The sequence below is a fragment of the Strix uralensis genome, chromosome Z, assembly GCF_047716275.1.
Source record: "Strix uralensis isolate ZFMK-TIS-50842 chromosome Z, bStrUra1, whole genome shotgun sequence".
NCBI lineage: Eukaryota > Metazoa > Chordata > Aves > Strigiformes > Strigidae > Strix > Strix uralensis.
Window position 1 is genome coordinate 67,424,020 of NC_134012.1, and position 144,179 is coordinate 67,568,198.

The 144,179-nt window shown below is 42.4% G+C and overlaps 1 protein-coding gene and 1 long non-coding RNA gene across 6 annotated transcripts; one reads left to right on the forward strand and one right to left on the reverse strand.

Annotated features, from left to right (window-relative positions):
* Positions 1 to 24,483: 24,483 nt before the first annotated feature.
* Positions 24,484 to 32,072, reverse strand: LOC141938180 (uncharacterized). The gene is made up of 3 exons (XR_012627193.1): positions 32,028 to 32,072; positions 25,942 to 26,109; positions 24,484 to 24,564 (listed from the first exon to the last, which is right to left on the reverse strand). It is a non-coding gene; the product is annotated as an uncharacterized LOC141938180 (long non-coding RNA).
* SLC44A1 (solute carrier family 44 member 1) lies at positions 30,722 to 106,948 on the forward strand. 5 transcript variants are annotated; one of them, XM_074856801.1, is made up of 16 exons: positions 30,722 to 30,932; positions 51,651 to 51,740; positions 54,167 to 54,309; positions 62,643 to 62,779; positions 77,882 to 77,975; positions 83,737 to 83,906; positions 85,749 to 85,838; positions 87,834 to 87,961; positions 88,848 to 89,034; positions 91,175 to 91,340; positions 92,652 to 92,808; positions 93,049 to 93,132; positions 94,188 to 94,325; positions 96,072 to 96,308; positions 97,905 to 97,985; positions 100,218 to 106,948. In XM_074856801.1, the coding sequence occupies exons 1-16, from the start codon at positions 30,906 to 30,908 to the stop codon at positions 100,239 to 100,241; spliced, it is 1,953 nt and encodes a 650-aa protein (XP_074712902.1). In that variant the 5' UTR covers positions 30,722 to 30,905; the 3' UTR covers positions 100,242 to 106,948. The 5 variants fall into 5 exon arrangements, with proteins under 5 accessions (XP_074712902.1, XP_074712901.1, XP_074712906.1 ...); XM_074856803.1 differs by lacking the exon at positions 30,722 to 30,932 and adding an exon at positions 47,268 to 47,287; XM_074856802.1 differs by lacking the exon at positions 30,722 to 30,932 and adding an exon at positions 50,539 to 50,689.
* The last annotated feature ends 37,231 nt before the right edge of the window (positions 106,949 to 144,179 follow it).

Sequence of the window (144,179 nt, forward strand, 5' to 3'; positions counted from 1 at the left end):
ATCTGCAAACTTACTGAGGGTGCACTTGATCCCCTTTTCTAGGTCACCAATAAAGATATTAAACAGAACTGACCTCAACTGGAACATCACCTGTGACCGGCCGCCAACTGGATTTAACTCCGTTCACCACAACTCTTTGGGCCCAGCCATTCAGACAGTTTTTTACCCAGTGAAGCATACACCCATCCAAGTCATGAGCAGACAGTTTCGCCAGGAGCATGCTGTGGGAAATGGTGTCAAAGGCTTTATTAAAGTCCAGGTAAACAACATCCACAGCCTTTCCCTTCGTTCACTAAGCAGGTCACCTTGTCATAGAAGAAGATCAGGTTAGTCAAGCAGGACCTGCCTTTCATAAACCCATGCTGATTGGGCCTGATCACCTGGTTGTCCTGTATATGCCACATTGTGGCACTCAAGATGATCTGTTCCGTAACCTTCCCTGGCACCGGGGTCAGGTTGACAGGCCTGCAGTTCCCTGGATCCTCCTTCTGGCCCTTCTTGTAGACGGGTGACACATTGCTAACCTCCAGTCAACTAGGACCTCCCTGGTTAGCCAGGACTGCTGATAAATGATGGGAAGTGGCTTAGTGAACACTTCTGCCAACTCCCTCAGCACCCTTGGGTGAATCCCACCCAGCCTCATAGACTTGTGTGTGTCTAAGTAGTATAGTACATTGCTAACTATTTCCCCTTGGATCATGGAGGCTTCATTCAGCTCCCTATCTATGTCTTCCAGATCAGCAGGAAGGGTACTCCCAAGAACAATTGGTCTTGCTATTAAAGACTGAGGGAAAGAAGGCATTAAGTACCAAAGTATTGTACTTTCACATATAATAAATCCCCTTTATTTTTGCTAAGAAAAATGAGACAAAAGCTCGCTAGAGAAGAATGGTAACAACACATTTGAGTACAAAGACCCAAGGGAAACAGGAAGAAAATACAAAATTACTTGAATCACCACAGCAAACCAATTTCCTTCACAGCCTTCAATGCTCCTAGCCAGGGGGAATACAGCTGATGAAGGTTAAGAGCATTGAATTGCGCATGCAGAATAATTCTCAGTGGGCTCAAGGCACAGAGTTGGAATCAGGTTTCAAGTCTGAAGACACTGAGATCTGGGAACATGGTTCAGAAGATTATGAAACCTGTGAAATGCAAAACTGGATCTAGTTATACCATAACTTTATTGCAGTTGAATTCCCCTCAAGGTCCAAAGATTTTTATTCAAAATCTTGAAATCTCACACAACCTCTGTGAACACTTGAAAGGAGTTCTCATACTAGCAAACTCTCCTCAAATGCTGCTACTAGTTTGACACTGCTTATTTGGTATTAAATTCAAGGGGAGACAGACATTCCTTCATCAATCCATATACTGAAATATTATGCTTCCTTGTGGACAGCCAGAATCTTAAGTGAATGGGCAAGTTGTACTCCTTCCTCCTCCATTCTATTGGGAGAATTATGAAAGAGTATCTCTCTCCAAACTGGATAGGGCAGCAAAATATGCCAATTACAGGATTAAGGAAGGTGGCAAGAGTGGGTTTTTCTCCACGCTGCATGACAGCCCTAATGCAGAACAGTTCTTTACCCTGTCCTTCAGCCACTTCAGTATTTCCAGATCTACCAGGACAGGAAACAGCAGTCTTATTGCATACTGGGAGACCTTGTTGACCCCATTTGCTGCTCCTTTTGACCAATCCTTCCTGTGGCAAGCACAGAAGATACAGCAACTTCAAGATTAATTTATCAAACTAGAAACTGATTTGATATGGAGCTGCTTCATCTGTCATTAAGTTTACCTTTTCTGCAATGTATCTAGATTTAGTAAGTTTAAAATCTCTCTGTAAAATCACATTCTGTTATACACGTTTCCTGGACATTCTCCATTTATCAGAAAGGTGCTTGGAATTAAAAACATTATTTAAATGTTCTCTCTGTATTAGGTGGCCTAAAGATTCAAACCAACCTAAAACACTTTGGCAGAAAGAGGTTAAAGTAAAAAAGCTCTCCAAACCTGAATTTTCCAAGTGCTCTAGCTGAGCTCAAAAAATATATCCCCTATGATCACTTGTGATGCAGTGTGAGCTTAGATTTCTGTTAGTATTAGCCTAAAGCACTACAGGATGTGTCTCAGAGACAGATTCCTATTCATGAAAAGTGCAAATATTGTTCCGCAAAGTCATGTGGAATCAGGGTTGAACCTCTGTTGACACCAGACCAGCAAATCAAAGCCTAAAAGACTGCATTAACAGGGGAACCTGGCAAATTTTCCTGTGTCTTGAATACAGCATAATGCAAGTGATGCATCAGCCGCAGAACAGATCATATCCTTGAGCAGGAGTCCTGCTTGTTACTTTCACACAGCTGCCTCTATCAGGATTTGACAATTCATTTACAGGAACCGAGCTTAAGTCATTTCTAAGTATTGGGGGAAAAAAAAAAAAAAATCTGCCTGGTTTAATAACGCCAATTCTGCCACCTAGTGACCAAGGAAAATTAATCTACAGTTTATGAACGGGCTAAGGAAGGATTGGCTCAAACAGCTACAACAGTGCCATAGCCGGCAGACAGGCACTGCCATAACGCCATTGGTACCCATGGTTCACCCAGGCAATCTGCCTGCATACTCATACCACTGAAAAAGGGAATGAATGTGTGGTGCTCAGCAGTGCATGAGAAGGATGACCAAGACAGTATGTAGAAGCCCAGTCTCAAGGCTCATTCATCAGCACACAGTGGAACTGCTGATAGCTCTAGACCTTGTCTTCAGGGAGCTCAGTAAGTAGGTTCAGCTATTGCCTGCACAGAAGCACAACACCAGCAGAGGGGAAGGCAGCAGACACCGATGTTCTTTCCCAGTCCTTTGTTTTACTGGACAGTGAGTCTGATTTGGATCCCTAATCTCCAACATTTGGGTGGTTGTTCAGCAGGACCTTCCTGTGTTCAGAATTCACACAGGGAACCCTTAAAGTACCCGCTCAGAGTGTAGCTTCACAGCACTGTTCTTCAGATAAACTGTCAGCAATCAGCACTCTGTCTCGAACCATGTTGGCCACAGAGTGATTCAATGCAATTTCCTAAATGTCCTCTGATCTGAGCCATACATGAAAAGGACATCATCTGTATCCAGTGGAAATGTATGTGCTCTTCTGTGCCCAGGATCTTGTAACCTTATTTTCATTATCCTGTGCCATGTGCACAGGTTCTAGAAGGAGGTAAAGCGTTCAGGGTGGAAAGGTTGCTGTGCCACTGTTACGAAGGGAACCAGCAAATAGCATCATGTTTGGAAAACTATGTTTTCAGTGCAAAATCATGTGGGTTAAAACAACTAGCTTCTACACATCTGCGTTGAAAGCATTCCTAGGCTAGACAGGTGTAAACACATTGGTACTGGCTGCATTTCTCAGTACTCACCTATAGCAAAACACTCTTCAAGCTTTTGTAAAGGGTACAGTAAATGGAGAGAAAACTACAGCTGAAAGACTAAACTGAGCTGCTTACAGGTCTGTATTAGTAATTAATAAAGTCTGCAATTAATTGTTACAAACATGGCAGGGACAGAGCTGCAAACAGAATCCATGCTTGCCAGCTCCATCTTCCTTGCTCTAATGACTTTAAAATAATTTGCTCCAGCTGAATAGTTAATGAAATCTCAAAACTGGGGACATGAAGAAAACAAGTCAACGATCATCTCTGATATGGTGGGACGAGGGAAAAACACTAACATATTATGCACAGAGTAACAGTTGAGAGACTACTGACAAGTATGCATGGCAGATCCCCATAGACACGAACGTGGGAGGGAGGATGCACAATTCAGGTGAGCGCTCACAGTGCCCGAACTGGGACTGGCAAACAATACTGGACAAATTGTGAGCCATTCAGTGGCAGACACTTATTTGCATAATAAACTGGCAAGCACCACTAAAAAAAATATATGTTATTTGGTTCATTTGAACAGGGTTACCTTCTGAGAATGACCTTCTGCTTTGCCTGCTTTCCATTTGAGTCTATAGTTGGAAAGCCAAAGCTTCCTTTCTGAACACTGCTACCATTAAGCAATGCAGAGAACGTGGGATTCAGAGCAGCCAACATTATAATGGATGGATTGCAACTCTGAAGACTGAAATAGAAAATCATAGAATCATAGAATGGTTTGGGTTGGAAGGGACCTTAAAGATCATCTAGTTGCAACCCCCCTGCCATGGGCAGGGGCACCTTCCACTACATCAGGTTGCTCAAAGCCCCATCGAATCTGGCCTTGAGCACTTCAAGGGAGGGGGGAGGCCACAGCTTCTCTGGGCAACCTGTTCCAGTGCCTCACCACCCTCACAGTGAAGAATTTCTTCCTTATATCTAATCTAAAATCTATCCTCTTTCAATTTAAAACCATTATGCCTGACCCTATCACTACCCTCCCTGATAAAGAGTCCCTCCCCATCTTTCCTGTAGAACCTCTTTACGTACTGGAAAGCCACTAGAAGGTCTCCCCGGAGTCTTCTCTTCTCCAGGCTGATTAACTCCAACCCTCTCAGTCTGTCCTCATAGGGGAGGTGCTCCAGCCCTCTGATCATCTTCATGGCCCTCCTCTGGACCCACTCCAACAGGTCTATGTCCTTCTTATGTTGGGGGCCCCAGAGCTGGACACAGTACTCCAGGTGGGGTCTCATGAGAGCAGAGTAGAGGGGGAGAATCACCTCCCTTGACCTGCTGGCCACACTTCTCTTGATGCAGCCCAGGATACAGTTGGCTTTCTGGGCTGCAAGTGCACATTGCCAGCTCATAGTCTGTTTTCCATCCACTAATACCCCCAAGTCCTCCTCCACAGGGCTGCTCTCAGTCCTCTTATTGCCCAGCCTGTATTTGTGCTTGGGATTGCCCCGACCCACATGCAGAAACTTGCACTCGGGCTTGTTGAACTTCATGAGGTTTGCACAAGCCCACCTCTCAAGCCTGTCAAGGTCCCTCTGGATGGTACATCACTTCCCTCCAGCGTGTCGACCACACCACACAGCTTGGTGTTGTCGGCAAACTTGCTGAGGGTGCACTCAATCCCACTGCCCATATCACTGACAGAAATCTTAAAACAGTGCCAGTCCCAGTACTGACCCCTGAGGAACGCCATGTGTCACTGGTCTCCACTTGGACATCGAGCCATTGACCTCAGCTCTTTGAGTGTGAAGATCAAGACAACTGCTTATCCACCAAGTGGTCCATCCATCAAATCCATGTTTCTCTAAATTAGAGACAAGGATGTTGTGCAGGGCAGTGTCAAATGCTCTGCACAAGTCCAGGCACATGACATCAGTTGCTCTTCCCTTATCCACCAACACCGTAACCCCATTGTAGAAGGCCACCAAATTTGCCAGGCATGATTTGCCCTTAGTGAAGCCATGTCGGCTGCCACAAATCACCTCCTTATTTTCCATGTGCCCTAGCATAGTTTCTGGGAGGATCTCCTCCATGATCTTACCAGGCACAGAGGTGAGACTGAGTGGCCTGGAGTTCCCCAGATCTTCTTTTTTCCCATTTTTAAAAATGGTGGTTGTATTTCCCCTTTTCCAGTCAGCGAGAACTTCACAGGACTGCCACTACTTCTCAAAGATGATGGATAGTGGCTTAGCCACTTCATCTACCAGTTCCCTCAGGTCCTGCAGATGCATCTCATCAGGTCCCATGGATCTGCACACCTTCAGGTTCCTTAGATTGTCTCAGACCTGATTTTCTCCTACAGTGGGTGGTTCTTCATTCTCCCAGTCCCTGCCTTTGCGTTCTGCGTCTTGGGTGGTGTAGCTGGAGAATTTGCCGGTGAAGACTGAGGCAATAAAGTCGTTGAGTGCCTCAGCCTTCTCCATATCCCAGGTAACAGTCTCTCCTGTTTTCTTTGAGAGAGGGCCCACATTTTCCCTTGTCTTCCTTTAATCACCAATGTACCTATAAAAGCTTTTCTTGTTGACCTTGATGTCACTGACCAGATTAAATTCTATCAAGGCTTTGGCCTTCCTAGCCTGATCCCTGGCTGCTCGCACAGTTTCTCTGTATCCCTCCCAGGCTATCTGTCCTGGCTTCCACTCTCTGTAGGGTTCTTTTTTGTGTTTGAGCTTGTCCAGGAGCTCCCTGTTCATCCATGCAAGCCTTCTGGCATTTTTGCCTGACTCTCTCTTTGTCAGGATGCACCACTCCTGAGCTTGGAGGAGGTGATCCCTGAATATTAACCAGCTTTCTTGGGCCCCTCTTCCCTCCAGGGCTTTATCCCATGCTACTCTGCCAAGCAGATCCCTCAGGAGGCCAGAGTCTGCTCTCCTGAAGTCCAGGGCAGCGAGCTTGCTATGCACCCTCTTTGCTGCCCTAAGGATCTCGAACTCCACCATTCCATGTTCACTGCAGCCAGCGCTGCCCTTGAGCTTCACATTCCCCACCAGCCCCTCCTTGTTGGTGAGAACAAGGTCCAGCATAGCCCCTCTCCTCATTGGCTCCTCTATCACTTGCAGAAGGAAGTTATCATCAACTCATTCCAGGAACCTCCTGGATTGCATGTGCCCTGTTGTGTTGTCCCTCCAACAGATATCAGGGTGGTTAAAGTCCCCCCAGGAGGACCAGGGCTTGTGAACGTGAGGCTGCTCCCATCTGTCTATAGAGGGCCTCATCTTCTTGGTCATCCTGGTTGGGTGGCCTGTAGCAGACCCCCACTATAATGTCTCCTGTCCCTGTCCTCCCTTTAATCTCGACCCATAAGCTATCGGTCGGCTCCTCATCCATCCCCAGGTGGAGCTCCATGCACTCCAGCTCATCATTGACATAGAGGGCAATACCCCAACCTCATCTCCCCTGCCTGTCCTTCCTAAAGAGCCTGTATCCTTCCATTCCAACACTCCAGTCATAGGAGTCATCGCACCACATCTCCATGACGCCAGTAAGATTGTAGCCCTGCAGGTGTGCACACTTCTCTAGCTCCACTTGTTTATTCCCCATGCTAAGTGCCTTTGCATAGAGGCATTTAAGTTGGGCCCCCAATGAAGCTGACTTACTGGCTTGAATTCCTTTGTGCTGCTCTTCAGGTGCTCTCCAGCTGACCTGTGCTCCCTCTCCAGGCTCTGCGCTTCTATTGCTGGCACTGGCATCAAGCTGGTAGGAGTGAGTTTTGATTTTTATCTTACTGCGAGGAACTGAATGGTTCACAGAGTGCTGAAGACAGCAGCTATTTCTTAGGGTCACATTGGAACAGGGTGTAGAGATCTCCTAAGTGGTCCATCTAAAAGGTTCAACTCACGTAAGATGTCCTACTATATGTCTCTAATACATGTTCCTGATACGAACGTGTATGCAGCTTTGGGTTTTTGAACCATACAGTCCTACATGTCCAGTTGAAGTATCAAAAATTCCAGTTAGCCTGGATGATCCCTGAGTGACTTATGGTTTTGATTCTCCATCCTGAGTTGTTGTTAAGAGACCTGTTTTTCAGAGCTAATACTAGGTCTTGCATGTGTATGCATGATGGTGATGGTGGTTGTTGTTCATTTTAAACAGAAGTGAACCAAAGCACAGATGCCTCTAGAAAGCATGCAGTGAAAAGTCTTGTACACAGACAATCAGTTGGACATTCACTGTGTATCAGTATCACAGTTAAAGCATCTGTAATTCTTCACATGTCAGAAGGGTCATCAGGCCACAACTCAGGACTGGGTACAACTTTCCTACTCCAGAGCAGTGAGGCACGCTAGAAGAGACAGACAAAGAAATGAAGATAAAAATTTATTTCCTCCCAGAATTCCTTTTGTTTTCTGATAGAAAGGGGACAAAACACTCCTTTGCTGATGTCACAGTCAGCTCTGCATAATATATCACTAAAATGGTGACAGTACAAATCAACTATCACCCTAACAAAGAAGTGCTAATGACTGATACCTTCATCCACCTAGAAACTCACAGGGAGGAGCAACTGCTGCAAGTTATTCAGTCAGACCCAGGTAAAAGAAAACTCAAAACCAGCAGAAGCCAATATCCTCTCTACTTAAGAGTGAGGGTAGCTCATCTGCCTCTCCTTTACTAATGTATCACACAGTTTGACACCTGCTTACTGACTTCCCTGATGACTCACAGAACAAACACTCCTCACAACAGAATTAATGCTATAAAACAAATGTGGTCCTTCCTGCAAGTTCAGTAGCTGAGGTGGAGGTTATTTATTCCTCCAAGCCTGAGAAGATGGAGAAATGTCACAGGAAAATACTACATGGGCAATCCACTACCACAGAAGAGTTGTTCTAAAGAAGAACCAAATGCAGTAAGCTCTCCTAATTCTTTCATAGGTTATCACCCCCCACTGAAAAAAGGTAGATCCACTCATCAGAGGGGTGGAAGAAGTCCCCTCTTCCCGTATCCAGCCACCAGCACTAAGCAGCAGAACACGTCTTTTGGAGAGGCTGTGGAATTGGCGTCTCTGATCAGAGAAAAGCTTCACAGTAAGATGACATTTGTTCTAGGAAAGCCTCTGAGGTTGAGCTCTTTGGCAAACGTGATGAAATAAAACTTTAAAAGGTGGGCAGGTCTCTCAATCATAATTGAAGCTCTTTGAGACTTTTACTTTACCATCACTTTTATTGCAACTGAGTTCTCTTTTTCTTTCAAGAAATATTTTGACTAAGCAGTTTCTCATTGAAAACTGCAGGTCCTTTGAAATTGAAACTTCTTGTGGCAATGCATAAAACTTGCTCTAAATCTGTCAGAAATTAATTTTGATACCTGTCTGATCTATACTAATGTCCACCCTTGGTCATTAAACCAAACATAACCTACTGCTCAAGGAGAGAGGCATTCATTTGAAAAATGACCGAACAGCAGCACAATACTTCCAACAGCACCTGCAGTATCTTAGTAATTAGCTGATGAACTCAAAAAGCAGCTTTTCTGTTTTTCAAAAAGAAAAAATGTGGAGTCAATGGCTTTTTTCCATACTGCATAACAAACAGCTACTGAAATCTGGTTTTGTAGGTGTCCTGGTTTAGCCAGGATAGGGTTAAGTTTCCCCAGCAGTGGGGGGAAGCTCTAGCCGGGTTATTCATATACCATGCTGTTACCGAAAAACTCGGAATAAAAACTTATCAACACCAATTTGATGTAGATAAGCAGACACTTCTTTATTGACGGCCGGGTGCGCGGGTGAATCCTTTCACCAACGACGCACACCATGCACCAAAATCATACATCTTATATAGAACTCACTCATACATATTCATTATGTATTCATGCATAAACATAACAATTCCTGGAAATCATTATCATACTCTCCTCCTATTTCCGATTCTGCGCCGTAGAGTCCAGAAACACCTGGAAATGGGTCTGGGGTGTAATGTGAGTTGGTGGTTAATGAGTCGGTGGTCGCGATCTCCCCCTGTCGGAATTACCTATTGCTTGAGGACACTGTTTCTTGGCTTAAACTTATATGTTGCTTCAGCCGATTTCCCCATTTTCCCATTAATTTGGATTCTGACATCTCTCTGCATTCTTTCAGGTTATTAAATACCTTATAAGTAGATGATATATATATAAATCATCTTGAATCTTAAGCCTGTTATCTAGTTCTAAATGTTCCTACTAGGTGATTCTTTCGGCCTTGGTACAGGGCTGTACAAGGGAGTTCGTAGTAGCCTTGGTTCCTGTATAGAGTGCAAATGCAGTATATGATTTTTACTAAATATCTTCTATATTCCTATTAAAACTAAACAAATTAATACTAATCTATTTTAAATCAATAACATATCAAATCAGTAACAATGCTGACATCACATCCGGGCGCCAGAGCGCAGGAAGAATCGCTGATCGAGTGGGTTGGCGCAGCTGGTTCTCTCACTGCTGTATTGGCACATACCTTGCTCTGTTCATTGTTATTACTGTTATTGTTATTGTTGTTGTTTGTTGTGTTGCTGTTGCACTGTTTTATTAAACCTCTCCTTATCTCAGCCCCGGGGCTTTGTATTTCACTCCCTTTGTGGGGGGGCGCGTGGTCTCAGACCCCGGCAGGGACTAAACCACCACAACTTTTGGCACCCAAGGTGGGGCACGGGAGGGCTGAAATAAGGACAAAAGGAGAGGGTGTGTTAGGTGTAATTTTCTCTGTTCTTATTTGTATTGCTTGATAAGAAACGTTTGCAATGCTGGCCAATTTGCTTGCGTGGTGGGGCTGGATTAATCCTTATATCCACTGTGTGTTCCCAGTGCTGATGTTTGTTGTCAGTGGAAAATGTGTCAAGGGTCTTGTTTTGCTGTACTGGCTACTGACTGCTTATAATGGGCTTGTATCACTGCTTGTGGGGGTGAACCGGTACCTGTTTGCTGCCTGGGCTTTTGTTTGGGGTCTCACCCCCTCTATGGGTGAGCCAGGGGAAGAGATCCTCTCGGTTTTTGAGAGTTTCAGCTATCCCTGGAGCACCCAGGCCACTGTGTTCACAGCACAGTGCTTTCTAAATGACTGCCAGATCTTGTTTTGGGCCATGTGGTGGAAACCTGCCCCGAGGGCAGATAGTTGTAAATGGCAAGGTGTGTGGGAAAAGATGGGCAAGTGCCTGAGTCAGTGGTCACCCCCAATGTTCTGGGATTTCACCACTGAACAAGTGCAGAGTCCTGATAAACTGATGGAGTATTTGGAAAAGGTGTGTTGCCAATCTGACAAACCCCGGGAGACACAACTTGCTGCGATGTGCTGGGGGCTTGCCCATGCTTACCGTGTCATCTTTAACACTGTTCACTGCCCTCAAGGGGGAGAAGGGGCTGCGGGATCTGAATGTGAGCTTACTGGTACAGCAGCTGGGCCAGGGGGACAGGCAGTGCCAGTACCAGTCGCCTCCACCAGCACAGCAGCTGGGCCAGAGGGACAAGCAGTACCAATATCAGTCGCCCCGATACGGAAAACCAAATATACGAAAAAATCCCCTCGCAGTGTACAGGGTGATGATGAACCAGGCCCATCACAAGAGTAGGAGGAAGAGCCGGAGGTAACCATCCGATCTCTATCCCTGAGTGAGTTGCAAGGTATGTGGAAGGATTTCAGCCGCCTTCCAGGTGAGCAAATTTGCACCTGGCTGCTCTGATGCTGGGACAGTGGAGCTGCTGGTTTTGAATTGGAAGGGAGAGAGGCCAAGCAGTTGGGACCTTAAGCCAAGCAGGCTGGTATTGACAAGGCAATAGGGAAACAGGCTCAAACTCTCAGCCTTTGGAGGCGACTCCTGCTTGGTGTGAGGGAGAGGTACCCCTACAAGGATGATGTTCTATGTCGGTTAGGCAAGTGGACCGACATGGAGAAAGGCATTCAAAACCTCAGGGAATTGGCTGTGTTTGACATGGTCTATGGTGATCTGAATGATGAGCGGTCACCAATGGATCCAGATCAGGCCCCTTGCACACAGTCGATGTGGCGGAAGTTCCTGCAAAGTGGACCAGAGGCACATTCCAAAGCATTAGCAGTAGTGTCCTGGTGGCGAGACACCCAGACTCAGACAGTGGACGAAGTGATTGTCCAGCTCCGGTAATATGAGGGAAGTCTCCCTTCCTCCCAACATGCTTTGGTTTCAGCTGTAGAGGAACTGTCTCGGAGGCTCCAGAAAATGGAAGAGGACATGTCCTACATTCCACCTGCACGGGCTGATGTCTCAGCTATTAGAAGCAGGCGCTTCCCCACCCAAGAGAAGGGCAGTGGAAGGTACACACCACGGGGTACCCTGTGGTTCTTCCTCCACGACCATGGGGAAAACATGAGGAGCCCATTTCCGCCCTAGCTGCACGAGTACAGCAGCTGAAAGCAAAGACCACCATGAAAGGGGAGTCTTCCAAGAGAGACACAGCTCCAGTGTCCAGTTGGAAATCCCCCAGACAGAATAGAATGGCCAACACTATGCTTGACCCTCTTGAGGAGACCAGCAAGTCATTCTTGCAGGAGTCACTCTTAGAACAAGTGAGTGATGGTGAGCAGGATTAGAGGGGCCCTGCCTCCAGCCAGGTAGAGGAAAGGGATAATCAGATTTACTAGAAGGTGTGGATCCGATGGCCTGGCACATCAGACCCACAAGAATATAAGGCCTTGGTAGACACTGGCACACAGTGCACCCTGATGCCATCAAGCCACAGTGGGGTTGAACCCATCTGCACCTCCGGAGTGACGGGGGGATCCAAACAGCTGACCCTATTAGAAGCTGAAGTAAGCTTAACTGGGAAGGACTGGCATAAGCACCCCATTGTGACTGGCCCAGATGCCCCGTGCATCCTAGGTATAGATTACCTCAGGAGAGGGTACTTTAAAGACCAAAAGGGTACCGGTGGGCCTTTGGTATAGCTGCCCTGGAGGAGGTTGAGCAATTGTCCACCTTACCCGGCCTCTCAGAGGACCCCTCGGTGGTGGGGTTGCTTAAGGTTGAAGAGCAGCGAGTGCCAATTGCTACCAAGACGGTGCACCGGTGGCAGGACCGCACTAACCGAGATTCCCTGGTCCCCATCCATCAGCTGATCCGTCGACAGGAAATTCAGAAGGTGATCAGCAAGACTCATTCATCTTTCAACAGCCCTATATGGCCAGTGAGAAAACCTAATGGCGAATGGAGACTGACCGTGGACTACCGTGGCCTGAATGAAGTTACGCCAGCGATGAGTGCTGCAGTGCCGGACATGCTAGAGCTCCAGTATGAGCTGGAGTCGAAGGCAGCCAAGTGGTACGCCACAACTGACATCACCAACGCGTTCTTCTCCATCCCAATAGCACCAAAGTGCAGGCCACAGTTTGCATTCACTTGGAGGGGTATCCAGTACACCTGGAATCGATTGCCCCAGGGGTGGAAACACAGCTCCACCTTTTGCCATAGACTGGTCCATACTGCACTGGAGAAAGGTGGGGCTCCAGAACACCTGCAGTTCATTGATGATATCATTGTATGGGGGGACACAGCTGAGGAAGTCTTTGAGAAAGGAAAGAAGATAATTGAAATCCTCCTGAAGGCTGGTTTTGCCATCAAGTGACAGAAAGTTAAGGGGCTGGGAAGGGAGATTCAGTTCCTAGGAATAAAATGGCAAGATGGGCGTCGCCACATCCCAATGGAGGTAATAAACAAGATAACAGCCATGGCCCCACCAACCACTAAAAAGGAGACTCAGTCTTTCCTGGGCGCTGTGGGGTTCTGGAGGATGCACATCCCAAACTACAGCCTGATTGTGAGCCCTCTCTACCACGTAACCCGCAAGAAGGACAATTTTAAATGTGGCCCTGGGCAACAACAAGCCTTTGAACAAATTAAGCAGGAGATTACCCAGGCAGTGGCCCTCGGGCCAGTCCGGACAGGGCAGGAGATTAAGAACGTGCTCTACACCGCAGCTGGGGAGAATGGCCCTTCCTGGAGCCTTTGGCAGAAAGCACCTGGGGAATCCCGAGGCCGACCTCTAGGCTTTTGGAGCTGGGGATACAAAGGCTCTGAAGCTAACTATACACTGACTGAGAAGGAGATAGTGGCAGCGTTCGAAGGAGTTCGGGCTGCCTCAGAAGCAGTCGGCACTGAGACACAGCTCCTCCTGGCACCCCGACTGCCGGTGCTGGGATGGATGTTCAAAGCAAAGCCTCCCTCCACACATCATGCAACAGACGCCACGTGGAGTAAATGGGTTGCGTTGATAACACAACAGGCCCGAATAGGGAACCTCGACCGCCCAGGATTAGTGGAACTGATCATAAACTGGCCAGAGAGCAAAGATGCTGGGATGTCACCAGAACAGGAGGTGAAACGTGCTGAGGAGGCCCCACCATATAACGAGCTGCCAGAGGAGGAGAAGCGATATGCCCTGTTCACTGATGGGTCTTGTCGCATTGTGGGAAAACATCGACAATGGAAGGCTGCGGTGTGGTATCCCACATGACGAACCACTGAAGCTGTTGAGGGACAAGGTGAATCGAGCCAGTTCACAGAGGTGAAAGCCACCCAATTGGCTTTGGAGATTGCTGAGCGAGAAAAGCGGCTGAGGCTCTATCTCTACACTGACTCGTGGGTGATGGCAAGTGCCCTGTGGATGTGGTTGCAGCAATGGAAACAGAACAACTGGCAACGCAAGGGCAGACCTGTCTGGGCCGCTGAAGTATGGCAGGATATTGCAGCCCAGGTGGAGAACCTCGTTGTGAAGGTGCGCCATGTGGATGCCCATATACCCAAGAGTCGGGCCACTGATGAACATCAACACAACCAGCAGGCGGACCAGGCTGCTAAGATCAAAGTGGCTCAGGTGGACTTGGACTGGCAGCATAAAGGTGAACTGTTCATAGCCCGGTGGGCCCATGAGACCTTGGGCCACCAAGGCAGAGATGCAACATATAGGTGGACTTGAGATCGAGGGGTGGACCTCACCATTGACACCATCGCAGAGATCATCCATGGATGTGACGTGTGCTGCGATCAAACAAGCCAAACGGGTGAAGCCCCAGCGGAATGAAGATCGATGGATGAAATATAAATATGGAGAGGCCTGGCAGATCGACTACATCACACTGCCACAGACCTGCCAAGGCAAGCGCCACGTGCTCACAATGGTGGAAGCAACCACTGGATGGCTCGAAACTTATCCAGTGTCCCACGCCACCGCCCGAAATACCATCCTGGGCCTTGAAGACGGAGTCCTGTGGCGACACGGCACCCCAGAGAGGATTGATTCGGACAATGGGACTCACTTCCGAAATAACCTCATAGATGCCTGGGCAGAAGAACACGGCATCGAGTGGGTCTACCACATCCCCTACCACGCACCAGCCTCAGGGAAGATCGAGCGCTACAATGGACTGTTAAAAACTACATTGAGAGCAATGGGGGGTGGAACCTTCAAACACTGGGACACACATCTGACAAAGGCCACTTGGTTAGTCAGCACAAGAGGATCTGCCAGTCGAGCTGGCCCGGCTCAGTCAAAACTTCCACGTGTTGTAGATGGGGATAAAGTCCCTGTGGTGCGCATGAGGGATCTGCTGGGAAAAATGGTCTGGGTTAGTCCTGCGCTGGGCAAAGGCAAACCCATCCATGGGATTGCTTTTGCTCAAGGACCTGAGTGCACCTGGTGGGTGATGCAGAAGGATGGAGAGGTCCGATGCGTACCACAAGGGGACTTGATTGTGGGTGAAAACACACCGTGAATTATACTGTGCTTTTGTTAATTTTTCTTCGTTGTTGCTAATTGCTAAATGGCAGCTGGACGTGATGCAGATGGTATAGAATAAAGGGGTGGATTATGTCCTGGTTCAGCTAGGATAGGGTTAAGTTTTTCCAGCAGTGGGGGGAAGCTCTAGCCGGGTTATTCATATACCATGCTGACATCACCTCCAGGCGCTGAAGTGCGGGAAGATTCGGTGAGCGCGTGCGTTTGTGCAGCTGTTCCTCTCACTGCTGTATCGGTACATACCTTGCTCTGTTCATTGTTATTACTGATATTCTTATTGTTATTGTTGTTGTTTGTTGTGTTGCTGTTGCACTGTTTTATTAAACCTCTCCTTATCTCAGCCCCGGGGCTTTGTATTTCACTCCCTTTGTGGGGGAGGGGCAGCGGCCTCATGGTCCCAGACCCTGGCAGGAACTAAACCACCACAAGTAGGGATGGTCAGTGTTTATCACTGATATGGAGGTTGTATTGTGTAAAGTCCAATGTCTAACATAAGTCGTCTGAGAGTCAGAGAACCTGTGTTTTCTCTATCTACTCAGAAATCTGCCTGCCTTTCACTATTTTTATTCATCCATTGCTCCTATTTTGCAAACACAGACTTGCCATATCCTCAACCTGTCTCAAATGCACAGTGCATTAGGAAGCAGCTGGTCCACAAGGGACATGACGTGAGCTCGTAGCCAGGAGCCTTGTTATGGCTCCCCTGCGCAGTGACCTCACAAACAAGAAACAGATGCAGAGCGGCAATTCTGGGTCAGGATCAGACCCAGAGACAGTGATCAGGGTCAGGCAGACCAGAGATGAAGCAGTCTGATGTCAAGCCAGGCAGCCCAGCCAGTGGGTCTGGGTCAAGGTAAAGACCAGGCGCTGACACATCCGCTTACTCAGCTGTGTTATGCCACAGCAGTAGGACCCAACAGCATATAGCATGTAGCGTAGAGCAGCTCCCAAGGCAGAGGAGAGGCAGGCCCTTGCCTCTGGGCCTTGTCTACAACAGTTCTTACTAGTGAAGGAGCTGACCTTGGGCTCAGACAGCTAAATTTAACTCAGCCAACTAAACTACTGGAAGGTGGATGTGCTCTGGGCCCTACATAATGAAGATCTGAAGCAAGAAGGGAGAGGTTTCCTCATATGCTTCTAAAATTTGCAAGAGGCTTTCTGGTAATGAGCTATCACAATCATCCACCTTGGATAGACCTGGTGGATAGACTACATCTCTCCAAAGTATACAACGTTCCCATGGCACTGTTAAAAAAATATTCATATTTAAATGCTTTCCATCTTTCAGCTTGAAAACTGTCTTACCAAATCTTCTGAATTTCAAAGTGACACACTTTTCACTCTTCCCCAATCCCTCCTACCAGAAATAGCTACAAGACCATCTGTACCAGACACTGCATCCTGCCCTGGGGTTTTTCCAGTGTGCCATGGAAACTGATAAAGCTGCACTGTTTGTACCCAAGGTCTGTCAGAGGCTCTGTGGTCAATACCTAGCTAGCTGCCTTGGTCAGGTTTCTAGAATCTAATCAGTGAGGTAACATGGACAGTGACAGAAGGGATAAAGAAAACGTCTTCAGTCAGTTATTAGCACTCATCCCACCTGCTCCCATGTCCTTAGACTGCTGCCCAAGTCCCTTCACCCCAGTATCTCAGTTCTGTGTTATTAATCACTCATATAATACTCATTAGTCCTGCAACAGAAGTTAAACACTTCTGTCTCAACTGTGATGATGTCACAGCAAAAGAGCTATTCCTCAGTGTCACCTGCTCAACAGTAATGTATCTTCAAGTGAAGCAACAACATGTTTGGCATGTCAGCCTATTATCTACAGGCAAACTGTTTCTGCTTTTATTTTGGAAGTATTCTCTTATCTGGAAACTTAAAACAGTTGTCAACGGAAGTATTAATAGCAGGAAAAACTGGTGCAGATAACTAGAGGCTGGAGTTTGAATGGTGTTGGGAAGAAGCAAAGAGCAACCAGAACATTCTGGAGTACTGTTAAATTAATGGTTATGGGAAAGGCAGAGAAACACAATTCCCGCAGACAAATGCTGGCTTTCTACACATTACAAAAAAATTTACTAGGTTGATATGATTCCAGTAGTTAGGGGAATACTTTGCCAAATAAAACAGATGTAGCCAGAACAAAATAAAACAAAACAAACCTAAAAAAAATTGACTGATTATGTTCCTGTAAAATACTTCTGAGTTTGAGTGAACAATCAGAAGCAACTGTGTATCTGCAAGTTCTGCAGATGAGCCATACTCTTCAGGTAATCAAGGACCTGGTAATCAAAGATAAAGTGCTGACAAGAAAAAACACTTGAAGAAGTTAATAGGACTTGCTCTTCTCAAGAATACTGTCAGCCAATGTTTTTTCTTTGGTGTTGATACCACAGTGAATATTGCAGATGTGCAAGGATTTTTTTTCCCCACCCAAGCTTTTAGTGGCTTTAAACACCACAGCTGTTAGTATGAGGCTGTGTCAGCCGGCGCAAGACTAGTTCAAGAGACATGGGCAGCCTGATATCTGATACTGCTGAGCAGGTGCAACCTACATCTACTGGAGCACATATATTGTTCACAGTACCATCCAGCTGTCCAAAACCACTAAGGATAGAAACCCTCCAACTAGACCAGCTAGGACACACAAGCTCTACCACTTGCAAAGTTTAAATTATTTTCTTAAATAAGTAATGTGCTTTTTTTCAAAAAGAAAGTCAAGATTAACAGGAGCTGATGGATGCACAGAACTTCCGAAAATCTCCATCTTTTCTGCAAGCCAGAAAAATTAATGTGTCACCCAATTGTCAAACATTCTTATGACCACTTACAGGCTTTCACTAAGCAAAGCGCTTGTTATGAGTTTAATGTTAAGCATGTCTACATGTGTAGGAAACATGCAAATTGAGATCCTCAATTTCAAATAAATCTTGATGCCTGTTTATATATATGTACTTATTTTTGTAATTGGGGGAGGAGTGATGGGCACTGTATAAAAAGAAATTGCCTTCCAAATTTTTAATACACTCATTTTAAAGGTGAACATGAGTCACTCAAAGAACAACCAAGCAGTGAGACTGGAACCTTTAAAACCCACCACAGAAGGAAAACATCCAGTGAAATTCAATGTTAAGTCCCTCATATCTTCTGTTAGCTGTCACTGCCAGCTACATTGGCTATACGTATACTGCCAAATGTGGTATGGAGCTGAATTATGCTGAGCCCTGTGACAGTCTGTCCTGGTTTTGGCCAGGATAGAGTTAACTTTCCTTGGGCTGAGAGGGAACACAGCTGGAGGGCCGGGCTGGATTGGTGATTGGAGTATCCCATATCATGTGATATTATGCCTAGTATATAAAGGAGATGTGTGCTCTCTCATTTATGCTTCTGGTTGGCAGGGTGGGATCTTTGGTGGGGTTGGGATTGTTGCTGGGAGTGGGCTGTGTACCCGTCACTGGGTGGTGAGCAACCTGTTTGGACTTCCTATTGTTACCGTTGTTTTGTTACTATCACTAAACTGTTTTATTCAACCTACAAACTCTCCCTTTTTTCCATCTTTTTTTGTCCCTCTCCTATTTCACCAGGGAGGGGGGGAAAAAGTAAGTGGCTGGCTGCATGGTGATTGGCTACCGGCTGACTTCAAACCACGACAGAGTCCCATCTCTCTATCCCCCTTGCTGGTTTAACTCAGCCTCAAAGTTTCAAAAGAGTACTTTTAAGAAGTCGTGCACAGGATACCCATCAATATTTTGAGCTCCATCAGTGTCTATTCATCTGCACTGAGTATATGAATAAGGTTTTGTGTCTGTGATAAACCACTGTTTGGTCCTTAAGCCTCCACCTTAGTTGAATGCCAGTTGTGAGTCCCCTGTAGATGCTCTCCACAGCCAATAGTCCAGACCTGTGCAAATCCAGCAACCTCTGGTTGGCCATTACTACAACTAAGCTATGAAATCCATCACAGCCTAAGTCAGCTCTGGGGAGTGATGTCTCTACTCTTTCTCTCTCATACAAAATACCATACAGAAAGCCAGAGCGACACAACACATTGAATATTGCCATGTCTCCTTTCTTGTCTTACTCTGAGAAAAAGGTGAATCTTCCCTGATGAATGCTTCCTTGCATAACATAACATAACATAACATAACATAACATAACATAACATAACATAACATAACATAACATAACATAACATAACATAACATAACATAACATAACATAACATAACATATTAACATAACATATTAACATAACATTAACATAACATAACATAACGGAGTGTAGAATGGAACAGTACCTCCCTCCACAGCCCCTCTTCCCATCTTCCCTAAGAAAACAAATGGCAGGTTCCTTTAGCATAGTTTTTTTTAGGCAATGACTTTTCTCCAAGAGATTTACTGCAGCAGCCTTACAGGAGATTTGTAGCAGGCAGTCCTCCATCTGTAATCTTACATCCTCAGTGTGAGAGCCATAATTCTCCTGGAGTGAAATGACACAGGATCATAATGGATAATCATGTATTATGATGATATTGTCTCTACAGGAAGGATTGCACTTGGCTTTGTCTGTCTCCTTTGGGCAACACAAAACTTTCACAAAGCTGAAACGAATCACATTTTTCTGGTTGATACCATGACATCAGTTGGACACCCCACCTCCCCACACAACAGCACTGTCCCAGCTATTTTAAAGAACATTTTCTGAAGAGTGGATTTCTCAGGAGTTTGGATACTGGATATGGAATATTTCAGCCGCACATTGCTAGCATGATTCTGGCTCAGGCTGATAATGATGTAAATGTGTGACAGGTGTTTCACTTGTCTGAAATGATCTATTCATACAGTTCTTCATGCACAGGTGTCCAACATCAGAATGAAGTCCAAAAGGTATTAAATAGTGCAAAGCAATGTTTTAATATAGAAAAGATATCTGTTTTACTTTCATTATGGCATGAATGGACTACTGTAGGCACAAAGTATGTACTTAGAAAGCCCTTTTGCCAACACAACAAAGTATTACTCTTTTAATGAGTCTTGAACATTCTTCATAACCACCAATGGACAGGACCTCCACTGTACACCTCTGTTGTCTCACCAAAAAGTTACACCTTTAAGAGTACAATGGACAAAAATTTTGATTCAGAACTGGGGAAAGAATATTTCACCCTCCTGATTCATTCAAAAAGTTCTCTGCTGCCTCCTGTTTCCTTGGAGTCTCCAGTTCTTAAATTGAAACAGACTTAATGTGACCAAAGTACACACTTTGTGCCACAGCACAAAGTAGAATCACAGCAAGTTTTCTGACTTTCCCAGTAAATTCACTGAATTGACCTGTTCCTCTGTGCTCAAACTGGCAGCAAGAAGAAAATCTTAGCTTTATTTTGTGAGAGCTCAGACTTACTGAGCAATATGCATCTTTTCTTAGTCAGAGATTAAAAAGTCAGCAAGAATCCAGTCATTCTAATTGCAAAACAGGATCACTCAAATGCTTTTGCCATGATTAACTAAAAATCGTAACTGACGGGATCTTCAGGGTTCAGGCTGGAGTTTGTAAGACACAGCTTCAATTCTCTGCTTTGTGACTGGTATCTTGTGTGACTTGGCACAAGCATCCATGCTGTAGTTCCCCAGCAGTAAAAAAGTGCAATGGTATGGTTGTAGTTTTCAGGAAGATCATCAGTTTCAGGTGGGTTCTGAGATATACAAGAAAATGGGGCCACAAGGCTCTGACTGGGTCAGTGGGCTTTATCACCACATTGTTCATAGAGACTGGCTGACATTCTATATGCCATGTGTTTGCTGGAATGCAATGTTGTACTTTCATTAGTATTCTGCTGAAATCAACAGAACCACTCCTAATCCTGCACTAATACACATGTATGAAACTAACAGTTTGTTCACTTGGCACATTAGGGAGGGAATGTGTTTGATTCTGTACCTAAATAGATTAAAAAAAAAAACAACCAACCAAACAAAACAAAACAGGAATACTGAGGCTAAGAGCAGGACAGGATTCTTTAAAATGCAGAGTGGTGCCAAGCATTCATAGGTGCAGATTTATTGGCAGGTGCAAGAAATCAGCAGGACGATAATAAGCTGCATTAGCCTAGTAGAAGAGGGAGGCTAATACACAGACTGTAACAACACCTTGCTGGTGCAATACTGAATTTTTAGTCTGCATGATGCAATTTATCCCTTTCATTAACAGCAAGGCCAGGTTTAGACTGCCTCTTGATTGAACAGTTAGCCCAGTATTGAACCTGTTTGAAAACATCCCAAAATTCATACTTAAGAACATATCAAAATGGTCTGAATTTTATCTACTGCTATTTTAAAGGTATTTCTCTCATTAACATGGAACAAAAGTGGCAGATTTTTTTGGAACTTGGAAAATCCTTAGGTGTTAAATATGGGTGCCTAAGGTCAGGATCCTACACCTGGTGAGAAAAGGTAAATATTATCACACAATTCATGCTTTCTGGAATGTTTCCTTATCTTTTTTTTTTTTTTTGTCCTCCCCACACTTCACCAAGTGGAAGCAGTCTGGATACAACCTACAGTTTACTCAAGTACTAAAGGCATTTTTGTCATTTTAGGGCCTTCTCTCTGCCGCTTTCTCCCTTTCTCAGTATCAGATGGTACTTCAAAAACTCTAACCTGTCATTCTGAGTCTAGCAATGAAATGAAAATATAGATAAAGCTCATCCTTCTTGGCTGAGAGGAGAAGCACAGACACGAATCTGTCACAGAAAAAAAGCTAGATTCTTATTAACACTAAATCTGGGCAGTAGTCAGATTTGCACTTTAGTAGCTTGTGATGTAACCACACCTTAGAGCAAATTACAATCAGCTTCAGAAAGGAATCCATAAAGCACAATTCAAAAAATGCACTTAGGCATTTGCTTAAAGTTCAGCTTCTGTATCACTGAATATTCAGCAATTCCCATTTCAATCCCTTCTAGTTTCTTCATGAAATACTAATCTGAATAAACATAAAAGCAAGTACAATTATGAATAAGCAAGAACATTTTAACTTTTCCTCTCCTTTGTGTGACTGGCCAAACAAAGCACTGTTAAACTAATGAAAGTCAGACATCTACTGCTGCTGCTATTATGGCACCTCTGACAAAAACACAACTAATTTCCTCAGGCCAGAAGAAGAGATAAGGGCAATTACTCTGGTGACTATTTCTAACACTCAGATTTGTCCAAATAATTTCTACAGTTGTCACATACTTACACTAAACCCCAGTACCTATGCTACAGCTGGTATGTCTTCACAAGTTTTTTCTTAAAGGCTCCTCTAGACACCAAGGACTGGCATTTTAAAATCACTGTAAAGCTACCATTCCCCCAACTCAGCTGCACAGTTTTGCTTATTGGCTAGAATGCCTTTTTTTTTTTTCCAAGTGTCCACAAATCTGGGGGGCAGAGACTGTGTTTTAATCCATTATTATCTTCCAATAATCGTGCTGAATGTGTTTAGTCTACATGCAAAAAGTAGGAGGCAGTATTTAATTACCATGACAATACTTTGAGGTCCTAAATGAAACTATTGATATGAAAGTCCTAAATGAAAGGACTATTTCAAAAAATTGAACTTTGTCTATTAAACAGACTGACTAAATCACATCTACAGCATAGACATCATGCTGCTGTTACCCAAGCAAATTAAAAAGACAAATACTGAAGCAAAAGTCAATTTTATAAATGGCAGATCTGAGGAACAGAGAAACTGAAGTGACACATCCAAAGTTACACAAGAATTGACTACAGATTCCTTGTTATCTGTTCCTGTGTCAATGACAGAAGAAACATGCTGATATAAGGAAATGATCACCTGCTTTGCAACTTATTTACTTATAGCAACTTATAGTAACTTATAATGATTTCTGAATATTGCTTAATAATCCTGCTTGCCCTGACCGTTCTGTGGAAACTTACCAAGGACTACTGTGTTCAACAAAACAAAGCAGTTTTCTGTGGAAACTTACCAAGAATTACTATGTTTGGCAAAAATAAGAGACATGTCCTTGGAAAGCAGATGTGCTCTAACAAGTTGGGTCTTTGTAAACTATATATGCACAGTAGAAAATAATAAGCTAGTGCTCTTAGATAAGATAGAAGTGGTAAACCAGCTGGAACCACTCTTATTGTTCAAGAAATTGGCTAAGAGAATCTGTGCATGCTCCAAAGAAAAGTACAAGGTGAAGAAGACTGTGAGCCTTCCTCTGAAAGACCCCCGAAGACAACCACCAGGAGGCAATGCGCAGGTGCAAAGATAACGTAAACTGCTGACACCAGCCTTTTGAACTAACCCAGCCTTAGTCATGCATATGTATATTTGTGTTATGCAATCCAATGAATACGTATATCCACACTCTATAAGTTTCTGGTAAAATGTGCTGTTGGTGTGCAAGCTTTGTGGAGAAATCCCCTTGCACCCTGGCACCGGAGTAAACATACCTGCTTTATAACTCTCTCCGAGCTGTACAGTTTGTTTCCATGCATCAATGCCTTCTAGAGAGTGTTCCTGAAAAACAGTTCTTTGATGGCCACACCTTTGAATACAACAGAAATATTTAGATAGAATGAGGTGGAACAATGAGAAATAATGGTAATGTACATATAAGTGGTAAAAAGGTATTTTAACCAGGTGTTAGAAAACATGAAAATTGTGAGAAGTGATGTTACTTGCCATTAAAGTGAGAAAAGCTAAAGAAAAAGAAAAGTATGATTCACAGTTCACCCACGTGCCAGTTTTTGTTCTATTTTGGAAGCCTAACAAGATTCCTTCTCTAGTCACAAGGCCTCTTTTGCCTCATTCTGTTACCTGAAATAAAGACTCTTGAAACCAGCAATTAGTTTAGAGAGGAGATACTGCTTTATTTTGTGCAGGGTGCTAGGTGGAAAGCATCCACAAATCATGCACAGTAAACCATTGATCAGTGTCCCTTATAGTAGTCAGTAAGATATAAGAATTGACCACTACCAGATGCACGTCTTGAACTATTTGATTAATAGCCCTTAAGTCTTGAATCAGCCAATACTCATTAGAGCATGGTTTCTTCACCAGGAGAATGGGAGCATTATATTCAGATTGACACTCCCTTAATAGTCCATATTTCATAAAATTTTCTATCACGGGTTCAAGTCCTTTCCTTGCTTCCAATTTTATAGAATATTGTTTTCATCTTACTGGTTAGACTCCTGACTTTAACTCAGTCTTCACTGGTTCAGCTAATTTGACTGACCTGGTACTTCAGATGCCTGTACAAGGGGACCTCTTCAGGTATCTTCGGAATTTCTTCTGCTGTTCCCTGCTGTAACAGAAAAACTTGCGTCTCCAGTGCCTTTTCTTCAGGTATGTGTACATGGATGTGGTTACCTTCAAACATGATTTGAGCATTCAGTTTACTTAACAAATATCTTCCCAATAAAGGCATACAGCAATGAGGTATGTACAAAAATTTGTGCATAAAATTCTGAGATCCATATCCACATTTAATAGGTTGGAAAAATGGCCTAACTTCTCTACCCCCTGTGGCACCAACAATAGATATACTTTGTTTACTCAATCTACCCTTATATGGGGTTAAAGCTGAACATGCTGCACCAGTGTCAACTAAAAATTCTACTTTCTCATTCCCCAACTTCAGGGTAACCAGGGGTTCTGCTGGGAAGACTTACAAGTCATCCCCCGGACCCCGTCAGTTGAAATCCTTGTCTAAAGTCAACAATTCTGTTAGTTTAGGATTTTCATTAATCCTAGGGAGTCTCGTCTGCGATCTATGTTGCGGACACTCCCTTTTCCAATGTCCCTTTTGTTTGAAAATTGCACATTGATCTTTTTCAAGAGGAGCAAAAGGGCACTTATTTCTCCCCATTTGATTCTGATTTGCTTCTAGGCTCCCAAATCTGCTACCAAGAAAGGAACTTTTGCCCCTACCGGCTCTGCAGCAGGCCTTACTGCCTGTCTTAAAGGTACCTGCAGCACAGCTCCTCCTCATCTAGTACAATGGTTACAGGACTATAATTTTCACTCCCAGATGCTCTCTCTGGTTCCCTGCTAGGCTCTCCCTCTTCCCTCGCTTCCACATCTTCATCCTGAACATCAGGTGGCCGCCGTGGGGCCGGCGGTCCCTGTAGGGCTACTAGTAACTGAACATCCTCCTCTTTCTCAGTATTCTTATACTTATTGTACTGTTACAAGCCAAGCAGCACCGCTTTAACATTTTTGATTTTCGATTTTCATGATCCAAATTCAATACATTCATATAATTAACCGTTAATCCACAATCCTTTCCACCAGTATAGTCATTTCTGAGAGTAAAGAACAAATCAACATATGGTATTTCATCCCATTTCCCATCCCGTCTACAGAACAACATTAACTGCAATATTGTGTTATATTTCAATGTTCCATCCTTTGGCCGTTCTTCCTGATTGTCTAATATACACATCAGCCACCAATGATTACAATATTCAACCAACATTTTCCAAGTTAACGGACCGCCTCCAAACTTTTGCTAGAGTTTCAATATACAACCTAAAGGAGAGGCTCTTACAGTGTCTCCTTCAGATGACATTGAATTTCCCATTACCCTCATGTCTACCTGCTCTGGTTGTCACCATACAAACGCAGGAGAACACTCACCAGCTGCAACCAACCTTTATCCACCAACATGTACTTTTCCTAGTATGATTTACTTGGAAATTCCTTTTATTGAGCAATATCTCAACTTGCTTCCAGTCAAGTACTCACCGTCCCTGCCGGGAAATCACCAGGGAAGTCCCTGGAGAAACCATCTGGTGCGCACTGGAGTTCCGCTCATGATTCCTGGTGGTGGGGAGTGTTGGACGGACTTCAAGTCTCACTATTGGCAGTGTCCCAGACAGCAGAGTCCCATCTGGGTTGCCAGAAAACTGTTACCTGAAATAAAGGCTCTTGAAACCACAAATTAGTTTAGAGAGGAGATACTGCTTTATCCTGGGCAGGGTGAGATGGAAAACATCCACAAATCAAGCATACCAGACCAAAGAACGTCAAAGTATTTATACACTCCAAACTACAAGATTACATATTTTCTATAGCGATTATTGGTTAGGTGCTTATCACTTCTATCCCTTATTGGTTAGTGGGTTTGTTAACTTTCTGCACAAGCTCAAAGGATAAGGGTTTATATTCGGGAAGGGGTCTTAAGCTTATTTCCATAAAACAATTTTAACAAGCTTCCATGTACCAGGATGTTTCTCTTCTTCAAGGACGGTACTTCCTGATTAGAAGTTCCTTATTGTTGATGGTTTGAAGAACAGGCTGGCCTATCTGGTGCGTCAAATTTGTCCTTGTATTTGATGAGAAACACTTGTATGGATAACAATATGTACTAAGTGGCCTTGGGTGCGATGAGAAGCATGCAGTATGAGCAACAGGGGGAGCCTGAAGCCATGATGCAGCACGAGAACTATGACATAGTAGCTATAACAGAAACGTGGTGGGATGCCTCACACAACTGGAGTGCTGCAATCGATGGCTACAAGCTCTTCAGGAGGGATAGGCAGGGAAGGAGAGGTGGTGGAGTGGCCGTATACATAAGAGAATGCTATGAGAGCTCAGAAATCACGTATAGTAATAACGGGGTTGAGAGTGTTTGGATTAGGTTAAGGGCCAATAAAGCAGATCTTGCTGTGGGAGTCTGCTATAGACCTCCCAACCAAAGCAGTGAGGTGGATGAAGCCTTATATGAACAGTTGGGAGAAATCTTGCAGTCACTTGCCATTGTTCTTGTGGGGGACCTTAACCTCCCGGGTGTCTGCTGGGATCACAACACAGCAGAGAGGAAACAATCCAGGAGGTTCCTGGAATGTGTGGAGGAAAACTTCCTCACACAGCTGGTGAGTGAGCTGACCAGGGGAGGTGCCCTCCTGGACCTGCTTCTTGTGAACAGGGAAGAGCTTGTGGGGGAAGTAAAGGTTGGAGGCTGTCTAGGGTGCAGTGATCATGAGATGATTGAGTTTTCATTCCTTGGAGAAACAAAGAGAGGGGTTAGTAAAACTGCCACCTTAGACTTTCGGAGGGCAGACTTTGACCTGTTCAAAACACTGATTGACAAAATCCCTTGGGAGGCTGCCCTGAAGGATATGGGAGTCCAGAAAGGCTGGACATACTTCAAGAGCAAAGTCTTAAAGGCACAGGAGCAGGCTGTTCCCACGTGCTGAAAAACAAGCAGGCGGGGAAGGAGACCGGCCTGGCTAAACAGGGACCTTTGGCTGGATCTCAAGAAGAAAAGGAGAATCTATGACCTTTGGAAGAGGGGCCAGGTCTCTCATGAAGACTATAAAGATGTAGTGAAGCTATGCAGGGAGAGCATTAGGAGAGCCAAAGCGCACCTAGAGCTCAACTTGGCTACAGCTGTTAAGGATAATAAAAAATGTTTCTATAAGTTTGTTAACAGCAAAAGGAGGATTAGGGAAAATCTCCATCCTTTATTGGATGCAGAGGCAAACATGGTAACTAAGGATGAGGAAAAGGCTGAGGTGGTCAACGCCTACTTTGCCTCAGTCTTTAGCAGTGGAACTGGCTGTTCCTGGACACCCAGCCTCATGAGCTGGGAGATGGGGAGGGGAAGCAGAATGAGGTCAGCACAATTAAAAAGGAGGTGGTCAGAGACCTGCTATAGCACTTGAATGTGCACAAATATGCGGGACCAGATGGGTTACACCCAAGGGTGCTGAAAGAGTTGGCAGATGTGTTCACCAAGCCGCTTTCCATGATTTACCTGAAGTCATGGCTAACTGGGGAGGTCCCACTGGACTGGAGGGTGGCAAATGTGACACCCATCTACAAGAGAGGCAGAAAGGAGGATCCGGAAGACTATAGACCTGTCAGTCTGACCTCGGTACCAGGGAAGGTCATGGAGCAGATCATCTTGAGTGCCATTACAAGTCATATAATGGACAACCAGGGGATCAGGCCTAGTCAGCATGGGTTTATGAAAGGCAGGTCCTGCCTGACAAACCTGATCTCCTTCTATGACAAGACGACCCGACTATTGGCTGAGGGAAAAGATGTGGATATTGTCTACCTGGATTTTCGAAAAGCATTCGACACAGTTCCCCATAGAATTCTCATAGAAAAACTGGCTGCTCATGGCCTGGATGAGCGAACGGTCTGCTGGGTCAAGCACTGGCTGGCTGGATGGTCCCAGAGAGTGGTGGTCAATGGAGTTAAATCCAGCTGGTGGCCAGTCACAAGTGGTGTTCCTCAGGGCTTGGTTTTGGGACCACTTCTGTTCAACATCTTTATTGATGATCTTGATAAGGACATAGAGTGTATCATCAGTAAGTTCGCAGATGACACCAAGTTAAGCGGGAGTGTCGATCTGCGAAAAGATAGGGAGGCTCTACAGAGAGACTTGGATAGATTGGATCGGTGGGCCAACGTTAACGGGATGAGCTTCAACAAGGCCAGGTCCTGCACTTGGGCCACAACAACCCCATGCACTGCTACAGGCTTGGGGAGGTGTGGCCAGAGAGCTGTGTGGAAGAAAAGGATCTGGGGGTTCTAATTGACAAGCAGCTGAACATGAGCCAGCAGTGTGCCCAGGTGGCCAAGAAAGCCAACGGCATCCTGGCTTGTATTAGAAATAGTGTGACCAGCAGAAGTAGGGAGGTGATAGTCCCCCCGTACTCTGCACTGGTGAGGCCACACCTGGACTACTGTGTCCAGTTTTGGGCACCTCAATACGAGAGAGATATCGAGGTGCTGGAGCGAGTGCAGAGGAGGGCAACAAAGCTGGTGAAGGGTCTGGAGAACAAATCCTACGAGGAGCGATTGAAGGAGCTGGGACTGTTTAGTTTGAGGAGGAGAAGGCTGAGGGGAGACCTCATCACTCTCTACAGCTACCTGAAAGGACATTGTAGAGAGTTTGGTGCTGGTCTCTTCTCACAGGTAATTAGTGACAGAACAAGGGGGAACGGCTTTAAACTCCAACAGGGGAGGTTTAGACTGCACATTAGGAAAAAATTTTTCACAGAAAGAGTGGTCAGACAGTGGAATAGGCTGCGCAGGGAGGTGGTGGAGTCACCATCCCTGGATGTGTTTAAGGGTGGTTTAGATGAGATGTTGGGGGATATGGTGTAGGGGAGAACTTGTAGAGTAGGGCTGATGGTTGGACTCAATGATCCCAAGGGCCTTTTCCAGCCCGAATGATTCTGTGATTCTATTTGTGGGGCCTGCAACGTGAGATGAGAAACAGTTTTGTGGCCTACGATTTCCAGCAAACAATACATTCTTTCCCATGGGTAGCAAGCCCACACAGTTTAAGCAACTCTGAACACGGCCTCTTGTTCAGGGTAACAATTTTGCCTGTCAGAGGATCATTTTAAACTTAACTTATGGTGATGTTATTTCTAATCGTGGATATTCTACTTTATTCATAGAATTAAACTTGCTACAGTGTTAAAATCCAGGAAAAAACCCCAAAAACTTAAGACTATCACTCAATATGTTTAGGCCACATTGAAACACAACTGCTGGGCCAGTAAACTTACCTTCAGAGAGACTGCCAGTTTCCAAACGAAACATTCTGAGAAAAACTGTCGCCTTTGTTGCCATTAAAAATTGTAAGATGCAGCCATGGAATGACTTGACTAGTTCAGAAGCTGAGACATTTGTTGCTACCTGCATGGCTTAGGAACATGGTCCAGCCTGCAGTTCCAAGACTGAACTTGTATCAGCTAACTACACAGCAAACATCATCCTGATGTAGTTTATGAAACCAGTTTTTTGTGGTTACTGAGGCCCATGCCTCAGAAGAATGACACCTGCCTTTCTGTCTCTGGGAAGGCTAAAAATCTTGCCAAAACCAGCTGCAAAAATATGTCAATCAGGTGTGAATTCAGGGGACAGATTCTTGTCTTTTGCAGTCACTCGGGGCTACTATTTCAGATGACTGGGTACTCTGCACGTTGCACCAATGACAAGAGCTAGTCTGGAGAATGGGACAAACCACACTGATGGCAGCATAACACACAGGCCCGCTGGGCTGTGGATTTCTCAAGCGTCTCCCACCAGCGAGCAAATGCACCTCAAATCCCCTCTCGTGCCTACAAGGACACACAAGCAGCTCTCTTCTCCCTTTCAGAGGTATCAACCACTCGGACACCACCCTGACCAGAGCACAGCTGTCCCCCATGCTGTCCCCGCTCTGGGCAGCGCCCCCTCCTCCGGGGGGGGTCGAGAGGAAAAAGAGGCAGGAACGTTTGACCATGTCCGGCTCCGCAAAGGCGGGAGCCAGGGCCTCACAACAGGGCAGGGCAGGGCCTGCCACCAGCCCTGCCGTGGCCTCGCCTTGGAGACTGCACAAAAGCGATTGCGCCACTGGAAGCGACGCGCGGGGCGGGTTCAGGCGGGGGCGGCGCCACCCGGCCGCGCAGGTACCCCCCGCGCTGCAGTACCCTGGCCCCGCCCCGAAGGCCCCGCCCCCGGGCCCGCCCGCTTCCCCTCAGCCGCGGCCGCCGCCGCTGCCGCGGGGGGAGGATGAGGGGGCGCCGCGGCGGGGCTGGTGTTGCAGCCGCGCTCGCCTGATCGGGCCCGGCGGTCCTTTGCGCCGCCTCGCACCTCGCCACCTCCCCGGGGCGTGCTGTCGCGGCGAGTGGCCGCCCAGCGCTTGCCCGCCGCCGCCTGGCGCCTAGCGGGCACCGCCAGGGCAGAGACTCGCGGACGCCATGAGCTGCTGCAGCTCCGCCGCGCAGGTGAGCGGCCCGCGCTCGCCGCCGCGCCCTGCTGCCTCCCCCTCACCTCCCCTCCCCTGCGGCCCCCAGCTGCCGGGCCCTGTGACACCAGCCTGCAGGCCTACTGTCCCCCACGGCTGTGCCCCTCCTCTCCTGGTCTCCAGGTCTGCCTCTCGTGTTGTCCCGTGGCTGTGCACCTGCTTGTTCCCCCATAGCCGTGCTCTCTGGTGGCCGTGCATCCCCTTTTGCTCCTTGTAGCCCAGCTCTCCCATGGCTGTGTACTACTTTGCTCCTTCCCACCACTGTAGCCCCGCTGTCCTATGGTCGTGCTTCCCCTTGCTACACCTGTAGCACCTTTCTCACATGGCTGCATGCTCGCTTGCATCACCTGTAACCATACTCTTCCCATGCCTGTGAACCCCCTTCTCTCCCCTCCCTAGTCCTGCTCTCTTATGGTTGTGAGTCCCTTTACACCCTCCCCAAGCCTTGATGCACATAACTGCAGAATTTCGCTGCCCTCTTTAGTACTGCTCTTCCTCCTTAAGGCTGTGCAACCCCTTCTTCACCCCCCCCATAGCCTTGCTCCCACCATGCTATGCACTTTCATCCTCTGCGTTGCTCTGCACACTGTTCTGTGCTCTGCTTCCCGTCGGGATCAGCATTATCTTGCCCCTTCTTCCCTCAGCCCAGCTATGGCTTTGCAATCTTTGCCATACCCTGCTCCAGATCCCTGTCACAGCTCTCCCCTGCCATCCCCATATTGCCTCACACCCCTGTCCTACGGCTCTGCACTTCCTCCTTCCCTCTGCCATGCCTCTATGCACTCCCTCCCCTTCCCTGCAGCTTTTCCTCTGGGGTCCCTAGTGCCCCACCCCAAAGAGAGGAGCCATCTCATGGGAGGAAACTTGCCATGTCCAGGGCCTCCCCCATGTCCACTGCCTCTGGGAAGCGAGACAGTCCTCATCCCAGCCCCCTTCCCCTCTCCGTGGCCAAGGGTTCAGGGTGCCTCCCTGCATCCTTTTCCCTGTGTGTGACTGGCCCCATGCACACCTCTTATTTCCGAGCTCGGTTTTTCTTTCATCCCCCTCCCCCCCCCTTGCTTTGTTTTGCACTTACTGACTCCGGTTTTTTTCCCCCAGAGTGGTGCTGCTAAGCAAGGCACAATCGGGAGCTCCACCCACCCCTCCAGTTTGCTGCTCTGCTTCCCATTTAACTTTCGCTTTGAACGACACGACCAGGGCTATACTTTTTTTTGCTCGGCTCCTTTCTGAAGGCTGTAGGACGAGTATCATGACTAACGCTGTGCCTGTGCTTTGCTTGCTTGTAAATGTTAGTTTCCTTTGGCTGTGTCGCTTGTGGTGACTGAATCCAGCTTCCAGCAGACTGCTTATGTGGGAAAGTCCGTCTCTGCTGTCACAGATGACTCATCACAGAGATGGGTTTTTGTTGTGCATCCGTCCAGGCAGAGGGTTGTGTTTTGCTTTTTGGGGTTTTTTTTGTTTGTTTTTTTTTAATAAGGGCTCTGTCCTTCCGATGCAAAACACTGCAAGGAGAGCTGTCCAGTTGCAATGGGAAACAACCTTTCTGTACAGCAAATGTGCTCTAAAGAGGAAGGCAATCAGCTTTATGGTGCATGAGGAAATGGTTTGAATTTCAGAGAGGGAGATATATGCAAATGTTAGGGAAAGGTTTTTAAATTGTTCGGTCACTGCAGTAGACTGCCAGGGGAGATTGTGGAGTTTGTATTGTTAGAGGTTTGCTAACAAAAAATGTTAGATAAACATCAGTTAGGAGTGGCTTAAGGAAAGCTGATACAGACTTGGAGCACTGAGAGTGAAGTTGATGTTTTGAAGTCTTTTGCAACTTTATTTGCTGTGATTCCTATCCAAATTGCTTTTAATAGGCCCTTTCTAGCTCTTCTGCTAGATTCTGAATTGCTGTTCGCTGTTACGTTCTTTTCTTAAATGAAAATGCAGGCTTATTTGTGGGTAACATTATGCAAAAGAAGAAGAGGATCAGATGGTTTAAATATCTGGCCTGTTCATAGGTTTCAACTAACAGGTTTTGTTTTTCAGCAAAGTTTGTGTTCCACTGTAAAGGGCGCATGATGTTAATATACGCTACTGAACCTTTCATTTGCTTTCCTTACGTGTGGCAAGATATGGTACAGTAATTGAGCTTTGTATCCTGTATATGTAACTGAAGTATAAAGAATGGTTTAATTTCTTAGTCATGACCAATTGTGTGTCGCCCCATGAAACCCAAATCAAAAGCTAGTTGCTGAATATTTTATCAGCAACAGTTTTGTCTGGTACATTGATCGCAGAAACCTTGCTACCACCAATACAGCATTACATTAGAGCTTAATGTCTGTCTTATCCTCCCTTTTATCATTAACAATAAATGTTGTGTTCCTCATAAACCACTGTCTTTATACTTCCCCCTCCATTATTTTCTCTTAAGTTTTCCTTAAGCAGGGATCCATCAGACGTTCCTTCATGTTGCCTCGCTTAGTTTTTTTCTTCTCCCTGTGTAGCTTCATCTTAGCCTTTGACATAGAGTTTCTCCTCTTACCATGAACGCCTCACCCTCTTTCCTTATGACTTTGTTTTTCAAGTTGATTTCTCATTAAATTTATTCTTCAGCTCTCTAGCCTATTTGATCATCATCTGCTAATCCCCATTTCTGTTTCTGAGAGAAATGATTACTTCGGTTTTGATTTTGCCAGTCATCTGATTACTGAATCTCCAAGTCCATTTCTCATGACTGCCACCTCTTCATCTCATTTATGATAATGCACCTACCTGCGACTGGTTTGTTGAACCAGGCAGATTTCTTTGACATCTTATTCCTAACTCTTATTTCATACTCAATTATCCTTTTTTTTTTACCCCCCCCCCGAATGTAAACTTAGCTTTGCAGGCAAATCTAGAGCTCTGCCTTAGGCTTTGTCCTGTATCTCTTCCCCTGCAGAATCTAAAGGTTTCCAGAGAAAAACTGATTAGAATTGGCATGTTTACCTTTGCTCGGCATTCTTGCCTGCTACTTACAGTGATGGATTTGTGTTTTCTGTCTGCTTTTTCTGCCTGTAGCTGCTTAGCCTCACCCCAAAGCCCCATTCATGAATTTTTTTCTGGTTTAATTCAAAATTTCTGCGTTTTACCTCTTGCTGCCATCTTATTCTCTTCCGAATTTTATTCTGAGTTACTATCCTCTATCCTTCAAGCTGACAATCAACTCTAGTCTGTTTCCCTTCTTTTCCAAACTGAAGAGAATAATTTACATTTGTTGTCCTCTTTCTTTGTATGAAATTCATTCCAGTCCAGGTTCTGTGCTCTGCTGAAATTGCCTTCATTAAGATATCTACAGGCTCCTTCTGGCCAAATTGCAAGGATTCCCCTCCTTTCTTACCCTCCTTGATCTCTGCTGCTTTTGATACTATCTGCAATCCTTGAAAAACCACTTGATGTCTTATTCTCCCTGGGCTTCTGTAATACAGTACTCTTGTTCTTCACTGCCTTCTAATCTCTCATTATTATTTCTTCTCTTCTACTACTGTCTGTGCTTGTATTTCCAGTCTTTTTCCCTCTTCTGTTAACTTATCTACTATTCTACCATATTTTTCAACTTGAACTGTTATGAGCGATGTTATCTTAATACAGCCATACCAGACTTTCTTCCAGGTGTGCTCATTCTTTCCTGTTGTTCCAATACTTTTTTACCTGTTGAGACACTTGAATCTGGAATACTTCTTTCCAGTTTTGGGGGTTTTTTTCCATTTTGGTCTTATTCCATGCTCGCATGAAGTTCTTTCACTTCCCCTGGTGTAGTATCTTCTGTGATCTGTACTTGTTCTTTATTGTCACAACCACAGTTCTTGTTTACCTGTTCCTTTTTGGTGTTACAACTGTGTCATCCTCTTCGTTTCTTTAGGGGCTCATACTATTCTCTACTTATTTAGATGGATTCAAGCTGTATTTTTTTGTGATTGCTGTGTCTTGGCTCTCACCATCTTGAAGCTTGAGCTTGTTGGGAAAACCTTAGGCAATGTCAGCTACATCTTACAGTTGTTGTCTTAGAGCAGTCTTCGGTAATTATCACAACCAGATCCTCCTAACACGTCTTTGAACTGTAGTTGTTTGGCGAAAGTGTGCTGACCTATATGAGATGGAAGCCTTGTAAAGGACAGGAGAAAAAAATCCACCTCTGTGTATCTCCGGTCTTGCAGTGCTGTTGGTTGCCAGTACCTTCAGGTAGTTTCAGCCCACTGTCCTCCTTTGCCATATATTTATCATGAGCTTCTCAAGATGGGTGCTTCTGTCTAGGTGCATCTCTTCCATCATGGATCTTCTGTGCGGCAAAGCTTAAAAAGTTTCTACTCCTTTTTGACACAGGTATTTTTTTTGTTTTGCTGTTTTGGAAATAATCTTCCTGAATGTTTGGATCTTTTGAGCAAATGGTGCTTAAGCTATGAGTTGATAGAATAATCAAATTTCTTTCAAATCTTTATTTTCTTTAAAGAAGAGAAATGGAATTTGCAGTTGAGTGCCAATACTTTCTTCCCTTTCTTTTCATTCTTCTTCATCTTCTTCATGATATTTTTTGCTATCTCACAGCATTTGTCCATTATAAAACTGGATTTGCAGGAGATAACTGTTGGAGTTAATTTCTCCTATGTCACTGTAACTGTTAGGCTGTGCAGTAAATCTGTTTGAAGTAATCCATACAGGTTTTGGGGTTTTTTGGTGTATTTTTTTAAGCAAGTGAACTTACTTTAAGTGTAACTTGGATTGTTCCACTCATCTAGTTTATAACACAGCTTCACAAATTTTACATTGTTATATCTGAGGGGACAGAAATTTATACTTCAAAAAGGGAACATGCTGTGGGAGGAAGTGGGCCTTAAACGGCTTTCTCTTGGAGTAGTTGTGATACAGAATCTGTTCTTCCTTCCTGCTCTTCTGCAGTTGAATTGAAGTGGCTGATAGTAGTTAAAAGGCATTTGCTTTGCAAGATGCTGTAGGAAACAAGGCAATTAACTGAGGTCTTCGTGTTGGTGTTGGGACTGGGAAATAAGGTGTGTGTTCGTTTATTTTATCCTTACAGCTTTGTATGTTAGTGGCTTAATCCAAGATATATGTGAGAGAAGCTTGAAATCTTGCTGGAAGATGGAGGCATGACTGGAACAAGCAAAGCTCATGTTATTCTTGGTGCATTTGGTGGTGGCCTTGGTTTTTACAAGACTAAAAGAACTTCCCATTATAAGAGGAGATGAAGACAGGTCATTCATTAACTTTCCGTTGAGCATTTGCTGTCAAAACAACACAGAATAAATGCAGAGTTCCTAACTTTTAAAAAAATTTCATAGTTCTGATGAAACATCTCTTCTGAGCTGTTATGGATGATACAGATCATTAGTTGTAGTTCAGCCATATCTTCAGTTGTCAGAGGTTCTTGTGCAGCCCAATATAGGGGACATCAAAACATGGCCCTTTCATTGTGGGTGTGACTACGATCATGGAAGACAACCAGCTGAATAGCAGTGTGGATGGGCAGAAACAGAATGAGTTGTGAATTCTGCTTCTACGAGCTAGGAAGATTGATTTCCCTTTCAACACATTGACAGTAGATGAAGCTTTCATTCTAGCCTCTGGCAAGCAGATACAGTATGAAGGATGAAGCAGGATCCAAGAACAGTGTTAATGAGTCAGGCATCTCATGAAGTTGTTGACTACTTTTTTGTATTTCTGGTCTGAGAGCTCTGTTCATTTGCTGTGAAGTGTGAGGTGTCCTTTTACAAATGCTGTCACAAGCAACTGCACAACCTGTGCAAATAATTCCTTTTGATCTTAATGTAGAAATAAATATTTCAACTACATAGATACTTTTAAGTACTCTTTCAAATTCATTGATATTTTTTCACTGAGGACTAGCTCCTTCTGAACTTTACATTATCTTTCAGTTGTGTCACATCTTGAAAGTTTTAAGTAGTACATTATTTCCTTTGTCAGGTAACTCAAAGATTGACTTTTTTTTTTTTTAAAGCACTTCAAGAAGTGATAGTTTGGATTAAGAACAAGTAAGGGACATTGCATCCCTACAAGACATTTTTTTGATAAAGTGGCAACAGTTTGGGGAAAGATTGATTATCTTGCATTGTTAAAAGTAAATGGTAAATCCAAAGCTTATGTTATTGTAATCTAATTGACATTTAGAATGCTGTCAGCCATCAGACTTTTAGGTTAGTAATTGTGAGGGTATAGTCAGTATTATTCACCTGACTGCTTTTATTTTCATTGTGAAGAAATGACAATTTGTTATGTAGTGAAGTTGTTAACTGTCTTTATGCTGTTGTCTCTAAAGGTGAGCTTTGCACTAACTATGCATGCTTTTTTTTCATTTGGTCTGACTATTTTTGTCCCTTTGAACTTACCTCATGGTTTCTTTTGTGAAAATCAAAACTTGCAAACCAACTTGACAGAAATTCTGTCTTTGTTATTTTGTATTTGAATCTTTGATACTTGAAGGAGCTGTTGGAAAGCTGTGTGAATCTTACGCTTTGTTTCTAAAAAATGGTTATGCAGAGTGTTGCTAGGTGACTTCTACCCACTGACTAAACTTGATTGCTAATTTTTACCTCTATTTGATGAAACTATACTGAGAGACTTTTTGTGTAGAAGATTTAGAGAACTGGTCTGTGTTGGTGAATATATAATAGGAGTCTTTTGAGTCTTCCAGCTACTTTAAAGTTTCACAGATTTATGAATTAAATAAATTTTATTGCATTGATTGGCCTCCTGTCCCTAGGCTCCCTCTTTTTGCTGGTTGGGTTTTTTTTCAATCTTCAAGGTAAGGAAATTTTCTTCTGTGGAATGAAAGTGTACAATTGTGTGACAACAGCCTCAAGAACATCTGTATACATATTTAAGAAGAGAAAAGGGTCAACTTCATTTTGAAGTTCAGCTTTACAGTCCTAAGATTAATTTTCTCCCCTTCAATACGATTTTGACACCCAGTGTGCAATGCACTGCAAGTATAGGAGATGATTGCAGTATATAGGAAGTCTGAAATTTCATATTGCATTTTCTAGATGTTGCTATTTTAACCAGTAATATTGCTAGAATATGGTGGAGGGCCATGCTGAACAGACCATGGTGACTTGTGCCTGATGTCATCAATAAATGTGATGTAGTTAAGCAGCTGTTTACAGCAGAAATGAACTCTGTCCTGTTTTGTTTTGTTTTAAATTGAAACCACTCTTGCTGCTCTCCAGATACATTATTTGACTGAGGAAGAGCATGTTGTATACATGTCCGTAGAAACAAACCAGGAAACTCATTGGAGTATGTTGTTCAAGGTCATGGTAACCCTGTCCTGGGAATGTGTTGTCAGACTTCCCCTAGTTTGCTATGAAAACCTGCAAAATAATTGCCTACTTACAAAGAAGTATGCTTATGTAATAAGATAAGGGCTTGACACTTCCCTTTCTATTCTTCTCCTGTCCTTTCTTCCATAAATCAGCTAGAGCCTTCTTAGTGTTGGTTCCTGTTAATCTAATATGGTTTCAACATCCTCAAGCACTGCTCTCTTACTGTAATCCTGAGTGGTTTTCTTTCTTGTTATGCCAGAATTCTGGACCTGTAAGTCAGGATTTTGTATTTAAGCAGGTATGTAAGCTCTTCTCACCCCCCACAAATGTAAGCTTAAAGCTTTTCTGATCTTTGTTAGAGGAAATGGGGAAAAAATGTTCTGGTAAGTTTTTATTATGCGATGACATCCTTTAAATGTAACTGAATTTGGCTATTGACTTCTCAGTTTCCAACACAGGTCTTTTGTCTTTCATACACAGTGACATGGAGGAATGCACATGGCCAATGTATGCAACAGTTAGTTCATAGTCTTGTGCCACAAGGACTATGTTTGTGTTGACATGTGCAAATACAAGCCTCTAACCTCACAGAACCCTCCACCAGTCCTTTGCCTTTGAAAGGTAGGAAGTTCTGCAAGGTTGTAAATGCAATACACAAATAGATAATTTTAAATTGACAAACTCATTTGAATGTAGGATGCAGTTAGAAAGAATACTTAGCAAACTGCTATGAATGTCTCTAGTAAGCGGCTACATTGTTATTTTTCACAGCAGTACTGTGCAGGCCATGAGCTATTGAAGAGCTGTGATTTTTTTGGTCTTGAATTCTGGCTTTAGACACTATAAAAGAGTGAAAAAATTCTTTTGGAGAAAATTACTCATCACACAGGAAGAGAGTGCAAAGAATGGGGCCAGCATTTTCTATGGAATGTCCTTCATCTTCTGTGGAGACCACTAACTGGGGGAGTTCTACTCGTTTTTTTTTTTTTTCTTCTCCTAATGTCATGTGATAAAGCTAACACATTTGGAAGCAAAGTGTGTATTGTAGTTGGACAGTGTTTTGCTCTCGTCCCAAAAACTGGATTCTTCACCTGGTGTGCAAAGAACCAATTAACACACAGAGTGAAGACAGTTGTATTTATTACGTGGATGTGCATGCACAGGTGCCTGTCCCCAAAACTACGATTATTTATACACACAATCTTTACATATTCAATACACTGATACATATCTACTATGCGAATGGTCATAATCTCTACGTTTAGCATGTAAATTAGCATGCATGCATGCCTAGTTTGCCTTCTCTGCCGCCATCTTTTGAGTTTTACAGTAGGTGGTCTGAGTGGGTGGTCGCGATCTCCCCCTGCTGGAATTACTTTTAACATAGTCTACTCCTAATTTGGGAGACACGGCGGTTCATCGCAATTCGTTGTCTTGACTTCCCATTAATCTTACCTAGGCTTCTGCTTTTTGTCACGCGTAAACAATAGCGCATTGTTTCAAGGTTAATAATTTATTTCTACCATTATTCTAATAACTTATTATTTGGTTCTACAGTGTGATACTGGTTATAAAACAAAACTCTGATTCTGAGCTGCAGATCATATGAAAACTTTTTTGTCTTTTATCCTTTTACATTACTAGTCCAAAGTTTGAAAATATTTTGTAATTTGGGACTTGCAGTCTACTAAGAATAAAATCTGAGTATCTGTTAAACAGGTTGATGTATAATTAGAAAATTCAGTGTGATTAAGTAACTTGATAGGTACAAAATATCTTCAAAAGTGAACGGTTGGGTTTGGTTTTTCTTTTTGGTTTTTTATGACTGCTTTTTATTAAGGGTTAAGAACCACCAAAGAAGTACCAAACATGCATTGAAATGGATATTTTAATCCCCTGAAAAATATTACTGTGATATTTATAAAGTGTCCTTATTTATTGCTGCTTTCAAGTAAGTACTTAGCTTGTAATGAAGAAAAGAAACAGTAACTTGTCATGGTTTGAGCCTGATGGGCTACTGAGCACCACACAGCTGCTAGCTCACCCTCTTCCTCTCAGGAATGGGAAGGAAAAAATAAAGGGCTGGGGAATTGAGATAAGGACAGGAAGGAGTAACTCACCAAATATGGGGCAAAAGACAAACTCGTTAGGGGAAGACAAAGAACATCAATTTGATTCAAACACTAACAACAACAACAGTACTTAATAGAGTGGGACAGTGAGAAGCATTAGCCCATCTTAAAAACACCTTCCCCCCACCTCTCCCTCCTGCCCCAGGCTCAGTTTTTGTTTCCAGTCTCTCTACCTCCTCACCCCACAGTGGTGCAAGGGGCAGGGGATGGGGGTATGTTATCAGTCTGCCACTCCCTCCTCCTCAGGAGGACTCCTTGCATTCTCCCTTGCTCCAGTGTGGTTCCACTCTCATAAAGATGGTCCTCCATGAACCTCCATTGTTGTGAGTTCTTCCCATGGGCCACAGCTGTTCCTGTGCTGCTCTGTCATGGGTCACCCCTGCATACTGCAGTCCTCCCAGCGCTGAATGACAATAGCAGGGGCTGCTTCTTCCCTCAAAGTTGCAGCATCCTTCAGATGCAGCTGCCTGCCTCAGTGTGGGGTCATCCACAGGCTGCAGGTCAGCATCTGCTCCACTGGTGACCTCCATAGGTGGCAGGAGGGGTGGCCCTGCTGTCTCTCCGTGGGATACAGAGGGGGGTTTCTTCTCCAGTGCACTTCTCCCCTGACTTGTGGAAAACAGACTCTACAACTCAGAGTTATAAAGCAGGTGTGTTTACTCCGGTGCCAGGGTGCAAGGGGATTTCTCCACAAAGCTTGCACACCCACCACACATTTTACCAGAAACTTATAGAGTGTGGATATACATATTCATTGGATTGCATAACACAAATATACATATGCATGAGTAAGGCTGGGTTAGTTCAAAAGGCTGGTGTCAGCAGTTTGTTATCCTTGCGCCTGCGCGTTGCCTCCTGGTGGTCGTCTTCGGGGGTCTTCGGGAGGAAGGCTTGTCTTTCTTACCTTGTACTTTTCCCTGGAGCATGCGCATATTCTCTTGGCCAATTTCTTGAATATCAAGAGTGTTTTTCAGCTGGTTTACTCATTCTATCTTATCTAAGAGAACCAATGGAACTTCTACCATCCGTATATGGCTATCTTTACTCATTACCAAGACCCAACTACTTAGAGCACATCTGTTTCCCAAGGACAAAAACATGATACTTTGCTGAACACTGCAGTTCTTGGTAGATTTTCACAGTAAACTGCTTTGTTTTGATGAACACAGTAGTCCTTGGTAAAATTCCACAGAACGGTCTGGGCAAGCAGGAATCTTAGCAATATTCAAAAATACTATAAGTAATACTATAAGTTGCTGTAAGTAAATAAGTTGCTAAGCAGTTTGCTATAAGTAAATAAGTCTCAAAACAAGTAATCATTTCTCTGTATCACCCCTTTCCTCTTGCTTTCTTCTGCTGACCTCAATGTTCACACAGATGTTCTCACAACTCCTCCTCCCAGGTTCCCCTTCTTAAATACGTTATTGCAGAGGGATGGCCACCATCCCTAATTGCCTTGGCCTTGGCCAGAGGCAGGTCCGACTTGGAGCTGGGGGAGCTTCAAGAAGCTTCTCACAGGGGCCACTGCTGTAGTCCCCTTCCCCACTACCAAAAACCCCTGCCACATAAACCCAGCATATTACTAAATACTTCTGAGGATTAAAAACTGGCCTTTTATTTGCAGATGACCTTATTTCTAAAATTTCAAAACCTCAGCAAGTGTGCTGATCTTTTCAGCTCTTTATTTAATCAGCTGTGTTATGTTTCAAGATAAATATTTAAGTTGTAGACTGAGGTGGAAGCATTGTAATAAAGCAGTTTTAGAAGTGATGTTTAGTAGGAGTTGACTAGAAAGATGAGTGGAAAATGGTATACAACACAGCATATATGAGATTCATAAGTGAAGTCTCCACGTATGAGTTTTCAGGGTAAACATTTTTATATTACACCATCGGTAATGTTGTAAGTGCTGTCTTATGTGCTCTTAATTTTGTTTACATTATGTTGAAAACTTGTAAATGCTGTGTGTAGAGTATGAGAACATCAGTGCAGTAGCAGGTGTGAACACAGGGAATTGGTTACACGCTTAGTCTCTGAAGACAAGCAAAGTATAAATTCATTACCCTTTGGTGGATAACTTTGAAGCAGTATTACACCATCAGAAAACTTTTCCTAGCAGAAACTCTGAGTTTCATGCTTATAAAGAGCAGACGCATCTTTTCAGTGGACAGGGCGTGGGAGAGCACATGGTGATGTAGTCAAATAAGAACATGGGTGCTTATATGTAAAGTACTGGCATGTGGCTCTCAGTAAAATCCAGAAGCATGATTAACATCTGCTTTGCAGTACACTGAAAACTAAAGCATTTTGGAATGAGATTGAAACAGAAATTCCACAAAACCAGGCATTAGACACCATTGTGATTTGCATGTTCTGTGAAGTAGTCCCTTTTGCTCAGAGGCATTTGGGTTTGTTATCCAGTGGATGGTGTCTTGATGAAGAGCACTTGCAGGGAACAGTGTGTATTGTCTTGCACTCTTTCTAGAGACAACTGCCACTTGTAGCTGTAATAGTATTACAGTGACCAGCTCACCTGCTCCTGGAAATAGGAGACATGGCTTTGGTTCTGTTAAGTCTGGGCAAATTCAAGTGTCTGCCTCCCATGAGAATGCTATCATCAGCAGGCTCTTTGGGGTAGGAGCAATACTGCCCTTCCTCAGAGGTAGATCCAGGACAAGTCTACACTAAGAATTTTTTTGGCGTGTTTATGGAGATATTTTTATTGATAGAGCATATTTTATTCTTCCAGGGAACTGGTATAGTTTAGTAGAGTGAAAGTCTGGGTTTGCTGGTGTCTGTTCCTCCTCTAGTAATGGAGGCATACCAATAATTTGCTGTATAATCAATCAGCATGAACCGAAGATAGTTTTAACACTTCAAGACTTTGTGTTGGATGCTTAAACAGAGTGCATTCACCACATGAAGATTTTTATATAGAGAGCTAGTTTACTTGAGCTGCTACTTGTGTTATTAGAAGTGTACATGTGTGGGAAAATGAGTATGACTTTTTTTGGGGTTTAGGTTTTTTGGGCTATTTTAGGAACAGTGTCATCCAATCTTCACAGTAATAGAAGACCCTAGAATAATTATAGACTTCATTCTCCCTAGAGGTAACAAACACAGACCTTCATATTGGCATTGTCAGGGACTGTAGGCTTGTTTATCTGTGAAGGTGTTAGAAAATGTCCACGTGTTTTACTTCCCTCTCAGTATGAATTCCTTTATGCAGTGTATTTAACACGTTAAAAGCTGCCTAATGCTTTTTTTTGAAAATGTGAAACTTGCTAATTTTACATTCTGATATTTCATACACTTGTTCAAATCAGTCATTATCTACTAAGTTGTCTGTGTATGCAGGGGAATGCTCTGTTTTTCATTAAGTAGTTCCTGATTCATGTTTATAGTGAAACAAACCTAGTCAACACCTGTAATTTGTATCATGTATGTTTTAACCACTTTGTGGTCAAAATGTAGTTCATATGCAGTATACTGGTCATCTTACCACAGTTTAACATTCATAATGAGATGAATGGCTGGTAATTTAGTTTGATGTCGAAATGACTGCAGCTGCTTATGGAATAGGGGACTTACGTCTTGGTTGTAGGGTTAAGGTTAGAGTGATCTAGAAACATCCTAAACTATTAATGCTTGGGGTCAGGACTCCTTTCCTCTTCCTCTTTAGGCTCTAGAGTTAAGACCTGCTCAGAGGTGGAAGAAGTTTCATTAGGATGATACACAGTGCTGCTAGTTCTTCTCTTAACTGAATAGTGTAGAAAGGCGTGCCATGTCTTGGACAGAAAAATGCAGAAAACAGAAACAGAAAAACTCTCTGATAAACTGAAGAAACTTGTGTTGGAAACATTTTGGTAAACTAGTGAATTACGGTTCCTCTTTTTCATATGTGGTATGCTTCATGGTAAAGGCCAGCATGTGATTGGGACTGTTCTTTAGCTTGTGAAGATAGGTAAAATAAGTAAGGAATCAGCTCCTTAAATGGTCATTAGGAAACACTGACAAATGTTTCAAGAACTGTCTTTTTTGGCAGTGTGGGGATGTTTCAATAGCATGTGAATCATACTTTTAAACTTACCCTGCAGGACAACTTCTCAACTGTATGACTTCCTGGTAGCAACCTCTTTAACCTGGCTTGCCTGTTTCCCAAGGAGAACTCAAGAGTGGACTATGCCTTACATGTCATTTTGTGGTGTGTACAGTGTTGCAAATGGACTGACCAGTTCTGAAGCATTGAACTTGCACTGTAGGTGTAAAATGACTGTATTATATATTCACTGTGCTATTGGAATAAACTGAATGCTATTCATACAATCAGCTGAATCTCTGACACTTTTGTCAGAACCAGCCTTCATTCTGGAAAGATAGGTTCTTCAGGACTCAGTGGCAGTTTCCCACAAAAGATATTGGTCAGGATGAGTATCCTTTTTTTGCCTCTAAGGACTGCTTATTAATGCTGTGTGCACACTGTGGCTGTTTGTCTCCTATGTAGATAGATAGCTACACAGTGATTTCTGAATTCCTTGATTTACATATACAAACAGCAGTCATTTCTGTTTACTCTCCTGTATTGAGCTACAGTCACATGTACTCTGAATCACGATGTTAATCAAGTTGATAAAACAACACAGAATTGAAAGGGGACAGAGTTAGATGAATGTGGTTCTTAGGATGTGGTTTTATAACAAATTATATTAAACTGCCATATCAGTAATAATATCCCTGAGAATTTTTAAAAGTACAATAAAAACTATCCTTTCATTTAAAAACAAAAAAACCCTAAAATACTTGCAACCCAGAATTTTCAGTATCTTCTTATCATTATTGAAACTGGTTAGAAATTATAACAATGACTGTTCCAAGTTTTTCTACAGTGACTCTCTGCAGAACAAAAAACCTAAATTAATTAAAGGTATTAAAAAAGTTAACTTGTATAATCCTTATGTAGTAATTTAAACTGCTGGTAATTTAGATTTGAAAAAAAAATCTCAGGCACAGATCATACACATTTCATTGCTTCGGGAAACTATTTGTTGTTCTCCCCCTCCCCAATAACTCTTAAAAATCATTGATCCAATTTAGCTAACTTGTCAGTGATTGCTAATTTAGCAGTGATAGTTGATTGAAAGGTTCTATTGCATTCCTGTGAGCTTATTGAAAGACTGAGGTCAAACCATTGTCACAGAGAAAGGGGCGGTAACAAAAGCTGAGTTATTCTTAAATATCAGAAAACCTAAATGAGAAGAAAAAAAAAAAACAGAAATTGTTCCCACTGCATGAAGAACTATGATCAGAACTTTATCTTTGTTAGATATCAGAGGACCTGATTGTGCTGTGCAGAAAGACCAGAGGAAATCATTCTTAGCTAGTTCCATGGCTTCTAGAGCTATTGATTCGGTTTTTAGCTAGGTTCTGTGCTTAAAAAACAAAATAAACCTATGTCCCACTGAAAAGAATAGTCACAGACACCATTTTGAGGTGTTCAAACAGGAGTTCAGATATTCATGCTAGTGTTTGTAATTGACAGCCTAACAAAACAGGTCTGTGAAAGGAGATGCATCTTAAAATTTTCTTAAATTTTGTAAATGATCTTAGGAAATCTTTATAAAGGATGTGCAGTTGCTGTCATGAATGAGATATTAAAAACTTGGAAGGTGGATGTAATACAGAAGGGAGACTAAGGACCAGAAGTCGTTAAAAATTCAGCGTGCATTGGGGAGGGGAGAGTAGTGGATGGATTTATTTTGTCAATTTATCCAGTCTTTAAGAAAAGGTCAAATAATGAACGAATGTAAATGGTGAAAGCAGTGGTGAAGCTTCTGTACACTAAGTCTGTGTCTGGCAGTACTGTAACCCACCAGTTAAACCTACAGAAGTTTTAGAAGTAGTAAGTGGTCTGAAAAGTCACACCCTTAAAGCATGGTATGAGCTGCTGAGGGGGGAATGGGCTGAATGCTGAAGTACTTGAGTATTCTAGGGTCTGAAAAAACTTTGTAAATCTAGGCCTGATTGTTTAGACGGATGAGTCAAAATGCCATGTTTTGTATTCAGTATTCAATAGAAAAAAACCTGGCCATTTCTAAGTGTAGAAAATACGAAAGCTTATTCTCAATACCTGCAAATGGAAAACTGGATGTTTTGCAGCATCTTTGTCTTGTGTTAGAAACAGGTTGAAAGAAAAAAACAAACTAAACCAAAAGAATTTATTGCTTGTTAGGAGGGAATGTCAAAATTATTTGTGCACGTCTCTGTTTAAAAACTGTTTCAACTTTTCTGTCTCATTTTCTGTTATTTTTGAAGTGGAACTGATTGAAACTTAAATGCCGAAGTAGAAGAATATTGGGTCACTATGTTTCATCTGCAAGTAAGATTTTACTAACATTACTTACAAGGAGGGGTAATGTGATGGTTTAGCCCCTGCCGGGGTCTGAGACCACGCGGCCGCTACCCCTCCCCCACAAAGGGAGTGAAATACAAAGCCCCAAGACTGAAATAAGGAAAGGTTTAATACAACAGTGCAATAGCAACACAACCAACAACAACAATAACAATAACAGTAATAGTGATAGCAATGAACAGAGCAAAATAGCTACCAAATACAGCAGTTTGAAGCACGATGTACAAAACCACGAGTGCCCCGCGCTCCGCGCCAGGAAAATGTGACCTGCCAGGATGTGACGTCCGCATGGTATCTGAATAACCCGGCTAGAGCTCCCCCCCACTGCTGGGGAAACTTAACCCTATCCTGGTTAAACCAGGACAGGTAATGAGCAATTTGTCCTGAATGTGGACCTTCCAGGAGTTTGGAGCACCTGCACTTGGAAGCCTTCTCTTGAGCCAGAACAGCACAGCTCATGTAACTGGTATCTCATGAAGTTTAATTCGGTTTGGCTTTGTTGGCTGTGGACATTGCTTTAAAATTTTGTCTTCTCTTTGCTTTCTTAACACTGTGTATGGTAGTTAGATTAGCAGTTTGCAAGACTGCTCTTCCTCATGACTATTAAGTCTTCCTATAGGATTTTGATGGGACATCCTTTGTCCGAGGTGACTTCTGAGACTTGTTTTGGGGTGAAAAATATGAGGGTTGTATTAGTTTATTCTGGTTTGGTTTTATTTTTTGCTCTTAACTACCCGAATGAAGCCATGACTGTATCCTTATAACCTGTGTGTTCATATGCAAATTGGAATAGTCCTATACTCTTCAGTTGCTATCTTAAACTCACTGGCTGAAGTAAAGCCTAGAGTCTAACCTCTCCCTGCATCTCCTTTTCATCCAGTGGATGTTAGTGAGGCCAATTACTCACTGGGTTCTCTTTAATTCATCCCATCTTCCTCAGCAGTAGCTTCATTTTTTTCTTCCTGAAACATACAATCTGATCACCACAAGATTTTAGGATTTCTTTCTCTGCCTTTCTCATGATGTTGCAACATCCTCTGTTGATGGCAAATTCTGTCTTTGCTGCTTACCCACAGCTTGATTATCCATACATATAATACTGCAGATGTTCTTTACTTGGCTTCTTGCTTCAGTCACATCACTCCCAAATTGTACATTGCCCGAGACATTTTGTGTTTAAAACAATTCCCTGTAACTCCTTGCATCTGTAGCCTCCTGCTGATGTGCCGTATTTTTACACTTTTTTTTGCTCTTATGCTCTGGTGGGGCAGGTGAGGGCTTGTGTGGTAGTATCCAGTACAGCTATTGCACTTCACAGTGAAAGTGGTAACCATTGGTTTTGTGCTATGCTGATACCTGTAAGGTAGTATATTACAGGATGTGGAAGAGACATAAATTCAGACCTGCTGTTTGGTGCTGCAAAGGTATATTTTGGAAGTGGCAGGGAGAAAGACAGGGGCGGGGGGGGGGTGTTTTCTTTGTTTATTCTGAAGGGATTGGATGCAACTAATACCAAGAAAATAGCCCCTTTTTATTTTTGTGTTTACATACAAGTAGTTTCTGTCTTGGACCATGTAGTAGTTCTGAATTCAACTAGAAGAGCCAACAGCTAATGTTTTGGCATTCTTCACGCTTCTCTTCTGCAAGAGAAAGCCTAACTTTAAACATCCAACTTTCTAGGTGTGGAATTAAGATGTGATTATAAAATCGTGCTGCAGCCAACAGTTCTGATTTGTTTTTGAGAATCATTGAGTTTGCTAAGTCTTCTGCAAAATGGACAGATGTAAACTTCTGAACACACTTATTTGGGTTCTTGAGTAACTCTTAAAAAATCAACACAAAAGAGCTGTTATGGGCAGGAAAAGTGTTCCCAACCTGCAAGTTTGTCTTGGAGAGACAGGCTCTTTTGCGTGCTTCCACTCTTGACTGATAGTGCTGCTGTGCTGATAGATTCTCTGTGCTGTCATAACAATGCACAGGTAGTCCTGTGCTTTGTTAATGACAAGAATATCCATAGAGAGCATAGCATAAATTATGAAAACACTGTTTTAAGAGAAAACTTAAAATGAATCAAATAATTTCCAAAAATATTCTCTTTCCTCTAGGTTATCTAGCTTTCTTGCATCAGCAAATACTGAAGTCTCTTAATCTGTATGGAGGAAAGGCTGAAATCTGTAGAAGTGGTGATTTAGGATTACAGGCAAAGCATGTCTGCTAAAATTTTATGGTGCTTCAGTTACAACGGAGACAAAGCATAGTTTCCAGACTGCAGAACAAACAACGTTTGTTAGACCTTATGTTGGCCATAGATCAGCAATTTGTGTTGCCCAAGCATGAGTATCACTGTCTAAGGTTGTAGAGTGGACAAGGAGTGGTGAGCAGTCACTGGAGAGACATAGACACCAACATCAAAGATGAGGATGAAGGACTGTAAAGCTATGGAAAAAGATTTAGTGGGAATCCAGAATACAAGGAAACAACTGAAAAGGAAACAGCAGATAGATAATGGCAGCTAGCTTGGGTTGTAGCAAGGTCTGGAGACAGGCTACTGGAGAAGGGTGTTGTTCTAAAGATGTATAATTTCATACCATGTTAGTTTGCTAGGTGGGAGGTTGGTAAGTATCTAGTGCCTTTTGAGTTGCTTCCAAGCATACTTTTTGTTTAAAGTACCTTCCTCTTTTTTTAAATTATGTTTTGGAGCTGAGTAAAAATTGTGGACACAGAATGAATTCCTCATGTGTAACCTTCTAACTATGTGCTACAACATGGCATTTAAAGTTTCTTTTTGACATACAGATTGCAGTCCACTGAGTAAATAAAATGGATTACTTATGGTAACTGTGACTAGTCAGACAACCTAAATCTGCCAGAGCCATTCTAGAAGATGTGGCTTTTAAAAATCCTATTAAAAGATTTTGTTTGCAGATGGTACAGAGAGGATTAAAAAAACCCAACAAAACAAACAAACCACACTATGTGATGCATCTTACTGCTTCTTCTTTTGTGAAGGGCATCTTACTCGTAAGGTGCAGCTATAGCTGAAATTTATCTCTACTGTTTGTAAAGAAAAGTAAATAGCTAAAGAATCCAGAGTTCTTGGAGTGGATTTAGGAGTAGGAAGCATGAAGTTTACATATTTTATGCAATTATTATTATGCTAATTATAACAATATAAATGACACAATCTTGTTGCAAATGTTAAGTTTGAATAGTGTGTTAAAGTGTGAACCACCAAGATCAGAAGACAGTTTTGTTGAATGAGTGTAGTAGTGCATAATGTGACCTTTTAGCAGCTCTCACTAATGATTGAGTACAGTAAGAAGTTTGACTGTTCAGAACTCAGAGTGAATTTGCACAGTTTGAATTAAAAATATAAATATAACATCTGCAAGTGGAACTTCCTTAATACAAGACTGCAGAAGCAGCATGGAATGCCCTGATGCTAAGCCAGACTACTTAGAAAACTTTTCTTTTTGAAACATGGTGCATGCAGGATTTAATTTATATTGTACTGAGTTTGTAGTTTTCTAATGGTAGTATTTGAAAAGGTTGCTTTGTGCTTGTGAATTAGCAGAAACCAAAGTCATAAATACCAAAACAACACCTTGCTAATATCACATGAGTTACATGCTATAGCTTTTTTTGGTAAAAATCTGCAAAAACATACTGGAGATAAAAGCTGTTGACATTTCATCCAACCATTCTGTTTTAATTCAGTACTGACATTTGCTATCTTGTCAACAAAGTGTTGAAGACACTTCAGAGTCTTGAGAGAAAAAAGAAAGTAAAAATTTGAATAGGTTACTACTTGTGCTGTCTCTGAAGAGAGCTGTTCTGTATTCTCCCTGTATCAGTCTTTCTTCCTCAGGTATGAAAACAGTGTGTGCATTTTTTGAGTCTTAGTAGACATATGTGAACAGTTAGTATTTGGGAACTAATTGAAAAAGCTTGTCTGTGTAACTGTATTTTTAAAAGTACATATAATTAATATTTTTGTTATGATAAATTCTGATACGGTGGTTAGTTTTGTGCTATAGCCAATGCTCATTCTTTTCTTAAAAAACATTTTGCCTAGATGGCAAATGACTGTTTTTAACAGACTTTAATTACCTTAGCAGTGTATACACCTGTGAAATTTTACCTCATGAGCAGTAAACTATTTGAATTGCTTACAGCTGCCTCTTTATACTTTGCAATAGAGCTGCCATCATTGAGTATTTCAACCTTTAAGTACATGGCTTTCCTTTCTGGCACCTGGGCAATACCAACTAGGGATTTCTTTGCTGAAATGTTAAGCTCAGGTGTCTTTTGGTGGGTAGAGAACTGTTCCTTTAACAGCAATTTATTACCTCCTTTCTATGTGCACTTTACTTGTGAAACCTGCCAATAGTGTTTTAAAACTTAGGAGCTGTTGAAAAGGTTAATCTTTTATCCTCTTAGAAAGCAGGTTACTGGAAGGTAGCTGTGGAAGACTGCAATAGCAGATATTGTTGACTGTATGCCATTAGCTTCTCTTTTCTGTTAATAAAAAAATAAATGAAAATAACCTGTTTTGTGGATAAATACCTGTAAATTCCTGTGCAAATTACCTGTTTTCTGGATAAATAATTCTTTGTCAATCTAGCTTTCAGTGGAGGCACTTCTTTGAAGTGTCTTTCATGAGCCTTACTCAAGTTTTTTCACCAAGCTGCTTCAGCTATGTTGGGAGTTTAAAGATAACTCCTGCTGTATGTTAATGTCCTGAAAAATAATTTTCTGCCTTTTTCTATTATGAGCAGAAGACAATTTTAGAAAGTGTTGTTAACCTCATCTCTCTCTTCTCACACAAGAGCTCCAAGCGAGAGTGGAAGCCTCTGGAGGACCACAGTTGCACAGATGTACCATGGCTGCTCTTATTCATCCTCTTCTGCGTAGGAATGGTGAGTAAAAAAAGGATTCTGAAGAGTTAAGAGTTTGAATTCATTAGGAAGAAGTTTTAAGACCTTCAGTAACTCACTGGGTAAGGTCAGGGTATACTGGCATGGCAACCGTCACCTGTAGAACAGAATTGGGTGGGTATTAAAGGTCTTTGGTGGGGATCCATGATTTATTGTTTGTGCCAATTGTTGCTCCAGCTCCTCTTCCCCTGATACTCCAGTTTCATTTTTAAGTTATTTTCAGCATGGTGAGGTATCACTGGATTCATACTCCTTATGGGACTGTGGATGTCCCAGAAATAATAGCTTTGAGTCTGGCAAACCATTCTGTGAATCACAGTAGACTTTTTGCTCATAAACAAAGATTTGGAATATTAAACCATTGACTTTTTTTTTTCTTGGATGCTTAGTAGAAGCACCTACTATTAACAACCATATTAGTAATGGTAAGATCTTCCTTTCCAAGTTATCCCAGCTTTGTCCTGTGTGATGAAACCATCACCTTTTTCAAGACTCACAACACTGTGCACTTTATATTAAAAAACCCAAACCTCCAAAAGCTGCAGATCAGTGAAAACTAGAAATACACTTCTTTTCATCTTGTTTTGTTTCATGGACCTACGTATGCTGTTCTTCCTGAACAGAATGTCTGTCACTGTCTTGTACTGCTGTGTTGCAAGCAGTAGCCCTTAGGAGTTTGGGACTTCTGTGCTGTCAGCTCTCTTTTCCACTGTCCCTTGTTCTCTGGTCTTTGGAATTACTCCACTGAAAAATTTCTTTTTCTTTCCCCAAAGTGTTTATCATTGGCTGTGCTTCAACAACAAAGATGATAGTGTTTTGTTTAAATCATACGGATCATGTATGATTTAAACACTGTAATGTGAATATCTTGAAATTGTAAAAAGCACAGTACTGAAACAAGCACCTCTTTTTTTTTTTTTTTGTGGTTGTCTTACTACCTTTGTTGATGTTCCCTGCTTACTCAGTCTGTATGTACCTCTTCCCCAATTATAAATTAGTCTGCTGTGTGTGAGTGTCCCATATTTTCCTGTCTAAGCAATATGATATACAGAGCAGTTATCCTATTGGGTCAGATGCCCTGTTAGTAGTTCTAGGTGACTTCACTTGAAGGGTCAGGTACTGTGATGGGTCAGGAGGACGTAGCTGCACTGTTGTAAATTAGCTTAGATAGGGAAGAATTGCATGATTTCCCTTACCCTGTCTGTAGGGAAAAAATTACTGAACCAGCCAAGAACCTGAGTACTGTTGTATGTGTCATTTACAGAATAGTAAGGGATCTGAGAAGTTGAAAGTGAGTGCTGGAAATCAGCTTTAATTATTACTTGTGATATCCTTTTGCTTATTTTGCCCTTGTTTTCACTTTGAGTATTAAGACTATAAGTGCATTAGTGCATGGGCAAGAGAAAGATAATGACCAGCTTGCTGTCTGGAATTTCTCTATAGAGTTAGCATGTCCGTAAGAAAAGGTCACTCTTCTGTATCTTCAGACCTTTAAAACCACCCACAAATTAACTGTTCCATTACGACTTCATTACCTGTTGTCATCATCTCATGTGATCCTGTTGCTGCTATCTGTTGCATTTGTCTCAGCTGGTAATTCTGTTTCCCCTTCTCAAACCTTCACTTGCCTCATCTGTAAAAACAGTTCATTGATGGAGTGAGCTGATGGTTCACTTCTGCCTGTCAGTGGTGTTGCTAGAAAGCTAATGATTCTTTTGGACAAGTCTCCTGTTCGCATAATCACTGCCTTGATACTGATTTTGCTAGTGAAATATCTCTGAAAGTTCACAGCAAGACCTGCCTGACATTGGGTATTTTCCACATTACTCTGAGCCATTTTGCATTCTCTTGCTCTGTGTCTTGTTTCTTTCCTGCATTGGAACCCAGCATCTGGAACCATAGTGGCCTTGACCTGGTCACTTTCTTTAGAGGATTTTCTTAAAAGGAACTTACGTCAGAAAAGCCTCTTCATTCTAGCTTATCTTTGAAAGCACATAATTTGAAGGAAAAAAAAAAATCTTAAAGCAAGAAGATCTGGACTGTCTGGAATCCTCTAAGATGCATGCTAACCCTTGACAACTCCAGCTTGGCTTGTAGCTCTCCTTCACTACCTGCCCTTGGCCTCCCTTCTGATTCATGCACCACTTGCTGACAGTAGGAGTCTCAAAAAAACACCTACAAGATTCTTAACTATGCTTGGATAATATGCATGTGTTAGATGTCTGAATCCTCTTTTGGCTTGCATTCAATTTTATAATTGCACAACAGTTCTCTATGGATGGTCCTTGTCTTTCCTTTTTCAGTCTGAAAGAATTTTTAAAGAACCTCTGCTTAGAAACAAATGAATTGAAGTGACTTTTCCCAGCTGTCAGAGTATTACTAAACTGTGGGGTTTTTTTCTCCTCCAGGGTTTTATCTGTGGCTTTTCAATAGCTACAGGAGCAGCTGCAAGACTGCTTTCAGGATATGACAGTTATGGAAATATTTGTGGACAGAAAAATGTCAAGGTGGAGGGAATAGTCAACAGTGGTCTGGACCTCACACACAAGAAGTGAGTATGTGATTCAGTTGCTTCATTCAGTAAACCAGGAAAGGCAAAACCTTTCTTCCTTTGAGAGTGGTTTTCAGTAAAATGGGAAAAGAGATATGCTGATTCCTACTTGTCCTTCTCCACTCTTCTCACCTAGAGAACAACAATCTTTTATAATAACCAGCAACAGTACTTGGAGAGTATATGTTGACAGATGTGCAAGCAGTATGAGTACAGCTAAGACATTGAGGAATTTCCCTTTCTTAGCATCATCTTCATGTAGGAGATAGTATCAGGCCTCTGAAGAATCTTGTTTGTTAGAGTTTTAGATATGACAAGTATTCTCAGATTTGGGAGCAGACCTTTGATATCTATGTAGGCATGGTTTGCTTTTGATATTCTACGCTCAGTTTCTGCCACGGAGTTTAGGAGGATATGGGATATATCCAACACATTAAAATGAGACTTTAAAATTTAAATTGTAAGCAGAATATACGTAAGTGGCTTGTGGAGAAAATGCACAAAACTTTTAAGCAGCATGCAGCTCTTGTTAAGCAGTGTCATGTTAAAATACATACTTACAGATCAGAACCAGCGCAGATATTTCCTATCTATTGTGCAGAAAAGCATCATACTGCAATAGCAGTATTGGAGCTGAGTAACAAGAATTCTGAACTCTCAGGTTGAAAACCTGTGAACATCTGTTGAGGTCTGTCTGCCAGTCAGTGCTCAGAGTGCATCTGTACAACTTGGGTGACTTTAGAAAATAAATTATTTAGTCTAACCTTAGAACTGTGGTATTAATTGACAAAAAAAAGATGTTTCCTTCACTGTTGATTACTTCAAAGAACTAAAAAGTCTTTCATTTCTGAGTATGGTAGCCTTTTACTTCACACTTTACTTTCAGACTGACAAAAAATCCATAATTTGCATGTATTATTTTGGAAGGATTCTTTCCTAAAATCTGCTTATTTTGAGTTGCTATACTGTTAGATTTCTGAATATCTGATTTAAGATTTAATGTGGCTAGGTAGTGTGTTGCTAGAAGAATCTGAGTTAAATAAAATAGCCTGAAACATTTACAGATTTCTTCTGTCAAAAGAATAATTTCTTAATCTAATCACAGCTTCCGGGAGGCTTGAAAGGCTTAAAACTTATGCAGCATGATTTTTCTACTTTTTTATATAAATATTTTAGCGCTTTCTAAAATCAGATGTATTCAGTCCAAAATTGTCATTCTTGTGAGATGTCCTGGTTTAACCAGGATAGGGTTAAGTTTCCCCAGCAGTGGGGGGGAGCTCTAGCCGGGTTATTCAGATACCATGCGGACGTCATGTCCTGGCGCGAATCGCGGGAAGAATCGGTGATCGTGTGGGTTGGCGCAGCCGGTTCTCTCACTGCTGTATCGGTATATACTTTGGTCTGTTCATTGTTATCACTATTACTGTTATTGTTGTTGTTTGCTGCATTGCTGTTGCACTGCTGTATTAAACCTCTCCTTATCTCAGTCTCGGGGCTTTGTATTTCACTCCCTTTGTGGGGGAGGGGCAGCGGCCATGTGGTCTCAGACCCCGGCAGGGGCTAAACCATCACATGAGAGAAAATACAAATTTTAAAATTATAATTTTAAAACTTACCTTTAGAAATAAATGGTGTCTGAGTTTGTGTGAAGGTGAAGAAACTCAGACAGCTTATTGAAATGTAACAATTAATAGTGTAATAGTCTCCTACATGTGACAGAAATGAGGCCATCATGAGGAGAAACATTACCACTGCTAAATGATTTCCCCTTGTAAAGCCAGGATCGAAAGACAGCAAATAAAAATGGAGGCTATTTTTAACAGATTTAATAGGCAGAGCCCGTTGCTTGTCAAAGTCTTAATAAGGTTCAAAAAGATTGTGTTTTTCTAATACAGGCGTCATGGCTTGAGGCATGACCTAAGGAAATGAATGGATACCCTCATATGGGATATCATCTCTATTTGGTGAAACAAGAGAGAAAAACTTCTACCAAGGCAGATTATTCTGTAACTGTTCACAGTGAAGTGCCTGGTATAGTCCAGGGTACCCACCTTTGGAAGAGGCCAGTTCTTACATAAGCGAGTGATCCTTCCCGCTTTCACACTCTATAGCTTTTTTAATTTGCTTGGCAATTTTTCATAACCAACTATCTGCTCTGCATCTGTCTCTAGCACATGGAGGTCCTGCAGTGTCTGAGGTGCAGTCCATGGGAGTATTCATGCTATTTTATTGAAGTACTTTTAGGACAGACTGTAAAAATAAACTCTTCTTCCTGCCTGTACATTTCAGTTTGTGTAGAGAAAGAAAGGACTTTAAGGTCTGGTAATATGAAGTTATTCTTATTTCATTCTGCTTGGAGGGTAATTCTGTCTTCATTTCCCAGTCCAAGGCAGAAAAGCTAAATCATCTGTAAAAATAACATTTTCTTCCTTGTAAATTGCAGCAACCAATAGGCACTGTAATGAGGAAGTGAAATGGATGTGGTCTGTGTGGATATGGAAATCTGGGTGGTAAGGGTGAAGAGCAGAGTTCTTTCAGGGATATGATTTGATCCATGTGCATCAGATACGCTGAAACCAGTGAGGCGAAGGGGAATTTTAAAGCCTGGTCTCATCAACAGTGAATCAGGCATCTTTTTACAAAAAAAATACAGTACAGGTTTAATAGGCTGTGCTTTAGAGTCAGACACAGGATTATAGTTAGCCCTGGCAGTGAATTCTCATTAAACCTATCTGTTTCAAACAAGCTCCTTGCTTTTCAAGTTCTGGCAGTTATAAGGGGGTTAAAAAATGACCTTTTGTTTGCAAATACCATGGCAGCCAAATAGAAGTCTGTGAAATGCTAGTTCAGTCTGATTTTTTTGATCACCAGTATGTAGCTGCTTGGACAGAATTCAGTTTGTACTGTTCACTCCAGTGTGAGATGTGCATGTGCCACTATAGAGAAGAGTTAGAGTGGCATTCCACCTTAATAAATGCCTTTGACTCAGGGAAATGGTTGGGGTTTAGGCAGTGGGAAAACCCAGGAAGAGTTTGCAGCAGGCATACAGAGAATTTGGTTGAGTGAAACTGTGTATACCCTACCCATAATTTGTTTAGAGTGAGTGTGATCACTTAATTAACTTCTCCATTATTGTGATAAGATACTTCTAGATCACAGCAAACAGTTCTGTAAAGTACTCATTTGTAAAAAGAGGTGCCTTGAGGGTTGACAGAAAATCAGTAACACTGGCAAACGTAAGAGTGTACCAAATACCTAAAGGTAAGATAGGCTTGTTCATGTGATCTGTAATGCTTCCAAAATCAAGGTATAGTGTACAAAATGATGATGCTTTGTCTTCCTGTTTTTGCAAGGGAAGAGGAGACCGCTGTATTTTTCATAGGCATCAACAGGTAATAGGACACTTGTCTAGTAAGTTACCAGTCAGAAGCCAAAGTTGTTGATGCTTTTTTTTTTTTTTTTCTTAACCTCTGGTCATTTTGAAATTATGTTTTCAATTACTTGCCTAGAAATCTGGATTTTTCTTTTGGAAGTGAAAACAAGAAACACATTGCAATATAAGCTCAAAATAGTAGTAAAGCAGAAGAAAAGTTATTGTATAGATCTGTTAAAAAAAAAAGTTATGATGCATTTTGAAAAGTCGTAGTGAGGTTTATTTTGAATTACGTGCCTCGGGATGGACAACTTGACCTTATTTTCAGAAACCATGGCTTTTCGAAAGTTAAATAAACTCTTCCCTTACTTTTTTTTATGTGTAGGAATCACCTTAAAATTAAAGATTAATTTAAAATTTGTTACTTTTATTACGGTGACAGGAGGAAGACATTAAAAATTACATGCAGTTATTTTTACTCAAGTAACCTTTTCATCACGCTGTATTTGAGAGGTTCTTTTAACAAACTGATTTTCAGAAAAGTGGATTGTTAAGATCAAAGAATCACAGAACCATAGAATGCTTTGGGTTCAAAGAGACCTTTCATGGTCATGTATTTCCAAAACCACCCCCCCCGCCATGGTCAGGGACCTCATCAACTAGATCAGGTTGCTCAGAGCCTCATCCAACCTGACCCTGAACACTTCCAGGGAGGGGGCAGCCAAACTTCTCTGGGCAGCCTGGTTCAGTGTTTCACCACCTTCACAGTAAAGAATTTCTTCCTTATATCTAATCTAAATCTACCCTCTTTCAGTTTAAAATTTATACCCTTGTCCTATCACTAGGCCCCCATAAAAAGCCTCTCTACATTTTTCTTATAAGTCCCCTTTAAGTACTGAAAGGCCACAATAAGGTCTCCCCGGACCCTTCTCTTCTCCAGGCTGAACGAGCCCAATTCTCTCAGCCTTTCTTCATAGGAGAGGTCTTCCAGCCCTCTCATCATTTTTGTGGCCTTTCTCTGGACCCGCTCCAACAGGTCCATATTTTTCTTGTAGTCGGGGCACCAAAGCTGGATGCAGTTCTGCAGGTGGGATCTCAGAAGAGCAGAGTGGTGTGAGAGACTCACCTCCCCTCAGCCTGCTGGCCATACTTCTTTTGATGCACCCCAGGATACAGTTGGCCTTCTGGGCTGCAAGTGCAGATTGCTGGCTCACATCCAATTTTTCATCCACTGCTACCCCCAAGTCCTTCTCTGCAGGGCTGATACTTCATAAAGATACATAAAGATTCTTCCTAGGTTGTAAATCTGATATACTGAATTTTCTATAGCAAACAAATTTTCATTCTCAATGGTGAAGCATCTCTAACAATGTGATTACTTGGTTTACTTCAGTCTTTATATTGCTGATCTAAGTTGCTTTCTTATCAACAAATTAGTCTATTGTTGATTCTAAATAACTGAAATTGCAGCACAAAGCATGTAAGTACATTCTTCTAGTGAGAAACAAAATCTGTTCTGTGGTGACACAGTATGGCATTTTCAGCAGTAAAATCACATACTTTCAATAAGTAAGCTTTAAAAACAAAAAACAAAATGCCTTTTCCTTTGTAATGCTGGTGCTTAGCATTTTGATTCTTGTTTCAGCTGCTAGAAATTTTAAAAAAACCTTACTTCTGTCTTGCTAGACCATGGACTGAAAACACAGATTTTATAGCTTGGAGTTTGCTTTGCAGCTGCTTTATTGCTGTTAGAACTGTCTCTGAACCACGCAATGCAGTGTTTGAGTTACATGTGTCTGTTTAAGGGTAACACAGCACACTTCTGTCAAAACTGCATATGGCACTATAGTTGCACTGTATTTCTAAATTTCCAGGCTTGAATTAAAATGGTAGTGTTTATTTTACAGAATATTCTAATTTCTTCTGGCCACTAAAATTATAGCTTGGCCCTTGAGTTTAAATCACTGTAGAAGTGGGCTGGATGATTTTAGCTTGTTAATGCTGATACTCCTGACTTGGTTTCCTTAGGTAATACATGTCAAGCGACACTTGGAAGAGCCTTCTGTCTGGCCACTGCAGCCCAGCCCAATACATCCTGGAACCCAGGGTCTCTGCCTCGGCTGAGGGATGTGGTTGGACAGAAACACATGGGACACTGACACAGCCGGTTCACAGACTGGCAGTGACAAGGTGCTGCCTTCAATGGCACCCACAATGCAGGACTCACATAAACACAAGCACAGACAGCCATGTCCCCACCTTCTCATGGGCAGGCAGAGATTCCAGGCCCCCTTACCTGCCCCATGGGTCCTCCCTACTTGGCAGCTGGTCCAGCTTGCTGCTCACTAGCAAACACTCATGCACTCGTCCCACAGGCACTACACACCCACAGATACCCCAAATACCAGCACAGACCCTCCACACATGTGACACCTCTGCCTGGACCCAGAGCCTCCTACTCATCAGCTGGTACATCTTGGAGTTTGCTGATGCGCCAGCAAACATGAGTTATACATGCACTCATCCACTCTGGGGACAGTGCAGATGTTCAGCCCCTGCTGACAGCCAGCACCCCATGGGCTGTGACCCACAGTCCTGTGGCAGCCACCTACACTGAGCCCTTCACCTCTATAGCTGCTTTTTTTGGGACACACATTGTTCCTACCCCAGTGGCTGGTAGCCAAGACCCCTCCCCGTCCTAGTCACTGGCACTGAGACCCCACTTACTTTGGTAGCTGAGACCATAGGCCTCAGGTACCCAAACCCCTGGTCTGAGTCCAGTTGTTGGCACCAGATCCATCACACGGGCACTTAATCCTTGCAGCACCCATGCACATTGGATAGAGACTGGAATTATGCAGAGAGAGAGTTAAGAAAGGATTTAGTGGAGAGATAGAACAGACTGCAGTGATCAGGTGACAGGCTTGGTCAGAACAATGTGCTGACCAACATTGGCTTAAATGCCACTGTCCCCTTTTACACCCCTTTCTGTCTGCCCTCTGCTTTGTTCCTCCCTGAATGCTGTCCCATACACATTCCCTCAGCTGGCACAGTCCCACTGACCCCTCCTGCATCCTGCACCTTTGGGTTTGCATCCTTATCAGTTGCAAAGTCCCTGCCTGCGATTTCTTGATAGGCCATCAATTATTATGATTGTCTGGGTTTGTTTCTGGTTATTGTTTTCATTAACACTAATAGGTCAAGTTTTATGTCTGAGTGTCTCCCTTCTTTTCCTTATCATCACAGTTTGGTGAGGTGCTTAGCCAGATAATCTTACTGAAAGATAAGAATTTTCACACTTGCACCAGTTAGTGCCACTGACCAGGTTTGGTCCCATCACAGCCTACCTCCCTTACCAGGAGGTAGTTTCTGTGTCAGTCAGGTTTGACTCTGTAGATTCTGGTTTGTAGCTCCTTTGACCAGATAGCCTCAAAGGAGCAGACATTCTCCTTCCATGTACCCTTTCGGTATGGAATAGCAACTGCAGGAACTTGCCCTTATGAAGAGGAAGCTATAGCAGGAGTGTCCAGTTAACATAAGTGCTGTATGTCTCGGTATCAACAAGAGTATTTATTCGAAATAAAGGAAAACTGTGGAATTAGTGGCTTATTGCTTACATGCAGTTAGTTACTCAGGCTGTGTCTGTGGGACAGAAGTTTTCGTGTTTGTGCTTGCTTCTTACACTTCATGATCTATGGAGTCCTGAGATGTGTAGTATGTATTACGTAAAAAAACAGAAATAATACTGGATAATTTTCACAGAGGTGTGGGCAAGGGAAGAGAATGTTTTATGAATACAAGTAGTCTATTACCACATTACAGTTGCTATAGATGACATGGGTTTTGATGGACTTTGTACTAAGTACTAATAATTCTTGTATACTGAGATTGGATAATAGAACAGTCTTTCTGTGGGGGAAAGTTAGACAGCAATTGGTGTATAGACTGAAAGGGTTCAGGCAGGACCTAAATGCTCTCTAGAAGCAGAAAGGATTTTTCTTGATTACAGAATGAATTCCAATTGTGAGGACTGCAAAAATAGAAATGTCATTTTAAATGGCAGTTTGGTGTTGTTTTCCTATGATAATGTTAGATAATATGAGGAGAGTATTTCAATGCGTAGTATATCACCAGAATTGTAGGAATTTGAAAGACTTGTTCAACTGCAGAATAGAAGAACATTCTGCATCTGTATTACACCTTGAATGGACAATACTGTAGTGTTAGTGTTTTGATGAAACTTGTATAGTCAGAAGGTGTTAGCTAGTTTTGGTGTTTTGATGAAACTTGTATAGTCAGAAGGTGTTAGCTAGTTTAAAAACATCACACACTGCGTTTTTAAATGACAGTGACTCATCATGAAAAGTTAGCGAATAGAATCTCTTTAAAATACTGCACTGGAACGTGAGATAGTTCTACTTGAAATATCTGAACAATTTTTATTTCAAAATAAATACTAAAATAATCTGCTCAGTCATATGGACCAGTGGCGCGGAAAATCAATCTAAGCCAAAAAGCTGTTCTTAATTACTGGTATTATGCGTATTCATTAAAACAGCCATGGGCTTTTTGCAGCATAAGTATAATCTTATGAAGTCTTTTTGGAAAAAGCTGGAAATCTTGAAGTCAAGTTTAAGCTTGGAGTGAAGCTTTGTTTGTGAATATTTAGACTTGTATCAGTGAAGAGTCATGGCAGAAGTGCTGCTGGCTTTATGAACAACACCATTTGAATGGACTTGAATCTGGTAAACATCCTTTCTCTGATCCAGAAGTATATAAATATCCATATATTTGTGGTGTATATGTTGTTTGACCCACACAATTATGATAATTCCAAATTTCCTGTGTTTCTGGGTGGACTGAAGGTTAGTCTTGGCTGAATCCTTTAGTTTGAAATTAAATTTATTTTGTTCAGTGTAACAATTAAAATAGAAGGAATTTACCTTTTTTTCTTCCCTAGGTATGTGTTCTTCTTGGATCCATGCAACATTGATCTAGTACATCAGAGAATCAAGTCTCTTGCTTTGTGTGTATCAGCTTGCCCAAGGAAAGAACTAAAAACTCTGGCTGATATTCAGAAATTTGCAGAAACTAATGGTATGTAAAAAACATGTTGGGTTTTTTTCATGGACCAGATGTTTTCATAGGATTAAAAAGAGACTTGTGCATTAGCTGAACTAAAAATGAAATTAGTGTTAAGAAACATCAATAGAAATAAGGTGGTATTCTTACTAAGGCAAAACTTTACTAAATCTTACAGTATTTAAATGCTTCTGTCATGTCTTGGACAGTTTTGAAAGCTCACTGTTAAAACAGGAGTACAAAGTGTTACAAGGGAATGTCTGTCTGTAGGGTACGTTCTCAACTCCTGTGGAAGTGTTCTGACATTGATGCTCAACAGTAATGTTGAAATGTCCTTGTGTATATGGGATTAGTCAGAGAAATGCTGCTATTGAATGGCACTTACTGCACAGAATATGACTGTGGATGTGAAACTATTCCTGCTTTCATTCAGTGCTACAGTGCAATTCCTGTTTTTTTTGTTTTCTTACACTTTTGGTTTTTAAAGAAGTGTAAAGGAAACTAACTGTATTAACAGATGAAATATTGTACCCCATCTCCCCTAAGAATGGTATTTTTCTCAGTAGTAATAATACTGATATTACTAACTCAATTCACACTTTAACAATGTATGGAATAAAATCTATGAGAGGTAACCAACTTCTGGACCTTCCAAAAGAAAGTAAAGATAAAAACTTAATTTGAGGAAATTTCAGGGCTTTTCAGCTATTCAAGTGGGAGTGTGCTGTCTTAAACTTTCCTACTTACTCTTTGAATATGTTGTGGTAAGTTTTCTTTGCAAGATATTTGGTTAGCGATGAGTCAGTCTGGGTGACCAAGTTCAAAGCAGTGAAACTGATTATTTTTCATAGAAGGAAGTGAAATGTTGATTTCTGTTCTGGTACAGGTTATGTGAGTACTTCTTGTTTGAAAGTAGAGCGAGTTGAAGTAGCCCTAGGACACTGTTAGTGCCCTTGGGTCTCCCACTGCATTGTGACCAGATGCCTGGGTGTCTGACACTTGAATGAGGGAGCAGAACTATCATGTGGCATTACAGCATGTGTGGAGGTGCACAAACAGCTGTGCCAGGGCAGTGCAGCGGGTGGTCTTAAGAGTGGGAACTTCCTCATGTGATTTGTGCACTGTTGTCAGATACAAACCCACAGTGAATCTAGCTGATACCTGCAGTTTTACTCTTTACCCCTTATCTGTGTGTGCTGTGTTTTTTCTTAACTAATGCAGGCCAGTTATTTGTTGGTGTGAAGTAAAGGTCACTAGTAGTGGAGTTTCTTAAGTACCTCTTGAAATAATGAAATGCAGCCATGCCTTGTTTTACCACAAACACTGTTTCTATGTTTATAAGTCAAGGCTCTTATTAACTGTGTCTGAAATATGTTCAGTATAACCGTCTTTTAAAGTACACCAAAAACCACTCTTCCTAAAAAATGCTGTGCCTTGTCCTTATGATTCTCCATTCTTACTGTGTCTCCCTTAATGCTTTAGGTTTTAAAACCTAAAGATAAAAGATTTTTTTAAAAAAACTTATATCACAGCCAATTGTTTCAGTTTACAGAAGCTTGGTTAAAAGTGTGAAACCTGGTGTTACAGCAGAACAGAATCATCAATGAGTTCAATTCCTAATTTTCATTATATGATATTGGGCTTACCAAAACTGGGTGCTAAACTAAATTGAGCTTTCCTTTTGTAGATGAACTCTGTGCAAGACTGGAATCACACAGTTCAGATAAATATTGTCATCCTCATGGTTATGTTTCTGCTTAAATGTTCACCGACCTCTGCCTGTTCCAAAAAGTGATGGTTTGCAGCAAATGAACAGCTTAAGTATTGATCACCTTAAATGTTGCATATGTATAGTAAAAGTTCAGGCATGATTCAATCTTACAGTAGAGCAAGAACAGTGAATTAGTACCAAAACTAAGTAGACAAAACCAAAACTCAGTAAACAGAATAATTTTTCTGAGAGCCACTTTGTAACTATGATAGTAGGTTTAAATTAATTACTACTAGGATAGTGTTTGGCAATCTCTTTCAAGGGACCATAGGCTCCACTGTAAAAAGGATAATAAACAAATCCAATTTGAACATGACTGCAGAGAGCTTAATTGCAGTTTCTACGTTTGTGATGTTATCTAGCTAGAATTTAGAGTTCACCTGTGAAGTTCTGAAGAAGGAGTGCAAGACATACGTGTTTGGTTTCTTGTGATAATCAATGCTGAATTTTCCCAGGCTTGAAACTTCTAACACACAACAAGAAAACCCCCTTAGTGTTTTAAGTATATGGGTAGAGAATGCAGTCAACTCTTAATTTTGTTCTGCTGAGCCTTTCTGAAAGCTTTAACCCTTCCTGCAACCTGAAAATAGCAGTTGTGCTGGAGGTAGGCTCTGTGAAGGTTGTTGCATGTGTGTTTGAAGAGCTAGCCATTTTCACCTAGCTCACATGTCATCCCTGAAATCACCGACTTGTCCATGCACCTTGGAGTTCTTTCATACATTACTGTTTAAGAACCCTCCTATCCCAAAACAATCCTCTGCTGTGTTTCAGTCCATCAAGAGGTGGTATGGTAAGTTAAAATAAAGGGGTTTTTTTTATCTGAACACCTTTATTAAAAGACGTAACATAGCAAAACATACTATAGCATCCTTTTATTGATTGATGATTTTATCAATACCAGGTATGATCTTCCAGCTACCTTAGCATTTATGGTATCTTTCCCACAGTGGGATGGGCACTTGCTTGCCTGTATACAACATGACAGAACTGCAAACCCATAAGGTTCAGATCAATTATGGCAGAGCTCTTACTTATTGTGCAGTACAGTTTGTATTTTTCTGTAAGCAAGATTATAAATAATTATTTAGGGCAGGGAAAATGCTTGCTTGAGGCAAGAAGATCATTTCATGACAAAGAGGCCTTTTGGCTTCCTGAATCAGTGATGCACTTCCTATTCTGCTGTAATTTGGAAAAGGGAGCTGATTTGGTGAATAATGCTGCACCATTTCAGGACAGTAACTTCACTCTCACCCCCACCCCACTTGCTGTCCCACAGTCAGGCCGTGCGTTTGCAGTACCTTCCCATCTAAGAAGAGGAAAAGTCGGTCCCTCACAAAGTCTTGCTAACTTTAGGAAAACAAGAAAGCATGCACCTTTAACCTGTTCAGAATAATTGACACCCAGAACACCAGGATCCAGTTGGGTCTTTTTACAAGAGGAGGTAAAAGGGAAGGAAAAAGCTGCGCAGGTGACCACTCAGATCTTCAGCCTATGCAAAGGTGCAAGTTGTAAAGTACAAGAATGTTCTGGAGCAACTCTTGGAGGTGATGCAGAAGGGTGCAGTGTTGGCTGAGAACATATTCTACTGCTGTTCTCACACAGCCATGCTGATACTTGAGCTTGTAGAGGTACAGATTGGACACAAGTGAGAGAATGTTGTATCTTGTGAACCGGCTGCTACTGGTCTCCCCAGGATTTTCTCACCCAGCAGAATGTCTCAGGCAGGAAGTACTTGGGATTCAATGTTTTCATTGGTCTTGGCACTTTAAAAATAATACATTTTGAGTAATGAGACTGAAAGCTGTTTTTTCTGGAGAGCTGTTTGATGCTTCAAAACTTAGTGTCAATGAAATATTGTGGTGCTGTTTTCAAGGACTTGCCAAAGCATGTTGAAATATCCTTGAAGATATAATTCATATATGACTCTGCCAAATGAATAATGAAATGTTATTGTTAACATTTACTAAACAGGTGGCCATAACTGCTGTCATGTTTAATTCAGTGAAAACTATACTGACTGGTCATTGTGGTAACTAATACTCCTGTTGTGTAAATGACTGGATGCCAGTTCAGGAACCTAAAATGAAACTTCTATTTTATAGCGTGTTGGCACGTGTCTCAGTTGTCAGAATTCTGTAGCTAGGTATCCTGGTTTGAGTGAGTGGCGGGTGTTTTTGGTAGCAGGGAAAGGGGATACAGCGGTGGCCCCCTCTGAGAAGCTTCTCGAAGCTCCCCCGGCTCCAAGTCAGACCTACCTCTGCACCAAGGCTGGGCCAATTAGCTGCACCTCTGCAATTACGTATTTAAGAAGGAGAACCTGGGAGGAGTGGTGGGAGTTGTGAGGAGAATGTCTGTGTGAACACCAAGGTCAATGGAAGGAAGGAGGAGAAGGGGGAAGTGCGCTGGAGCAGAGACTCCCCTGTATCCCATGGTGAGACGCCAGGGCCACCCCCCACCACCCATGGAGGTCTGTGGTGAAACAGATACCGATTTGTGGCCTGTTGGGGAGGCCCATGCTGACCCAGGTGACTGCACCTGAAAAAGGCTGGGACCCTATGGGAAGAAGGCCCCGCTGTTGCTGTTTGGTGCTGGGAGGATTTCAACATGTGGGGGTGACCCAGACACCCATGGGAGTGACTCATGTCGGAGAGAGTTTGCAGAGGACTGTCCCCTGTGAGAGGGGGAGCACACTAGAAAGGGAAGGAATGCCAGAAGTTCCCCCTGCTCTGAGGCGGAAGAAGCGGCAGGACTGACTGCACCCCTCATTCCCTGACCCCTGAGCTGCTGGGCAGAAGGAGGTAGAGGTACTGAGAGCAAAGCTGATCTCGGGAAGAAGGAAGAGGTGGGGGAAGGTGTTTCCAACATGTGGTAATGCTTCTCATGGCCCTGCTCTGTTAAGTGTTGTTAGTGTCTGTATTAAATTTGCGTTCTTTTTTTCTTCCCCTAATGAGCCTGTCTTTTGCCTGTGCCTTAAAGGATGATATCACCCCTCCCTGTCCTGATCTCAGTTTCCTGGGTCTTTTGCTTTCCTCCTTCTCAGGGCTGGGGGGGAAGCGGGGAGTGAGCAGCGTCTTTGCTTATTTTCCCCTTAGCACTGGGGGGAAGGTGGGTGTGAGTGGTTGCATGGTGCTCAGTTTCCTTCTGAGCTCAAACCACGACACCAGGCCAGGCTAGTTGAGGTCCAGGTAGATTTAGAGCCAGAGATAAAGCTACATTAAGTCTGCTATGGAGACTGCCCTGAAAGAAATCAATAAAGAAAACAGTCTGGCTAAGTCAGAGCAGATCATCTCTCTGAGCTGTTGGGAGGAACCATAGGGGAAACAAAGATTTTTCTTATGTCTGAAGACAGTGACATCTTCATGTGTAGTAATCAGAATATGTCTCTGCAGCTACCGTTGGTACTTGCCTTAGAAACAGCAGTTACATTGATCGCTACCAACTTCTGATGTCTTTCTTCTGCTCCCGTTCCCCACACACACTTTGGTTTTGGTGAAAGTGTGCTAGTTAAAACTTAATCCTTTGCTTATGATTTTACTGAAGCCTGCTGTACCATATTAGTTATAGACATCTTATGGTTAAAGGGTTTCTGCACCGCTAGGTCTTTGGGAACCTGAGTGTGTTCATTTTGAGTGTCATTTTTTGAATGGCTGGAGTAAAAGTACGCTATGACTGGTTTTGAGATACAGAGTTATCTGCTGCTACTCTACCTTGTTACCAGAACTTCCCATCAGGGTCGTCCTGTGTTGGAAATGTAAAATGTATCCTCTAGTCAGAATGAAATCATTTTCACAACAGAAAGTGGCTGCATGTAGAGTCCTCCAGTAATATTGTGTTGTGATATCGATTACATTAATAAACCATTTGGAAAGGGGGAGGAACAGTGAGATAATAAATCTTCCTGTGGCTACTGAATTATTTAGAATTACATGAAAAGAATCTGATATCAATTGCAGTGGAATAAAATGTCAAGTGGAAAGGAATGCCTGCAGAATGAAGGAGTGGGAAACAAGCGCTTACGCATTTTGCGTTTTACTTTAAAATGTTTATTGCTACTTGGATAGGGAGAGGATGAGGTGGAGGCACAGCATTGTCCAAAAGTGTAATGTTTATTGTGAAGAGAAAAAAATAGGGACTGTATTTTCTGTAAACTCATGCTCTGTTGGCATCATAAAGGCTGTGTTCTGGTCCTTCCTTGACAGTGTTTTCCTAACTTTTTTTAAACTTATACACACACACATACATGTATATTCCCAGTATGTGTACACATACTGAGAAGGGAAACAAGGATGATCACAAGAAAAGATAAGTGACTCTTCTGCCTGGAAAAGAGAAAGCTATTAGGAATAGTAAGGTCATTAAAAGCAGGCATAGCTTAGAGAAGGTTAAAAAAAATATGATTCCTTGATCTTATAACCTGAGTAATATGGAACTAGAGGTCAAAAATATCATTACTAGCAGTCAAAGAGCCAGATTTTTTCCCACACAAATTATGGTTAATTTACGAAACTTAACTACCATGAGAATATTTTAGATACCAAAAGATAAACTGTTAGAATAATAGTGTTTGGATATTTAATAGGAGGCTAGTACTCAAGGGTATCCTTGAGGTATAAGTGGTGGAGAGCTAAAGATACAGTAGGGGAAAGGTAGGGTCTAGGTGAATTCTGAATTTGATTCCAGAGTAGCTAATTTTATTTAGCACTGGAAGAAATTAGAGTAGAGGAATGGGTAAATTAATATTTGTTTTCAACTTTCTGTACTGTTCATAAGAATGAGTGATAGAGAAGAGAATAGTCTGGAGTTTTTAATTACAACTCAAAATATATGTATATGAATTCTGGATAAAAATCTCTAGGATTTTTATTGTGGGGTTTTTTTATGTATGTTTAGTTGTAACAGCAACTGCTTACCTATCTCAGTAGTTCTCTTTGTGGTCTTCAATTCTGGAGACATTTCAACATCTAAGTAATGGGGTTTTGTGTTGGATTTTTCTTGGAACATTCTCGCAGGCACTGGAGAATGCTTACTTTCACTTCAGTCCCACGTTTATTTATAAAAGCAAGCTTTAATTTCTCCTGCCCTCTGGTGCTTACTCTTTTAAAGAAGTAATGGTATGTCGCTCTGCAACAACTAGAAGTTTAGATATATACAGTCTGTCCTTTCCTTCCTTTAAAACACACACTGTGCTTCTGGAAGGCACCAGTTTATATATCTAGAGAATGAAGCTTACTTTCTTCAGAGAGAACAAATCTGTCATATTAATCTGAGAATTCCTAACTGCAAAGTGGTCTGTGCCTTCTTACTCATCTCAAGGCATCACTATTTTTCTAGGCTCTACTGGGGCCCAGAAATTAGGTTTAGATGTTAAGGTTCAACTCTCTCCTTGTTTGGCTTTCTGGCTTTATTCCCACACCATTTGCAAAAAGCTGAAATGCTTAGGTGTGTTTGTGCAGTCCTCTGATGCCTCCACATTAACTGCTACTTCAGGCTGTATTCAAATCAATTGCTAAGAAGTGGAGTTCTTGATTTCTCACTCATTTCCAGCTCTGATGCTGATCTGTGCACAGCTAAATGCTACTTCATTCCTAAATGAAGCATCAAATGTGAACTCATCTGCTTCTGGAATGTTTTTGTTGTTCTAAAATCCCATAGGCAAATAGGAAGTTTATACAGGTCTAAACTTTATGTATTCTTAGTGCTTGTGCTCTGAGTATAGTTGCAGATGGACTGTAATGAAACAAAGAAATTCACTCAACAGCCAGAATCCAATGTAACTGTTAAGCAGGTATTCTTTATCAGTGGCACTGGCATCGCCCTGGGGATTCTCCACCATAAGGGCTCCCCAGAACTAGCAAGGGACATCAGTTTACATACACACAAACCATACACATTCATTAGATTTCCTGGAAAGGGGTGTCTTACGATGATGAGTTCCCGGAATTCATTTCCATAGTCCGAGCATGCGTGGTGAAAATAGGGTGAGGGTCTTTGGTGGTCAAGGGAAGAAGTAAGCAGTCTTCTTCATGGTGTTCGCTAGTTGACCCTCTTTCCAGAGCGTCCGCTGTGAAGTGAAGTCCAGGTATCTCCCTCCTAAATCAGCAAAATCAGTTTCCCTATAATAGGGTCTCTGTGTCTCTTTGTTAGAGCCCCCCTTATCTCATTCTAGGAGTTGCCCAAGTGTCCATTGAAGGCCTTGTGTCTGCTATCAGTGATTTACGTAGGGAGCCTAACAAATGTTTTAATCTTACCTAAACAGACGAAGAGACCTAAGGAAACAGTTAAGAAGTCAGGAGTCCTTGAGAAGCAGATGAAGCAAAACACAAGCAAAGCTATGAAGCAAAGCACAAGCAAAGCTTTCATACATCACATTACAGTTTAGTCTTAATAATTATTAGAAATTCATTTGAGCCCTTTCATTCCCTTTCAGTAATTACAGTTATGAGATGTAGCAGACAAAGAATGAAGAAAGTCTGGTCAGCATCAGTGTATTTCCTTTCATGATGGCCTGAACCTTCTTCCACTTGACAGGAGTTCATGAAGAGAGGGTCTTGTTATTACTGCCCATTGGCACGCTTTTTCTGAGGTCATGCAGCATTGTACTCTGTTACTCGCAGAAGTCAGCAATGGATAGTAACTAACTCTGTGAAAGTAGTGCTTGGCATCCTGCCTGTTCTGTGATTTTTGGCTGTGGAATTTGCAGCAGAATTCCCTACAGATACATGAGCCAGTGTCTTAAGCTTCCACTTTTGTATGCCATGTTGCTAGTCCATAATATGCTAAGATAATATGCAATTATTGGTAGTGTACCAAGCTGTGTCACTGTGTGAAGCTTTGGACTGGTAATGTGGTTCAGATTAACAGTTTAGAGCTGATAGAGTTTGACAGATAGATTTGAGGCAAGCTCTGGAGTGAGAAAAGTAGAAAAGTGTTAAGAATTTAAGCCTTGTGAGAGCCTGGGAGCCTTGTCCTTCCTGAATACCAGTGAATTCCTCCTTGGTCAATATCCAGCTGTCAATATATCTAGCTTGTATTGAGTGGGTTGGTCAAGCATAATCATGTGTGAGTCATGTATTCATAATGTTAGCTATGTTTTAATTAGTGACACTTACTCATAAAACACCCAGAACCCAAGAGGAATTAGCACTGGACTGAAAGTACAGAGGCCAGTAGTTGTGATTTAAACAGTCTCCTGCTAACATTTCTGCACACTCTATCTGTGATTACCTGTGGTTTGATTATTGTGTTGGAGGTCTTACGTTACTGATGGATGAATAAGATGTCACTTGAGAAGGGGAGAGAATGCTTAAAATGTAATAAGATGTTGAGTTTTTAAACTATAATATCTACTTCATCATGTGGTCTTTTAGAAGTCAGTTATGTCACATAGGTGTACAATACATGCATACTGTCAGTCAGACTCAGAACAGTGAGACCATACATGGAAGATCATATAAATTTCCTTATCAAAACTGTGGCTTCTAGTTTCTCAGGCTGTGGTTTGCCATGTACCTGTGGAAAGGGGTATGTGGAGCTGCTTGGAGCCATGCCTAACTTAAGCAGAACATATTCTTAAGTTCCTAAAGTGATTGTTCTGCTCCTGGTACTGAAGATATCCCAGGTATCACAGAATCACAGAATCATTCAGGTTGGAAAAGACCCTTGGGATCATTGAGTCCAACCATCAGCCCTACTCTACAAGTTCTCCCCTACACCATATCCCCCAGCATCTCATCTAAACCACCCTTAAACACATCCAGGGATGGGGACTCCACCACCTCCCTGGGCAGCCTATTCCACTGTCTGACCACTCTTTCTGTGAAAATTTTTTTCGTAATGTCCAGTCTGAACCTCCTCTGTTGGAGTTTAAAGACGTTCCCCCTTGTTCTCTCTCCCTGTGAGAAGAGACCAGCACCAACCTCTCTACGATGTCCTTTCAGGTAGCTGTAGAGAGTGATGAGATCTACCCTCAGCCTTCTCCTCCTCAAACTAAACAGTCCCAGCTCCTTCAATCGCTCCTCATAGGATTTGTTCTCCAGACCCTTCACCAGCTTCATTGTCCTCCTCTGCACTCGCTCCAGCACCTCGATATCTCTCTCGTATTGAGGTGCCCAAAACTGGACACAGTAGTCCAGGTGTGGCCTCACCAGTGCAGAGTATGGGGGGACTATCACCTCCCTACTTCTGCTGGTCACACTATTTCTAATACAAGCCAGGATGCCGTTGGCTTTCTTGGCCACCTGGGCACACTGCTGGCTCGTGTTCAGCTGCTTGTCAGTTAGAACCCCCAGATCCTTTTCTTCCACACAGCTCTCTGGCCACACCTCCCCAAGCCTGTAGCAATGCATGGGGTTGTTGTGGCCCAAGTGCAGGACCTGGCACTTGGCCTTGTTGAAGCTCATCCCGTTAACGTTGGCCCACCGATCCAATCTATCCAAGTCTCTCTGTAGAGCCTCCCTATCTTTTCGCAGATTGACACTCCCGCTTAACTTGGTGTCATCTGCGAACTTACTGATGACACACTCTTATGTCCTTATCAAGATCATCAATAAAGATGTTGAACAGAAATGGTCCCAACACCGAGCCCTGAGGAACACCACTTGTGACTGGCCACCAGCTGGATTTAACTCCATTGACCACCACTCTCTGGGACCATCCAGCCAGCCAGTGCTTGACCCAGCAGACCGTTCGCTCATCCAGGCCATGAGCAGCCAGTTTTTCTATGAGAATTCTATGGGGAACTGTGTCGAATGCTTTTCGAAAATCCAGGTAGACAATATCCACATCTTTTCCCTCAGCCAATAGTCGGGTCGTCTTGTCATAGAAGGAGATCAGGTTTGTCAGGCAGGACCTGCCTTTCATAAACCCATGCTGACTAGGCCTGATCCCCTGGTTGTCCATTATATGACTTGTAATGGCACTCAAGATGATCTGCTCCATGACCTTCCCTGGTACCGAGGTCAGACTGACAGGTCTATAGTCTTCCGGATCCTCCTTTCTGCCTCTCTTGTAGATGGGTGTCACATTTGCCACCCTCCAGTCCAGTGGGACCTCCCCAGTTAGCCATGACTTCAGGTAAATCATGGAAAGCGGCTTGGTGAACACATCTGCCAACTCTTTCAGCACCCTTGGGTGTAACCCATCTGGTCCCGCATATTTGTGCACATTCAAGTGCTATAGCAGGTCTCTGACCACCTCCTTTTTAATTGTGCTGACCTCATTCTGCTTCCCCTCCCCATCTCCCAGCTCATGAGGCTGGGTGTCCAGGAACAGCCAGTTCCACTGCTAAAGACTGAGGCAAAGTAGGCGTTGACCACCTCAGCCTTTTCCTCATCCTTAGTTACCATGTTTGCCTCTGCATCCAATAAAGGATGGAGATTTTCCCTAATCCTCCTTTTGCTGTTAACAAACTTATAGAAACATTTTTTATTATCCTTAACAGCTGTAGCCAAGTTGAGCTCTAGGTGCGCTTTGGCTCTCCTAATGCTCTCCCTGCATAGCTTCACTACATCTTTATAGTCTTCATGAGAGACCTGGCCCCTTTTCCAAAGGTCATAGATTCTCCTTTTCTTCTTGAGATCCAGCCAAAGGTCCCTGTTTAGCCAGGCCGGTCTCCTTCCCCGCCTGCTTGTTTTTCAGCACGTGGGAACAGCCTGCTCCTGTGCCTTTAAGACTTTGCTCTTGAAGTATGTCCAGCCTTTCTGGACTCCCATATCCTTCAGGGCAGCCTCCCAAGGGATTTTGTTAATCAGTCTTTTGAGCAGGTCAAAGTCTGCCCTCCGAAAGTCTAAGGTGGCAGTTTTACTAACCCCTCTCTTTGTTTCTCCAAGGAATGAAAACTCAATCATCTCATGATCACTGCACCCTAGACAGCCTCCAACCTTTACTTCCCCCACAAGCTCTTCCCTGTTCACAAGAAGCAGGTCCAGGAGGGCACCTCCCCTGGTCTGCTCACTCACCAGCTGTGTGAGGAAGTTATCCTCCACACATTCCAGGAACCTCCTGGATTGTTTCCTCTCTGCTGTGTTGTGATCCCAGCAGACACCCGGGAGGTTAAAGTCCCCCACAAGAACAATGGCAAGTGACTGCAAGATTTCTCCCAACTGTTCATATAAGGCTTCATCCACCTCACTGCTTTGGCTGGGAGGTCTATAGCAGACTCCCACAGCAAGATCTGCTTTATTGATCCATAACCTAATCCAAACACTCTCAACCCCGTTATCACTATACTTGATTTCTGAGCTCTCATAGCATTCTCTTACGTACAGGGCCACTCCACCACCTCTCCTTCCCCGTCTATCCCTCCTGAAGAGCTTGTAGCCATTAATTGCAGCACTCCAGTAGTGTGAGGCATCCCACCACGTTTCTGTTATAGCTACTATGTCACAGTTCTCATACTGCATCATGGCTTCAAGCTCCCCGTTTGTTGCTCATACTGCGTGCATTGGTATAGATGCACTTGAGATGAGCTAATGAATCCAACACCTTTTTGTGAGTGTTGGCCCCATTTCCTACTAGACCCTTCTCAGGTGCTACCACAGTTTCTTAAGTTTGATTACTCAAGCACATATTTGGCTTGTAAAACTCTCCTACACAGTATTGGAGAAGTTGGAAGTTTTTCAAAATAAAAGAAATGGGAAAAGTAAAAATTTATTCTGCCTAATTATGTAGGACAAATGGACAAATAAATCTCATGGGCATTATTTCATCTGTTGGACTGATAGTTTCTTTAGATGTGGAGTGGTTAATGTCCCTTGTCTTACAAGCTCCATGAAAATATTTTTCTGCTTGTCTGGAAGTCTAAAGAAGCATGTGATACGAGGTAGGCCGCTGAAGGGAAAAGCTCCAAAGAAGCCCCAAGAGCGGTTCCCAGGCGAGAGATGATAATGGCAGCCAGAGTTGTCCACTGCATGACAGGAGGGAACTTGCTGTTGGGTTCCAGAGGGACTGGCAAGGTGTTTCCGGTTTCCTCCACAGCCAGGGGTTTGTTGTGTTATCCTAGTCTACAAGTCCTACTTGTATGGCTTGTGACCTGTGTGCAAATCAGGATCTGGCATTTCCTTTTGCTTGGGTTACATTTGTGATCCAAAGAGAAGGTCTTCAGGTATGCATTTGTGCAGAGAGCCTTTAAACCTCGTTCCCTGGCCATAGCAAATCCTACCCTTTTTCTCTAGACTTCCAGACTGCTAGAACTCACAAGAGAGCATGGGCATCCACAGATCAGCCATGTCCCTTAGGCTTATTTGGGTGCAGAGGGCTCTACATAAGATACTTAAACTGTGGAGCAATAAGGAAAGCAGTAAGGTCTCCCCTCATCCTCCTTTTCTCCAGGCTAAACAACTCCAGTTCCTTCAGCCGCTCCTCCCAGGACTTATTCTCTAGACCCTTCACCAGCTTTGTTGCCCTTCTTTGGAGATGCTCCAACACCTCAATGTCTTTCTTGTAGTGAGGGTCCCAAAACTGAAAATAGTATTTGGGGTGTGGCCTCACCAGTGCGGAGTACAGGGGATATCACTTCCCTAGTCCTGCTGGCCACACTATCTCAGATGCTGTTGGCCTTCTTGGCCACTGGGGCCCACAGCTGGCTCATATACTGTCAGCCATCTTTATAATTTAGCTTTTGGGATATATTCAAAGCAAGATAAAATAAATGTAAATATTTGCAGTTTTCTTTTTCCTTCTGTTTTTAAGATAAACATGTGACTTTATTGCTGCTCATCCATCAAATTCTGGAGTTGCTTGTAAATGCACTTGATGCAGAAGTTTTCATATCTATAAGAATAGATTTAAAAATTTTGCAGCAGCATAGAATGTATTGTCCAAAAAGAATAATAATTACTTTTACATACCGTGTTTACAACTACAATGTAAGGAAGGTAGTTTCTGTCTGATGTCTGTTTATCTGATGCCATTTTCCACATGAGCAAGTAGAGGCATAAGGATTCATATAAACAGCATAATTGAAAATGGAGTTCAGATGTTTTACCTGATAACCTTCTCTTTGCAGGAAATCTAAGTTTCTTCAATGGTGTATTTGGTGTTTTGGACCTGCCCCCAAAAAACTAATTGGTAGAAGTGGTATTTAAGTAGTGTTCCAGAGACTGCATGGGATAGCCTGCTTAGGTGCTCTCTGTCTTCTCTTTCAGTCTGTAAATAGAAGATGTTTCTTCATAGAGGTAGCAGTGTGGCAATGGCAAGATTTCTGCAAATCGTATTCTACAATTTCTGCAAATAATACTTCTGTTTGGTGTCATGCAGGCCAAGATAAGGCTGTTTGTCAAAAGCCTCGGTTTAATATGGGTAAAAATCTGTATGTATTATCCAGATCCAGTTTGTAGAACTGTCTGCTACAAAGTACTACTGGAGAGACTTTCATAATGGAAAGAACTGAATAGTTAAAGGGATGATCAAAGTGTCCTTCATTTATTATGTAGGGAAAAAAGAACGCTAAAGGGTATGTATCCAGAGCCCTTGCACTGGGGAGTAAGCAATCTGTTGACCAACAAACCTGGGAAGAAACTCACTTTTCGATAAGCAGTTTATACTGTTGGAGGGTTTCTTAACTCTTCCTGCAGTTTCTGAGAGACTGCTACTCCAATCTGATTTTGCAGTTGCTGTATTCCTAGAAGTACTGGCTCAGATGTTCAGTATCTTGATTATAGACAAATGGAAAAAGATCTGTCTAGGTAATGTACTTCTGTTAGGCAAGTGACAGGTACTACGCAAACCTCAAATTATGTTTGAATTTTGTTGTAGGCAACTTAATCTTTATTGTGCTGTACTGATTTGTTTATGGAGAGAGTTCAGCTTCGTTAGAAGCTTTGGACATCTGATGCAGTGCTTGTGTTATTTTTCAGCCAACTTTCTAACTTCAGCAGTTTGGTTCCTTTGTTCCTGAAGTCTATAAACCACAAAACACAAAAAAAAACCCAACCCGAAAAAAAGTTTAAATGTTTTCTTTCTACAATGAATATTGTCTTATGTAATATTCATGCCCTAAAAATGATCAAGAGAAAACATGGTGGAGTAGCAGGGGAACATGACTTCAAAGTACTTTGTGTCCTTCTCTTTTACACTGCATTGTAAATTAGCCTTTTCCACTCGAATACACAAATGTTGGAAGACCCAAAGCTAGATGGAGAGTGTCATTCTGTTACACTGAAGCCTGTGCTGGGCTTGATTCACTGTTCCATTACAGGAGGAACTGTAGCATAACATTGTGGTAATAACATGAGGAGCTGCAGCATCAGGACCCTATATCAGTTTTAATAACATTTGCAAAGAATAGGAATATTTGATTTTTATTTTTTTTTCCCCACCAGTCTTTTTTTTTCTCTTCTTCTCAACAGGATCCACTCTGTGTAGCTATGAACTACAGCCATCAGAATACACTACAGACCTAAGGGCTGCCAAGTTATGTCCTAAATATCCTGTTCCAGAGAGGTAATACTAACATCTTAACTGATTGGGGGTGGAGGAAGCAGAGATTTGTTTTGCTCATGGCAGTTCTTTAGAAAATATGCAGCACAGATTTATTCTGTATTACAGGTGGATGTTTTAGTGTAATATTGCCAGGTTTTTAAAAGATTGTAAAAGCAACTCTTAAAAACCTCAGACTATCCACGCATGTGTTACTGATGGTATTGAGCTGGTATCTTCAAGTTCTCTTCTACCTCATGTAACTGACACTGTGCTGAGTATCAGCTGGTTTACTGCCTTTCAGCCTATAGCCAGCTGCCTGTCAGCAATGCAGATCAGAGACAACTAAGGAGCACTTTGGATCTTTGGGAGGAAAAGGAATATATTGACACACAGCTCTCTGCAGTGTTAACTTCTTGTACCTTACCTCACCCAGACAGATCTAGCAAATTGCTTTATTTTTTATTCTTTCCGTTCCCAAATGAATAATATAAGTATGGTCAAGTACCAAAAAGAGGGCTGTATTTTATAAACAGATCGATTTGACTTTTATTGTTTAAAATGTTGTATTAGACTGCTTTTTGGGAAGTAGGATAGAAAAGTTTGTAGCTCCAGAAATTTTGCTAGCTGTGCTGGCTGGAACTGTGGAGATGAGCATTGCTGAGAAAAGAAGTGATCTATTTGAAGTGTACACCCTTCTGTCAGTAATTCCACTCAAGAAAAATCCTGTTGTGTTTTCACAAAGTTTAGCTTCTCAAACATATTAAGTAGTGGGTTGTAACTGCAGAGTCTTTTCCTATGCACAGTTTTTTGTTATGATTTTATTAAATGTTATAATTGTGTCAGTTCTGAAAACTCTGATTTTAAGTCTGTGTTGTTTGCAAGGTAGCCTCTCCAATGAATAACATTTTTGAGGTTGTAGTGACAATAAATAGCAGCTGGAATATTAACTTTTTTTACTTTTCGCCACAGCAGATTAATATTCCACACAGCTAACCAGCTGTTATAGCTGTAACAAAAACAAATGAAAATTTCAGTGCCAGCTTGCATACTGAAAAGGCTTGTCAGTCTTAGTTTTTGCCAGAATTACACTGACTTTTCCAACTGTGTGTTCCCATGTCATTCAGTCTGAATGAATATAGCTTAATAAGAAAACAGAAGGATAGAACAGTGTGTCAGAGCTCTAATGACACTATGTAAATTTCTCATGAAAACTATCTCGAGTTATTTTTGAAAAGCTATGGTGTAGGTGGCGTATTCCCCCTTTTTTATTTGATATGAATAAAATGTACAATATGTTTGAATATTTTTGAGATTGAAGTCTGAACTTAATGCCCTAAGACAAAAAAGGCCAATATTGTATCTGTAAACCACTCTGGTTTTATCATTAAATTATTTGAGTAAATTAGTGTAATTTGGAGGAGAAATGGAAACCCGTGGAGACAAACAAATGAAAACCCAACGCCCTGTAGGCTGAGGCATTCAGGGAGAACTTACCTAACACTTCTGTTCTCAGATTTGATCTGTCAGAGGTATGAACTGTCATCTAATTCCCATTAGGTCCATGGGATGGAGGTAGTGTATGCTGTGAGGACTGTCCCTTGATGTTTTCTGTTTGATGACCATGCTTCTTCACACCCTTCAGGTTGAGGCTCCACCTCAATGGACTCTGATCCTTCAGCTTCTAGCCATTATATCCAACTTTGACACAGCAGTGCAGCCTAGCAGTGCAGCAAGACTTAGCTGTTTAAGAGGACCCTGGAGGAAAACGTATCCAACTTTTTCCTGCAGCATTTATTTATCAACCAGCTGTGCTGAACTGTGCCAAGGGGCTGCCCTGCAGAGGTTGTAAAGACCAGCTAGCAGTGACATTCTGACCAGGCTTTCCCCACACAGATTGTTGTATATGCCCAGGTGTAGCAGTGAGAGGAAAAAGCTCTTCTCTGAAATCTAATACTTGAACAGTCAAATGGGTCTCTTAACTTCATTTGAATATTGCTTTAAAAATACAATTTTTAACACCACCATCTGCTGGCTTGAACTTTACTCGCTCTTGTTCATGATTAAGCATCATGTTGTTATTCTCAGAAACATTGTAATTCCATTTCAGTATGTAATATACCAAGTTATAATCAAGAGGCCATATAAAATAGCACAGCTCATGGAGAATAGATCTGTTACTGTATTTTTTATTAAACAAGACACCTTTCCTTGCCTACTCATTCAGTCAGAACCACTGGAACAACAGCAGATCTCAAAAGGTGGATTCTCAGAAGTCCCATTTACTCAAGAAAGCTTGTAGGAACCACTAACCTAATTTTTTTTATTAATTAAAACAAAGTTAGAAATTAATTATTGCACATGAAAACAGGTAAAATGTGTAGTGAAATTGCTATAGTATAAGGGATGTTAGATGAGTAATATAAACTCTGGTACGCAAAAAGCATGTTTTCCTGTTGGGATGTATTTTGGAACAGTATTTTAATCTCATTAGTTCCCCTTTCAAAATGGGTGGTTTTGTATGTGGATACAGGAATGACAGTCCTTTGCCTACTCTAAGCTCAAAACTTGAGCTTTGTTATTGATATTGACAACTTCTAAATTCTCTAGGCTTTCTGCAAATTTGAAGCAGTTAACAATTAAATAAACCTCTCAAATTTCTGTCTTTTCTAGTATTACTGCATATAGTGAACTGCAGTATGCTGCATATTCCGAAACAGGCTATGTTGTAAGAGGCTGAGTGGATACATGGGCAACCTCTTAAATAGGGCAGCCATCATTATGGGTTTAATTTGGTTTCTAACAACTATGACTAATTCACAATTACCTTGCTGGGCTTAACTGCTGTCTTCATCACTACCCAAAAGTAGACCATCACAGAATCATCTAGGTTGGAAAAGACCTTGAAGATCACCTAGTCCAACCATTAACCTCACACTGACCGTTCCCAACTACACCATATCCCTCAGCGCTATGTCAACCCGACTCTTAAACACCTCCAGGGATGGGGACTCCACCACTGCCCTGGGCAGCCCATTCCAACGCCTAACAACCCGTTCTGTAAAGAAATGCTTCCTAATATCCAGTCTAAACCTTCCCTGGTGCAACTTGAGGCCATTACCTCTTGTCCTATCACTTGTTACTTGGTTAAAGAGACTCATCCCCAGCTCTCTGCAACCTCCTTTCAGGTAGTTGTAGAGGGTGATGAGGTCTCCCCTCAGCCTCCTCTTCTCCAGACTAAACAACCCCAGTTCCCTCAGCCGCTCCTCGTACGACATGTGCTCCAGACCCTTCACCAGCTTCGTTGCCCTTCTTTGGACACGCTCGAGTAATTCAATGTCCTTTTTGTAGTGACGGGCCCAAAACCGAACACAGGAATCGAGGTGCGGCCTCACCAGTGCCGAGTACAGGGGTAAGATCACTTCCCTGTCCCTGCTGGCCATGCTATTGCTGATACAAGCCAGGATGCCATTTGCCTTCTTGGCCACCTGGGCACACTGCTGGCTCATGTTCAGCTGGCTGTCAGTCAACACCCCCAGGTCCCTCTCTGACTGGCAGCTCTCCAGCCACTCCTCCCCAAGCCTGTAGCGCTGCTGGGGCTTGTTGTGGCCCAAGTGCAGCACCCGGCATTTGGCCTTATTGAAACTCCTCCAGTTGGCCTGAGCCCATCCCTCCAGCCTGTCCAGGTCTCTCTGCAGAGCCTCCCTACCCTTGAGCCGATCAACACTCCCACCCAACTTGGTGTCACCTGCAAACTTACTGAGGGTGCACTCGATCCCCTCATCTAGATCAACAAGAAAGATGTTAAACAGGAGTGGCCCCAAAACCGAGCCCTGGGGGACACACTCACGACTGGCCGCCAACTGGATTTAACTCCGTTCACCACAACTCTTTGGGCCCGGCCATCCAGCCAGTTTTTTACCCAGCAAAGCGTGCGCTCGTCCAAGCCTCGAGCAGCCAGTTTCAGCAGGAGAATGCTGTGGGAAACGGTGTCAAAGGCCTTACTGAAGTCGAGGTAGACAACATCCACAGCCTTTCTCTCATCCAATCAGCAGGTCGCCCTGTCGTAGAAGGAGATCAGGTTTGTCAAGCAGGACCTGCCTTGCATAAACCCATGCTGACTGGGCCTGATCATCTGGTTGTCCCGCATGTGTTGTGTGATGGTACTCAGGATGAGCTACTCCATCAGCTTCCCAGGCACCGAAGTCAAGCTGACAGGCCTGTAATTTCCCAGATCATCCTTCCGACCCTTCTTATAGATGGGCGTCACATTGGCCAATTTCCAATCTTTTGGGACCTGCCCGGTCAGCCAGGACTGCTGGTAAATGATGGAAAGCGGCTTGGCGAGCACCCCAGCCAGCTCCTTCAGCACCCTTGGGTGTATCCCCTCCAGTCCCATAGACTTGTGTATGTCTACGTGATGAGCATCCCTAAATACATTTACCCACTCAGCACAGTAAGTTTAAAACCACATAATTTACAATTGTCAGTCACTTCAAAGAAAAACCTAGGATCTGCTAAAAAGCCAGGTATGGCAGGTGATCATAATTTCTTCCAAATTCTGTACAGAATAATTACACACAGCATGTTGTCTTTTTTTTCCCCAAAAACAATTCATAGAAAGGATGTGCCTAAGGCAGCTGCTTTACTCACTGCATGCTTAAAATTATGGTTAGAATTTTAGAAATGCATGGGCTTAACAAATAGTTACTGAGTACAGCAAATGGCTCATTTATATGTCGTTACTGAAATGGGGAAACTGCAAAAGATTATGTGCTACAGTCCACTGAAATCTTTTAAGTAAGGAAGATTGGGCAGGGTGAAACAAATACAGAGTTTAGAAGAAGAGACTGACTTAATATGAAATAACATTTCTTTTTAATTGGATCCAATTACAGGAAGGAACATGTAATTCATGGAACTTGTATCTGAAGTGTAATTGGGGAGATTGATCAAAAGATATAATAGGCCACTTTGAGGTCTGACATAGTTTATGAGCAAGAAAAGCAGCTACTTAATGGGAAACACTTGGAAAACAAAAGTACCCACTTTTAAAGTGAACTTTTTGCTCTTGTATCTTCCTCTGATGGTCCTGATAACAGGTTCTGCAGAGCACTCTGCAGAGTTTAATGCATAGCATCAGTATTTTTTGGCAGGATGCTTCCAAACCAGTTCAGGAATAATTAAACAATAGAGGCATCTTTGCATGTTTTGCAAAGAATGTAGTCCATAATTTTGAACAAGTTAATAAAAGTAAACACTGTGATTGTAATCTTTAATACACGGGCAAGTTTAATATGGGGAAAGACTAAGAATAAATACACTGGTTTTGCTTGGCAGCGGTTGTAAGTCTTGTAGCATAAAATGTGTGCTTTCAAGAAGAGTATTGTCATTCTGGGATTTCTTTTGCTGCAAATATGGGCCAATATTCCATTCAAACTTAAGTGAAAACTGCTGGTTTACCACCTGACACTTGAATGAGAGATGTTTAAGTGGTACTAGGAATATGTTTTTTCTGAGCCTTGTCGTTTAAGGGTGGGAGGGTAATAATTTCCTGTTGGATTGTGCACTCCAGCCTCACAGGGTTACTTGTAAGAACTGCATCACTTCCCATTACGATCATCCTCATTCCAGCAGCACTTGTGCATTCAATACATGGTTTCTGGTTATGATGTTATGAGGGTGGAATGGTTGCATCTATTCACCTTTCATTTGTGTGTTGATGTGGCATTTATATTAAGTAGGAGTAATTTTTTTTCTGATTTTTTTTTTCTTGTGTCACCAGTGCACCTATTCCATTCTTCCATCGCTGTGCTCCTGTGAACATTTCCTGCTATGCCAAGTTTGCAGAGGCCCTGATCACCTTTGTCAGTGACAGTAGTGTCTTACACAGGCTGATTAGTGGAGTTATGACCAGCAAAGAGATTATAATGGGACTTTGCTTGTTATCACTAGGTAATTGTTTTTCTCATTACTAGCTATTTCTTAGTATTGCATTAGGAGATTGTTAACACCCTCTAACCACAATATAAGCAAAAAACATGTATGATAGCATGAGCCCTTAGAAAATGGTTCAGAATGCTTTTTTAAAATTTCATTTGACAGATGGATAACTTATTCAGAAGCAATATATATATGCATTCCTGGTTTTTTTCCTCTTCCACTGATTATAAGATAGAGGATGTGTGGCTGTTCATTAGCCAGCATTAGTTTTGGTATAGTTAACAGAGCATCCCCATTCTAATTTTTATTATCATATTCCTCTTTCCCATTTCTAGTATTCATCTTCTGCCAATCCAAGTCCAAATAAACCCTTTCCAGATAAAAAGGACAGTGTGAGAAATACACAACAGCACACTTTTCTAGAATGTAGGGGGTTTATTTTGTTTCATTTAACATACTTGTGCAGGGATATGAGAACTTTCAGAGGGAAAACAAGAAACAGGTGCCCATTTGTTGTATGTTACCTCCTTGTTCCCCATCCCCCAAAATTAAAAACTTCAGGCCTTTGAAAATCTCAGCCTTGTCTGAAGAGTGGCAAATTCCCAGCAATATGGAGGTGCTGAATCGTTTCTGCAGTTGTGAGATGCCTCTGGCCTATAGAGTGACACATTGCACTAGACTGAAGTGCTGTTTTAACAAAGTCTTGTGAATTAAGGTGGAACGTTACTCACCCACATAAATTACTTTCCTAATGAGTCTGTTTTACTCCTACCGGGTATAAAATCTGAAATCCTAAAATGGGAGGCTCCAGATATTAGCCATGTGTCTGAGCAGTGTGTGGTTTAGAAAGAAACACTGCAAAGCTGTACCAGATAAAGAAGTCCTTTGTTTTCAGTCTGCCTTTGTGGTTTGGGAAAAAAAAAAAAAAAAAGTATGCTAGATACCATTTAAAAAAACCCAAAACCTCAAAAGACCATTGAGTATCTTTTCAACTATGACTGGAAAGCTGTTTATTGTTCTATCTTGACACTTGCAGTATTAGATAATGACTGTTAAGAATCTGAAAGCTAGTGCCTGATTAGCAGTGCTACTGTTTAGATAGTGTCAGAAGTTACTACAGAGTTTTACATACAGTTTATTTTAAAAATATTTTTCATACCTTCATAGTTAAACAGAATTTATTTTTAAACAATGGGTCAGATTGTGTGATTCAGAAAGCCAGGTGCCAGTGGCTCTCACGTAACTGCTGTACACAAATATGTATATGCAAAAATATGTGCATGCACTTACATACATACACTCACTAAACCTTAGTTGGCTGGGATTGTAGAAGACTTGTTAATATGAAGTTCCTGAATGGCAGTGGAATGATGTGAACAAAGCTTGTTAAAGAACTCATTTTGAATGTTGAAAATAACAGGTTTTTTACTTTTTACTGGCATTACATTTTGGAATACACAGACATCATATTATCTGCACTTGTTTGACAAGTGTATTTGAGTGCAAATTCTGCTCTGGTCCTCAGGAGGTGTGCCAGACTCGGAGTACTGTCATGTCTTGCTGTCGGTTTTGTCATTGTCTAAATACATCTCTGTCTGTGTGTATTCATTATGTCTTGTATTTAATGTACCATGTAAATGTATTTATGCTCTCTTTGTTTTAATCAACAGTATCAAAGCAGAAGTTGTAGAGGTGCCTAATTTCCTTAACTGTCTGTGCAGTGAGTTTGTAAGCCTCAGAAATCTGTCTAAAATTTCAGTTGGAAGGCAGTTATCTTAGTGCAGTGGGAGAGTAAGGAAGGCTATTTCTACTTGAAATAATTGCTCTGCTTATTTTATTTGTTGTCTTTTGCAGTGTTGTCCATGATTTTGATGGTTATAATCAGGTACATTTCAAGAGTACTTGTCTGGATTTTAACAATTCTTGTCATTCTGGGATCACTTGGTAAGTCTTGTTTGTCTCCCAGTTTCTGAGTGCCCAGTTGTAATCTTTGTGCTGCATGTCCTCAGGCCAGCCACATCCTGAATAGATCTTGGACCATGCATTTCCCTTCAGCTTTCCTTTGAGTCCCTTGCAAGATATATGTCAAAAATGCCACCTTTGTAACTGCAGTCCTCTCCCAGAGAGTACATTGCTCCCTAGAGATTTGCTGCACACCCTGCTTGGCTGGCAAGCTTCCTGTCAGCCTATCTCACTAGAGTCCACATAGGCAATATGGGATATTCCTCACAGTACTAGTAGCACAGCCCTAAATGTTGCCTGCTTCTTAACCTGCCTTCCAAACATGTCAGTGAGGCAGCTAGTCTGGGTGTGTCTGACGGCACACCCACTCGCTGAGTGTGCTCAAGCATGCAGGAATCAAAGAGCAACTATTGTTTATGCAGCCTCAGGGAACACTAAGATGTAGATGTGCCCATAAAACCCTGACATGTTCATCAGCCCCTTCAGTCCTCTGAGTAGCTCTGTAGGTGTATCTAAAACCTGTTCTTGAGGAGAGGAAGCGAAGGTGCTTTTATAGCATTTCTTATCAAATCCTTGTATTTCCATATGACTCAAAAGTCCTGCATGACCTAGGTCATGTATGAAATGCAACCAGCCATGCCGTCTTGGGAATGGCTAGAGATTTTCTCATCCAAAATGATGTAGCTTGCATGAAAACAGCCTTACTTTATCACATTAACTTTTACATTTGTAAAACTAAAGTTTTCTATTATTGATACTCAGTAGCTAAGCTAAAATGTAGGGGCAGATGACTGTAGGGAAGGAACAAAAATAGAATAATCAAATTAGGAAGCACTAGCAATTTAATTCTTGGAATTCAGGACTGCAAGGGATGGGGAAAAATGAGCAGACCATCTGTTTTTTCAGGATCACTTGGGTTTTTTGGTTACTAGTCTTAGGATCCATGACCACAGAAAAGGAAAAAAATAGATTTTTTTTTTCCATTTATACTCTTTGGAAGCTGAGCGATTATGAGTGAAAGAATTGAATGACTTATTGCCATCTGTTGTTATGTTCTAAAAAATTGCATCCATTACACAGACAGAATAAGAACATGTCATTTGTGAGACATACAGCTTGTTCTGTATTCACTGTTTGTTTAGGAGACTCCAAAAGAGCATCCTCCATTTTAGACCTTCAGCAAAGACTTGTGATCTCTAGATAAGCTCATGCATCTGATGCAGAAATAACAAAAGAACAGAGAAGGGTACTCAAAAGTGAAAAAAAAAATGTGTCAGAGGGGAGAGGTTATCTCCCTGAGACACTGGAGTCCTGTATAAGAAAAGTTTACCTTGGAAAGGTAGCTAGAATAGGAGAATGATATTCTGGCCATAAGGCTAGGATTTGTAACAGGGGTTAGAGGACATTACCTCACATTATATTGGCCTCTTGTGCCTTTCACCAATGTTTTTTCCAGTGCCCAAAAGACATTGTCTGATGCAGGTGTAGCTATGTGTCATTAACCTGAGGTGCTGTTTTCAACATCAGAGCTGTTCCTTCTCTTCTTGATTAGTCTTCCCAGGAGCTGTAAACTCCTCCTTTTGTTCTTCTTGTTATTTTGTATCCTAATCCAAAGGTGCCTCTGTTCTTCTATTGCTTGTCTAATGGAAGCTGTTAGGGCTTCCCATGAACTAGTCCTTCCATTCACTTCACTCTAAGACAGAGTCAAAGAGCTGTAAGTCTCTTAAGTGGTCGTAGTGGGGTGAGACTGTGAAAATATTATATCCACTTGAGAAGAGGGCAACAGAGGAGAACTAAGCACTTCTGTCTCTTCAGAAGTTCCTGTTGGGTTAAGCATCAGTGCCCTTGAGTATTCTGTACCAGACTAGACTTAAAAAGAAGAAACTGTTTAGTTTCTTTGGTACTAGGTAGCATGACTGTGTCACATACAATGAGCATGTTTCATTTATCCTTTTTTTTTTTTTCCTCTAAACATAGGTGGTACAGGAGTCCTGTGGTGGCTGTATGCTAAGGGACGAATATCTGCCAGTGCTGTTCAGACTCAAATAGCCAAAGACAATCTTCAGGCTCTCCTGATCTATGCCATTTCAGCTACAGTCTTCACGGTATGCTTTGCTAATGACTATATTACTTTCTTGTTCTGTCTTCCTGGTGGTCTCTATTTTTTTTATTCAGGCAAAAGGTTTATGGTGCACACATTTTTGAAGAGTTTATTTCTACTGCAACCTCTGTTGCAGTGATTTTATCTATTTCTTTATTTATTTATTCCAGGCATTTTTCTCTATTACCTGATTTTGAGTCAGAAGAGAGTTCCTAACCCTGCAGCTACTCTCCTCTACTGTAAAATGTCCATAGGGACTTCCAAGAATAGGTACAATATTGGACTCCCAATCCAGTTTTACTTAGGAGATTTTTCTTAGGTATGTAGTTCAGAGGTACTTAGTGATTTCAGTTTATTTGAAAGTCCTTAGATCATTCTTACTTCTGAAGTCGGTTGTTCCCAAACTTTTTCCATTTAGAGAAGGATCACTGTGAAATACTGATTACTGAAACAAGTTGTCTTCTTTAGGCCTTGCTGTTTGTTTTGGAGTCACTGGCTTTACTACTAAAAATTGACAATGTTTGACAAACTTATATGACAAGACCACCACACCATGCTCAAATGTGAATGTTAAATTGTATTCTTTGTTAAATCTTGCTGATTTCATTGGTATCTAAAACATAATTGAGGATAGCATCTGGTCTGATCTCATCACACTGAGGCTGATGATGATTGCAAATACATAATTATGAGATTGGAATTCGCCATAAGTAGAATTTGAAAAATAATTTATCACCAGAAGAAGCTGATAGAAGTTTTACATTGATCTTGTGAGTTTACAGATAGAGCATGTGTTAAATTTGCTGTGTTTAAATATCCTAGCTGTGCAAAATGATAGCTTGCTTATTTTTCAGTTCTCTAAAACGTGATTTGGAAACTTAACCCTCTAGGTCATCTTGTTCCTGATAATGTTAATTATGCGCAAACGAGTAGCTCTCACCATTGCCTTGTTCCACGTGGCTGGCAAGGTCTTCATTCACCTGCCGCTGCTAGTCTTCCAGCCATTTTGGACATTCTTTGTGCTTATCCTCTTCTGGATATACTGGATCACAGTCCTGCTTTTCCTTGGTACTACAGGTAAGCAGCTATCAGGCTTATTTTAAATAAATTCCACTTCGTTTCTGTATGGTTTCAGGCTGAGTTGGTTAAAAAGCACGTGGGAACCTCTAGAAAAAAACCCAACATATTGTGCTTCTGTTCCTGTCTGCTTCAGTGACTTCAAAACGCTTGTTTCAAGAAAGTTGTTGTGCGTTTGAGTCTGCATTCCCAGTATGTTACTTTCTGCCTTAGGCTGGCTTCTTGATTTGATTGCAAGTTGGCATGTTGCAAACTACAAGACTCTGTTAGTAAGACTGCTATAACAATTTTTCAAGTAATTCCCTCTAATTTTACACAAACAGGTTAAAACCAGCCTAATCTTGCAGCTAATCTTATAAAGTGTTGTATTGTAGCCAGTACTCACACAGATGAAGACGTATTAATGAAGGCGCTCTTGTACACAATTGCTGTCTCCCAAAACGTAAATTATACTGGAAGTAGTTTTCATTTGTTCATAACTTCAGTGTCCAGTATTATTCCATCATTTTCTAGGGTTGTTAGGGAGATTTTTCTGCTGTTTGTACACTGTATTCTGAGAGCAACCAATGTACTCTCCATTTCTGCCTGCAGTGTAGAGTGTAGAAGATGAGAGCGTGGTTTGTGTTCAGGGTCTGACAGGAGCTTCCTAGAGTTAATCAATCCTATAGGTTCAAATCTTAGTTCAGCAGAGAAACCTAGCAACTGCTTTTTAAAATGGGAGGTGTCTGTGTTATTTTGCAGTAAGTTGTAGGCAATGGAGACTATCATTAGTTATTAAAACCTTAGAATTTTGGAATTTCTTATTTACTGATAAGTAGCAGTGTTTCAGGTTACAGAGCTATTGCAGGATAATACAAGGTAAGTATTTTTTATTTCATAGCCTGAATTCTTAGCGAGGGATGGAGGTAGTAGAATTCATGTGTTCTTGTTCTCATTACTGTTGCAGTTTTTAGTTTTCATTACATGCTGTGCTATGTGCAGAAAATATTTGCCTCTGAAAGTGAGTTGAGTCTCAGTCCCATGCTTCACTCTGTGAGTTAAAGACCACAGCACAGGGTTGCAGAATTTAGGCTGATACTATATTTTAATGACAGAATTCTTCAACTGGCCATGATTCAGCAAATACTAATTTATGCTTTTAACTTTATATGCACTCGTTATCTTCACTGATACTAGTTAAACAAAATCTTTGTGTAAATAGGGCCAGATCTTTTCAGTCCAAACCAGGAGAACTGAAAAAGTGTACATTATCTGTGTATGAGAAGAAGCCTACACTTATTAAAAGCTTGTCCACTAAAACCAAAATTATTTCAATAGTTCGATTTATTCATAAGAAAATACTTTTTATGTAAGTGTAAAAACATAGCTAAGTCAAAACAATGGTTTCAAAATTTTGTACATGTGATGTTACTTTCAGTATTTTTCTGAATCTCATCAGCTGTTCATGTAACTTGTAGATGAAACATTTCAATGTGAGTTAACACATTGAAATAGAGCTTATCCTAGGAGAGTTCTGATGTGCTATCGGTCTCAATATATGATATTGCTATTCAGATTAGGTAGTGGGTTTCTGAATGTATAAAATCGTATGTTTAGAATCTCTAAAGCAGCTCCTTATGTCTGTAAATACCTGTAAAGCTACAAATATTGTTGAAATACTTGCACAAAGACTTACCATAAGGAAGACAAAAGCGATTGTTAATGTTGACATCTAGGTGTAAGGAGCTATGAAGTTTAATATTGATTCTCACTGTATGAATAATTTCAACAGACCAGGAGACTGAAATTAAGAACGATTGAAGCAGTCTTCTATTATGTTTAATTATAAGAATTTTTTGCTACTTGATGGTGGTTAGATTTTGAAATTTTCACTGTGTGGCTAAAAATTAGAAGAAGTGTTGCAGGAGTTTGAGTATGCTCAGAATTTTGGTTTTAGTGCTTTTTCAGTAGCCATTATCCTGATTGTCTCAAAAGCTGTATCTTTCCTATCAACAGTTTTCCTAAACATGACATTTAGAACTATTAGTAGAAGCTAGAGGGGTTCTGCTGTAGACAGTTATGAACTGCTAATACCATATGCTTCCTTCTTTCTGAGTTGATGTTAAGCACCATTTCCTTTTTTACCCTCATTTATTTCTAGGTAGTCCTGTCCCAAATGAAGAAGGATTTGTTGAATTTCAGATGGTAGGTCCTTTGAAATACATGTGGTGGTACCATGCAGTGGGACTTATCTGGATCAGCGAGTTTATCCTAGCTTGTCAGCAGATGACAGTAGCAGGGGCTGTTGTGACATACTATTTTACAAGGTAAGAACAACTTAGCTCTACTAGAAGTGGAATTAGCAGAAGTAATGGGGGACAGAGCTTTTTGGGAGAATAAGTGCTTCCATTGTGAAAGCTGGAGAGCAGTTGAATTGTATTGACTCTTTTAAAATCATATCAAGTCCTAAAATAATCTGGTTTGCTGTTTATTGTTATGGAGGTATACCAAAGGGCCTTCACACAGATAATAAACTTGAATAAACTTTAATTTGTAACCAAATCCAAACAGCCGAAACCAACAAGACGACAGGGGTAACCAAAACAGTGCTCCGATAACATTTAATAAACTGTAGGTTCTGGGTACCAGTTGGGGAAGTTATTACTACACAATGACACAGAAGAACGATGACTCCAAAGTGTGCACATACTCACTCACTGTGCCCTTTAAATTATTTACAGTGCTTCATTAATCTTTCTTACACAAGATTACTTAGGGTCTTGTTAGAGTCATCATTTACATACACATTCTGACAAGACTCTACTTTTTTATCTTTTTTGAATGAAACTCACATGAAAGTAGCTTTCTGCCAAGCTGGGGAGGTATTTTATGTTTGGAATGTTAGCACTTATTCCTTTAAGATGCTTATTATTATGCTCATATTTCTAATAAAGAAGAAAAGTCATTCTTCAAATGTTGAATAGAACTGTTCTTTGAGAGAGAAGTAGAAGTGGCTTCCTTGGTAGGAAATACAAATAAAAACTTGCAGAGGGAATTGCCTCAAAACTGTGAAAGTGAGTATTCATCTGACAGATTAAAAATATTCTAGCCATGTTGCAATAAAATAGCTTGTTTTAAGGCTTAATACTTGGTTCCTTGAGCATATAATAGCTAAATCAGAAATGCAAAACATCTGAGAAGAATTTACCTAATAAATAAAAATAGTAATATCCTCGCCAAAGTCTCCACAAAGACCTCCAACAGAACAAGAAAGAAGGAGAAGGCAAGTTTATCAGTAGTTCAAAAAATATTAGCTAATATGAAAAAATATTAGCATTGTTTCTAATGCTTTTAGGAAGGTTTTGAATTTTATAGAAACTGCTAGTTGGCAATAGGGGTAATGCAGCCAACTGCTAGGAAGACTACCCTTAAGTCATTCCTTATCCTATTCCTATTACTGCATTAGAGCCAAAACTGTAACTTGCACAGACTGTCAGTGTGGAGAGAACAATATACCCTGCAAGCTAATATAAGAATAATACACTTCTTTCGCATGTTATTTTATTGAGAATTTGTAGCACTTTTAGATGATATTACATACATACTGATCATTCTATTCTTTTTCTGTTTTTCAACAGGGAGAAAAGGAATTTGCCATTTACTCCTATTCTGGCATCTGTTAATCGCCTTGTTTGTTACCACCTAGGAACAGTAGCAAAGGGGTCTTTCATTATCACACTAGTGAAGATACCACGAATGATTCTTATGTATATTCATACACAACTCAAAGGAAAAGTAAGATAAATATTCTGTTTTGTTACTGAAATTCATGGCCTGATGTGTTTACAGCTAATTTAATCTGATAGGAGACTGGAAGTCTTGTTTTGGAATACTGGGTCTTTAAAGGAGGGTGGGACTGAGAGGGGCTGCTTAAGTTACCAAGCTGAGTATCAGTTAGTGAAACACAAAGGAATGTTGTTTTCTTAAGATCTGTTGTTTTTACTCTTTGTTTTCCCACATTTTGTGCTTTCCTAGGAAAATGCTTGTGCTCGCTGTATGCTTAAAGCCTGCATCTGCTGCCTTTGGTGTCTAGAAAAGTGCCTGACGTACTTAAATCAGGTAATATTTTCAATATTCAAGTTTTACATAAGGGCTGATGATATAGATATATATATATTTTCCCAGAATGCAGTCTGAGGCAGACACATAATGTATTATACTTTGGAACTGAATTTGAATGACAGTACTTCAGTCTTGTCTCCATTACTGAAATTACACTGCAAATCACTCCATTAGTCATTGTTTACATTGCAAAGGTGAAAAACACCCAGTATTCATCTTTGTGGATATGGTATCTCAACTTTCTTGTTTAGTGGTTGAAGATGTTCCCCCTTATGTCCACTCTGTCAAACTACATCTGAGTTTCAGAATATGTTTGCTATGAAAAGAGAACAGAGCTTTTCTAGGTGTAATATTTAAGGTTCACACAATTGAAAAACTGTATATAACATCAAATTGTCATCATCGTCTATGAAGTGGAAAAAGAGTTGCAAGTTGCGACACACTAGCTGGGCAGACCCCTTTGTAAAAGAGGTTTTATTGGTCTGTGGTTGCATCTCTGTTAAGTACATCTATAAATATCTCTAATATCTTTTCGACTGTTGTTCATTCTGTTGTGAAAATTGTGGAAATACAGAAAATAAAATCAGAAGAAAGCAGGTAAAAAACCCCAGTATAATCCTTAAAAATTGTCCTGGCTAACCTTGAATGCACTGTAGTTGAAGTATCTAGAAATTATCTTGGTGGTCTTGTATGACTCTCTTTAATATTTCCAGAAGATTTTTTCTAAGTACTTAATTGCTGTAGTTGTGCCACTGCTTAACTCCTCCTGCAGACAAATTGCAAATTCTGTTTAATTAGTTTTTTGGAATAAACTTGTTAATGCATAAATGATGAGCAAGGGAGGAGAAGAATAGTAATTCTCTACCTTGTATAGTCTTCTGTCAGCTGGTACATACTCCTTGATTCAACAATTCTCAAGGGAATCTTTGTTCATTAGCATCATATGACTTATGTGACTTATTCAGGAGTCATATCTTCCTCCTTTCCTCTCCCCTCCTCCATCTGAAATACCTGATCATTCCATGAATAAATCTTCAATCTCCTTTTCCCAGAATGCATATACAGCCACAGCTATCAACAGCACTAACTTCTGCACCTCAGCAAAGGATGCCTTTGTTATTCTAGTGGAAAATGCTTTGCGAGTGGCTGCCATAAACACAGTTGGGGATTTTATGCTGTTTCTAGGAAAGGTATGTCTGCATACAGTTTATATGTATACAGTTGTTACCGGACTTACATAGTAGCAAGCTTTCCTTAGCAATGGCTTGCACCCCAAATACAAAATGCATTAAAATTCCTGTTTCTCAGCATGCACTTTATCACTTCATGCACTTTATCACTGCATCATGTCAGGACAGGACTGTCCAGGGTAGGGAGGATAAACAAATGATCTACTTATGTTAAGTAACAGTGATTAGAAAGGAGTAGCTGAAGATGACACCTTTTGCATTAATTTATTTTCAGGGAGTCAAGAGAAAAGCTATTATAAATTCTAAGTTTTTGATTGGTTTTGTGGTTAAAACCTAGAATTGTAAGGAATGGAAGCATTTCTTCTAAATTCTGTTTAGTAAGGGCTCTGCAGGTTTATGTTGAAAATTGACACATTATTGATCACCATTTATGACAAAATTGGATTGGAAGGTAGTACAGAAGCCTGCTGTGAGGAACTGCCAGCTTAAGCAACTGAGTTACCTCTACTCTGAGAATTAAAAGGAGACTAGAATAATAGTTGCTGTCAGTCAGCTTTTTGGGCCTCCAACTGATGGAGATATACTTTATGAAAACTTAATCCAGTGAATTATTCTTATCCTTTGAATTATTTTGTGCCATTATTTACTAAAACAATGAATACCAATCCACTTAAAATGACCAGTGCCTAAGCATTCAAACACTAGTTAGACTGAACTGTCTTCCTTATTGCATTCCTCTACTTCTATTAAGTGGTCTGAACTTTTAATCCTGTAATTAGGTCAATAAGATGTGAGAAGAAATAAACACATAATGAAGATATAGGTGCTTGGGAGACCATGAAATTACATAACATGGTTTTATGGAGGAGTCTGAAAGGTGTTAGGAAACATTTCCCTGAAAAGATGTGTTTCAAATTATTGGAGAAATGCACAGGTGACAGAAATGTTAAAACAAACAGTGCAGCATATAAAAAATAGTATCAGCTAAAACAGTGCTAGGCTGTGAGCCCATCTCCTCTACCAGTCCCACCTGGTATTTTCATAATACAGTAAAGCTGACCTATTTTACAATTTTGTGTTTAGCTGCAGTTCATAATAATAAGTTCAGAAATGTTCAAAATGCTGAGTGGGCACAACAGTTGTTTCAGTCCTTTTGTTATTCCCGAAGACCAAACCCGGTACCCAGTGAAGTATCTGTTAGGGCCTCACACATAGTGTAGTTCCGTGGAGACTGTTACATGAAGTGCCTCACATGAATTCTGATTAATTTTCCCTGTACAGAGATAAAACAAGCTTGGAAGTTGTTTCCACCGGCAAAATGAAAAAACATAACCATCCTCTTAAGATCTACCTTCTTTCCCCCGCAACCAAAAATCAATTGTATGTTAGTTGATTGGTAGCATCAGGTTCTAGGGTTTTTATAATTGACAGGATAGGGTTTTTTTACAGGAATAATCTATGACAGCAGGATATAAATGTAATTTGCTCTGAAAAATACCTTTTGTATAGAAGGATGTGTTTGAAACTTCTGATTTACATGTGCTGGACCAATGGATAAAATGTCATGTACGCCTAGGGATGTGGGGAATCCAGGAGGTAAAGATGTCATTACCAGTAGCATCTGTAACCTCTACTTCTAGCTCTGGCAGAGCAAGAAGCACATAGGTTAAAAAAAACAAATCAAACCAAACCAAAAATATAAAAAAGGCTTCTGCCATTAGAGTTGTTTACTGTTTTCTTCTTCAGGTACTGATTGTCTGCAGTACAGGTTTGGCTGGGATTATGTTGCTGAATTACCAACGAGATTACACCATCTGGGTGCTGCCACTCATCATTGTCTGCCTCTTTGCATTCCTGGTTGCTCACTGCTTCCTTTCCATTTATGAAATGGTTGTTGATGTCCTTTTCTTATGTTTTGCCATCGATACAAAATACAATGATGGGAGCCCTGGGAGGGAATTCTACATGGATAAAGTTCTCATGGTAAGTTTCCCCTTGCTCTCTAAGTCTAAGGATATGGTTCCATATAACGGGTATTTTGACAGTGGAATGAACTCACTAGCTGAGTTTAATACAGTCATTTTTTTACCTGGGTTACCTCATTGTCTTGTTTATGGCTTGATCAGCAAACTGTGTGATATGATGAGCATCAGATAAGTAATGATGCTTCCTTCCCGTGGCATCACTGGTATTGGCTTCTGTTTGCTGGCTGTTAGATGAGCAGTCTCGTCTTGCAGAATCATACCCTTGGGTATCATTTCTTGTGCATGGTAACAGTGCAGAATGGAAAGCAGCAAAACAAGGAGTAAAGGCTTGGATTTTGTACTTTCCTAAGAAGGACCTCTCTTGGGATGTAGAAAAGAAAAAATGCCAGATTATTCTACCCCACACACAGGTAGTGACCATGCTGGAGTTTTTCTTCTTTCAGATAGATACCAACCAGAATTTGACTCTGTCTCATGCACTGAAACAACAGGTTTTATGTTCTGTCCTGGAGCCTAGATGCTACATCAAGGCCCTTTGCACGATTCAGTTCTTATTTTTGTTCCATCTTATTCCCTGTTCACCCTAGCTAGAGACCGCGATGTAAAAAATCTGCTCCTCAAGCCCTTTCAGCTTGTTGTTGAGTAGGTAATTTTCTTGACAATATTTTTAAGTGGCAACCATAGAATATGTCCCTGTAAAATGTAGCCCCATGTGTAGTCTAGAGAAAGACTCTCATGACTTCTTAGTGTAATTATTTTTTCTGATTACTTGTTGGAAAACCATGCCAAGAATTTAACATTAATTTTTGGTAGAACACTACAGAATCGAGAGTATATAATAAATAAAATGGTAGCTGATGAGTTGCTTTTTAGCACAGAATAAGAGTAAAATGCAGAATGCTGTCTCAGAAGACAGCATAGATAAATAATTAAAGCATTGTGGGTTCCTTCAGTCAGCAGCTGATATCACAAAACACCAGCAACTAAAGTCTTCTGAAATCTACTACAGAATGCTTGCCTTTAAGAGAAAAAAATTACATAAAACTGAATTAGCACCTTTGCTAATCTTTATGAATAGGTGATTGTGATCCGGTGAAAAATGCTAAGAGTTTGAATTGAGGGAAGTTAGGAAAATCAACAAGACCTTGCAAGTAATTATCTTCAGGTGCCTCTGTTTAATGGAGTTCTATCATTACACGCAGTTCACAGGTTATAATAACTGGGATCTCAGGGGTTTGGGGTTTTTTTTAATAGGATTTGATAACTGGGATCTCAGGGTTTTGGGTGGGGTTTTTTTTTTGACAACCACCCTTCTACCTTCCTTCTCCATGAAGGAGAGCTTATGTGGTAAATGTGAAAGTTTTAACAGCACACAAAGCAAATACCTGTCTGTCTTCCAGAATTAAATGAGGCAGACCCTTGTGGCTATTTAGCAGGCTGTTTTGATACGTTTTGATACTTTGTGGACAGGAGAAATGGGAGGAGCAAGTTGTGTTGACATTTTGAGCAGTTAACATCTTGAAGTTTTGTCTTGAGATTTGATGTTTGGAGTCTGCTCTAAAAAAACACTTTTCACTTCATTATTGTTTCTTAGGAGTTTGTGGAGTATAGTAGGAAATCTATGAAAGAAGCTGGCCGAGGAGGTGGAGCTGAGGGCAGAGAGCTAAAACCAATGGTAGGTGCAGATGAGGAGGTGGCGATCCTCCAAGAGTTTCACTTTTACTTCTTCTCCCTCTTTGTCTTTACTGACTGCACTTCCTCAGGAGAAGTTTTTGTTCTCTGTATCACTCAAGATGTTCTGCTTTTTCTGTTTGTGAGCTTGCCTATCACCTGGATGGCAGAGTTTTTGTCACAGCTGAGACCATCTCCTGTAAAAGTAAGATGAAAGGAACTGTGTCATGTGAAACAAAAGCAATATCATTTCATTAGGATTATAGTGCATGCTATGTGGTATACACAGACAGCCCCAATTGTTGAGTACTCTCAAAATAAGATGGCTCTGGAATTCATTGTGCTATTCTGACTTTAATCCACTTTTCAGCCCTGAGCTGAACAATTTTTATTCATCTTACATTCACTGTAAAAGCCTGAAGAACACTACTGAGCACATCTATTGTTGCAGAGTAGGACCAGGCGTTTAAAGCTCTCACCAAATTATTTTATACAGTGCCAAGGAATTGGACACAGTGATTCCTTTCAACCTGCTCAAATGACATTTCTCCCAGTTGTTTGTTTTTATTGCCAACTACTTATGTTGCTTGTCTTTTGTGTGCTCTTTCCATCTCACACTGTCAGATACACAGACAGTGAACAATGCATCATTTATGCTTCTGCAGCCTGTTTTACTTATGGTGTGCCTGTTAGGAAGGCATTGCATGTCTGAGTAGCCTGGAATAAGGAACAACTATACATGGTACAGATAACAGATAGGAGGATGAGTTTGGAAGGTGGAGAACTGAGAGCGTATGATGGAGAGCCAGGCTGGGCAAGGTATGACTTGTCATTGTGCAATATGACTTTGTGAAATAAAATATTTTTCCATCATTATTTTCTCAGAGTATTTGGGGCCTGAATCAGTTCCTTACCATGGGGACAAATTTTTAAACTAATGGAATCTAAATAACTGTATACTAACGGTAGAATTTTTTTTTTCAATGATGTATGTGAAGCTATGTTGCATGAGCACTTTTTGACCAAGCTGGAATGGGTTCCTGCTGTAGAGTGGGTAGATGTGAGGCTTTGCGTGTTTTGCTATTTCACTATAGCATACCAGTTTCTAGATTTGCTTATGCCTAAACGCTGCTGTGTTTGTACATCTGAAAACCTAATTCTATGCTCATTTACTGTTTTCTTCTGGGAGTAATTCTAGCTGTTCAAACAGGCACTGATGTTGGGATTTTCAGAGTGGTCTAAATGCTGTAGATGTAAAGCTGCTGTTAAAATGTTTGAGAATTGGCTGTGCAAACCCTCTAGTCACATGCACAAAAAATCTCAGTCCAAAATTTTATTGTGTTAGCCTCTAATTCAAACTGGTTTACCTTAAGTGGTTTTCCACTTACATTCTTGTTAGTGCTAGCACAGACCATTACTTACACTTTTGTACTTGACTGCCTAAAGCTTGGATGTGAAAACCTTTATTTATCCCCACCTTGTAAAACGACAAACCAAGTGTGTACAAGCCAAGAGTGGTCTTGTTCTTTTAGGAACTTGACTCTAGGTGTTTGAGCCTGGCACTGGGACTAGGACTCCACTAGGACTGCTGGAGAAGATACTGAGCACTTGGGGCTCAGCCTGAGTGTCACCTGCTGAATTACTCCCAGTTCTGCTGCTCATGTGATTGTCTTGTTTGGAACTGATTGGGCCTTGTTTTCTCAAGTAGTCTTCCATTTTTGGGCGTTCAGCTCCTGTTGAATAGATCCTGAAATACTGGGATCTCACTTCCTGACAAGGACTTGACACAGCAGTCACCTCCATGAAATTTCTGATACCTTTCCCCAAAGCATTGATAAAGGCTGCGGTTACATCTGGAATAGGATCATTCATAAGTATATTCTGTACTAGTAGTGCCTATAGTCCCAAAATTGGGTGCCTGAAAATTAGATTAATTTTTCTTTTTTAAAATGAGAGTCTTTACTATTTTGCTTCAGTCTCCTTGAAATGTGAATATTTCTTAGACATGACAATTAGTTCTAAAAGTGAAATGCCCTAAGTGTGGTTGTATTTTAAATAGGTGTTAATAGCAGAGATGACGAAACATTTAGGACCTTCTGTTCTTGTATCAAGGCACAAGAAAAAAAAGCCACTTTTCAGGCTTCTTTCTTTATAGTTTCCAGTGACCCCTTTGACTCAGTTTCTCCTTGTCCTTTGGCATTTGTCTAAGACTGTACTGTATGACTTTGTTTTCTAGGCCTCTGGAGCAAGTTCATCTTGAAACTAGCCAGCCATATTGGAACCCATTGACATTCCAAACCAGTATATATATACATATATACATACATATATATATATATATATAAAAATAAACAAACAGCCAAAATCAGAGAAAAGGAACAGGGATTTAATACTTTTTTTAACAATTATTTTTGTGAAACATGTACTCTTTTCATACGGGTGGCTTTTACGAGCAGCTTTATCATTGTTGATTTTTTAAATTATTCATTGTGGTCATGGAAATGTTGATTCTTATCTGCTTGATATTTTAAAATCTGGAAGAGGTATCATTGTAAAGATAATCTGAAATGATGACTGAGTTTGGAGACGGATTTCCCATGACACTACTAATCTGCTGAGAGTTTTACTTGTTTAGTTCGTTTAAATTTGCATTAAATTCAGGACAGTTACATGCAAAGAAAACCTTCAAATCAAGAAAAGTCTCGAATATAGTTTTTCAAAAGGTGGTTTCAGTGAGAGTTCATTCAGTTTGAACAAGTTTGTAAGCAGTCATTTTACTTTACAGCCCTGGTGGGGCACAGTTTTGTTTATTGGTATCAGTTATCACAATAACCAACTCCTCAGGTATTCAGGTATGTGGGAGCCCTTGCATCTCCTATTAAACAGAAACTACAAAATGGGGACAGATAATTTTTATATGCAATTAACTTCCTGTTTTACCCTACTTACCCCTCATACCCGTTGCCCTCTATCCTCCCCTTGAGTTCAGTAGCCTCCTTCACGCTTCAGCAGTGCTCCTTTGAAGGGTAATGATTCTCCATATGAGCAATTGAAATAACAGATTGTTAAAGCTCAGTCTTAGCCATACTCATGATTAATTCATGACTAAACATAAAGATGCTGAGGGTGGGAAGAGAAATGAACTGTACTACTGTACAAAAAAGTACTGTATGCTTCATTTTATTTAATGCCAGAGAGCTCTGGGAGGTGGAAGGAACCACTCCTTGCCTGTTGTTTCATCCATATTTGTATGTACTGTAGCAGGTGGCTGAAACAGGAAAGGGCAGAGAAACATTTCTTTGGAAGTATAACTGCCAGGATAGTTATCTAAAGTTATCAAATATTGACAAGAAAACATGCTTTTTTATTATTATTAGATACTTACATTTCTTTTCAGTCTGGAAGCTCACCAGATATGAATGCTAATATTCAGTTGTTCAGCATATTGTAATGGTAAATGCTTAAAAGTGTATTTGCTAAGAATTCATGATCTGTCTGTGCTATATACTCCTTTTGTTACAATTTTTTTAAAAAAACTATTTTTGTTAATGTAAAGAATATTTCAGAGCAGAATTTTTAAACTTATTGCACTAAATACAAGCTCTGTACAAATAAATAATGCCTCAATGGTTCAATCACTCCATTCAAGAAAATCTTTTGAAAGAGAGAAGTCCTTCTACAGAAGCTTTGTGATGGAGTAAAGAGGTATGTCTAGGTATACACATGCACAACTTGTGTTATCAAAGTTTAATAAGTAAGCAGTTATCTGTGCTTCCTTTCAGAGGATCAGACCTTTAAATTGCTGCTGAAGGTTTAAAAAAATATGTAGTATCGTGTAGCTAACCAGTGCTCTTTTGGCAATAGTGAAATATTTCACTTCTGCTTCTAGAAGTCATTTGATAACAAATTTGTTTAGTTTTCTTTCGGTAAGCTAATTAAAAGGATTTACTCTTTTCATATCACAGAACCCAAGCTATATGAAAGGTATGAAAATAAAAATATATTTAGAAATTATAGCTGCTGGGGAGGCAGGGAGACAGAATTATCCAATCCTGCAAGCACTTAGACACACTCATTTAAGTGAACCATGTTGGTAGCTCAAATGACATCAGGAGGGCTCTCTTAAGTATGGAAGTTGTAAGTTACACATCCACATAAGTGCTAACTGGACTAGAGCTTCAATTTAGGGATTCAGACAGGAGCACTGGCAAGGCCTCTCAGTGCAAGAGGTCAGACTACCTAGAAGCACTGGAGCAGCCTTAAGTTTGTGGAGAGGAGGCATTTCTGCTGTACCAGTGTCTAAGACAGCAGTGGCACTGAACACCAGTATTTGTGTAGATCAGTGGGGTTTAGCAACAGAAATTTAAAACCAGACTTCGACAAATCCTAGAAACTAGATTCCAAGGCTAAGAGATTTACCAAGTACCCAGGTAGTTCCAGAGGAACTGATTTCCATCTTGTTTGGAAGTTGCTGTGAAGGTGCTTTGATTGAAGGTGCTTGGAGTCTGCTCATTTTGACAACAAATTTCTGCCATGACCAGTTCTGCAAGTTTGTGTTCTCTGCTCACTGGAAGTCCTGGGTGGGGGCTTTTCTCTGTAATTGCAACTAGGATTGCAGTTGGAAACAAATTTTGTATTTTTGTATGACTTGACTGTGCACCATTTTTATAGCAGTTTATCCTGTCTTAAAAATAAATTTGTTTTATTTACATGGTGTTTAAAAGATACAGGCAACACTTTTCTATGGGTAGTTATAATGTTTAAGTGACAAATCTATATATCATTATAAAGTTCTTAAATCGTGTGCACCATTCTTGAGTGTATATCCGTCATGCGGAGCTTTTCAGTCATGCCAAAAAGGCATTCCATCCACACACAGGCTTCCAGTGGCCCTTTAAAGCCCTTTTGAATGTCCTTTGAAGTTCATTTGCAACCAGACTGCAAGCTGCCCTCTTCCAGCTCTGTCTTGTGCAAGGAGATAAGCAGAAGACTGATGTCTGAAGAGGCAATTTTTCAGGACAAATTTAGACTCTGCTTTCCTTCCACAGTAGGGATAGTGGAGTGGGAGAACACTTGACATGTAAATCCCTAGTTGGCAGTAGAGGTGCTGGGGTCTGCCAGTTGTGATGGATTAAACACTTTTTTTGCCAGCTGGTTATTAAAGGCAATATATTGACTGCTTTGTGAGAAGCAGTCTAGACTAACCAGAGGGTGATGCTGCACTGGGAATAACACTACAGGAGGAGCAGATGAGACAGCTGAGACAGAGAAATCATCTCCTTGGAAAGTCCACTGAACCAAGTAGTGCTTGAGGACTGGAGATTCGGGATGAACAATTTGGGTTTAAAAATTAAGCCAATGGGATTAATGGTTCCCAGCATTTGGTTTCTGCAGACAGCCCACATCATAGCCTCTGATCAGATAGGTTTCAAAGGAAAAAAGCATGCCATTCTTTAAATTGTTAAATTTTTCCCACATTATTTTACTTTACTTTACTTTACTATTTGGAAGTTGAGCAGGCATCTGTCACCTTTATTGCTTCTTCCAGCCCTAGAGAATTTTTTTTGTTCTTTTAGCTTTCATTTCTGTATTGCTTTTTCAGCAAAGGAGGGCCAAGTGGCAGAGTGGCAGCTTCCCTTTGTCCCACCAATCTTAGCACATGCCTCCTCACCTTCCTGAGGCAATGATTCAGGATATCACCTGGACTGAATGGGATGGGAAGCAGGCACTGAGCTGAAGTTCTGAGGTGGTTTTTTATTTTGTATGATAACAGATAACACTCCATCACTCTGTTTGCTGTGGTTAGGAGTGCAGCCCCTTCACTTCTACACTTTCAGTGCTGCTGTGCTAGACTAAACATATGGTATGGCCAGCTTAGAATTGCATCTTCAGCCTTCCAGTAGCTTGTGTTCACACTCCCAGCTGCCAAAAACATGATAGGGTTTTACATGTGGCCTTAGCTTGGCATGGTAACCCAAGGACTTTCTTCATCAGGAAAGCACATCCTAAAAGGGAGAACTTAAAGTAGATAACCCAGTTACACATTGTGGTGGGTTGACCCTGGCTGGCAGGTAAGCCCCTGCTCTGTTGCTTGCTCAGTTCCCCCATCAGGATGGGAGAGAGCATTGGAAGGACAAAAGCATTGAGATAAAGACAGTTCATTAAGTTAAGGGAAAAAAAAAAAATCCAAGTGATGCAAAGGCAATCACTCTCCACCTCCCACTAGCAGACCAATGCCCAGCCAGTCTCCAAGCAAGTTATTTTGGAACCACACACACACATACACCACCACCCCCCACCCCCAATTTTATTGCTGAGTATGACATCATATGATATGGAATATTTCTTCAGTCTGTTCAGGTCAGCTGTCCTGGTGCCCTCTCACCCCCTTGCCCAACCTCAGACTACTATGCTGGGGTGGCAGACTGAGAAAACAGAGGAGGCCTTGACCCTGTGCAAGCACTGCTCAGCAATAGGTAAAACGTTGTGTTACCAACACTTTTGGTCACAAATCTAGAACACAGCACCATGCGGGCTGCTGTGAAGAAAATTAACTTCATCCCAGCCTAACCTAGTACACAGGTCCACTTACCCAAGAGTTAGTCCAGGACTTGCTCTCTGTGTTTCTGTACAGCACCTTCTCAGGGTGGTTACTTCTTTCTGAAAGGGCTTTTTTTCGCAGTGGGCAATTAGCCTGCTCTGCAGTGCTCTCTTCTATGGAGGGAGCAGGGGATGCTAGCTCTTACTCTTTCAGCACAAAATGGGGATATAAAGCAAAAATGAGCCCTTTCTGTATCAGTGTTCTGGCAATTGAGCAGCCAGTGTTGGAGACAACATACTTAATGTGCCCTCAGGGCATGCACTTCAGTGGTTTGCTCTCAGTGGTTATGATGTGTTCTATGAATGTGTGTTATAGAGTCAGAATAAAATGCATGTAGCAGACATATACTCATCATCACCATCCAGTGATCATTTTGTTCTGAGTACATATTACATGCTGTATTGAACATGGCACAGTCATTTTAAGAAACACTCTTAAGATTTAAAAGTAGATACCTAACAGCATCCTTTCTTTTTTTAATCATGGCTTTGCCTGTGCAGATACTGTTTACTGAATCTAAACATCACTGGTCAATTGTTTCTTGAACAGCTTGTGTGTCACATTATCACCACAGCAATCCTATATCATCTTTGTGGAAAAAACCACCTCCTGTTTCCCAAAACAAAACCCAACAGACTTATTTGAAGCATTTCTTGCACTCAGCTTGTTCATTGGAATGATGGAAGTTTACTCTAAATACTTCATTTATAAATGCTCTTTCAACTGTTTCATCTCTGCTGTTATATCCATCACATAACAAGAGATTATGGAGACTAGTATATTTGTATTTCTTGTGTTCTGTAGCAAATACTGTTCTCAAGGTATAGTTTTTGCTTTTATATTTAGAGTGATGAGAGAAGAGATGAAACTTGTATCTTGTGATGTGGGTCATGTATAAAAGGCAGAATTTCTGTTCTGGGATGGAGCTGTGATGTGTCTTGCAGTGTTTACAAGCTGATGCAATCAAGCCAAAGCTCTTCAGAGACATTAGAATTATGAAAATAATTATAGGGACAATAGGTAGCATGAATTCATCTAAAAATACCCATTTGGAGGCTAAACTATCTGGCATTCATTTGACAGAGGTATGTTAAAGCAGAAAATCAGCAAACACCATCAGGTTCTCCCCTCTCTCATTGAGGTCAAGTCATCATATACGAATATGATGAGCAGAACTTGGTGTTTTAAGCATTTGGTACTCTTCTATAGAAACATGAGACTCCACTTAGAACCAAAATTGCAAGAATTCAGAGCAAAATTACCAGCTGACTTTAGCAGAACTAGTCTAATCTCAGTAACTTTAAAGACAGTTCTGGCCTGTCTAAGTATATGATGAAAGGTGCTGGCAGCATAGGTGGCTACCATTCCTCAAGCTCATTGAGTGAAATAGGGGCAGCTAGGAAATATTTCAGAAAGGTTTTGAGAGGTTAGGAAGCTGGTTACTCCTGAAACCCAGCAGAAGTTGGGTGCTGACTGGAATTCCAATGGAAGTCATGATTTTTAACTCTCAAATAAATACTGTGTGTGCCCAATCTTATCATTGGTTGGGTCCCCCCCTGCTCAAACTGAAAAGGGAGAATATATCTTGTTAGAAAAACAGTGCCGCAGACAATGTCATAGTGTGTCCTAGGGGAGTGAGGGAGGTGTTTTGTTTCTAATGTAGGCCAGAAAGCAGCTGCCAGAGGTTAGGTGGAGAGCAGGATTTCACAGGTAGAAAATATTCTGCAGGACCTTCACAGTAGTTAAGAAAATTCACATTCCGATTCACAGACATCTCACAGCGACATCCCCTGTGCCCTGATTTTACTTTGCTCTGGAGCTCTTCAGAGCAAGAAAGAAGGTGGAATCCTATACCTATAGAAAGGAATTACTTCTATACGGTGGATTGTGTTGCTGATTATAGCAACTACCCTAAGGAAAAAGGAAAATCTTCTGAACAGATTTTAAAGGCTTGACAGTACTTGCATTGTCACAGTCCATCAAAGCTTCATGTGGAAACAAATTTTTCATCCTCTTTCACTCATACTTCTAACAGGGCAATCAAACCCCTGGAGTGTCTTAGTGATTTACATTGAATCAAGATCAACTAACAAGTGCTCCTTTTTCCAGTGGAATGCCACCTCCTTTCGGAATGAAAAAAGTAAATGTGACACTGTTTATTGTTGTCTTGAGAACTTGAAATGTTTTATACTGCAAGCTGTGAATGCAGGAAAAGAAGGGAAATTAATAGTGCTGATCTAATCTTAGATTTTCTGTGTAAACTGACATTGTGCCAGGATACTGATGCAAAACTGTATTTTAGTCTAAGAAATGTATAGATTTTTTAATGTATCAAAATAAAGTTTTTCTTTTTAAGTAAGAAAGAAGTTTCTCTGTCTTCCCTGCAGGGTGCTAAGCCCTTCTCTTCTTCTTAGGAATACTGTCTCACATCCCTGAAAGCAAGCAGAGCCCATCCTAAGCTTTGCTCAAGCTTTGCTTTGCTCTGTGCCTGCCCTTTAGCTGAGTAGCTGTGGTAGTGCTGGGCATGCCTTCTTGGCTCTCTTACTGTCCTGGTGTCAAGAAGAACATTGTGATGCTAATGTTTTGCTGAGCTGGGTGGCATGAATGGGGCTTTGTAGAGCAAAGGTGGGTGTTTTTGCTTTCTTTCTAACCTTCTGCTCCTCAGCTTCTCTCCTGGGGATAGGAAACTGCCCCTTTAACTTTATGCCAACAGTTTTACTCATCACCAGCTTCTTTGGCTTCCCTGATATGTAGGCTACAGAGGGTGTTGAAAGGTCAGTCCCACACAGAAGAGATTGCTAGTGTCTTCCATATCAAAGTGGAGGTTGCCATCACACATGTGCACAGAGTCCCTCGCTCATACCCAGGATGCAGGACTCAGGACTGCTAAGGAAATCTCATTATGTAGCATGAGCTATGCAAACTGCACATCTGAGTGCAGCACCTCTTGTGGGGCTACCTTCTTGTTCTGCAAGGTCCTGCAGATGCTCCCCACTCCCAAAGCAGGGTCCCTGTTTTACAGAGCTGTTGTAACAAGCTTGGGTAGCTGAAGATGTATGGTGTATAGAAGCCATTAATAACAGCACCTGTATAATCTTACTAGCAGAGACATGTGCAGTCACAGAGATACCTTCCCTTCTCTCTCTCCCATGGGCACAGCAAATTTCTGCTTTCTTTACTGCCAGTTTTTTTAATACACTATAAGTCAAGCTGAACCATGTTTTGTTGCTTGTATTACTCTTTACTGCAAACCACATCAGCACAGCATTTGCATAAGATGGTTTACTTTATCTGGGAACCACTGCCACTTCTGAACCTGAGGCAAATCACTAATACAGTTAGGATGAAAACGGCCAGCCAGCCCATCAGGCAGGACCTCTGCACACAGGCAGGTTCCCATGCTGTGGACCCAAGTGTTTTGCTGCACGTCTCAGTGTTTCGCACTTCCTCTGAAGGTATGTCCCCTTTGCTCAGTGTCTTTTTCATGGTTTATTAAGGGTGAGGCTGCTTGGCTAGATGGGTTTAGTTGCATGGAGCAAAAGAGATTCCTGAGATGCCCTTTTTCATCACTAGAGGTGTTAGGGGCAGGAAGGACATCACATACAGGTTATGAAGACCCTGTCTGGTTTCCACTGGGTTTTGCCTGTGTCAGAACTGCAGAACGGGAGCTCTTTGGCTCTTCTCACCCTCTCCAGCAGTGAGGGACTGAAGCACTGTCTGGGGAGAGCAATGCTGATTCTCCTAGCTCTGAAACAAAAGTTTTGTGGCTTCCAAGGAAAAAATTAATGACAAGCCTAAAGGTGGGCTGGGGTGGGATAGTGACAGAAGCATATACAGGGAGGACAGAATGGGACATGGGACTTGAAGTGAAAGGAAAACCTGAAGGCACTGGGGTGGAGTGGGCAAGAACACCCAGGAAGCTGTTAGTGGGCATGAGAGCAGGGACCTGGAGACAGAGGACTAGAGCTGGAAAAGCAGTATTTGGCCTTCAGCCACACAGTGGTTCCCACTGCCAAGACACTGCATGCAGTGAGCACGTACCTCTGAACGCTAAGCCTCAGGATCTGCTCTCTGGCATCAGCAATTGAAGAACAGCACGGGCAGATGCCTCCTCAGATCCTGGCTCCCTGAGCTGCCCTGCTCTCCCACAACAGCTGAAGGGCCAGTCTCCTTGCTTGCAGGACACCACAGCTCCTTGCCTGCTGAAGGAGCTCTCCTGCCTTGTGTGGAGGATGGGTCCTTCTGTGTGCAACCCTCAGCATGAGCAAACCCACTCCTCCGAGCCAGTGAGGCCAGATCCTGTGCTGCCAAAGTCTGGTGGGAGTTCCTCCCACCCGGGACCACTGAAGAGCTGACTCAGTTTTAGCCGCTGTATTTAGATGTTTAATGAAGATTAACTAGTGCCTAGGGAGAGATTATTTAGAATTTCTAATGACTATTTAAATCATGTATGTGTGAAATGGATGGAGCTTGCACTCCCGCACACTGAGTGCCTAAAAAAGCCGGTTTTCTGACACCTGCTGCCATAATCTCCATCTAATGCTCAGTCCTTGTTTACCTTAGATACACTAAAAACAAAGTGGAAGAAAATTCAGCGCCAGGGTAGATTTTCTGAGACTTTTGCTAGAGCAGTCAAAGTTACAAATAAAGCATAAGACAGAAGCTGCTGAATTGTATTATGTAGCTACCTCAGCTGACAGTAATCAAGTGGGAGACAAATAAATGGGTGAGCATGTATTTCACACTGCAGTGCTTTGAAGAAGAAATCACAGGCCTGAACCTTGTGCCCTGCCAAAAAAAAAAAAAAAAAAAAATGTCTGCTACAGTCCCAGAAATAGTGGTAAGATGTCTCTTGGTTTTAATTGCTTTTCTGACAGCTCTTGGCTGTATTTTAGTTTTAAGTATTAAGTCCTGGAGGAATACAAACCTTGGGCAAAAAAACATTCAGTTAGATGTTGGCAATGTCAGACAGAGCAAGGTGGTCTGGCCACATCTCCTGATTGCAGGACCCAACACATCCCCGCATCCTGCTCCAGGGACTTCCAGGGAAGAGAGGGACAGCTCAAAGATGTGGACATCTGCCTGGGGCCAACACACTGCTGCTCCACCACAGACCCCCTCTGTAGCCTGGGGCTCATCACTTGCTGTCTTTGTGCCTCTCTTTCCCCAATGGTGGGGATGCCATGACGGTGAGAACATTAAAGATCAGTAAGCACTCAGATACTGCAGGAGGAGGAAAAAATGAATGGAGTAGGGGCAGATGAGGCTATGTGGTAAGTTGGGATATAAAAACGCCTCTCTGCAGCTGCAAGAGGCAGTGAATTGGGCAGAAGTTGCAGGGAAATGATACAGACATGGACACCCGAGACTCCTCCCTCTCCTGATGCTTAAATATCTAGATACTCAATCCTCTGCTAGCAAACCCCTTTCAGTCCTTTAGTGAGCCTTGGTAGCTCATTAGATACATAAAGTCATCCTGACTTCCTTTCACTGTAAGTCATGTACCAATTTGTTTCTGACACTTCTGGTTTCAGTGAAAGCTTTCCTGGCACAGGATGTGATTCAGTATCCCATGTTTTTGTGTGTTGGGATTCATTGCCCTGATTTTCATCAACAGAAGGATGAAGCAACAGGAATGGTAACAACGTCAGTCCCAGGAAAGGGGGGAGGGAGGGCTCAGAAGAGTATCTTGAGAGAACTCAGTGTTTTGTTTTGTTTTGTTTTTTAATAAAAAATAATAACTGGAAGCAAACCATGCACAAAGCATTCTATGATAGAACTGGACTGGAACAAATCCCAGGCCAGGAACACCACCGCAAGAGCCTCCTTTCTGCAAGAGGAAAAATTCACTTGTTGGAAGGTGCCTCTGGGTCCCTTCCAAACATCTACAAAATGCAGTGCCCCTAATGACAACAGCAAAACTTGACTTTAATATCTAACGTTGGAACATTGCTAGAGAAAGTAAAGGGATTTCAAAGCGTGAGTTTGCTGCCTGTTTCATAAGGCCTGGTATGAGGACTGCAGCGGACTGCCTCATTCTTAAGAGCACAGAAGTCCTGCTGCCTCCAGGCAAGGAGCACCACAGTTTGCTTTTGAAACGTCTGGTGTTGCATCCATCTATTGTGAGGCAACATGAGGACAAGAAAGCTCAGAACAGCCTGTATTGCATCACAGCAGGAGACCAGCCTGCCAGAAGAGCATCTGAGGTTCATGCTGTTCATGATGAAGAGGAAGCTTGAGAGTTTTATCAAAATAGAATTTGGTCCCCAAAAAATCCCAGCACAAGAGTGTGCAGGTCCAAATTTCCTGAAGATGCACAGCTTGAAACGCTATTAAGCTTCAGAAAGCAATAATAAGGAAGGAAACCTTGAATGAAGGATGTAGGGGAACTATACACAAACCTGACATTTATGTTCACATCATTGTGTTCATGGGCCAGGTCCCCCAACCTTTCCATAATTGTAATCTGGATTTACTTTAAGAATAGCATATAATAAGACAAGTAAAAAGTGCCCATTGAGTTTTTGAGTCATGGGGGCAAGGCAACTGTTGTTCGAAGCAAGTTGAACCTTTGATATGTGGCCACAAACTGTGCTTGGGCTCCAGAAGGGCCCCAGCCATGATATGGTGAAGAAAGTGGGAGGAAGGAGGGAATGGACTGATGACCTGCCAAGCGCAGGACATCAACCAGAGTAAGTCCCAGCAATGGCAAAGCCTTCCTCAGTGTCCAGGCTGCAGAGCACTTTGTATTTGCACCTTGTAACTATGGCCCTCCACCGCTGAGCTCTTGCAGATGTTTTGCAGCTAATCCTTCTGGAGGCATCAGGCCAGAAAGGCAGTGATTAGGGAAAAGGCAATGGAAAAGCCAGTAAGTAGGGAAAAGACAATAAGCAGTAAACGGGATGTCAGAATCCAGAGACTCTCCTCAGAAGCAGGTTGCAGGAAAGCCCAGAGGGGATGCAAGAGCACTACATGTGCCTTGCTTATTAGAGGGGTGGCAGCAGTGCGTTTCTTTGCAGGGCGGGTATTTGTGCTTGCCTCTACCAATTACAGCTACCCTGGATGAACAAAACTGCTGCTGTCAGCATTAAAAAGAATTTGGTTGTCTTTGGCTAGAATTAAGCATTTTCATGGAGATGCCTGGGAAAACTGTATGAAGGCAGATGAGCCCCTGCAGTCTGAGGATCATTGGATCTGCAGCAGAAGTAACTTCTGGGGAGACTCTCCCTTGAGTGTCTTACTTTTGCAAGGGGGACAAAGCTGTCCTTGCTGCCTGTTCTGATAGAAAAACTGTTAACTAAGAAGGTCTGGTAAGAAATGATGCACCACTGCAGGACAGGACATACATCTTGCTGTGCTAGTGGTAACACAGCAGGCAAGCGGTACTGAGCATATCCCATATATGCAGATATACCTATGGTGTGCTTGTGCAGGTTACCTAGTGGAAACTTTCATAAATGATAGGCACTTCACACTGAAGTATTCCACTCATTAGAAAAAAAAAGAGCAGTTGCTCCTGAGCCAAAGGGTTATTTTCTTTTTTTTTTGTAGTAAAAAAGCCTAGACAAATACAAAATTTGCTTTTTCACTCTTCCTGATGAGTCCTGCTAATTTGCTCAGCCTAAGGGCACAGCTCAATACAAAAAGTGATTTTCATCACTGGTTGTCACCAGGAGGAATTTCTCTGCAGAATGCTGTCCTCAGTCCTGGGCTGATGAGCAAATTTTCTGTGCCGTTCCCTTCTCCCAGGCACAGCCAGGAGTGCATGTTTACAAATGCTAGCCTCACCTGAAGGTTTTAGGCTGCCCACAACTGCCCCTCATGCAGCTCAGCTGGGAGAGATGCTGCGGCTATCCAGCTGCATGTTTGGCGCTGCAATATCCTCCATAAATAACTCCATTCAGTTCAACTTGGCATGCATTAAGCCATATTTATTTCTCTGGGGCACTATAGGCCTGCCCTTTCCTCTGTGCATGAAGATCAGGAAACCAAACAGGCCATGCTTATTTCACTGCAGACTATTTCAGCGAGCTCCTAGAAAACGGAGTTTGCTGGCACTGGCAGATCTCACTAGCAGCTCAGAGCTCATTAGGGAATCTAATTTAATGCCCCAGATATGTGCAGTCACTTCCCACACTATGCATGGATGCATGGCACTCTTCTGGGTTTGGAAGCTCTCCAGCAATTGTGCTTCCACTGTCCTGACTGGAGACTTAATTACAGCTCTCTGAAAGGAAATTGCAACATGTTTTTTTCTCCTCTAGTTTCTTCTGTAAGAGCAAACTGCTCCCTTTTATATCTATTCTAGGCATCTAACAAACCAGCACAGGTTTGAAATGGTGTGAAATCTTTCACCACAGAAAAAAATCCAATCTTCAAAGGCACCTTCTGGACCAGCTCCAGTTTGACAGCCCTGTTCTGAGATGAGCTGTGGTGCTGCAGCTGGGCAGCAAGGCTTCAAACAAAGCTTCCTGGGACCTGTTATCTTGAGTTTGCTGTCCTCTTAGCTAAAGGACTATTGCCAGCTTGATGACCTTCTGACATATGTTAATGGTGTGTGACCCCCACCTCCCTCCTCCTCCAAGGGAGGCTGACTTGTGTCAGCGTTTGCCCCCATGCAGCCTGTGGTTCAGGCACCTGGCATGATGCAGCCAGCCTATAAGCGTCGCAAGGAGCATGAAGAGCTAAGAAGCTCGCCTCTCTACTGGCCCAGCCCAGAGTCAGGAGATGGTGCACAAAGCACTGGTACTGCTGATACCTGACCTCCCCTGGCTACCATCCTTGCCTCCTCCAGCTAGCTTATCAGCGTGACCCAAGGGGATGCACCAGAGGTTAATGCTCTCCAAAATGTAGCAGGAAATTAGCCTTCGGGGCAAAGGTGATCTGCTTCCTTTGTGGTAAATGTAGGACAGGGTCAGAACACCCACTTCACACTCCCTAGTTTCTTGTGTTTAAGCCTCAGCCTACTGGTTTTTCTCCTGTTGCCAATCTTCTTTTGCTATGCAGACAGACTTCCCTGCAAGATATGGGAAGTTGTCATATCCATCATCCATTGTTGCTCTCCTAAGGGGGCACACAAACATGTACAACACTGCCTTCACAGAGGTGCAGAAAAGTAACTTTTGAGGCTCACATCTCCTGAATCACCTTTTAAACCTTGTCTCAATCACTGCAGTCCTATTTTTTCTTTTCTTTAAACAGACAGGAGATCTTCATGCCACAGGTGGAACTCAGTCTGCACTTCTGCTGTCCATATGCCTCACTGTCTGCCTTACACCCTTTCTCTTCCCCCCACACTCTCACCCAAGCATTGCCCTGGTTGTGCCTCCCTCTGATTCTCTGCTGTCCTCTGTGATTTTCCCAGATCAAGCCCTTGGCCCCAGCCTTGAACACTGTGTATGATCCCCACCTCTCCCCGACCCAGACCTTCTCTCCATGACACCTCTCTGCTCTTCCAGCTCAGACCTGGCTGCTCACCACAACTCTTGCTCCTGCAATCACCTGGGAAAATGTTCCTCATCTTTCCCCCACTATTTCTGTCCTTTGTCAAGCTAGATATCAAATTTGTCTATCTCACAGTTTAAACATCCTTTGGGGAGAGAAAGTGGAAGCTGTCTCCATTCTGCAACTCTGGCTTGCCCCGATAACTTCAGTGAAGGTAGGCAGGTGGCCAACAGCTTCAAATCTCTGCTCTGCCTTTTACAAGATCGGTTGATGGCCATGCAGCTGCTGGTATTTTAAGGTTTAATCTCCTTGCTTTGTAGCTAAATGCCAGCAACAGAGAACACAGATGTGTTGCTACCTCCTTGCATGTCCATGCTGTGGTTCCTATCTCTGTGTAGGTGAGCCGTTGTGTAGCACTTGGTAAAACCAGGGGTCCTGCTCCAATACAAAATGTTACTTGGTGGAGTTTCAATTGCACCACAAGCAGAGTGGAGAACAGAAATGAGCTTTCAAGTGCTTTTAAACATCTCACCCTAAAACGATTTGAACAAGGACCCAAAGGCCTTATACATGGTGGTTTACAACGTCATTCTTCAAGTAGCATTTAAGTGAAAGTGCTAGATGCAAGGTGCCTCGTTGGCACAGCACTCTGCACATGGCAACACAACTATAAATACAAGCAGCAATCTACATTTCATTTAGAGAGAGCCTAGACTCAGATCTAAACAACCCTAAAGCTTTGTTTTAGACTGAGTTTTGCCTTGGTTCCAGTTATAATTTAAATACTATAACTTATTTGAAGTGCTCACTTTGAGAAGACAGGAAGAGGTTACGCACTCCACACCAGCTCCAGTTCAGGTAACACAGGAATACTTGAATGTTTCTGCAGGATTTCAGTGCACTTTTCAGCTGAAACCTGAGAGCACCCTAAAGTGACTAGTGTTTTCAGTAATTCAAACTTCCCTGCATTAGTGACATCAGCAGAGCATAGTGGCACATGTTGTTACCCCCGCCTGCTCTGAGAGACCACAGCTGGTGGGTGGCAGACCCCCATGAGCCTGAGCACACAGACCAACATACATGCAAGCTCTTCCAATGGTAGTTGTGTCCCTCCAGCGATTTCATGGTGTCTGTCTTCTTCTGCACAGACCCTCATCATCCCCTGCTGGGGCACAGGGCCAGGCAGGTGCCTGCAAGAGCAGAGACTGAGGGAGCCTGGGTGGGGACAGGCAGCACAGCAATGGGTGCTGCTGATACCCAGGTCTGGGACTGCTTGTGGGGATGTGTCACAAGCCCTGGGATAATGTAGTTCCCTGTAAAGCCAGCAAAAGTGCTTGCAAATTTGCATCCCCCATCTCTCTGCCTTGTCTTTGCTCTTCAAATCCTTTACGAAGTTCTTCAAATGTCCCCAACAACTTCAGTAAGCTCTATTTGTCTGAGCAAAACTGCAGCCACTTCAGAAGAGGACATGGTCCCAGGAGGATCCAGTAGAACACACTAGTAATTATAAATGCCTGTCAGTGATCAGTGAGCCACCTATTTGGCCAGCTGGCCAGCAAATGGCAGGCTTTTCAAGCCAGGCACATCGAAATTGCATTAGCAGCAGGCCACTGTTTCTGTGAAGAAAGGTGTGCACAAGGTACAGACATTTTCTCAAGGACTACAACAGCCTGCCTTCCATTGCAGACATCTGGCAACAGCTGCACCCTTCTAGAGGAGCATGCTGTGGAGCTTCACTATGGCACTTTACTGATCTGGGTGGTCATCCCACCTGCAGAGGGAGAGCTGGCAGGCCAAAATGGGTATGGGATGTCTCCAGCTGGTTGCAGCACGGCTCATCCTGCCTCAGAGAGCATGCAGGCACCATGGGCAAGGGAAACAGGTCTGCTTGGCCACAGGTTGTGAATGAGGACTGGGTGCATCTCTTCCTTTGCAGGAGAGCGCTGATGGTCTTGGGGTGGACTTGGAGCCAGCTGTCCTTGGGAGGAAGATGTGGGGCTTTCAGACTATCTGCAGCCCTCAAGAGGAGAGCCAGGATTGCTGTCCATGCCACAGTCTCCAGCTCCATTGCGCCCAGGCTACAGTCTCTATGCGCAAGAGCTTCCTTCTGTGCAAAGCCTTCAGACCGCACCGCCCTGTTCAGCAAACTAGTGGTAACTAGCAGATAGAAATGACAGGTCATGCACCATGTTTTGGAGCTCCAGCATTCCTGCTGGACATTGATCACAGGCAGGTAACCCACTGCTTTCCTCCCACCACACAGACTGACGAAGACACAGTGCCATCATCGGGGCGTTTGTAGCCACCTGCCTGTCACCGAAGCCTGGGTGAGTTTCCTTCCAGAAGGCAGGGTCTTCATACAACCGCATCTTCTGTGCTCAACAAGCTCTTTGCAGCAGACAACAGTGAACGCAGAGTGTGTGCCTGCCCTAGGTGAGGAGGGCAAACCAGACAGCACAAAAACAGGATTAGGGGGTCTTGAGCGCATTAAGAGCACAGCGGCTAATCCTTGCTACAAAGCAGCTTTAGGGAGCCTTGTGTCCTCCATGGTGTGCCCTGTCATCCACCACCACTTACTCGCTGCCTGAAGGCAGGCACGGCAGCAGCGGTGACCCTGGCACTAGCAGCAGCCTGCCACGGGGGTGAAAGCCTTTGCCTGAAATTTGCTTCAGGAAAGAGGAGGTCTAGGTGGCAAGCTGGAAAAGTAGTATTCCTTAGCTTTTAATGACCAGAGGTGTGCAGCCAACCATACAGCCTAACAAAGTGCAGCCAGTCTTGAAATTATGATCCTTCTCTTCCAAACTGCAACTGGTCTCTCCACTGGAGTATGCCAGCATGTCTCTTCCTGGAGGTTAGACCTCATATTTCTTCATTTCCTCTTACCTCATTCTGTACTGGAAAAATAGGCAGCAGCAGACCTTTTCTCCCAAGTATGCTTACTTTTTTTCCACGTGAAAAAGCTCCCTTTCTCTGCTCTTTCTCCTGCTGCTGCCTCTGCTCCTACCCAGTTTATCTCCTCACTATGTCTGTCTTCTTTCAGTTCCTGGCTGGCTTCAGGGCTTCTCAAAATCTGGTTTTAAAATGTGAAGTGACTTCTGGACTGTGAGAAACGCTCAGTTGCCAATTATCCATAGCTCAGACAGGATGCGGTGTGAAGCACTCTTTATTACGTTCTTGCAAGACCGGGCGCCCCCATCAAGTGGACGCGCCTAACAGCCATCGTGCAATGGTTTATATCCCTTTCTCCCAACCGCCAGTTCCCTCCCCTGATTCCTCACTGGCTGAGTACTACAGGGTGTACAGGCTTCCCGAACCGCCTACCGATACGCCCCTTCATGTATGTGTTCATACATCGCATGTTCATGGAAATGAACCTTGGCTTTCTCCAGGGCGGAGAAGTTAATATGCATGAGCTCATCACGCAAGTACTAAGATGGAAAAGTTTGCCCCAAGTCTTTCGGTATCTGCATCCATCTAAAGCCAGTTCCAAGTACTGGGTCATCACAGTTGACAAAAAGACCACTTGCCTTCTAGCCCTAGGCCAGGGATTTCAATGGTTGTGAATTGCTCTTGTTGATTGCTTTGGTGAATCGCTCCTGCCCTTCCCATCAGGCTTATTATGCGAAAACAACATTCTTTCCCTTACACCCAGCAAGAGAGAGAGGAACTTTTCAGGACACAGGATATATCTGTATAGGTAGGATATACCTATATACACCACCCAAATAAAGCAGAGCCAAGGGAGTTTATGAGAGCTGCTGGAAAGAAATGAAAGACTCAGTATGTGAAAGCAAAGTTAAATATATTGCTGAGGAGTTGCCCATCCATGAAGATGAGGGCTGAGATCTTCAAATCACATCATATTGTCAGTTTCTGAAGTTGCTCCTCTCATGCCGAAGCACATGTTTGAATAAGCTTTGACCCATGTTGAAAAGCAGTGAATAAGTACGTTTTCTTAGCCACCGCCTATGAAGACTTGGCCCAGAGCCACACAGTCCATGTAAGGGACAGAATGTTGTTTTCGCATAATAAGCCTGATGGGAAGGGCAGGAGCGATTCACCAAAGCAATCAACAAGAGCAATTCACAACCATTGAAATCCCTGGCCTAGGGCTAGAAGGCAAGTGGTCTTTTTGTCAACTGTGATGACCCAGTACTTGGAACTGGCTTTAGATGGATGCAGATACCGAAAGACTTGGGGAACCTGAATTTCGAACATTTCCATCTTAGTAGGCTTGCGTGATGAGCTCATGCATATTAACTTCTCCGCCCTGGAGAAAGCCAAGGTTCATTTCCATGAACATGCGACGTATGAACACATACATGAAGGGGCGTATCGGTAGGCGGTTCGGGAAGCCTGTACACCCTGTAGTACTCAGTCAGTGAGGAATCAGGGGAGGGAACTGGCGGTTGGGAGAAAGGGATATAAACCATTGCACGATGGCTGTTAGGGGCGTCCACTTGATGGGGGCGCTGGGTCTTGCAAGAACGTAATAAAGAGTGCTTCACACCGCATCCTGTCTGAGCTATGGATAATTGGCAACTGAGCGTTTCTCACAATTTGGGGGCTCGTCCGGGAGCGAAGTCGTCGCCTGGGAGTCTCCGCCGTTGAGGGCGAGGAGGCGCGCCCTGTTGATTTCAAGGGTCTCGCGAATCATCGACGGTGACTCCACGGGGACCGACTGAGACCCTGAGACTGATAATATAGACAGGCCTTGTGAACCACTGGGGGCAAAAGGATAAAAAAAAAAAAAAAAAAAAAAAAAAAGGGAACTTTGGAAAGCGTTGTTAGACCAGGCAACTCTGTGCACGGACCAAGGTAAGAAAATTGGACTGTTAAGTACTGCCTTGGTGGTCTGGGAGATTCTGGTGGGTGGGAGCGAGTGAGCCGTACGTCAGTACGGGCTGAGGGCGGAGTCCGCAGTGGCGGCTCTGCTGTGCCGTGAGGAAAACGACCAGAAGTCTCGGGGAAAAAAATGGGGAACAAAAAGACTAAGCTTAGCGGGAATTCAGGGAAGGTCCCTGAAAACATTCCCCCGTACAGTCCATTGGGGAGAATGTTGTTATGATGAAGGAACGTTCCGAATACAAGGGGAAGGACAAAAAGAAAATGACACATTATTGTGTTTTTGTGTGGACAAAGGAGCCCGTTCTGGGACGTAAGGCTTTTTGGCCAAAATATGGGTCAACTAAGAACTGGTTATGTCAAGAGTTCAAAGACCCCTTTTTCACAAGAGGAGTCTGACTACACCTCCTGTTGGGTCCAACAAAGGACTGAACACCTTTTTACCTTAAAGGTGGACCAGGAGGAGTGGGAAGAAACTGGGGATGAAAAGCCTCCAGAAGCTATCGTTGTGGGAGGCTGGGGCATTTTGAGAGAGAATGCCCAGAGTTAAAGTAATTCCAATCATGAACTTTGAAGACAGAATAGAGGAGTCAGGGGTTCTTTAGCTATAAATCCCACCAAGAGCCCTTGATAAATTGGAGGGTGGGACCCCGGGAGTGATACCGGGGCAAGCAAGACTTCTTTAATTATATTCCCTTGGGGTTGGAGCTATCGGACCAATGGGCGTCGGTGGCCGGCATAAAAGGGGAAGGGTTTACGGCTTCCGTATTTAAAAAAAAAAAAAAAAAGAAAAAAAAAAGGGGGGCAGTTGTGGGACAACTTGTTATATGTCCCAAAGGCAGGCAGTAATCTGCTGGGCCGGGATTTGGTGATACGACTAGGATTACAAATCCACACTTACAAGGAATGTGTATGACTATTACTATGAATACTCTGACAGAGAAAGATGAGGTAGATATAAACCCCATCGTGTGAGTCAAAGAGGGTAATAGGGGAGGACTAAAACCCCCCCCCTTAAAAAAAAAAAAAATTTATTTGCCTTTGAATGGGAAGACCCCCAGACAGGGCGCAAACAACAGTTGAGGTGGACTGTTCTACCTCAAGGATTTACAGAATCCCCTAATTTATTTGGGCAGATATTGGAACAAACTGTGGAACAATTTAAGCGACCTTAAGGGGACATGTTACTACAGTATGTGGATGACATTTTACTTTCAGGGGAGGAGCGGTCTGAGGTGAAAATAGCCACTGATGGACTCCTTAATTTTCTGGGAAAACAAGGGTTAAGGGTCTCAAAGGCCAAACTCCAATATATAGAAAATGAAGTTAAGTATTTGGGCCATTTAATTACAGAAGGGAGACGAAAAATAAATCCCGAAGGGATTCAAGGGATAATTACCCCTCCCTGGAACTAAGAAAGAATTAAGAAAGTTTTTGGGATTGTCTGGGTATTGTCTCCTATGGATTGAGGCCTATGCACAGAAAACAAAGGGGTTGTATCTTAAACTCCTGGATGAGGAACCAAAACCTAGCGCTCCTTCCCCTACACCAGCAGCCGAACCCGTAATCGAGAAAAGCAGAAACAATTAGAAAATAGTGGGGCAGAGGTTTGGGAAGGCGCTGGCGGCGGCGGGCGGCCCCTAGGACCGCGGCACGACCCCACGCCAGGACGCGGCCCCCCGCGGTGCCGCAGGGAGGGGGCCCGGCCGCGGCTGCACCCCCGCGGGGGCTGCGCCGAGCGCTGCGGTCTGACCGCGCTGCTGGAGGAGCCCGGCCGGGGAATAAAGCGGCCAGCGAGAAAAGGAAAAAAAAAAAAAAAAAGTTACAAATGTATTCGGGAGTAGACCCTGCATGCATCCCCGGTGGGGGAGGCTTTATTAAAAACTTAATTCGTGACCAAATTATGGGGAGATATTAGAAAGAAGTTAGAAAAATTCGATGATTGGCAAGAGCGGGGTCTATAGGAATTGTTAAGAGAAGCGCAGGAGGTGCATGTTTTAAGAGATGAGAATAAGTTTCAGAAACTAAAAGAAACACTGGCTGAGCCTCCAATGTTAAGTTTGTTGGATGTTAAAAAGCCTTTTCAATTATTTATAACTACCTCAGATCAAACTGCTTATGGGGTTCTGCCCCAAGATTAGGCTGGAAGTAAGAGACCAGTTAGATATTTTTCAAAATTATTAGATCCCTTAAGCAGGGGCTGGCCAACATACTTACAATCTTTAGTGGCAGCAGCCTTACTGATTGAAGAGGCACGAAAGGTGACTTTTGGAGCGATTATCACAGTGTTTTCCCCTCATAATGTGCGTGGGGTACTGCAGCAAAAGGCTGAGAAATGGCTCACTGATAGTCGACTATTGAAATATGAAACTATCTTAATGGAAGCACCAGAATTAGAACTGAGAGTAACTGGTGCTCAAAATCCTACTCAATTTTTATATGGAGATCCTAGGGGTGAATTAAGTCACAGTTGCATTGAAGTAATAGAATTACAAACAAAGATTATACCTGATCTAGAACAAACTGAATTGAATTCAAAGGTTGTTTATATGTAATGAAACAAGAAGCAGATTATGGGAAAAAGATATATAACCCTCAGGAGTTAACCGAAATTCAAAAATTGGGGACCACTGTGGTAAATGGGAAGTGGATCCTTCTAGACAATAGGGATACAAGGAGAATTGCAGAGGACTCTGCAAACCAGACCAGAACTAAAACAAAACTTTTGGGTGATAGGTACAGTGTAAAAGAGATTAATGAAAACCAGTTAAGTATTCGAGCCACAAACAATAAGAAAGATCTTGATAGCTGTTCAGTGCATACCATTAATGGCACATCATGGATAAAAAGCAGGCACTCTGATCTTTTACCTGGTGACACAAATGTTAATGAATATGACCCTAAAATCAATATGTTTGAGAAAACTGAACGTATGTCATGTATTTCTACCAGCAAAACAATTTCTGCAATGAATGAAAGGATCCAAATAGATTTCACAGAACTACCGAAAGTTAGGAGATGCAAATATTTACTGGTAATAGTAGATCAATTAACTCACTGGATAGAAGCTTTTCCTACCACCAGAGCGACTGCCCAGTCAGTAGCTAAAATAATATTGGAACAAATTATACCATGATTTGGAATTGTAAAAGTATTTGATTCGGATCAGGGTACTCATTTTACATCAAAAATTATAAAGTTAATTACAGAAGCTCTGGGCATCACTTGGGAATATCACACTCCATGGCATCCACAAAGTTATAGACGGGTAGAGCGAATGAATCAAACCTTGAAACAAGTTACCTAAATTAATGATAGAAACCAAATTCTCATGGATTAAATGCTCACCCTTAGCCTTACTTCATATTAGGACTATGCCAAATTCAGAGACAGGCCTCTCACCTTTTGAGATGTTATATGGGATGCCATATTCCCAAGGTATGCCTCTAGGGCATCCATTAATAGAAGACATGACGATTCAACAATATATTAAAACTATTGAGAAAAACCTAAAAAAAAATTAAGAATAAAAAGAATGTTAGCCCAGACAACTCCTTTAGGATTTGCAGTACACAAAATACAACCTGGAGATAAAGTAATGATCAAAACTTGGAAGAAGGAAAGCTTATCTCCTAGATGGGAAGGACTATTCCTGGTATTATTGACTACGGAGACAGCTGTAAGAACTGCTGAAAGAGGATGGACTCATATTTCCAGGGTAAAAGGACCAGTTACAGGTGAACCCAATTAGAAGATCGAGTCAGCACCTGGAGATCTGAAGCTTCGCATACGATGGAGCTAAAATAAGACTGGACTTATTAAAACAGACCGAGTGACACCAATAGTAGTGAGATCCTGAATCATCTACATGAACCCTGTGTGTATGTACATATGTTAAAAAGTTGTAATACCTATGATTTTTGGTTTTAGACTGTTTTGCATAAAAACATAAATCAGTTGAACAAAGGAATTAGGAAAAAAAAAAGTAAAAGGGAGTGAGGGGAAAGCTGAGGATAAGTCCAAGTGAGGGCAAGACCGGGTTGGCCTCCATTTTTGCTGTTAAGAAGACACGAACCCGACCATTGGCAGCAACCCAATGGGTCCAGGGGTAAACAGAAAAATGTGCCATACCGGACCTCACTATGGTAGCTGGCTTTTTCTCCTCAATGTGTATGTTAGCCTCATAATAGCTAAAAGGAGTCAAAATGCTACCAACTCATATGACCCCTTTGAAAATAATGAGTTTGTTTTATTAACAAAGACTATAAGTAAAACCTTCAATTTAAGTCACTGCTGGGTTTGTGGGGGACCTTTGGGATTATCAAGCTGGCCGTGGGTCTCTATACCGCTTCCCCATCACAGATAGCAAACATGGAATGGCTGGAATGGCAATTTATGGTCCTGGTTACCTGGAACACCGTGGGTAAAACAGCTTTTATTTTATCTGTTGTGTACATTTGCTACTCCAATGTTTATACCATGTATGATTCCATGTTTTATTAAATTGATTCATTTAGTCATTCAAGGGATAAACGCAAACACGAATCAATTTAATAAAATGCGAGGGATTGTGAAGAATGTGGTGATTCATGTTAAAAATATAGTGACTTTAATGTGAGGAGCAGGTATGCTGCTGGTATTTTGCCATGTACATAAGTTAAAGGAGATTTACTGTGGTTTTGTTTTTAAAATGGTTCGGAGTTCTTTTTCTGTAAACACAGACTCCTATGGACTGCTATTGCGCAATGGAAAAGTACTGGAGGGACCCCTGTCAGAAGCCCCTAGCAACACCAGAAAGCCCAGGAAAGTCAAGAGACTCTACTGCGCATGTGCGGAGTGGGGAAGAACAAGGATGTCAAGATACCACCTACCTTCTCCACTGTCTCCGTAGGATGCTACATAATCCCTTGTGTCCGAGGATTGGTCCAGTGAAACCGCCTTGTCAAACAGATGCCTCCGGAACCACCCCCCCTATCTTGGCAAGATGCTGTTACTAGAGGAAGAGGGAGATGAAGATGCAAGAGATGACTTGTCATCAGAGAAAAGATGTAAAATCATGTTGTCAACACTCAAAATGTTCATAGAACAATACTCTTAAGAATATGCGAAAAGCAACAAGAGTATAAATAAAAACAGGGGGGAATTGTAAGGGAAAGAATGTTGTTTTCGCATAATAAGCCTGATGGGAAGGGCAGGAGCGATTCACCAAAGCAATCAACAAGAGCAATTCACAACCATTGAAATCCCTGGCCTAGGGCTAGAAGGCAAGTGGTCTTTTTGTCAAGTGTGATGACCCAGTACTTGGAACTGGCTTTAGATGGATGCAGATACCAAAAGACTTGGGGCAAACTTTTCCATCTTAGTAGGCTTGTGTGATGAGCTCATGCATATTAACTTATGAACACATACATGAAGGGGCGTATCGGTAGGCGGTTCGGGAAGTCTGTACACCCTGTAGTACTCAGCCAATGAGGAATCAGGGGAGGGAACTGGCGGTTGGGAGAAAGGGATATAAACCATTGCATGATGGCTGGTAGGCGCGTCCACTTGATGGGGGCGCTGGGTCTTGCAAGAACGTAATAAAGAGTGCTTCACACCGCATCCTGTCTGAGCTATGGATAATTGGCAACTGAGCGTTTCTCACACTGGGAAAAAAAAAAAAAAAAGATAAACCAAGAAAGAAATTCATAACAGTTAAGCAAAATCAAAGGCCAAACTAGGCTGAGCTGGCTGCTTTTGAAACTCACCTCACCCGACAGAAAGGGTCAGTAGTAGGAGAACAAAATTCGCAGCAGGGCAGGCTCCCAGAGATGGCACAAAGCTTGGTGCTCTGCCAAGGCACTGATGTGCTACCACACAGCTGGTACCAGCACAGGGCAACTGCCTGTCATTAACAGAACTAGTTTTACCGGGCTTGGATGACCCCTTTTATTACTCCCACAGCTCATATATTTTAATGTAAGGCCAGTTTCCTGGGATGGAGGATGGCTATTTTCTTTCAGTCCTAGTTATCATGAGCTCTGTGACAATTTGTGATGCTGAAGGGGTATTTTCTGTAGGCTTAAGTGTACTCAAAATGTGCACAACCCATCACTGTTTAGTTTCCTCTGCAGTCACATGTAGTTTTTATTATCGCCCTACTGATCTGAACAAGACTGTGACCCAGGACACAGCTGTAAACATCTCTGTGATACTTCTGGCACTACAGCATGGGCTGGCAGTCAGGGGTTTTAGGAGCCTGCCCCAAGGGGAATAAGCTCAGACAGTGATGGACAGAGGAGCTGACTTAAAATACGGGTGCGCAATGGTATGTGGTATACATGGGAGGGTCATGCACAGTAGCAATATTGAGAGCATGAAAATTATGGATATGGGAATAAGAAGTGTGAGAGAAAATAAATGTGGAATTTAACAGTAGAAGGTACTCTGGAGAAGAATAGAAGGTGTCTTAACTGATTAGTTTAGGTATGATTTTCTCTCACGTCTTCAGAAATTTATTAAAGCAGGTTTTGGGGCACATGCAGATGTAAGGGAAAGAATGTTGTTTTTGCATAATAAGCCTGATGGGAAGGGCAGGAGCGATTCACCAAAGCAATCAACAAGAGCAATTCACAACCATTGAAATCCCTGGCCTAGAGCTAGAAGACAAGTGGTCTTTTCGTCAACTGTGATGACCCAGTACTTGGAACTGGCTTTAGATGGATGCAGATACCGAAAGACTTGGTGAACCTGAATTTCGAACTTTTCCATCTTAGTAGGCTTGCGTGATGAGCTCATGCATATTAACTTCTCCGCCCTGGAGAAAGCCAAGGTTCATTTCCATGAACATGCGACGTATGAACACATACATGAAGGGGCGTATCGGTAGGCGGTTCGGGAAGCCTGTACACCCTGTAGTACTCAGCCAGTGAGGAATCAGGGGAGGGAACTGGCGGTTGGGAGAAAGGGATATAAACCATTGCACGATGGCTGTTAGGCGCGTCCACTTGATGGGGGCACTGGGTCTTGCAAGAACGTAATAAAGAGTGCTTCACACCGCATCCTGTCTGAGCCTTGATAATTGGCAACTGAGCGTTTCTCACACAGATAATAACCTTTGTAAGAACATGTGGAGCGCCAGGAGAGTGTACAGGCCCTCTCACCGAAACACAGGATTAATCCGCATGGGGCAGGATGTTTAGGGCTTCTGGAAGAAGTTGTGGTTCAACAGCAGGCCAGCAATACTCCCCTCCCCAAGCTGCAGGACCACCTGCTGGCAGTCTGTTGTGCATCCATCATCTTCCCAGCTGACTGTGCTCACTGAAGTCAGGTTTCTACACAGGCAAACAGCAAAATCTCCAAATCCAAGTGCTGTGTCTGATCAAGGAGATGCTCTGTGCCACATTTCTTCTTTTTTTCTTATTTTCTCTCCCCTTCAGAAATATCCAAGGCTTGAACTGCAGGCTACATGGAGCAAGGGAGAGGGAGCCAGCACAGGCACTCTGCTACCTGGTGCAGGATATGTCCTTAATGGATTCAGGCTCCAAGCTTTTTTTTGTAACAGTGATGATGTCACATTGGAGCTGGGGTGAAAAAGATTTCATCCTGCCTATCCTGATTTACTGTGTATCAAGTGGTGATGGTGGGTTTTACACCAATCACACCAACAGTCCTTTCCTTCCACCTTGCAATTCAGTGCCACTAAAGACAGATTCACCACTGACTTATAGTGCTTTAAAGGACGAAAATATTATTTTAAAAGCTTCAAACCCTCATTTGACACCTTATTTACACTGGCATGAAAGTATCATTAAGTGAAGAGCAACTCAAGTCTTGGTCCTTTTTTGTTTGTTTTTCTTTCCAAAAAAAAATGAATGCCTTTTAGTGCATGTAAAACCAGCAGTGCAGTAGATTTTAAAATGCATTCCAGGGAAGGAAAATCAGTTGTTCAAGTCTCAGAACACATTTTAGTCTCCTCCCTTTCTAATTGGAAGACAATTCATCAAAAATCAAAGCCCTGCTATACTAAGTATACATATATAACACACAGTTCTTACCTCAAAGCAACATTTGTGTGTACATTTTAATATTATGGTTGCAGAGCCTGTTGAAACAATAAAGCAGATTTGATAGCCACAGCCTTCTCTGTATGTGCATAAATAAAACCTCCCTGTGTTTCCTTTCATGCAGTGACTAACTGATTCAAAGAACAGTAGGAAAGTCTGTTTTTCTCTGCCCACTGTCCTCTGTTCTTGATATGAAGCAGAACACTCAGAGAGAGGTTCACCTCTACCGGTTTGGGAATACCAGGGGGCATTTTTATCAAAATTTCTTCATTCAATTCTTTAACTGCAGCTAATATTGTCTTTGTTTCACCAAAAACAAAACAAAACAAAAAAAGAGTTCAGAAGTTGGTAGAGGCGAGAAGAAAATTTCACAAATCTTATTTTCTTGAGTCATGATAGAAACACTGCAGCAATTACCTTTAATATCCATCAACGGACTGACTTTGGTGTTCATCATGGTAATGAAGCGACAATCAAGCACTGAAGGAGCAGCACTGTCACAATCTCAGCCCATCCACAGTGACTCCCAGGAAGCCCTCAGCATGGCCCACAAAAACCCTCCTATCCAGACCCCTGGTTGGCAGGTAGCTTGCTGCAAGGAAAGCCAGGGAAGTCCTTGCTGTTCTTAGATTGTTTGGGCAGACCAGGTCCCATACACCGAGGCATCCAGGCTTCTTTGCTGCTCCACTGATCTTCCTCTGACTGACTGGTTGTGCTGGTAGTTTCTGACCTTCTGCTCAAAAAGAAAAAAGAAGAAAGAAAAAAGAAAAACGAAAAAAGAAAAAAGAAAATTGATACAGCAAGGAAAGTCTGCATCAATGAGGAGCCTGTTGGGGCAGTTTGTCAGGGACTTGCCCCTTGCTTTGGTACATGCTCGCACACATACCCTCAAAAGCACAAAAGGGCTCCAAGTCCATAGAGGGAGAGAGCTGTCTTGTTTTTTCAAGACACAAAAAGAAGGCCTTTTTAAAATAACAGGTCATGGAACAACAGATAATGGTGACTTTAAGCTGTGGAAGGAGAAGGGTTAGTTGATGCCAGAGTGTGGTGGTGTGCTTCCCTCCCAGCCTGATCTGTATGTCCTGTAACTCTATTCAAGTGATAATCACCAGTGGTGATCCTAATAAATTTGTCTGGTCATGATGGCTGTATCCAACTCAAAGTGGATTTGGGGGAGACAGATAAAATACAATAGCCAAGGGCTAATTTGAACAATGTGCCCATCTAACCACGGTGCTGGTCAATGTCCAACTCAAGCCAAACCTGGAAGAAACTTAACTTCTGTAATCAATATGTAAATATAAGTTAATTATTTTACTCCATAAGTAGTGGACAGCCCAGGGCCTGTTGAGCTCTTCTGCATGGCAGCAGGCTGCATGGCAGGATCTCCCCTTGAGTCAGGATGCCTCTCAAGGTTACTCCTTGAGGTTGAGGGAGTCCTTGCTGCAACAGATTCTTCGTAAGTGACTAATAGCATGCTAAAATTTGAAATCCTAACTGATATAAAGGATTGATTGTGCTTTAGACATAAACCATTGACCAAGTCTGGGACTAGGAGTGGATAGAGCTGCACCTAGACTCATCTCTGAGAAGGAGTTTAGAAAGCAAAGGGGTCCTGAACCTCATGACTCAACGGAAAGGCCTCCCCGACAGTTTTGTCTGACTCTGTCCTTTATGCAGTAAATATCAACCTTGCCATCGAACCTTGTTAAACCACTGTTGCATCAAACTTTGCTAAATCACTGTTTTATATCAATAAACATATTGCTACTTCTCTCTTACGAGGGAAGTGTGTTACTCCATCCATGACACATCCAGCTCACAGCAAACATACTGTGTTATAAAGGCTGTCTCCTACTTTGTTATTTTGCCAGCTTGGTTTCTCAGACAGAGTTTTAGTATCAGTTTTAACTACTTCCAAGACTTTTTCCATACAGAAATGTAACAACCTGCTGCCTCCTCCTCACATGACACATAGATGTATCTGGCACTGCAAATAAATATCGGTACTACAGTCCAACTACTGTTTGAAGAAAATACAAAAATGGCATAACCTTATACTTAGAGCTGGGAGAAAATAATATTGTAATTCTCATGAGTTTCAAGATACTAAGCGCTCGAAGGAGGTGGCCAGGTAAGGCTAAATCTTGCTTATGCTTCTTGTGTTAAACTGTAAGGAAGCAGTACGTTTGGTGCCAGAAAAAAGTTGCTCTGGGGCAAAGTCCTTCCTTAAATTTCTAACCTCTGTTTTAAAGACAAATTTGATAAGTAGATGTGTCTAATTTAACATGCTGTGAACTGACACAGGCAGGACACAGAAACAACCACAAAACCATGGATGAAATGCACAGAGTAAATTTATTCTCATTACCTCACAACTCTGGAGGTTCTCCACAGCAGCACATGGGCAGAGGCACACATGCAGGGACACACGCACCATGGAGTGTGGTCCTCGCTAGCCAGAAAGAGGAGAAGAAAAAAGAATTTTGAACCTGCTGCTTTTCCATGTATATCAGGGATTTTTGCAAGCATAGTTTTCCACTGCGCTTTGATCTTTCCCACAGCAGGGCAGGAACCTCAAGGATGTTCAATAAGATGCCTCTGAGTCTATCACAGGCCTGTGTTATCTAAATGCAGACATTCTACCCATCACGCACACAAAGCTAAACAACAATTAGTATATGTGGTTTTTGACACCCCAGCTGCAAGTCACTTGAGCATGTTTACAATCCTCCTCATCAACCTTCCATTGTATTCCCACATTAAACCCAACCTCTACTTGTATTTGTGATTACCCAAGGTGGTCCATTCTTGTTTTAGGAAGCTGAAGTACTTCTTCCTCATCCAACTTCTTGTACTTTTTTCCTTTGACTCTTCGTCCTGTGACATCTCTTTTTGGCCTAAAACAGGCTAAAAGCCTTAACTTTGGAGATGCTCTCTATCCCCTCTAGCATCCTGCCAGCAGTGTTTCTGCTCATATGTTAGCTTAGTGATCATCTGCTTTACAGGCACCCTACCTAACAAGGGTTTGGTCCAGGACTCAGGTTCCCAAGGGCTGCCAAGGTCCTGAATATGTTCTTCCCTTGTTCCCTCAATTTCTCAGTGTATAAAGCAGTAATATGTTATTACAAGTTCCTTTAGGGGCAATTCTAATAATCTGAAATATTTCTTCTTACCAGTCCTTCCTCTTTTAAAAATCTCCATCATGGAAAAAAAAAGAACAGGGACAACTGTAGAGAAAATCTTCTTAGCAGATAATTTTGTTGCTCAATTTATGTTCACGAGAGTGCTGAAGAAACCCATAAAACCATGGAATTGTGACCCTTCCCTTACATTTACAGCTTTGAAATAAGAAAGCATGCAGGAGGATGTGTGGTTGAATCCTTCCACACATCTTTCAATTTGTGGTTGAATCTTTCCATCCATGTGGAATTAAGAAGTGGGACCACAACTTCAGAAATCAATTTAACTACCCATCCCAACACACTGCAAAGGGTTTCAGAGCCAAATGTGCCCTTTCCTGAGGCTGGCACTACTTCTGATGCAGCTGCAAACTTCTCTCCCAGGCCAAGACATTCAAAATCCATTTGAATTCTAGTATTTTGTTGCCAAATGGTTTGGGGAAAACAGCATCGATGACTTTTATCTTTGATTCATGGAGTTATGGTCCTGGTAAGTCTGCAGTCTCCTTAAGAAATTTTGTTTAGAAACGTACGCACTAAGTTCATCCGTCTTCTTGAAGAGCTTTAGCATGTTTTTTACCCTCAGGAAGATATGATAGGTAAGTCCTGAAAGGATGTCATCACTAAGAAGATGAAACCACTCCCCAGCTTTGAAACCCCTTGCTGCCAGTCTGGTATGAAACAGAAAGGGTCTATATGAAGGGAGGATGGCCAGATGGGTTGGAGTGGAGCAGTCCTGGTTATTATTTGGTCCTACAGTTTTTCCATTCACCACCACCAGCCATGTCTCCCAGCAGCTGCAGGCTGATGACTTCTGTAGCGGTAGCCATCTGCTCCAAACGGTCTGAAACTGTTCCAAGAGGTTTATGGGGTCTCCTCAAGTCAGAGGCTGTTGGGGCTTTCTATTCAGGACCAGCAAAATCAGCAAGGCGTGCAAGGCAGAGCCAGACCCTCTGCTGTGGGCAGCCAACAGGTACCTCCTGGTCCCAGGAGTAAGTGCTTTTCCTGTGTGTGTAAGACTCCTTGACTCTTGTCAGCCTGAGGTGTGGCATGACCCGACAAATTTTTCTTCCTCTTCTTTCAAACGAAGGTTTCAAATGTAAACTACTAGCACAGGCTGTGTGTGTTAATTGGAACAAATAAGGTATCAGGTACCTGGAAGACATGCTACATGTTCAAACTGCAGCCAAAGCCCAGCCTGTGCCAGGTAACGTAGCCCCAGGAGACATGAACAGAGCTGGCAAGACTGGAGCTACGCCTCTTAGCAGGTCACACCACGTTACTGCTTCTGCATTTCCTCTTGCCCTCTGTACGGTGCTGCCAGTGGGAAGTTAAAACCATGGTGAGACAGGGCTCACAGAGGCATAAATGCCTTTAAAGAGATACCTTCACTGGTAGGTAGTAAAATCTCCCCACTGTGATAAATTTCCACGCTACAAGGGGGCTCTTGTTGTTGTGTGTCCAGTGTGAAAAGCACTGCTTTTTAGTATCAGCACCGCGCTCAAAAAACCATAAAGCTACACTTCAGCCTGGTGGCTGGGTTATGGCTGTATCTCTGTGAAACAGCGTAATAACGAAATTACTATTTCTTTCCAACACTGCGGTGAAGCAATTTTCTGTTTGCTTCTTAAAAATTGGATTAGTGAGCTCCAACATAAAGCAAAGCTGCCCTACAGGAGGTCTAACCTAATATATATACACAACACAGCATGGTAACTGAGCACAACATAGCAGGTATCGCTGCAGCCTTCGCACCGCTGCAACCACAGACACCGCCCGGGGTACGGGCACAGGCTCCCGGGGGCGCGGCACCGTCTGGGCCAGGGCGCGTCCCTGCAGCGCGAAACGGGAGCAGACGCCGGGGGGGCTGTGCTGGGCCCGAGCCCGCAGCTCCCCCGGAGGTCCCGGGGGTTTGGGGCGCCCGCCTTCCCGGCGCTCCGCAGCAGCCTCGGGGCGCGGAGGCCCCGCTCTCTGCTGCCGCCTGACCCTGCCGGCACGCGCGCTCCAGCCCCGGCCCCGCCGCACGGGCGAAGGGACCGCACAGACACCCGCCGCGCAGCGGCCCAGGCCCCCCGGCTGTCGGCTCCGGCTGCGCATGCTCAGAGCCCCTGCCGGGGGGGCTGCGTGCTCGCGTGCTCGGGGGGGGGGGGGGGGGGGGGGGAGAGAGAGAGAGAGAGAGAGAGAGAGACGGGCGGTGCGCGCGGTGCGCATGCGTAGGCGCCGTGGCCGCTGCCCAGGGGCACAGGGGGTGGCTCGGGGGGCGCGGCCTCCCCGGAGGGCAGCGGAGCGGCCTGCATTCCTGCCTCACCATGGGCCATCAGAAGGGGATTGCCGGCGGTGGGAGCCCGCCTCCTCGCGGGTTGCAGCTGGGCTTGTCGGGGAGGAAGGCGGGCCTGCCCTCCCTCCGCGGGTTGTGCTGCCGGGCCTCTACGCGGGGGCTACGGCCAGCGCCGGGGCGGCTGCTGCTGGAAGCCGCCGAGGAGGCAGGCGGGTCATTTCATCGGGGTGGCGTCGGTGTTCGGCCTCGCTCCCTGAGAAGAGGGGCGGTGCTGAGGAAGTTAAACGTTACACGCCGCGTTGAGGGAGGGCAGCAACGCGGGAAAGGCGCCGGCACCCCTCGGCTGCTGTAGGAGCTGAGGGAAGCCCCCTCCCGCGGAGAGGCGTGGGAGCAGGGTGGTGGGGCGCCCAGCCAGAGAGACCTCCCCGTATCTGCTGGCTTCGGGTGTTGGCGTTACTGCTAGAAGTGCTGCGTCCTTTAAGTATGGCTCTGGGGTAGAGAGCTCTTTGACATTGTGTATTCCTGTTTTAAGAAATCATGGAGTGTACATAGTCCCTTCTGTTTCCTGTTGATGTAATCCTGTGTTGAAGGGAATTACAGAATGGTTTGGGTTGGAAGGGACCTTAAACATCATCTATTTCCAACCCCCCTGTCATGGGCAGGGACACCTTCCACTACACCAGGTTGCTCAAAGCCCCATCCAACCTGGCCTTGAACACTTCCAGGGAGGGGGCAGCCACAACTTCTCTGGGTAACCTGCTTCAGTGTCTCACCACCCCCACAGTGAAGAATTTCTGCCTTACGTCTAACCTAAATCTACCCTCTTTCAGTTTAAAACTGTTACTCCTTGTCCTATCACTACACCCTCTGATAAAGAGTTCCTCCCCATCTTTCCTTTAGGTCCCCTTTAAGCACTGGAAGGCTGCCAGAAGGTCTCCCAGAGCCTTCTCTTCTCCAGGCTCATCAACCCCAACTGTCTCAGCCTGTCCTCATAGGGGAGATGCTCCAGCCCTCTGATCATCTTCATGGCCTCCTCTGGACTCACCTGAGCAGGTCAATGTCCTTCTTATGTTGGAGCTGAACACAGTACTCCAGGTGGGGTCTCATGAGAGGGAAATAAAGGGACAGAATCACTTCCCTTAACCTGCAAGCTACACTTCTGTTGATGCAGCCCAGGATACGGTTGGCTTTCTGGGCTGTGAGCACACATTGCTGGCTCATAGTCAGTTTTCCATCCACTAATATCCCCAAGTCCTCTGCAGGACTGCTCTCAATTTGCTCAGCCTGTATTTGTACTCAGGATCACCTTGACCCATGTGCAGGACCTTGTTGAACTTCATGAGCTTTGAACAGCCCCACCTCTCCTGCCTGTCCAGGTCCCTCTGGATGGCACATCCCTTCCCTCCAGTGTGTCGACCACACCACACAGCTTGGTGTCATCCATGAACTTTCTGAGGGTGCACTTAACCCCACTGTCCATGTCTCCAACAAAGACACTAAACAGCACTGGTATCAACACCTAACTAATTAGTAAAAGTGTTCTTAGGGTTTTTTTTCCTATGGCTGCTGTCCTCTAATTCCCTCTTTCCCTTACTTGCCATCTGCCCCATCAGGGAAATCACTGAGGAGCAGAGATGTGCCTGGCTAAGGGTTGGGCTTTCTTAAAATGATAGCCTCTACAAAAAGTACCAACTCGGCCTTTTGGCTTTCAGTCTGGCAGTCAAAAGGGTTTCTGTTACTGTCGCTGTGAAGACTCTGCTTTCCTTAGCTTGGAAGCTGGTTTGTGAGTAGGGTCTGGATAACTAGCACTACCAATGGCTTGCAATTTACAGATAACAGATGTCTTTAGTTAACTGTTCATGCACTGCCAATTTGTACTTGTCTGTGATTTGGAAGATGAGATGTGAAATGCCTAAAAAGTGTGCTTCTGGTAGACACTGTGAATTTGAATCTGCCTTTGCCTGCTTTATGTGAGATTAGTCTCTAAGAGAAGGAGTAAATGAGGGCTGCAGCTGTTGTGGGTGCTCTGAGTAGATGTTCCCAAGTGTCATTGATCATATTTGAATTTCAGAGCTGCTCAGAGGTTCTGAATACAGTACTAAAATTGCAGTTGATACTGTGTTTTACAACACTTTGCTAATTTGTTGTTGTAACCTGTCTTAAGTACTTCTTCAGACTCCTTCGAAACTTCAGTGTGTGGACACGTGCAGAAGATTAAATTAATGGAGGCTAACTATGTCCTATTGTTTTAAATTAATGGAGGCTAAGTATGTCCTCTTGTTTCAAATTTGATCTGCATATGAAAGTTAGTATGACAGAGGATTTTGTCCTAGGCCCAAGGCTGCTTCAGAAATTGTTTTGCATCCAGTCATGTCACATGACTTCAGTATGACCTTGAGCGAGTTGATAACTTGCTTCTTAAATAGAACTGGTATAATTGTTTAATTTTGTCAAAGTTTACTCTAACTTTTATGAGGTGCCCTTCTGCTTCAACAGGTGCTATGTGATGTTAGTTACCAGCTATTCAAAGAAGGGTGTATTGTCTACTTTCATGCTCCTGGCAAGACTACAAGACACCACATGTTGCAGGGCTTCCTATCCTTTTTCATTTGTTGTGATTTAATCCCAGAGGGCAATTGAGCACCACACAGCTGCTCACTCTCTCCTTGCCCCTTAGGGATGGACAGGAGACAATATAACAACAGACTCAGGAAATGCAACAAGGATAGGGAGGGATGACTCACCCATTAAGGTCAGGGGCAAAAGACATAATTGATTGGGGAAGAAAAGAATTTGTGTAATTTGAACACCACCACCAATTTACCAATCAAAATAGAGTAGGACAGTGAGAAATACAACCACATCTTAAAAAATACCTTCCCCCTACCCCTCCCTTTTTCCCTGGCTCAGCTTTTCTCCCGATTTCTCTACATCCTCCCCACTCTGTGGTACTGGGGAATGGGGATTGTGGTCAGTTCATCACCTGTGTCTTTGCTGCCCCTTCCGTCTCAGGGGGAGGACCCCTCACACTCTTTCCCTGCTCCAGCGTGAGGTCCCTCCCATGGGATACAGTCCTTCACGACCTTCTCCAACGTGAGTCCCTCCCATGGGCTGCAGCTCTTCATGAACTGCTCTAGCATGCGTTCCTGCTGCGGCTCCAGTCCTCCCAGCAACAGACTGTTCCAGCACAGGCTTCTCAGTCTTCTTTGGGTGCAGCCACCTGCTCTGGTGTGGGGTCCTCCACGGGCTGCAGGTGGCATCTGCTCCACTGGTGACCTCTACAGGCTGCAGGGGCACAGCCTGCCCTCTCACCACGGGCTGCAGGGGAGTATCTGCTCTGGCACAGCTCTCTCTGTCCTCCGCCTTTCTTCTACTGACCTCAGTGTTTGCATAGGTATCTCCTTCACAACTCCAACTCCTCCTCCCAGGTTCCCCTTCTTAAATACATTATCGCAGAGGCACAGCCACTGTCCCTAATTGGCTCAGCCTTGGCCAGAGGCAGATCTGACTTAAAGCCAGGAGAGCTTCAAGAAGCTTCTCACAGGGAGCCAATCCTGTAGCCCCTTCCCCACTACCAAAACCCTGCCACACACAAACCCAGCACAGATATACTTTTATGTTCTTCATCCCTTGTGTATCCACACTGTTGCTTTACGAATGCCATGCATTTTTTATGCAAGATTCAGAGAATAAGAATAGGACATAAAAGTGAAAAGCAGTAGGAAGCTCACTGATAGCAGCAAAAATGACTTCTGTAATAAACATGCCATAGTATTTTGAAAATGAATTTGACACTAACCTCACTTAACACATGCTAGCCAGAGAGAAAGCTAAAAGAAAATAATTGTAATAGGATACTAAGAAATACATTCATCAGTGGGCAATAGATTTAAATTTTCTTCGGTGTAGAAATACCGAGAAGCTTTACTGAGCTTGGTGCTGTTGTAATTCTTTTATGAAGTAACTTAAAATGTAAGCCTCAACTGCTACTCATGTTGGTAATTTTTCCAGCACACCCTTTTAGTTACATGTAATTGTAGTGACTTTTGAGAAATTCCCGTTAAAGGAAGAAATGGCAACAGTGCAGTGTTTTGACTTTGGCATGTGTCTTTGTATGTTTGGAAGAAAATCTATTTAGTACATATTAAGTGATTAGGAAATTACATTAGAAAATATTGTATGTTAGCGATTCCTAAAAACTCACTTTCTGTTCTGGTGGCTTGTGCGTTGGTGTTTAAGGGAAATTCTGTCTACTGCTGGTGGATATTGTTAGGCCTTTTACACCTGTTTGTAGAAGGTGTCTAATCTTGTTTGCGTTTGACCAAACCTGGTGGAATTTCTGTTTGGAGAAATGGGTAGCTTACTTAAAGCCATAGTGATCCCTGTTTGGTCAGCTGACTTTAACTTTAGATGTAGTGGAAGACCTTATTTGACAGCTCTATCTTCCAGGTGCTGCCATGTATTTGGCTGCGTAAAGGCTTTCTAAGCATTCCTCACATGTAGCTAGTTTCCTTTAATCGTATGTAGCTATAAAAACAAAACCCATTGTTCAGTACTATGTACAAGAAGACTAACTTTTTTTTTTTTTCCCATGTGGTACAACTGAATAAGCCCTAAAATCCTAGCTGAAAGAGGATTGGGAGTTTTCTTGTTCATCCAAATTGAGTTATGTTTATAGGATCTAAGGCTTAACTGTTGGCTGTCTGACATGCAAAAGCAATTGTCTCTGGTCAGTAGTGAATGCAGAAACAGCTGGTTGGACAATGGTGTTTCATCTGCCATTCTGAAGTATACAAAATTGTCTTTAAACATGCTCAGTTTTAACCAAACAATTAAAAGATTCTGTAACAAAGTGGTCAAGACTTGCTGTACTCTTTATTTCTGAAACAAGTCAATCCGGTCTTGTTTCTCTTCCTCAGAGTCCCAATTTCAGTCATTGCTAGCTGGTCCATTATATCTTTATGTAACACCGTCACAATGCCTGCGGTAAAAGCAGTAAAATTTCACTTTCCTTTGCTAGAGGTTTAACTTTGTGAGCACAATGCTATGCAAATAGGCAACGGGCCGGCGTACCAATAAATACGTCATTGCAGATTCATTGAAAACTGCCGAGGAAGGCATCAGAAGAAACAGGTATGAGCATGGCTTAGGACTAGTGGAGAGGTTCCTTATGCAGGATGTAGTGTTGACGTTTGCTGTGGATGTTGTGAAAGGATAAAATATTTTTCCTGCTTTTTAGCAAACAGATGTGATCTAAGTAGTAAATGGTTATTAAGAAATTGCTTATGGGAGGGACTTCTGCGCCATCTTTTTGGTGATCTGGCTGTTTTTAAGTTGTGCTTATTAGCTCCCCATGCCTCGAGTTCCTAAATGTTGTCAAGTAACAATGTTAAGCTGAGCAACTTGAAACTCTGAGTCCAGCTGATTAATAATGTCTTAATTATAATTGAGACAGGTTTTACTTTTTTTTTAAGAACAAAATCTAGCATTTTAGACTCAGATTTGTTTCTAGAACTTATTATCAACCAGCCTGGATTAAATAACAGAAGATTCTTAGTTACCTCCTCACCCTCTCCTTTATTTTTACTTACATATGCTGATACACTCTGCACCATAATTATACTTGACTTAGTTTTAAGTAGCAAGCGTTGATGTGTGTTTGTCATTCTTAGAATATGTGACTGGCTGTTCAATAAAATTAGGCTTGGTGATCTAATTTAAAAGTGCATTTTGATGTGCTTAACAGTTTTGCCCGCTTTTTCGTAGCTGGAGAGTACACCACAGAAATAACCTTGATTCTCTTTCTCAGCTATCAGTAACCTTTCCTCTTTGAGGTTACTTTTAATTGGAAGATATAAATTATTTGCCAAAATAATCTACCTCTTGCGGCATAAATTTACAAATCACTGTTACAGCTTTATTCTGTATATAGAATAAACTGTCAGGTTAGTTATTTAACACTAGATTCTTTTGACAGTAGAAAATGCTATTTTTTCTTTTGGGTTAACTTTTACCAACTTTTTTTTTTTCTTTTTTGGTTCTTTATTTAGTTGTGCAAGTGCCAGCTTTCTCATCTGGAGAAGTTGTAGAGGGCAGACTGTGGTGCCAGTAGGTAAACTGGTTAGATGACTTGGGAGTTGCAGTATGATGTGTGGCAAAGCATGTGAAACAGTGGTGTATCATAAAACAGATTCTTGATTTATCTTAAACTAACAGCTAGAGATGCTTAGTTTGGTGGAATGCTTTTTAGACCTTTGATACTCTTGTCTAACAAAATGTGTTTCTTGATCCCATCAGAATAAGAGTTGAATTCACCACAACTGAAATGTGTATGATGAATTTCCATATATGTTGAAATGGTGATGGTTAAAAAAATTGCAGGGTTCTTTTACAACTTCTCTCATTTGTTTTTGTAATGCTAGGAGTCTCTGCAAAGGATTGCCTCTAGTGAAGAAAAATGGTGAAATTCACAACTTCATTGATGCAATGAAAAATGTTCAGGTATATATATTAAGGCTCATAGGTTGTAGCTGAGAGGGGAGCAAATTTCCAGTTTTGTCAGTCTCAAACTGTTTTGGTAGTGTGTAAGGGATGGGCTATAAGAATCAGGTTTAAAATATATCTTCATGTTGGAACCAGATAGAAAAACATTTTATTTTTAAAGTCTGTCTCTAGTTGAAAGGTATGGTAGTTTTGTTTTTCATGTGAAAAGCTATTGTAGGATTTGATTTGTATGGAAGAGAGAATCTGGATTGTGATACAAGATCTCAAACTCCTGTTAGTTGGAAGTAGTCTATCTTTTTTAGACCTCTACTCTGCTTGGCAGACTGAAAAATGAGACCATCCTGATACTTGAGAGAAAATTCTTTGCTCTTTCTGTTTTCAGTAATTGCAAATTGTTGGGCTTAAGTCAGAGCTAATTTTTAGAGTGCTACACTAGGATGAGGTTTAGGTTCCTTTGGGCTATCAGTAAGCCATAAATTGTTTCGTGTTTAAGCTGAGCCAAATAAACTGCAGAAGTTGAAATCATTCAGCAGATCTTTAAACTGGCTTCTTGAGGGCAGTTTTTAGTGTCAGATGAAACCATTTGAAACTGGTTAACTACCTCCTTACAAACATCTAGCAGTCCATATATAATTGTGAGAGGGAAACCAAGGCCTTTTGGCATGGAACAAAGTTCCCAAGTATGTTGGTTCTGTGCAAGTTTGAGTATCAGAATTTTCATGGATTTTGGTCTTAAGTGTCCTGATGTAAAGTCTGCTTAGGAGGTGTCCATCATTCCTAATGTTTTTTCCCTTTTGACAAGGTGAGGAGCAGTGGTCATGGCAAAGCATGCTTGGGCAAACAACGTGATCTTCAGTGTAAAAGACTAGTCTGCATTGTTTCCCATACAAATTGCAGCAGTTTCAATTCTCTTCTCAGATAATCTCTTCTAATGCAGTCACTGATTTGGAGAAAGAATTTGATGGTCTGTGTTCTGTGTTGGTAAAATGAAGTGGTGTATGACCAGCAGTATTCAATGAGAAGAGGCTTAGAAGCTTCATACTCTGCAGGTAACTATATCTGTAAATTTCTGCAGCTGAGTAGAAGCAGTTTTAAGCTGCTATTTTAAATCTCAACTGAAAGTGAGATTTTGATAGTGTTGCAAGAGATACAGTAAGTGTAAGGTAAATGTTGTCTGTGATATAGGTACTTCTCTGGTCCCTTCTTCTAGGCTACTTCATGGTCTCTAGCATATTTATGTTCTCAACGTTATGTAGAAAGGAAGTGGTATTACCTGTAGAGGTTACAGGTGGAGAGTGGCTGCACAGAAGCAGACTTAGCTGGTTGGGGATAAAATAATTTCATTTTTCAAGGCTACTGCTACATTAAACAGTATCAGTTCATTGATAAAGTGCAGTTCTTTAAGTAGAAATTGTGGTGCACACAGGTGTAAGCATTCTTTGCTTCTGAAATCCTGATGTTGGGAGAAACAGGCCATAGAATGAAATCTAGCTTTTAAGTCAGACTTCATCACCAATTCAACTTTTTCCCCTTTGAATTAGAGGATGTGCCATGTATCACTGTGCACTTGTCAAGCTCAGTGAAGTTCTAGTTAACACAATGTGTCAGAGGTAATAGCCTTGACTAGATAAGGTAGTAAGTTGTTACAAATGCATAGTAAAGTCATGGAGTTCTAGGACTGGTAGTTTATAAACCACTTTTTTGATGTGAATACATCAGTTATCTGTACTTTTTGCTTTTGCTTCAGAATCAGGTTGACCAGTGTTTAATGCTCTAGAGAGTTCTGAGGATCTCCTGAAACTTGCTATGCAGTCACTGAACCTGAAGGAGCCTGCAGAATTCTTAACGGCAGAATATTGAACAGATGTGCATAAGACAGATTTGATATTTGTCTTAATTTGAAATATCCTTTGCATTACTGTACTGGACCCTGCCAACTTACCCAGAATACCAAAAGTGAGGGTAAAGATGCATGTAAAAATACATGTAATGTTCTGTTGAGGAGGCCAAGTCAAGCACTAGTCTTGAATTTTTACACAATGTCTAATACACTAAGTTTTTTCTTATTTAAAGTGAGGGGGGAGGGAAAGGAATGCCTTCTCCTGTACAACTGTTAGTGTTAAGCAAACTTGCACTGATATAAGTAAGTAAACCCAGAAAGTGAGGGTGAAATAAATCTCTCTAAACCAGAACCAAGACTTGCAAAATGTGTGGTGGCCAGCATTCAAAGCTGCAGCAAGTGATCTGTCAGTTGCCCAGGGCTCTTACGTGGCACTTGCACAGACTCTGTATTCTAGCTGCAGCCATCCATGGATGACGAGATGTTTGTTTTGCAGAACTTCATGCAAGCTTGTGAGAGACTGAAATGTCAACTGACTGTCTCAAAGCTTGCTTGTGTCTGTGCAAACCTCAAGGACAAGCTGTGGCCTTTGGATTAGTCTAAGGAAGCAGGAGTGTATCAAAGGATGCACCCCCCACTCCCTTGCAGTTGCGTTGTCAGGCTCCTTAGATAAGCCTCACAGGGGGAGACATGGACTGAGTGAAACCAAATGTTTATCACTGGGTCCATGGTGTAGCCATTTGTGGCTCTATTGTGTACGCCAGACTCCATTCATGCATTGCTAATGAACTGACAAGAGGTGAGCATTTCTGCCCGGGAAGCTGATGATTGCTCAAGAAGCATGAAGTCAGCAAAAACCTGTGGGACCAGAGGAAAAACTAAAGGTGGGCAGATAATGCTAATCAGCTGATACAATGCAACAGAAAACTTTGCTGTGTGTGCACCCACCACCGAAGCACTGAAGACTGAGGACCAACAGGACGCTGCTGGATCCATGGTGGTGACTATTCTTGCAACTCTATTCTGGATGCTTGCTTGATTTCTGTCTTCTCCTTCCATTCTGCCCTATCGCTACTACTGTTCACTTTTACTAATAAAAACTATTTTGGGCGTACAGCATTTGACCTCGTCTGTGTCTTAATCTTGCTCTTGGGATCATATTGAAACCCCCCCTGACATTGGATCAGGACAAAGCTGTTGAAACAGAGTTGACTCAGCAGTAAAGTTTTTTTTACTGTTAAGCAGGTATTCTTTATCAGCAGCGCTGGGGTCGTCCTGGGGATTCTCCACCATAAGGGCTCCCCAGAACTAGCAAGGGACATCAGTTTACATACACACAAACCATACACATTCATTAGATTTCCTGGAAAGGGGTGTCTTACGATGATGAGTTCCCTGAGTGCCTCTGTTCATCTCCTCAGAATTTGTAGTGAATAAATGTTTGGTAAAACGAGTGTTTGTATTTGGTAACTTTATATGCTAAATACCTCTGATTGCCTGAAAAGCAAACAGATGTTTGTGAAAGAAATGGTTTAAAATTTTAAAGTTTAACAGTTATTGACTTGCTTTGTAACCTGAATTTGCATGATTGTGCGTGCGAGCAAGAGGTACAAATAAGTGCGAAGCGAATGCGGAGTCTGGATCCGCAGTTCTGTTATCCCGTGAGAGACACAGCCAGAGAAGGACAAAGCAATTGATAAATAAGTGTTGTGATCTTAATATGTAATTTGAATGAATGTGGGAACCCAGGTGGTGTCTGTTACACCCAGAAAATGATTATAAATGTTTGTATGTTTTAGAATGTATGTGGTGTGAGCAAAAGCTGTGGGTCGAGTTTGGGCAGGATATTGACTGCCCTAAGTGTCAGGTCTGGACTTCCTGGGAAAACAGAGAATGCTGTTTGTATGTGGTAAAGGTGGTTTGTGGTTGGAGGAATAGAAATAAACATTGGAAGGATATAGGAGGGTCCGCAGGTGGTGTAACTAATAGAAAGACTTTGATAAAGTATTGTAATCAGTGGTGGCCATTGTATAAGTTAGAGGATGGAGAAAAATGGCCCAGGAATGGTACTTTAAAATATGATATTTTGCTGCAATTGATGTTGTTCCTAAGACAAGAGGAAAAGTGGGATGAGGTGATGTACGCAGATATGTTTTTCACCTTAAGAAATCATCCTGAATGGCAAAAAGAGTGTGGTATAAATTTGGCCCCCCAGGATCCCCTTGTCTTGTCTTTAGAAAAGGATAAAGAGGGAACAGGGAAAGTTGAAGCGATGTTGTTCAGCATGTAGTATTGGAGAAAGATGTCTAAAAGTGAAGGACCGGGGAGATGAAGAAAAGTAAGTAGAACTATAGCTACGGCAACAATTGCAGCATTAGAGCAAAGTGCGGGACCGCAGAGACTCCCTGGAGGCAGAGGTAGAGGAGGACCTCTTGTGGGAGCTCGAGGAAGTTTCCGAACAACACTGCGATCAGGTCAGTGTGCTTATCGTGGGGAGCAAGGACATTGGAAAAAGTAATGTCCTAAACTGAGAAAAGTGAAGTCTGAAGTGATTGCTGAAGTAGAATGACGGGGACCTGAGGAATCTACCCTAGCGGATCCACTGGTTACAATAAAGCTAGGGAACAGGGATAAGGAGAGCCTCTTACTCTGTTTTGAGCCAACATTTAATACCTATGGACAGAGATTTTGTAACTGGCTGGAGCAACTGGCCAGACTGAAAAGGCTTTCTTTATGCAACCTATAAAGAATAAATTAGGAAAACAAATAGGTATACATAAGTTTCTTTATTTGCCTGGATCCCCTAAACCATTATTAGGGAGAGACCTGTTAGAACTAGGAGCGAAGATTATTTTTGGTGTTGACGGAATTGAGTTTAAAATAAAGGAGGACCAAGTAATCAAAATTTTAAGTTTGTCTTTGTTACAGACTGAAAAGGAGAGCACAATACCAACAGAAATTTTGTACCAGGTATATCCAGGAGTGTGGACTTCCGGAATACCAGGTAAGGCTAAGAATGCCAAATTAATAGAAATCAAATTAAAACCAGGAGCTGCTCTGGTGAGGATTAAACAGTTTCCTTTGCGTGCAGAAGATCGAATAGGGATAAAGAAATTATTGATAAATTTTTGCAATTCGGACTCTTAATTGAATGTGAATCAGAGTATAATACCCCTATCTTACATGTAAAGAAATCCAATGGCAAGAGCTGTAGATTAGTTCGGGATTTAAGTGCAATAAACAAAATTGATTAATGATGTGACCTATATCCTGTGGTGGCAAATCCTTATACTTTGTTAACTAAATTGAAAGGAGATAAGTATGGTTTACCGTATTGGATCTAAAGTCTGCCTGGCCTTAGTAACAGAAAGCCAAAAATTATTTGCTTTTGAATGGGAAAACCCTGATAACAGGGAGAAAAACACAGTTAACCTGGACAGTGTCACCACAAGGTTTTAA

Excerpts from the sequence above, each read along its gene's own strand:
- SLC44A1 (XM_074856800.1), top strand. The coding sequence starts at position 30,906 with ATGAGCTGCTGCAGCTCCGCCGCGCAG. Across the intron at positions 91,341-92,651 it reads GTGACATACTATTTTACAAG|GGAGAAAAGGAATTTGCCAT; the intron begins GTAAGAACAACT and ends GTTTTTCAACAG. Across the intron at positions 96,309-97,904 it reads ACATGGATAAAGTTCTCATG|GAGTTTGTGGAGTATAGTAG; the intron begins GTAAGTTTCCCC and ends ATTGTTTCTTAG.